Consider the following 121,896-nt stretch of genomic DNA (forward strand, 5'->3'; position numbering starts at 1 on the left):
GTTCCTAAAACCATTAGCTTGCAAATAAACAAAACATAAAAAAACATTAAATATTTTACATTTTCCTAAACGTGCTAGAGGGAATTATTAGTCCAGATGCATGTCAGCTGTTATGAAATTGTTTCAACATCAAACAACTTCATATTTTCCTTTTTGTCTGTCCCTGCCTCAAAATTTATTATACGTCTTGTGTTGTCTTTTAGGTGTAGGGGTGTATGTGAATGTAGGGGGGCTATGTATATTTCTTTCATATTTCCAGTGTAAAGTACAATCTTTGCAAGGACCTGTAACCTCAGAGTGTCTTACGCCCTGAGAGCTGCAGATCCATCACTCTTAATGGAAGAGGATAAGTTTCAGCCAGTGAAAGAGAGGAGAGACAAAGGCAGACGATTTATGGCAGACGTAAAAGTGGAACTCCTGATTCGCTTGATCTGAGCCGGGCTGTGGCTAGGCTAGGCTGAATATCGCCCCAGGCGATTCACATGCACACTCACCCCCACCACACACGTGCACACATTTTACTCCAGGCCAAAGAGCACTTCAATCTCAGCAGCATATACTAAAATCCAAACTTATTGCTCAGGCTTTTGAAGTTCCCCTGCCCCCATCTTCTGATCTAACTTTTGCACGTCTATCTTTTCGAGTTAGTGTTGAGCTCTGGGTGGTGAAATATGGAAAGGAAACCTGTTACATGTTAGCGTAGGAGATAGCCAAGGTGTAAATTATATGGGAGTCTCTGGCCAACCTTATTTATGAGAGGTCTGTCAGGTGTTTAGGTGTTGGAGTGAGATGTGCGGCTTAAACCATTTACTTCACTGTAAATCAGGTCATGCAGGCCACGTCTGTTTGGACGGTGTATGTTTACATGAGTGTGCCTGTGTTTGAAGTCTTGTTTTTTCTGGAAGACCATGTGAGGCAAGGTTGTGATAATCTAACAGCATGGGTGACGTGCTCCGTTGTGAATGTGAGGGTGTGTGCATGTATTTGTAGGTCTGTTTTGTCTTGAGGCAGTCACGGATGGTGCAGATGGGTTGACACACTAGCTATGGTTATAGCTATTATGCTGTCTGACTAACAAAGATGCTTTTTAAAGATTCCCTCAATACCTGCACCTGTTGTCACCCTTATACATTACAGTGAACAAACATGAAACCTACTTAAGACTTTTTCTTTTTCTTTTGTGATGATCCATGTCTGTCTTTATCCCAGACATATCATGTAGAGGTGGATGGCTGAGAATGTAGCCCATCTGAGGACATCAGGTATCACTCAGTAGGTAGTTAGGCCTGTCACTGGATGATGGATTCTGCCTCTCAGACAGAGAAACTGCAGCAAACAGGTTGCATAGAGCCTGTATTTGTTAACATTATTCCCCCACATGGTGCCGCCAGTAGCGTGAGGTGTGTCTCTCCTTCTGTTTGTCCCATTGTCCGTCCTCTGCCTCAGCCTTGTCTCAGCACAACAATGCAATGGGATTCAGCAGGAGCATTTTCTTCCTCCCTAAGTGGGAGAGAGCAGTCCTTAAAGCAAGACCAAAGGGAAAAGGGAGTGGAGAGATGAGTTGAGTTAGGGTTGAAAGGGGTTAAGAACATGAGACAGAAAATTCTGGAGAGAGATTGAGAGGATAAAATGAAGGGGCGGAGAGGAGGAGGATGGAGAGGAAGAGGGAACGAGGATGATGTGCTGGAGGCAGGTACATCTGCATTCTCTCCAAACACAGCATAGGCCAGTCTTAGGTGTCTCTATCCCAGCAACTCTCACTGGCAGATTTATGGCCTCTCTTCATGCATGAGAGTCGTTGTGTGTGTGTGTCTGTGTGTTTGTGTGTGTGTGCGTGTGTGCTTAGGAGAAGGAAGGATAAATTGAGGGTGAGAGGCACAAGGTACAAGAGAAAGAGTGTATGTGAGTAGAGGCGAAGGGGAGCAAGCAAATAGCATCCATGTTGCATTCCATCGATATTACAATGCCCCCCCCCCGTCCAGACTCTTCAATATTTTATCTTTTTTATCTCTCTTCCTTTATCCTTCCCTTCTCTCCTCTCCTCTCCTCTCCCTCTCTGTCTCATCACCCTGCTCTTTCCTTGGCGCTCTTGGCCCTTCCATTGCTTTGCTAGGTCCCAGGCTGTAAAGCCTTCCCAGTGGGAAGGGTGTAAATCTGTCCCCCCATCTCAGAATATTTCCTAGAGCTCAGCAGACTCAACAAAGCTGAGCCAATGTGGAGGACCAAATGTTTTACATGCACTCACTCACACGCGCACACACACAAACACACACACACACACACACACACACACACACACACACACACACACACACACACACACACACAGAAATGTATAGACCCAGATAAACTTAGGCAACACATACATAAAAAGCCAGCACGTGTTCATACATTCCTTCCTTGTTTGGAAGCCCCTGTGAAAACAAACAGGTATGCCTATTCCCTGTCCGGCTAAGTGCCTGGGAAACCAGTGTTTGTGTTTGTGTGCCTACAGGACAGCCTGCCCCCAAACCTTTTGTCCAGAAGAGCTGTCCAGACAAGCTTGTTGTCTCTCTTTATTTTCTCTCTTCCACCATTCTTTTTTCTCCACTTCCCTCTCTGCTTTATTGCACTTGATTCTAACCGCGTCCATTCCTGAGATAGCTTAGATAGCAGCTGAAGCTAAATTGCCCGTCATAAAGCATCTGCAATAGCAATGGAGCTCTCAGGGTGGGACTGCTGCAAGGGGGTATAAGGCGGTTAGGGCTCACTATGAAAATACAGGGTCCTCTTTTTAATCTTTAAATGTGGAATATGAACTCTGTTTCAACATCCACAAATCATCGGGCCCTTCCTTAAACATTAAACGATTCTGTTGCATGATCGATTTCCTGAGTGCCTCCTAAATCAGTTTTATGCATATAATTTTCAGGAACATTTGGCTATTTGAGTATGTGGGTTTTAAAGAAAAGTGACTGAAAATCAAAAGTAAAATGATCTAATGGTATTTCGGGATGCTGAAATGCTTCTGCATGATACTACTAATTACTCAAACAAGACCGGCTAGTTAGAGTGAGATGCTGTGATTTATGAGGGAGCAATATATTTGGCTGTGCTATGTTCCTGTCAAATGGCTGACAGATAGATGACTGCTGGGCTGTAATTGGCCTTCCTGTTTGTATCTTTTCTCATGTAACAACAAAGGCACTTCTTGGACTTAACTGTAGAGGGTGCACATGAGAATGCACAGTCTTGTGCCAATATAACTTTTTTTTTTTTTTGCAGGAAGAAGAATCAAAGAAGAAAGGAAGCATGCGGAAGTAATGTTTTGATGTGAAAGACACAAGAAAGGTTACTGGAGTGAAGGCGGGTAAGGCAAACTTGCAGGAAGACAGAGAGAAAGCAGGTCAGATCAGTTGTGTTCCTGCAGGGCTCTGTATTGACTCATCTATGAAAAAGAGAATATGTGTGTGGCATTTGAAGCGAGAAATGTTTCATCATCCAGCCAAAATAATCCCACAAACTGCCAAATTAATCTCAACAAAGATTTGTTGCAGTCAACACAGGAATTTGGCCAAAAGATAGAGAGATAAAGACACAGCTGGAGTTCATTCATGTGGGAAAATCCCTCTCTCTTCCACAGAGTCTACAGTGTGTTCTATCAAAGCTGTAATATTATTGCTCTGGAGCTGACTATGAAAGAGAAGAATTCCAAGGTACCACAGGAGCAAGACAGGGCCAGCAGCCTGTTTGGCAGAAGCCCCGGTGTGATCATCCTCTATAGGAGGAGTGACGCCCCTTGCTCCTGCCTCCTCCTGCCTCCCAGCTAGCCTAGACCTGTGAGAGATGAGCCCAATGACAGCAGGACGCAACACCCTGCAATTGAACATTCTCCTGTGATCTGTCAATGTCTATGGTGGAGTTCACTCTCAGGAAAAGACAAGGGGACACACACCTACACACACACACCGACACATTAAGTCATTTCCCAAGTATTAGAAGAATTAGGGCCTGAACCACCTTCTCATACTTGAGAAATACTTCAGATACCTGCTGCAGGTGTTTTTTAATTTGCAAGGTAAAGTGCGTGCCTTTGTCTTGTTCTGTGTAAGGCTCATTCTCTCTGTTCAAAATTGCTGATTTTGCAAGCTAGCTCTCCAAAGGGAGGGAACAAGTTACATTGTAAAGTAGTGTATATCAGCAGGTACTCATTTTGTTTCAGCTGTTATTGTGGTTCTCTGCAGTGACCACAAGGTGTCACCTTGTTCACAATAGCAAATGGCTTCAAGCCTGATAGGGGCTTTATTTTCCGCTTTGGTGGCAGTGCTGTGGTGTATCACAGCAAAATGAAATAGGAAAAATGAAAATAGGACATAAATGTGTTTGCCGCATACAGTGCTTAATGAAGTCAGCCTTGCCAGTACATTAGGAACAAAGGCAGCAGAGAGAAAGGCACTGAAGGACAACTCACAAACAGTTCCAAAATAAAAAGGGAGATAAAGTATGAATGGTGAGCCTCCTCAATGAAAAGCAGTTCACTGGTTGTCAAAGTGGAGATTTATTTTCCAAGCAACTGGCTTTTTATGGTCAAGCTCCTCCACAATGGCGAATAGCAGTATGTTGTAATGTGGCATGTAAAGAATGGGATTCAATAGAAGCAGTCTCCCATTTGTCATATTTAAGGCGATGGAATAATGACCATTGGCTGGCTTGTGCTTGAATCCGTCAAGTTGGCTTATTTTTGTGTGCAAAATGGAGGATGAAGATGAATGGACTTCATACATGATTTTGTACAGTCCAAGCTATCATATCATGTCATATAACTTAAACCAATAGCTGGTAGCTTATCATTATCATAAGCCTGGAGCAGTAGCCAGTCCTTTGCTATGTTTCAGCTGAAATTATAAAACAATTCAGCTGTCTTCACTTGCTTGTTGCAAACTAATGATCGCTTGGCTCCTCAGCCATAAAAGCATGGGGCAAAATTAATTGTTTCAATCAATCAATTGGTCAGTTTCATAGCCATCAAGCCTTGCCCAAGATCATGTGCATTCTCTACCCTTCTCCTTCAGGATGGGCCTGGAGAATGCCAGATGATTTATGGCCTCTGTGTGTGCTGCATACATATACAAATACTATACACACATGCTGACAAACATGGACGCTCAAGAGGCAAACACACAAACAATGACACAGCTACAGTCATACATACTGTATATGCACACAGACACGCATGTTAGCACATATATATACACATTCCAAGTGGATGACACACAGCAGGGGGCAGATTGCATGAGGAAGCAGGATAAGCACAGAAGGACTCTTCAGTGTATGCTAAGCATCGTGGTGACACATGCAGCTAAACATAGCACATGAAATTCAACCAGCAGTGATAGACTGTGTTAGAACACCCTCTTCAACTCATTACTTTATGTGGCTTACATATGTGAAGAATGTAATAATAAACATACCAATACAAGACATCTCCTTTCTTAAGTCAGACAGTTGTGGATGCTGCCTTTTTTTCTATCCACATACACAGATATTTGCATGTATACAAACACGTGTGGTCATGCAGACACATGTGCAAGTTCACACATGCCTGCACATATACACATACAATGAAAGCCAAGTGCAGAGGCTTGTTGTTAGTGTGTTGTTCCTGTGCTGTGGCTTGTGGGCCTGTCTGCAGGGCTGATCGATGGTCTTTTACTGCTTCCCCAGGATTATCGGTCGAGTTCACCGGGAGGGGAAGGCAATTCATCAGAGCACAGCAGAGAGAGAGGGAGAGAGAGAGGGAGGAGAGGGGACAGAGAGAAAGAGAGAGAGAGATGGTGGGGGAGAGAGGCGTCTGGGGGGCCTGAGTATGAAAATGGGAGGAAAGATCGGAGAAGGCAGAGGTAAAGGTGTGAGGAAAAACAGAGGGAGAGGGGAGATGGAAGAAGACAGTGAATAGAATAGGATGGAGATAGAAGGGGGAATGAGGAGATGTACAGATGTACTTGTGATACTGCATCAACTGGAAATGCATGGAAAAGATAGAGGAGCAGACATCGATAAATATCACAAGATAAAACGATGGTGCAACCTCAGAATGAACCTTCCTTTACTGTGTATTCAACATCAAACAAATATATGATAGTACATTGTCAACAGCTACAAGAAGCAATGCTACAAGTAGAAATAGTAGGAGCAACTTTGCTTTTATTGCAGTAGGATGTGGTGTTTTGCACTGAGATTTATTTATTTGACAGTTAGAAAAATATAGCTGTCATTTGAAACCACACTCTTTACAGATGACATGGTAGCATTTTTAGAATGATTGTTCTCCTGCTGCTTGGTTTTAAAAGCTGCGGAGAACTTTAATAGACTGTAATTATTTATAATATACCTTAAATGTGAGCATTAACATATAATGTGTCAAACTTCATAACAATGATTAATAGCTCACATGCAAAGCAAAATTGAAATCACAAGGCAAATTCTGAGACAAATATTACACAGATTTTGCGCAGAATCTGACTTTGATTGATTAAAATCAACAATCTAGCAGGATGGAACAACTCCAGAAAAACGGCACAAAGCCAAACTTTTTGACTAGGTTTTCCATAACACACACGTCTCTAATATTTCACATAACAAAATGGCCCTGGTACTGTAAACCTTCAGTGACATAGAGGATAAGGGTGAAAGACACACATAGGAAGTTGGAAACTGTCTTTTACCTTTTCAGGAAGAGTGCACATATTTTGAAGGCAACAGTCCACTTCTCCACTACTATATATATGCTGGCATCACTAGAACTTATATTCATTCATACAATATAGGAAATCTAATCATAACCTTGGGGAATATACATGCATTTTCTTATGTTTCTGTTTCTGTTTTGTTTTTAAAATTCTTTTCTTTGGTGTGTGAAGTTTGTTTGCAAATTACACTCCTTCCCAGTTTTTTTTCTTTCCTCACATCTCTATCACACTCTTCACAGATAGACTATCATTTCTCTCTCCTCTCTTTCTCCCTCTCCCCACTGATGGATGGACAGATCGTGTATATCCAATCTAGCAGTGCTCCTGATGCGGTTAGGGGCTGTGACAAGTCTCCGGGCGGGGGAACCGAGTGGAGCGGAGCAGAAGAACGGGGTGACGAAAAGGACACGACATCTGGAGAACACGCAGAAGAAGAATGCAGCAGCAGAGAGGGACTGCATAAAGTGTCTGTATAGCACCCTGAGCATGTATGTGTGTGTGTGTTTGTGTGTTTGTGTATGGAAAGGAAACATTCAGCCTCTGCTCTGCCCTCTGGGCTGCTGTGGGTCTGTGGTTGACAGTCCTTTCTGAGTGGCTCCTGCACTCCTTACCAACAAACAATAATGATAAAGATGGACAAAAATAATATATTTACATCTGATAGTACTGTCATCTTGCCATCTATCTGATAACACACCCAGAGTGCTAGAGCCTGTCCTCCATAGCTCCAGCATGGGCCACAGAGTGTTACAGATGGTGACTGATTGTGTTGGTGGCTGTTGACATTCACTCATGAGTTTTAGGCTGCAGTTGCAGGCGTTGGACACTAGGGGGTAATGTTATCTTCACAGAATTCGAAGGGGCCAATGTGCTCTCCAAAGAGACTGCGGTGCTTATCTTAGGCACCAGTGGGTGATTTCCGGGTCTATAATGGCAGCAAAGTTGATGGAAATGTATTATCACAGGTAGTATTATTGCAGGTATTGGTGGTGTCTGTTTAGGGTGAGGTGTAGTGGGGTGATCATTCTGATCACTCTAGTAAAGATTTCCCTAAATATGTGCATACTGAATTTTCATAATATTTGAAAATAATTCTTCTACATACAAATTAAGTCCCCACGTGAAATCCCACATTAATTTATTGCTAGGTGGAAAAAGATATTAGCATTTTAGCAAATCTTAGCTTGGGTTTTTGGAACAGAATGATGAACAACTGCTTGTAAGTATGAACACACAGAACCCATGAAGGTGAGGAAGTCATGTTCTGAGCTAGGACTGTCTGACCTTTTAGAGTCAGTCAGGTCAAGGGTCAACTCACTTGACCCCGCCTCGCTATATAAACCCCTTTGACTACTTGCTAAATACACAGAACTCCCTTCACACATACCTTTACTATCCTCAGATTGGTTGTACACAATCCAGGAGAGAAAGACTTTCTCTTGTGGCCCCATGTATCACACACACACACACAGAATCAATAAACAAAAACTGAAAGTGATTTAGAACCCAGCATTCTCCCCCTCCCCCCAACTGTGGCCTGTTTCTTATCCCTTGCCCCTTAAACTCCCTTAGCTCAGTACACACAATCCTACACATTAATAATAAAGAGCACAGTGAACAAACACTAAAACCCTAGATCCAGGAAATTCAACAGAAACTACATTCCACCATTTTAAAGAGACTGGGCAAAACAGCAGCCATTTTCTAAAATGCAGAATTGCCACCCTCACCCCCACCTCTTGATAGTAATCAAATTTGGTCTCATCTTTTCATTTTCTCATCTCTCCTCCCCATCTGTGTGGTGTAACTCCTCTTTTTCTCATTCTCTCCCTTATCATCCCTCACTGTCACTCGGCAGCTCTGAGCCATTGACCTCCGACCCTGAGGCAGGTTCACCAGCAGGTCAGGAGCCTGACGGGGGGAGACAGGGAGAGAAAAGGGGTGGGAGGTCTGTTATTGGGGGATGCCAGCTTCCTCCTTTGGCCATGGATACACCCTTCACTGCTGCTGCCATAGCAACTGGACGAGACAGCAGAGAGAGCAGACTGCAGAGAACTGCTGGGATGGAGCTCTCTCTTCTGTGATCTGGGTGTAACCTTCATGGACACCCCGCATGTCCACACATACACACACATACAGTCAGTCAGTCACATTCACTCATACTGACATGCTGATGTGCGCACACGCACACGCACACACACACACACACACACACACACACACACACACACACACACACACACACTCAACCACACACTGTCACTGACATGCACGCATAATGACAAGCTGGCACACACACACACACACACACACACAGTCAGTCATTCACATGCACTCATATTGACATGCTCGCGCACACAACCACACACAGTCACTTACATGCACGCATAATGACAACCTGGCACACACACACAAAGAACCACACACACGTACATGATCCCATACGTGCTTGCAGAAACTAATCAAATTTCTTATTTGGACTGCCAGGCTGTGCTGGAAAAGACTTTTTCAAGTTACAAGATTGATGAGCATTCCATGTTGGCTGCAATTAATTGCTGCATAATTAGACTTACAAGTTATTTATTGAAGCAATTTGGAGAATACAAGAGCCTGGGGATATATAAAAACCATTTGATCACAAGCCGCATAAACTTTAAAGATGTCCTCTTACAAGCATTATTTGGATAGAAATTAGCAATACGATCTCGCCCCAAAATGTTTCCCGTGTTAATAAAAAGATAAATGGTAATAAATCTGGCCTGAAGTGAGTGATGTGCTGGGAGCCTAATGAGGTCAAATAAAGGTGAGAGTCCAGATAATAAGCACATAATAAAAATAATAATAATATGAGGGAGGGAGGGAGGAAGGGAGCATCGTGGGCACATTTTTGGTGCGTGCAGGTGTGTGAAGCTGTGAATGAGCTTGCTGAGCACAGAGAGCCTCAGGGGTTAAGGCTCAGTACAGGTGGGGCCCCTCCACAATCTGAGGTGTTAAAAAACTCTGTATCTGATTTGGCTCTGTTATATATATATATATTCACACACATATATTCACACCCTTCCCATATCAAACATCTCTTTATTTTTTGTCTCTCAGTTGTGTCTTGTACTAAACTTCCATAAACTTATTTCCTTTGCTTTTCCTGACTTTTTCTCTGAACACTCTCTTCACCCTGTTCTCTTTCTCGTCTGGCTTCATTTTCTCTTACTGCTCAAACAAAGATGATAAATGAGGCTGTTGGTGTCTCTCTTGAGAATGGGCTGTGATCAGAGAGCCTTTGATGTTTGACAGCTTTAATGATGTATCCTGATTAATTGATGTACAGTAATTTTGACTTCATGTTACACTGTTTTGCTATTGAGCACATTATTGTTCAGCGCTGTGAATGAAACACTATTGAAGTTTTTGTGTGTGTATGTTGTTCCCGTTTTTCTTGACTTACGTTCCTACTCCTTGCATGTTTGGTGACAATGTCAGTGCTCTTAAGTCAGCCAGCTTATCTCAAGTGTTTCAAGAGGCTCTTATCAGTGTTCTTTGTAATAACAGGATGGACTGCTTTTAGTGGCACATGCACACTCCCTAACACAAGCACAGTGGGTGCAGACACACGCCCTTCGTCACCCGCACACTCACATTTGCATGCAACTTGTATGTACATGAGTGCATGCTCACATACACAAACTTACATCTAGAGAAGGAATATCACAAGACATGGTGACACAAAAATAGATTGTCTGCAAATATATTCTGCACTACTGTTCCTGCAGAATAATCCTGTTCATGAATTGTTTTAAATGTGTGGTTCAGTCGTGGCCTGGCTTGTTAAATATTCTTGGATTTTGCCCAGTGGCTTGATTCCAGACACCATGCAAGTCAAGGGAGCTCAAGTTTTATTCTGCTCCGTGTGTTGTTTCCTGACTTCACCAATAGGTGGGGCTATGTACATGAAACAGGCGATGAGGTTGCTATGGTCAAATGCCCTCAAGCAGCAGGAAGACCTAATCAAATTTCCAGTGTGTCTGTGTCAATTACAGGGGGTCAACTTCATAAAAGGAATAAACCCAAATCATATTTGCACCTGTATTCTTCCAGCAGTTCCTGATCCAGAGGCTGAACATATACAAAGAGGCTGGAGAAGCCTCTTAGTATGGGAGTCAGATTTTCAGGTTGATAATGATATGGAAATGATGGTTTTCATAAGCACACATTCTTATGAGATATTAGCCCTTCTTTAAATTCTATAGATAAAGGTTCGGTGCAGCTGCCTTGAGGGATGAGCTTTGCCATTTTGTAGATCTTCCTGAGATGAATTGCAGAGTGAGGCTGATACTCTTACAGTGCAGAGCCACTATCTTATCACTTCCTTTTATCGGACTGATAAAGTAAATGACTTTGCTATAGGTGTGCAACTCTTCAATTTCATTATGAGCCTGCTCAGCCTTGTGACTATCGACATGGCTGGGAGTGTGAGATGAATACAGGGCTGTCTGCTGAAATATGTGTGTAGTACATGGTAGTGACACCCTCCAGTGGGAGACTGATATAAGATGAAGATGTTGTTGGAGGTGTGAGGTGGAAAATAGACTTGTGTATTGAGGATCCTTGAGGCTCCTCAAGTTGAATGAAAATGCACCTTTAAAGGTTTGTTTAGGATAATGTGATGCTTGGTGAAGTTTGGGTTTTAAACCAGCCATTTACATGTTTTTAGTGGAATATTTGAGCATAAATGTGCAACAAGACTTGTGCAGCCTCTTACAAGGGGAAGGGTTGCTTGTAATTTGAAGTTAAAGAAGGAAAAGTTTGGTTGCAAGCTTTCTAATTACTGAGTGTTAGCAATCCTCATGAGGGTGCTTTAAAAGTCAACAAGGAGTAGGAGCTGTGGCCACTGTTTGCCACAAAAATGCACACACGAAACACTGCTGCTACCCTTCTTTAAGAGCAAACACACACACACTTACCTCAGTGTTGTGTTCAAAGACAGTTAGATCAGCTAAACAAATGAGTCATTGAAGGAGGTTTGAAATTGTCCCAGTAGGAACATCTATCTTTGTGGTGAGTGGCAGCTCTCTCAGTGAATGCCAGGGCAGTAATGTACTGGTATTTGGATGGCAGGCAGTGTGTGTGCATCGTCCAGCATCCAGACATTTGGCTCTCTGAGCTGAGGCGTGCTCTTATGGAGAAGGCTGTTAAGTGTAGCTCAATGGGACTGTATTGCAACAGAGTCAGAGCTCTGTCTCTTGTATTCACATTAAATGGAGCCTGGTCGCACTCCTCTTTCCTGCCCTTCCACTTTGCCTACTTTGCATCTGATAGAGAAGATTCCTCCATCTCTGTCTCCATTCTGCTCATAATGGTCCATAATCCCTACTGAGCTGACCTGGTGGTATTGCAGAATATACAGTAATAATGAATACTAATAGAGGTAATATACATCCATTTGACCACTAAATCAGAAATGTAGCTGAAGTAGGTGATGGATGTAGTGTTTCCACCCAATTTCTGAATCAAAAATGATAGAATAAGTATCTTAGATCCAGATTAAGCTCCACAGTGAGCTCAAAATCCACATCCATGTGGAATCCCATTTGAAATGCAGTCTTGAGTCATTCAGTTTGCCTCATAGTTTTGGTATTTTGTTGGTGCTTTTAAGCAGTACAACTTGTAGAGAGTAAGAGCAGAATGATCTGCATTTTGGCTTCTACTGACAATAGAGAAGTAAGACAGATGGATAAAATGGTACTTTCAGAGTCATATTAGAAATTTGTCTTTTCACAGGCATTGCATAGCACAGGGTCACATTCTAGAATCCCTGGAGATGTTAGGGATTCAATGCCCTGCTCAAGGACACTTAGTGACACGAGTGCTTAATGAAACTTGAATCCAAACAACTCTGCTAAGTGTACTGTGCTTAAGGGCTGTAAATAATAATAATTAGTATTATGACCAACCAATGCTTAGTTATTTGTTTGGTCTAAAAAAAATGTCAGAAAATGGTACAACGATTAAAAATACCTATCATGACTAATAGGCCAAAAGCCAAAGATATTACTGTTTCAATTTCTCATATGTAAACACTTTTTCAAATGTAGCAACTGTTATGCATACAGACCTGAACTTGGATAAACTTTGCCTAATGCATGTATAGAAGACGTTTGTTCAACTCTGCAGGCAAGACACTTTTGTTCATAATTGTCTTGGCCAGCACTCAGACAGCACAAGCCTCATGCCTGTGTGCCCTGCAGAGTAAAAGTCCCAGCTAGCCGGCTGCATTAGTAATGCCCTCAGCCTAGCGGCTCCACTCAGGGAGTGCATGGCCGTGGCTTTTGCATTACTGTCTGCAGGCTGCAGCCACATGGTCGCACTGTAGATGCTGAAGCTTCCCAAAGAGTGAGTGAGTAGGAGACATTAGTGTACAAGCAGACACATAAATGGCACCAAGATGAGATCAATTAGACTGAGAGGAAGGTTGTTAGGCCCCTGTATGGCCAGTGGTCAAAGTGCGAGGCTGGTATACTGTGCCGTGTCAGCTGTCAGAGTGAGTGCTTGTGTGTGTGTCATGTGCCAGTCTGGATGTCTCTTTGTCCATGTGCTGCAATTAATTTTACTATGACTGTATGAGTGTGTGCACATTCAAACACCACTGAGGTAGCACCATTTTACGAGGTGAGGGTAAGCTCAGTAGGGTCAAACCTGCAACAACACCTTGTCGTGTCTTAGTCCCCGGGGCTGTGATGCAGGGTGGTGAGTAATCGTGCTGTGTCTGTGCATGCGTTGCCATTGATTTTGTCTCGGCTCCTAGCTCCCCCAATTACCTCCTACTCCAGGCTGCCAGTCCCTTTGCTGTCAGGGGGAGGCTGGAGACTGGGGCCTCAGTGAGCTGTTTGTTTACACTGCTAATTGCTCCTGTTGTTTCCTTTCATTAGCCCAGCCTGAGGTATTGGGCTGCCTCACACAACTAAGTGCTCTTAGCCTTCTGGTCCCCCAGCCTATAGTAAATATTGGCGATATATACAGCTCCTCCTAACATATGGCTGCAGATTAGAAATGATAGGCTCTGCTGGTGTAGTAGAGTGTTTTATACGGAGCCCCATGGAGTACTCTGCTGCTCCGGTTGTGTCTGAGTTACAGTGTGGTCTAACTGGAGTAACACACAGACTTGTCTTCATTGATACAAACAGAAAGGGAAATCCTGCTCAGCTGCACTCTGTCTGACCCTTACACAAATTCACTTGAAGTTTCATTACAGTAAATTATGTGAAATCTGTGTGTGCTGTGTGAATGCATTTATATCCATGCTGTGTGTATGCATTTGAGCCTGGTTGTATAATGGTGTGCTTTTATGTTTGGTTGGTGTGAATTATGAATCAAAAGACTGCATGACAAAGTGAGTCCTTCTGTGTGCTAGGCCCCTTCTCCAAACCCCAAACTCTTTCTACCTTTCGCACACATACACACACACACAAACACACACAAACACACACTTGTAAAAGCCCACAACATCTCAGCACACACAGCCCTGGCTCCTTAATGACTGCCATCCCTCTCTGTGCCACATTATTAATTAGCTCAATGATCCTTGCCGATGGGACCTGCACTGTGGATTAGAGCCCTCAGCACCCGCACCCCTGGCTGCTGCTCTTGCCAGGCCAGGATAAGGGAAGCAGGAGCTGGGGTGGGGTGGGAAAGTGTGTCTACATATGTGTGTGTTTTTTACACAAAAAACCAAATGCTTTTGGTTGGTCCTTTTCTATGTGCATGTGTGTGCCACACGGGGCCTCTTGTTTGGCCCTCTGTAATGTTTGAAAGTCTGTAAATTTGAGTAGAAGTGGTCAGGAAAGCAGCGGTGGAAAATAAGACCTGGGGGATAAATCATGTGACCTCAGATGGAAGAGGTGGGTGCCACCTGGCCCAGCAAAGTGTGCAGCATGTTCATCTCCCCAGTGCACCACAACTTCCAGCATCACCATACTCAGCAGCATTACAAGATTCATGAACCAGTACAGGTTCCCAGTGCCACTGAGCTTCAGTATGTTCTGACTTGCTATGTACTGTATAATTGCAGAGGTGTTTTTCCTCTGTGTTTTCCCGAAAATCCAACTGTTCATCAAGGGCTTAGTCACTCTGGCATGCAAAATTGCATTAATATTTTTGTCAGGAGAGAAAAAAAAGGAAAGAAGTGAGCGAGGCAGAAAAAAGGGAAACAGCCTCTCCAGATGCCTCACAATTGCACAGTGCAAATGAACATAAATGTCACTGTCAAGCTGAAATGAAGAAAAAATGTGTTGGAGGACAGCAGGACATGTTTTGCATATGAAAAGGTGAATTCCCAAGGAGAGAGAGGGAGATGGTGCACCTGTAACAAATGACTGTAGCCCCCCCTCCAAAACTTTCCCCTTCAAAACACAAGTCATGAGAGCAAAGTGTAAATATGATGTTGTGTACCGCAGACTTGCACTTACTGAGTTGAAACAATGCACACTTTGGAGGTCATGTGGTGAATCTTTTTGACATTGCAGAACTAGAATGATCCAACTCAATTTAATGGGCCAGATTCCTCTGAGTCCACATTCACATATTTGGATCATCAGTGGAGGACCATCAACAGATCATCTGCTCGGCATGTTTCCTGTGGTGCTGCTCTAACTCTGCCCCATAACTTCTGAGAGCGTAACAAATGTTCACAGTGCTAGGTACTAAGCAGTAAAGTCAATGAGGAGCTTGGGCATGCGTGAGGATAGATATGCAGGACATGCAGTCGCTCCAAGGTGACAGTGAGGTGTGTTGTGATTATTGACTGTGTGACCTCGCGCTGACCCCGGCTGTGAGCGAGTAAAGGGCAGGGAGTTAGTGTGTGCTGCACCGCCTGTCATGCCTGTCAATACACTGATGAATGGAGCTGGCGGTTATTAAAGCAGAATTAGAGCGGGGAGGAGGGGGGGGGGGGAGCGGGATAAATGATGGCGCAAATGGTAGTGCAGTGGAGACTGTGGAGCCGGATGGCGCAGCATCAGTGTCATCAGTCTTTATTACACTCCAGGGAACAGAGGGGGAGAGACAGAGAGCGGTCAACGCCACGCACCCCTCCGCCCTCAGCCTCCACCAACACCTAGGTTGTACCTCCAGCTAATCCTGACACATTACAACTGGATTCATACAGTACCTGCGTGTCGACCAAGGGTATCCACAGACTCCAGTTTATGTTCGTCCCTACTAACACAAACACATTTTACATGACCATATTCTATTTTCTGTGAGTGCATATGTGAATACCGCATCGGCTTCATTTTCCTCATCGTAGTCTCTCTGTCCCCCGACTTTTCTGCTTTGCCCATTTCCCTTTCTCCCTCGCTCCTGTTTTTCTCCTCCATTTTCTCTCTCACCAAGGGAGTGGAGGACCCCCACCACAATCAATCATGGTGAAGTCACACAGCACAGCAGCACACTCAGAGCACTGTGCAGATAAGCTGGTTAGAAAGAGAAGAGAAAAGAAGAGAAGAGAAAAGGAGAGAAGAGAAACGGCTGCACTTAGGATGGGAAGGTTGGAAGGAGGGGGACAGTGCGCTGGGTTCACTGCACAGTCAAAGAGTGGTCACGCTCTCCACTAGGGCGGGTCGGGAATGGATGGGTGAACCAATGCCATTGGTGAAGCCCCCGTGAGGCCCAGCCCCTCACCAGAGAGCTGCGTCTGCATACAGATGTGAGCATGCCATTGATATTCTCCCCCTGTGCTGCTGCTCTTGCTCTTCTCTGCTTCTTTTTTCCTAATTAGAGGTTTATTTATTGATACCCCAGTTAATGTCTCTCCTAATTTTGCAATAGTTCTGTCTCCATTACCCAGGAGATTAATTTGCCGCAGCGTTGGGAGCAGTACCTCCAGTTTGCACCTCCTCATTCGCCTTTCTCCTAAATTTGGCCCCTGCTCCACCTTTGGATGCACAGAGTATCTGCCAGGAATCAAATCAGTGGTCAGGCAAGAAGCACCAGTCAATAGCTGTATTTTTTAGAAACAAATTTGCAAACTTGAGGTACAATAGATATTTGAGCTTTGGAAATGTCCCTGGAGAGCTCAAAATACACTAAATCAAATCTCCTAAACTTATTTAGAAATAGGCACGAAAGTTGCTTTTCAAACGGCACCATTTCCAGAAACAAATATTGATAAATGACGTCCAGTGTGAGTAGTAGATGACACTGATGCTTTTGAAGATGCGCTGGGTATAACGAGTTTAAGTACACCCAACATTTTATCAAATAGGTTTATTGTATTACTTACCCGGTCAGACACACTCATCTGTAATAATCCAATTTCTTCGCATTTTGTTGAAAGATAACTGTCGCCCTGCTGTTAACTCCATAGCATATTAAGAGGGGTGCTACACTAAAAGCAACAAGCATCTCAAAAGTGAGGAAACAGTCCTTCCAGCAACTTCATGGTTGAGTGGTCAGTCTTTTATTTATAATACATAGCCTGACATGTTATGAATAAATTATGATTTCATACTTTTTTCCTTGACAGTAATTCTGAATTCAGAGAATAGTGAGGTCTGACATTTTGTTGTGGGCTTAGTTACTAAAGATATATTCACGATCAGTTAGAGACATTTTTATTTACAAGTATTATAGCAGAGGATTCCAACATATTGTGATTATTAAAATTAAGTATGCAATTTGATATCTTTACAGTTTGCCCTTGAAAGAAACTCCAGTTGTCTCATGTAAACCGGTTCTTTCAGATTTTATTTTTTCCACAGACGATTTTGTGAATGACTGTACATAAGCCTAAGGTTTTATGTAAACTCTGTTGTTCTACATTAAACTGTATAATAACCGGGATCATTTGATTTAGCATGTAGTATAACAGTTCTTTGTCATGCTTTGGCTTTGACCTCTCCTCAGAGGCCTAACATGCCTTGTTTTGTGCTAAGCAACTTTAACACCATGGAGTAATATTGAGAACACAAGTATGTGGGTTTATTTGTAGTTGACACACAACTTGTATGTCATCTTTGAATTTAGCTGAATGAAAATGTGTTCAATTGACAACAATAGTCAGCCAATGTGGTTTTGGCCACCTTAACCATAACAAAGTGAAACAAATTAGACTCTTATTATCTCCAGTATGTTTATCAAAAGTCAAAGAGAAAAACATCTATTTTGGAATTTCCCCATAGTAAATTCATTAACAGTTGATTGAGGATTTCTAAATATAAAAACAATATTTTCTGCTTTGGGGGTGTACATGGCCTCACACAATATGTGCAGAGTAAACATTCATATAACAACCAAACCACCAACTGCACCCCACCGAGAATGTCAATTTGAGCTGATTGGATCATCCTTCTCATTTTGAACCTGCTCTGTGTCACCCTGCCCATTTCTCCCAGCTGCTGTTCCAAGCCCAGGTGCTGCCGTACTGACTAACTCATGGATCACAATCAGACCCTTCATTCAACCCAGCAACATCCCTGTCAGTCTCTTCTGTCTCCCCAGGGCTCCAGTCTGATCCCATTCCAGCCAGCGCACTGACTACAGCTGCCCCTGGCGCCACACTGGAATTGGATGGTCTGATGACTAGTGTGAATGGTCGATAACTGTCCCTGCGATGTGCACAAGCCAATGAATATTACATCCCTGGATATATTCCTGTGGTAGAGGCGCACAGTGGTTTTGGAAAATGTGTCACTAGATTAAGAAAAGATGCTAACAAGATACAAAAGCAGGTCATCAGGGAGTCTCTTTATCATAATGCTCTAATGCCCTTCAAATAGGGAAGATGAGATTTTGTGCACCAGGCATCGACACCAATGGGTTAACTAATGATGACATTAGTTCATGTGTGGGTGTGGGAATGAGTGTTCTTACATGTGCATGTGCCTTTTGGTATTAGTGTCTGTGTGCTACCATTTGTGTGTATATGTGTGTATGTGCCTTTCACAGGTGATCAGTCAAGGCTATCCACTCAGCCCTTCTCTTGCAGCCCCCTCATTACAGCCCACTATCTCCTCTAAACACCTGCAGCCCCACAGCCCACCTTCAGCTCCCAGGCCCACACTCTGCCTCTTTTTGTCCCAGTGTACAAAGAGGCTGCCCATCACATCAATCTACTGCACTGTTTATATTTATGTACAGAAGAGAGGCTAAAAAAGGCCTCTCTTACTGTGAGCTTTATTGACTAAGCATTAAGCGGACATTATCAGGCGATAGTCTAGTTATTTATGAGGCTGTGATAAAGGCTGCAGGACTGAATTATGTGAGAACCAGGAGCAGGATGAAAGCTGCTCATACAGCAGCACTGATACCCGACACTTGCCTCTCTCTGTCTGGGCAGAGAGGCACAGCAAATGCGCCAACCGGAGCTGAAACACTCAAGGATTTATAGGCAGTAAATTTATGTTCTCCATAGGTCAAATGAGGGGCTGTTTATCTGGGTTTCATTGTCACTGTCCTCGTGGCACTGCGCCACAGGTACGGAAATTTTCATATTTACCTTAGGCATGTAGCCAAAGAAGCTGGGGGGAGGGGGATCTCTAGGTGCAGTAATCCATTGACCTTCTGAACTTAGTTTTAAATTTTCAGACCAACAGATCACACATGCTTTTGAGATGTTTCCATAAATTACACTTGACAGAACACACTCCTCCTTAACTGTGCGTGTTGAATTCAGTGGTATGCAGTAACCTAGCGCAAGAGGTCTGCATCAGTCTTTGACCTTATGTGGGAGGGTTGCATGTCTCAGTGTTTCCTGATTGAAATTCCAGTCCTGCTTGTGAACTCTAAGTTGGTTCAGAGACACACGTACATAGATTTGCAGTACATAACCTGAAGTACCATTCTCCACTGTGTCCCTTGCATCTCCTATAAGCACACATGACAGAGACATATGTCTTCTCACTCACACCTCTGTAGCTTACATAGATCTCAAACACATAGTGTCACCCAAATTTTTAACATACATACACCCTCACCTCTCTGTACAGTACATAGCAACATCTTAGCCAGCAAAAGCCATCTTTCTCCTCAATAAACCAGGTCAACAAACAAAAAGCAATTATGTTGGGCAGCTGCCGCCTGGGAGTGGGTAATTACAGTGCGGTGTGGACAGCTTCATTCTAAACAGGTACTAAAAGCATCATTAATCATCCTCCCTCTGACGCCTCGCTCTGGTCATGTGACACAGGCTGCTGATGAGCTGGGGAGGGGGACCCGCCTTAGGGGGGAAGGAGGAAGACCTGATTGGCTCCTTCCAGAAGTCCTTTTAGAGGTCAGCCAGTCAGCAGGGATGACCTGCCAATGACCTTGTATCACTTGACCCCTGAGGACCAGAGGGTCACTCTCTCATATCAGTTGGAGAGCAGGCACAGAGAGGCAGGAGAGAAGACGAATGACACAGGGAGAGGGAAGAGGAGGAGAAGAATGGTGCGATGGTACAGAGGATGCACACAGAAGGTTTGTGCAGAGAAGCATGGGAGGGGTGAAGATGAAAAATAAAACAGTAGGCGTGAGGTTTGATTGAGCACCTGTTCTTCCCCTTTTGCATAAAATGGCTGATGAAAAAAAGGTGTTTTTATAGCAGCAAGGCCAGTCCTGATCGGTGCTTCATTCCTACACCCTGCTCCCCTCCTTTCACCCTCTTTCCTGTTCTCCCTGTCCACTGCCAAGCTGAAAGGTCGATTACCTCATCTGAATCAATAAATGTATATGTTTGCTTTTCTAAGGTTAAACAATTGTAAGTGTAAACAACAAAACGGCCAGACATTGGAAGGCATGAACAGAGCCTTCTACATTATTTTAATAATACACATTTCCAGTGAACTGGTTGATTATGGCATCCCTACACATACTGTGTTTGTCTAGAATCAATCTCTTCCCTCATGAAATACAGCCAAGATGGCGCCTGACAGATCCTTGATTGAAAAAAAAGTTCATGAACTGTTCTCTCGCTGAGTGCAGACTGACACGGCCGACTGATTGACAGATGAAACACAAAGACACATCTGAAAGACAGAGCGCCAACGTCCTCAAAGTGGTACCCATCCCCTTGTCCTCTTTCCCCCCCTCCACCTCAGCCCTGCAGCCCCACCCCTTCAACCCGGTTCTCCTTCTCTTCTCTCTCCATATGTCTATGAATCTGTCACTATGGCAACATCACCCCAGGGGCTGAGGAGGAGGGAGCTGCCTTCGTTCAGACAAATAAGCATTGCAGGGCTCATTTATGATGGTTTGTTTAGGGATTATAATAAACTGATGAGAGGTCAAAATGTGTGTTCTTGCACACATGTTTGGACATAAAAGTGCATGTGTATGTTTGAAGCTATTTACATAACTCTTGCTGAGCATATGTAGTGAAGCTGCACCATAAACATTTTGGAGTGAATAAAGGACCAAACATGCAATTTTTTAAGCTGTTAGAACACCATGTCCTTAAACTTGTGGGCTGTCTGATTGGTTTGAAAATTATTTTTCCGCTGATAATTGTTTAAGTAAACTGGCATTTTTTTCTTAAATGACTTAAAGGAGTACTGGCAGCATACCACCACCGGACCAGTGCCACTAAATCCGTGGGTTATATCAAAGGCATCATTAGTGTGGCTGGACTTAGGTTAAAGCTAATGTTTCAGATGCAGTATTAGCAAACTCTGTAAAGGCTCATTGCATTGTTTTCCTTCACTTTATGCTGGTCTGCAATTTTTGAAAGGCCAATCCAAACTAGCGTGTAGAGTGAGTAGACAGGGCCATAGTGAGGTCAGAGATAATCACACGTGTAGTGGGGCCACCTTGCTTGATTTCACTGATGCTGCATGATGCCACAGGGAGGTACTGTATGTACTATACATGATGTTGTTTTTCACTGCTTCATCGTACAGCGACAGATGTCTCTAGAAAGATGGAATCTTCCTGTGCAACAGAGTCACACAACCTTGACACACTTTCACCTCTGCATGCACTCCTTCTTATCCCCCCCCCCCACACACACACATACACACACACCTCCATCCTGATGATGCCTTACATTGACTCGAAAGGCTTCCCTCCCCCCTTTTCAAGAGCAAATTTCCCTTTGCAGCCAGAAGTGCTGAGTGCGGCTGTTTGCTTTGTACACAGAAATTCGCTGAGGCTGTAAGCTGTCCCCAAACATCTGCTCCCTGGAGAGGGGCAGGAGAGAAGAGGCAAGGACTGGATTGGTGTGCATATTGTTTGGTGTAGCTCTGTCAGAATGTGTTATGTATGGATGTGTATGTGTGTGTGTGTTGGTGCAAGTGCGTGTAAGTGAACAATTATTCAAATAGGTGCTTTGTATCTTTTTGAGTGCTTTATTAGTAGCACCTAGGAAACAAAACACATATTTGTGTAATTGTACACAGAGCATCCAAATATACATAAGCACACACACTCACACACAAACAGGTGCACTTCATTTCAACTTTCTTGATGTACAAATTGTTTGGTAGTCAAATCCATGAATGAGACCGATCAAAAAGACTAATAGTGCATGAAAGTCTTTGCAAATAAAGAAAAACAGTAAAATCAGATGAGCAGAAAAACTCAAAGGGAGGAGAACATTCAAATGATGTGTAATTACAACAACAACCGAGCTATCTATAAGTGCTTCACAAAGAGTTAGAAAGAGCTTAACTTGATCAATTGATTCCATTCCCCTGAGCGCTGGTGAGGAGATTACATGCATATTATGCATTAAGTTAATTTTAGGTCAACTTAGCATTAATTACAATGAGCTCAGAAGGAACCCACTTATATGTGCTAATTCAAAACGTAATGTAAGATATTCTGTAAGTCGCACATGTTCTCCCATTGCTCATGCTGAACTGCACTTCTCAGGAGAATTGTAACAGCTGCCCACATTATCTAAGTTGCAAGAGAAGAAAAACATTCTGTCAATAGCTTCATTCATCAGGAACTAATACATTGCTAAAGTGTTTTAACAAAAAAGTAGTTTCACTCTATTGCACTGCTACTGTACTTCATTGTAAATCATTTTCATTTAAATTTAAATTAATGCGTTAAATAAAGCAACTTTTTTGAGTGGATTTCAATCAAGAAATGATTGCTTTAAAACAAGGGAAAAGAAAATTAAAGGCAAAGAAAATCCAAACTTCAGTGTCAACATTGTTACTACCTGTAGCAACAATACATTCTGAGCAGAGTTATTTTGGTTTTATTCTCCTCGCATTTACCATGTGTTTGCTTTTGAATATGTTCAGCACAGCTGTCAGTCTTGTGAACCAACCGTACATCTTCAGGGAGGAATTACAGAAGAGCACAAATTCATCAGAGAAGAGTCACACTCAGATGCTTTGGAACTAAATGTCAGGTCTGAACAAACAATGGGCTTTGCCTTTCATCAATTGAGAGGCAAATGCTGAAGCTACTACAGAATGAAATTGAAGCGATAACTCAACTAAAATAAAGCTCTTCTCTTCACCTCCACCTAATGCCTGTAATTCACATTATGTTTTTAGGTTGTTCTCTGCATATTTTCATGCTACTATTTTATTTAAATTGTTGTGTATATGTAAGTAAATCTATTATTCAGTAAAAACTGTGATGATTTAAGTTTTGACTGAAAAAAAAAGTGAGTGCACACCTGCTGCAAGAATCCTTTGTGCACATTCCAAACTGTAACTGGAAGCCCTGTGGCAGGGGAACATTGTACGTGATGAAAAAGTTTCTAATGAGGTCGACCCAACACACTTCTCATTAAGAACAGTGGACATTAGAGTCATGTTCCTTCAGTATTGTCCTCATCATCATCCCCACAACCTTCACAAGTGCATACGTATTTGCATTAAAAAGATGCACATTTCATGGTTTTGTTAAACATTCCACTTTGTATTATTTTGTTTAGAGAAAGGCTGCCGTAATGGAGTGTATTTGTTTAAATGCAAATTTAAATAAACTGGGCTCAACACATTTTTAGTCTAGCTTGCATGTAAAATTATTCTTATCAATTACACATAAAACTTTAAATGTGTACTGTCAAAAGATCCTTTTCAAACCTTAAAGTTTGAACTCGGAATCCTCTCAGTTCAAACTGAAGAAATTTAAACTTTGAAAAAGGTGGTTTAATGGGGATTTATGTATGAATTAATTTTTTTTCAAGCAGATAAGGGTGAATTATAAACAGCAGCTCTGCAATGAGTTGTGGTTTTAAATTTTGTTTACACTGGCTCTGACATAGAATCATTTTAACTCTTAAGTATGCTCAAGTAACTTTAATTTTTCAACTTTGCTATTAAAAATAGGGCTGTAGTTTATATCCTAAAAAACTTATTGGGTGAAAAGACTCTTTCATCCAGTTTATAAAGTGAGCCACTGGCATATTTTTTGGCTTATTAAAATGAGAGATAGGGCAAAAATTAGGTTAGCTCTAGGTGTAGAGGAAAAAAATGCATTATCTAGCCTGGTATGGAATTATAATATGAACAATTATCATATGGCCTGGTCGCCTTTCTATTCAGCTCGATGAAATATTATTGTGTGGACACAGAGATCCACCGCCAGAACAAAGACGGTCCGAGATGCTTGTTGGAGGAAAAAAAGGAGCGAAAACGTAAGAAAGAAAGAGAGAAAGCCCAGACTTTGAGGTCACCCAAATTAATGGTCCATCTCTCGCTCTGTGAGCCGCTGACCCGGTCATCGTTGTCCCGAGGCAAGACAAAGGTCAAGAGGTGAGAGGTGAACTCTGGTGTAACTGCATATATTAGTTTGGCCTTGCAGCTTTGATGTCCATTTTTACGCCCTGCAGATGCGCAGTTGTCCATTTATTAGAATTACTATTTTTATTTAAAGGTTTGGATTACAAAGACCCAAATAAATAAGTCTTGGTTCTAGCGCTTTATTTCATTCTTATTTGTAACACTAAGCACTTCAAAGTTCAATTCCTTTGTTCGGATCAATATTCGTTTTAAATGTAGTAGCATTTTCATCCGGTAGTAACAGCGCTAATTAGCTAAACAAAAATATTCCCTTACATAGGAATAAAGTGGCTGATGGCCCATATCTTGATATTAAAATAGACATTAACGTGACAGAATCGCATTGCGATGGCGGGAACAGTGTTTAAGGGCCGAGTTTACCATCATTTACTTTATATGAGATGAGATGTGAATATTTAGCTGCTCGAACTGCTGGGGCCACACAATTTATTGGTTGATCTGCAAAACAGCACAGACAGCGTTTTATTGTCTGCTCCCGCATGAGTGTTCAAGCTAAATTATCATTTTCTGATGCATGTATAGGGGTAATAAAAGACGCAACAACTCCCGACCGTGATATTTCTTCATTCCATTAACATGCAGTTACAGATGCATGCAAATGCTCCCAGATTCGTCCCTCAAATAGATGGATCACAATGGATCAATAGTCTTAATACAAGCGATCAATAAACCTATCAGTCAGTTATGGCGTTTTAATCTTTCCGTGGGATTACCTTAAAGTCAAACAAAATATAGACCATTACAATAGGAAGTAAAGCTGTGCCAAATTAACGTGATAATTATCTGCTCACATATCATGTTACTTTTTCCTCAAATATGGGTTGTCACAGACAAAGTGATTTTTTTTTAAGAAACACACAAAGGAATCGTCATAATGCTGAATTGTAAATAGTTTGAGAAAGCAGCAATGTTAGTTGGCGGAATTATTTCCAAAAGTTACTAAAACTGTATAGTGTTTCCGTGTCACTGAAATAAATGTTATTACATGCAGAACGTAAATAAATAAAAGTAATTCATCTGTGTTATTTTAAACAAAACTAGGAAACTCGTGTCCTGTTGAATAAATAATTTAAATAGTCAGTTCCTGAATAAATTGTAGAGAAAGCATGAACAAATAGTCTGCCACCGTTTCTATGGACAATTAATATAACTTTGTATCTCCGTTTACATTGTGTAGATAGGAGCGCGGTGCAATGACTTGAATTTTAATATTCAAATCAGAGCGCCAGTCTGAAGCCGGGGAGGATGACAAATTGATTTGACCCGTTCTTGCATGAAGAAACTTGCCATTGCGCTTCTTGCGATAAGCATCCATCGTGGTAAGCAAATAAAGGTGATGCCTGATTGAAACCGATGCAAACGCGAATCAAAACATCTGCAGCCTGGCGCCCTCGCAGTGTAAACCAGGATGCAGCTCCTGCTTCTCAGGACTTCAGTTGCAGGTGTTATAGCGAGGCCGGTCCAGGAGAGGGGCAGGTGTCCAAAGTGTCGGCGTGTGTGTACGGAGCCGCGGGCCCCTGGTCGGAGAGCAGCCCGGCTCTCTGCAATTTCTTCTGCTTCATGCGTCTGTTCTGAAACCAAACTTTCACCTGCGTTTCGCGGAGCTGCAGGGCGCTGGCGACCTCCACCCGCCTGGCCCGCGTCAGGTACTTGTTGAAGTGGAACTCCTTCTCCAGCTCGGTCAGCTGCTTGGTGCTGAAGCTGGTCCTCGGGGCCCCGTTCACCGTGGCACGGCCATGTGTACAGATGCTGCCGCTTCCAACCCCGAGAGCACCGAATCCCGAGCCAACAGTACTGAAGCCACAGGTCATGTGCAGCCTGGCTGGGAACAGGGGACATGAAAACAGTCGTCAGCAAGACCAATGAGGTCACCCACAAAAGAAGCACAAAACCCTTCTTAATAAATTGTCCACGCCCATATCGAGGAAATAAGTTAAAAATTATTCCAGAGTTGAAAAACTATTCTTATATAATAAACTTTAATCAAAATTTGTATATGTAGTTACACTTTTGCACAAACCCTCAAATAAAAAAGACAAATATTCACTATAGATATTATTTGATAGTGGCCTCGACATGATGAGAAATACAATAAGAGTAATGACAGGTTTGTTTGGTAATGAGCTGTTAATTCAATAATTAAACATTCAATAATTTTTTTAAGAAACAAGATTTGTGGGTATTGGCTCCAGAGCCACTGTTGATTTAAAGTCTTCACACAGGAGCCATTTTTCTGTCTGTATAACAAAGATGTATTCCACTCACTGAGGTTTCAACTTTACCAATAGCTAATAGGGACACTGCAAAATCTGTGGCTGCTGGGCAATTATGTGTTATCTGAAGACATGGACATAATAACAGAACCACCTATGAAATACCATGGCAATCCAAAGCAACAACATCAAAAAAGGACAGTGTGAAAAATTACCTGAGATTTGAATCAACGCCTCTGACCCTGAGAGATCTGAACATTTCACATTTATTGCAGGACTGTTATACAGGATTTTACTAGGCCATATTGTAACAACATAAAAAACAAAAGGATGCCGCCGTATATTGCAGACATGTATGAAAGTAGTCACAGAAATATTTGGTGATTGAAAACAACTTTGTAACGTTTACAGTCCATTAACTGTATTCATCAGAATTGTTAATAATTTGCCTTTAGGCCTTTCTGTGTCAATGACAGTTTAACAGTTTACAAATCCTTTCCAACACTACATTAATGACAAATGTCCCTATTTTTTTCCTCTGAGGTTTTTGGGTTACACATTAAAGTATCATCTGTGCTACTTATGTGCAATGAATGACAGGAACCGCAGCTATATCTTGATTTTTCATTGCTGACATTGTGGGTAGTCGTTGTGTGTGTCTTTGCCTCTGAGAAAATGTTCTGCTGCTGCATAATGGAGTGAGTGTGCCAGGTGTAGTGCAATGTCTCCCACCACAATTCATAGAGAGGAAGGTTAACAGGCCTCTAGCCACTTGGAAAAGCATAGCAGATGGAAAGGTCAGTTATAGGATAAATGTCGGCATCTGCGTTTTAAGAAAATGAATGTCAAGGTAACTGAGCCTGAGAATCAGAGGGCAGCGAATATCAAGGACCAATACAGAGGAAGTGTACGTAATTAAGAACTTCAGCTTCCAGTAGTGCAAATCACATGCACATTCTGATTAATGGATCCAAAGATAATAGAATTGATGGCAGCCAGAAGGCATAAAAGAATCAAACTAAATATTTGAGGAATGACTTGAACACTTAAAAATAGCCGGCCAGCAAAGGGAATGCAAGGGCCTTCCAAGCCAAGGAGAGGGAAGAAGAAAGGGGATAGATCGATACACATTGCCTCAGTCATCTGGGCATCCAGCCCACAGTAATTCAGGTGCTGTCAAAGCATAATTGAAGAATGACGCACTGGGAGTATATACACTGAGCCAGGAGATCAGGTTACAGCAAGTCTGTGGCGGCCTTTTCAATGTGGAAGAATACGTGAGACTTTTTTGTTGTGCCGAAACCAATACAACCTCCAGAGGAATGCATACTTTCACTAATGACGCTCCTAAAAGTTACACAGTAGCACTAATGAGTTACTCCTACAGATGATCCCCTTCAGAGGGATAGAGAAAAAAGGTTACAAAGCTACTAGCTGTACTGCCAGGAGATGCCTTTGTGTGCGTGGGAGGGTGTGAGCAAATGGCTTTGGATTCAAAACACATGAGTGGCTAATCTGTTTCATGACTCCCAGACAAATCAAAGGTGATGTCCTCACCTTTTGCCTCTTTCACAGTGGCATGATCAGAACTACTGTTTATTAAGGTGTGAACGCATACCATTATCTGCTGAAATTTCTAATGGTTATTGTAGGTTTGTGCTCGTTGCATCACTTAAATATAATATCCGTGACTTGCGGGTTTTGTCATTCTCTTATCTTGTGCAGTGTCAGAAATAATGCGTAAAGTCCATTATTTTTTTCCAGGAGTTCTTTTTTTTTGTTACATGCCAAGCAAAGAAACACTGGCCTTTTACCACAAGGTGCTAATGGGCCAAGCTGCATCTTTGGTCACTGAACATTTGGGTCAGCAGCAGCCTTAAAGCAGACTGAGACTCAGAATGTCAGTAACTGACATTACTGATCAACTGAAGGATCTTTATAAGTTTCTACAACCCACATAAATTTGAGGATTGATATGCATTTCTCACACTGCTAGGCTATTGGTATTTCCTGAGCCTGGTATATGTATTCTTCTGTGGGCTCTCTGCCCAGCACTCATCAGTCAGGGAAATGATGATCTGTGACAGCAATTATGTTAAAAAGGTGGACACATGTAAAGGTGCTGCAAACTGAAATCAATACACAAGGGCTTTCATTCCAAACAGACAACTAATCAATACTCAGGGAGCACTCCAGCTTACAAGAGTAAGTTTTACTCAACTTCCTGCGAGTCTCGACAGGCATTGGTGTGTTGAATTATTCAAAGGCTACTGGTTAGTGAGGGCAAGTGAATAATTGATCACTTTCTGTGTTGAATATACACTAAAGCCAAGCACGCTTTCCCTGTGCTTCAGCCTCCTTCTGTGTACAGTGTCTATGTAACAGTGTTGGCTGTAGCACTGGGTGGAGCAAAAATGTTAAATAACCTAACAGACGTGGATACGGAACCGTTAAGGAAATAGAAACCGAGTCCTCATGTGCATATTCAAATGTGACGCCGAGTAAACAGCTAGTGCTGCCTTTGTCGCCTTTGCTCTGAAAAAGAGGGGAAATATTTTAAAATCCAGCTTTTGTTTGTTGGTGACGGAAGGACTTGTCCTCGGTGACGCACAAACACGTCAGCTAGTTTTTTTTTTTTTTTTTTCACTTTTTTTTCCAGCTCGGGAAGAAAACTTCGACCAGACTTTCCCAACTATGAATGAAAGTTGTCCAAAACCTCAAAACAAAACATGAACTCGTTTATCTTGAATTAAATTATGTTCCAAGGTTACTGTGTCCCACCTCTCGTGCTCAGTCTTCCTTGACAAAAACTTACCCGCTCGGTGCTGACTTCTCTTCAATCTCATCCACTCAAAAGTTTGACTCCTTTCATCGGTATCAGATACGCTGGCCGAACTTCCCACGGCGACGTGAATTTCGGGGCGATTAAGGGAGTAGATTTGAATTTGCTCATTTGATGATCCAAAGCCAGATGGTCGCCTCTCGTTATTTGACGCACAGTATCGGCGTCCTGGAGAGTCCTGCCCCTGCGCCCTGCACCGCCAGGGGACACGGGACGAGTGGGGGCAGGCCGGTTTCGTGAAGCCCTCGAGAGTCTCACACGGTGGGGGAGGAGGAGGAGGAGGAGGGCTGTCCGAAGATGTGCACAGAGCCAAACTGTCGGAGAGAGTCAAGTACCGGGAATGTGGGGAATTAAATCCTGAGGTAACTTCCAAGTCCAGTTTCCCCTCCTCGTCAAGACTGCCGAGTTGCGGATGAGACCTGCCGCCCAGGTCCACGCTGGTGACCTCTTTTGCTCGGCAGCAGCCAGTGAACAGAGGGCTATTCTCCCCTTCGGCCGTTAACTCTTGATGGGAAGTCATTATCACCTCTCCCCTGCATAATCATTGGACGGGGGTTCACTTCATGCCCGGCCTCTCATGCACCCAGTAACGCATGGTCAGGCGGCTGGACGACCGTGGGGACATTCCTCAGAGGAGAAACAGCAGTCCCTGATTGATGGAGATGACGTGCCCTCCTGGTCTTGGCCAATAGCTGGACATCTCTGTCATCAGGGAGGACAACACTGATTAAGCCGAGCAAGCAAGTTGAAGTAAAACTCGTTTCAAGACAACATTTAAAGGTGTAAAGTGTAGCACTATATGCAGGCCCGAGCAGAAACTGAAAACAAGCTCAAAAGCAGCAACAAAGTTCATCATCATCACCATCATCTTCACAACACTGAGGGCCTTGTGGGCCTCTCACCTACCCAGACAGGTAGGCTGTTAGACACGTTCGTGACTGGCCTCAAGAGTATTTGTTATGAGCCAAGTATTTTTCAAGAGAACAAAGAAAACTTTGTCTCTAAAGCTATATTTGCATAATATAAGCCTACATTGATGTAGGTAATGGATTATGCAAATTTGCAAAGGCTTCTTGAAAAACGCAAGGCCTTCTTTAGCAAAGGGCTTAGGTCATGTGAAAGGCACACTTAATGGGTTCAGAGGTCGTGACAGCTGGTATTTAGAAGTTCAGTGGCAGCAGATTTGTAATTAGCCTCGCACAAATACCAAAAAATGCCTTAGAGCGGTCATGAAGAAGTTGTAACTGACAGAAAAGACATGTTCATATCAGATTAAAGTAGCTCTTTGACTGAGTTGGCAGGTCTTTGCACAAAGAAGTCAAAATACGCCAAAAACCTTCTTAAGTGAAATTCGATTTGCTATTCACGCAAACATGAATCCAACAACGCTAGATCCTGTTGTAAGTAGAAACTTGTAAAAGTGACCAAAACCCCTAATAAAGTTAAATTTCCACAGCACAAATGAGTGAAAAATAAACTACAAGCCTGGGAATATTGCGTTTTTTGCACTGCCCTAAAAACATGCAAACGACACAACTGCCCTGAGTTTGGGTACGGGATCTCCAGAAATACAGCCAGCAGCACAGAATTGGAAATGTCATGGAGCTCCACAGTGCAGCAGAAGTTTGGTGACCTACTTATGCAAACACACACACACTCACCACTGCGTGGCTCAACCTGCTCGCATACATTTAAAATAATATTAAATGGTAAAGCTAATAATATCCTGATCTGACAGTGTTATTATCTAACCTCTTTAACGTCTGTAAATTCACAATCTCCCGTGAAGACATGACGTCTTATACTTAAAAAAAATATTTCAAGAAATTAAAAAAAAAGTAAAATACAAGAAAATAGCAAATGTTTTAAGTTTTTGGTTTTTAATAAATTTCTATGTTTTTAAAATATTTACATTTATTATTATTATTATTACAATTGTTATTTAAAGGCATTGTTTATTTTTCCTGTAGGCTTAAAAAGATCAACAAAATATATTATTTAATATATAATTAATCCAATATAATTTATAACTAAGTAAAAAACAACAACATATTTTTTTATTATTGTTGTCTAGTGTTAATAATTTTAATTTTAACAATCAAATAACCTAAAACACCCAGGAACGTTTAATTGAGTCCTAATCTTAAAATCTGTTTCTATTCTTATCGCTGTATTTTACTGTTCCCTATGTCTTTTAAGTCTGCAGTAATTACAAAATAATTCGGCGTAATGAACAACTTCTAACTGCATTCTTACAACATAGAAATATGGTCCCAGCTGTGGGAGTTAATGGGATTCTACAGGCAGCGATGTGCTGAATGACTGAGTGCAATATATCCCTTCTCTCCATGCATTTGCATGGTGCACTGATCCATCTTCATGTCAGCTCGGAGGTTACTCAGGGTTCACGCGCTAGCTTGTTTCTCTCCTCCACACTCAATAAATAAATCTCTGCAGCTTTCTGTTTACCGCCTGAATATAAATTTGTTTGCAGTCGATCGAAGACCTGTGCGGAGGTATTAGAAATTGTATTTCTGTAATGGCTTTCAGCAGGGGGAGGGGGAGGGGGAGGCGGGAGAGGGGTTGCAGAGAGGGAAAAAGAAGAGAAAGAAAAGGGAAAAAAACAGGTGTGAGCAATCTCTTCTTTCCCATATGCAAACGAATTAAAAAATGCAGCAGCCTCAGCCTATTACAGCCATTGGATGCATTCAAATTACATTTAAAACCAAGTAACCTTTTTATCTTGTAGGACAAGAACAGCAATCCTGTTTGTTTTTAGACGTGCCATATGTTTGATTAGCATACTTAAAGTGGTGTTTCACATCACTGCCCAACACCTTTATGCAACAGAAGTTATATTATCACATTTAGCACAAAAAAACAAGTGATCTTTGTCTCAGGCTCCCTCCTCTGGACAGTTTGTCTCTCCTAAACCACACATTTAGCATGAGACTGCTTCAGAAAAATAAGACAGAGAGCAATCTCACCATTTAGGTGAAATAGATCCCACAAATACAATTCAGAATTTCATTTCCCTCAAACCACACACACACACACACACACACACACACACACAGTGCTAAAACTCAGTGCAGGCATTTTCCCCCATGATCACTATTGTCTCTATTGTTTTGACTGGTGAGGTGAAGCTGGCAGCACTTGGGTGGCTGTGGAGGCAGGAGGAGGGAGAGAATATCGACTGAAGCTAATTTGTTTTGCATCCATGCTCTGATGTGTGTCAATAGGCAGTGGAAGCCCTGGGATCATCATGGCCGGGGCCAGATTACCTCAGTGGTCTGAATTGAACCCTGATGCTACAGCCGCTGTTGACACCAGACCCTACAACATTGTCAAGCCTCATTATATGTCAGCTCTTGACCTTCACAAGGCTGGGAATTAACCAGCGCTGACAGACGACTGTCAGCACCAGCCAGAGAGGTCACTGCCGCTAATGCAGTTCCAGGAGAGGAAGATGACAGCCACCCAGGCTCATCAGCGTTGCATCACGATAGAGCTGTTTAGAGGGACAAAGAGAAATAAAGAAGGAGAAAAAGGGAATAAAGAGAAAGGGAAAGAGCAGGGCTGAAGAAGAAGTAGAGTGTGGCACATTGACCACTTGAAAGATGGCTATCTATATGATTGATAGAGCATGTCAGCGTTTTTCAAATATTGACATTTTTGAAAAATAGTGATGTCTGAAGTGAGGTTTAGCTTTGTGTGTGTACCCAGCCCACACACAATCCAGGGAATACCGCTTGAAAACAAAAAGTCCATCCACTCACAGTGTGAAATTCTAATAATTGTGCTTGCTTTATAGTTGAATCTGTCACAGTACATGAACCATAATCATAAATCCAATGCAACTACTGTGCAAATGGCTAGGGACATTACAGATAACTGCATTCTGCACAGGCTCAACAGTGTGACAATGAAGCAATACCTTGCTAATACGAGGACTTTTCAACAATAGCCTGTAGTATGTACTGCAGCGCTTCACAGCTTCAGTGAGCCAAGAGGCTTTGAGTCGGCAGAATCCCAAACATCATGACAACAAGCCATCATTCATCCTACCCCCAAGCTGCTGTGCACACTTGTGTGTTTCCGGAGTTCTTACTGTGGGAAATGAGCAGGGTTAAACATGAAACAGGAGGAAATGTTCATCATTGCAGCACACTCTGTAATATTCTCACTCATGCAGCATTGTTTTCGCTGCAGGGTAAGAGAGGAGGAGGTTTTGATATTTCTTGTCTTTGTTTTTTTTTTTGGTTAAACATCTCCTGCGTGTTCGCAATGAAGATCAGCAGTGTTCTGTGCATGCTAATCATGTTTAATAGCAAGATGCTGATAGAAAAACGACACTGAATTAATAAAAGCCCTAATCTTCTGCTGCAGTTCAGGAAGGAAAATGTCAACATAGAAAAGTATAAAATTTAAAAGTTTAGATAAACACGGTAATGGCTACAATATCCAAATATTAGTTTAATGTCTTTTATTTCCCATTAAGTAGCTTTGACACATCCTATTTCTCACTGTTACACTCATACAGTATGTGTTTATGCTACATGATAAGTGAAATATTCAAAGCCAAGACTCCATGATTTTTACAGCTGCAGCACTCAGTCAAACTAAAATATTTTTGAAGGACTGTGCATAGTTTATACAAATCTCTTCAAAATTTAAACTGACATATTTGGTATATTCAGAAACTCTAAAGTAGAAATTAAAATAAAGTTGTCTGGGTATAGAATAATGTTTGGCTGCACCGTGTGAGTTTATTTGACAGGAGCACTGTTGAACACTAGCAGAAAAATGATACTGGCATAATATTACCGTGTCAGAAATGTTTCTTGAGCCGAGGCTCCTTCATGGGACAAGTAAAAGAAAGAAGTCAGTCTTGTGTCAAAGGCTACAATTTTAAGCATTGTGTTGTTTTTGCTTCCTTCTTGTTTGGACTTGGTTACATTGCTGAGTAAAACCTACTATGTAGAAAAAGTGTAACTTTTCCAGGTGACAAAATACAGACATGACCAAAAATGTTATTCAATAAAAAGGAAAATTTCTAGTTTTATGAATTAATAAATAGTTCCTCAGCTCTTGGTTTATTAAGCCCACTATGATAAAACAAATGCACTTTAACAGAACCGCCCTTTGATGATTAGGTTCACATTCAACAATTTTATTCTCCCGTTTAAGATGCTGTTGAACTGCACTTCAAAGCTGATGCTGATAAGCATCCCTGTTTCATGTTGGCATACGCTGAATACTGTTGATATAGTTGACAAATATTTACTAATGTCACTGCCTCTTTGCTTTTTGTTGTCATGCGAACATTTTCCAACTGGCTGTTTTTTTTTGTTGTTTGTTTTGTTTTTAGGAAACAATTGAGCATTGATTAAAATCTATTTGATTAAGTCATTAGGTGTTAAATAATTCTTGAGTGATCGATAGTGGTCAACATGTGACATTTACCAGGGTGACTGTTGGGATTACAAGTTCATTCATTTATTCGGTGCTCTACAGAAGGAAAAGTGAGCTACAGCGTGTGACTCACTCACTGTGCCGCTCACCACATTCGAGACACTTTCATCACCAACTTACCTTTTTATTGTCACCGATCATCCTTAACTGGGAAGCATTTAAAACGTCATTGATCTTGATAATGCCGTACCATAATATGACAGTAACAGTTGTATGAGATTCAGGAAGTCAAATTTCTAAGATTGATGAGTCGTAGCAGTTGAGTTACAATCCATCTACCTGAGTAATGCTCAGGCTCTGTTCCACGTGAAGGAGCAGACAAATAAATAAAACCCATAAAGGTGACACAGGAAATTGATACTTAACAATCATCCTCAGCAACAAGCACCTGGAGAGACTAGTGGGCAGCACTTACTGCTGTGGAGGGAGAAGGCCAAGAAGGTTAATAGGTCATAAAAAGAAAGGAATCTCCTACAAACCAGCCTAGAAGTTCAGGCTTTTGCTGAACAGTGGACTAAAGTATTGTATGTAGCAGTGACCTCTAGCAACGTTTGACTACTTTGCTTTTGTAATTGATCAATTCTCAAACATAATATTTTGAAGGAAAATCTTAATCATCATTTTCAACATTATGCTCATTTCACATAGTTTTTGCAACCACACAAAACATTAAAAAGTTTCAATGCTCAAAACCAGAAACATCTAAAGAATTCACAGCTTTTTATTGATGTCAGTTGTGCTAAGCTTGAAATTGCCACAAGTTGCCAAGTTATGGCAACCATTTTTTTGCTTAATCATGCTCGACTTTCTTGCAAAACACTTGCAGGGTGGTGTGAGGTTCTTCTCCTCAGGGTGGTGTCCGAGGTTTGTTTCTGGTTATCTTAAAAAGGCAATGATCATCAAGTACAAAGCATACAAAACATTACAATTATCTTTTTCATAATAATCTTTTTCTTACTGAATAAAGCATGAAAAAAAATATTGTTCTTTGAATTAAAACATTTGTCTCGATCAATTTCATGAAAAAACACTTCAATGTGTTTTCATGCTGTTTACATTTTATATTGGTTGGAGACAGAACACATCTGTTATATCTGTTTTTTCACTTTCTATATCTTTGTCCAGCTTTGGGAACATTTAGGAGCTCAGATTCATACATTTGTACTTCTGTGCATACCAGCTGTTAACATCAGATTTATGTCGTTTTTTGTTTAGCTTAGTTTTATGAATACATTTTGTTTCTCTTAAACAAAAAAAATGTTGTATATATGTGTTTACTCCGGCAGTATTCAGAGATGTTTTTGTGCTTTGGAAGTTACTTATGCAGTTATAAAGGTTGTGAAACATATCAGTCACTTGCATTACTTGTGGTGTAAATAACTGCATGTGTGGATTGTGCTGAGTTGTAAAGACACATATACACTACAAAATCACAAAAGGGATTTGTTGTTTTTATTATTATCATTGTTGTTAATTTCCATGTAATATATCCAAAGACTCCAGCGGACATCATCAACATGTTGTGAAGGTAACATGACAAGCTTCAGATTTTACATTTGTTGAATTCAGATAGATGGATGGACAGAAGATACTTAAAACAGCATGTCTTTGTTAAACAATTTTTTTTTCATGGCAGCTTAAGAAAAGTCTTGATGCATAGAGCATTTTTCAAGTCTAACCCCAAAATCCGTTTTAAAACAGCTGCAAATGGGACAGTGGAACATCAGTCACTTTAAAGGACATGACGCAAAAATTTTGAAATTAATGATGGACCGTAACCAAAGCTGGTTTCATGGCACCACTGCTGGCATCATTTATCACTTCCAAGATCCAGTTAATGCATCGCTCTGTTCTGATCAAAGCCCAGAATTTAAAAAAACATTTAAGGATTTTAGGCTTTGCAGATCCCTCCCCTCCTTCCCACCCATACCACAGAACAACTGGATAACTTAATGAAATGGAAGTAGACTGTTCCTCCTTGCAGTGGGGCCCTCTTGGAGGGGGGCTTTGCCTTCCTTGACCTCTGAGGATCCTCATTGACCCTAACCACAGGATTACTGCACTCCCACGTGTGGATCCTCCTGGCTTTTAGTTTCTGGAGGGAATGTGGTGAAGAACCAGAGGTAAAGGTCCTGTTGAGCCTCTGGACCATTTACACCATAAATCACCCAACATATGCAAGAATCTCAGGAATCTCGGACTGTCTGCTGCTTCTTCCCCCCCCCCCCCCCCCTTTCTGTCTCTTTCAAAGCAAACATATTTGCAGGGGAAAACTTTTTCTTGCTTCATATCCCTCTATCTCTTTTCCTCTGCCCTGTATTACTTTTCTCTTAAATTACCCAGCCGTCACCACCTCTCTGATACAGATACGGTGCAGATCTAAGATTATTTATTTGAAATTTCCACAGACGTGTAGCAGCTTTACAGCTATATACGTGACACCTTCTGAGACCTGCAAATGGTGTCAAATATTTACCAAATGACAGCTGATCCAGAGACTTATTAGGTAATGAATTAGAAGCAGGAAGTCATTCTACCCAGGTCCTACCCCAGGAATCAGCTTCCTTGTTACTTCTCCCATTTCACAGCTGTCAGTAGTCCTCTCTGACAGCTCCTTTGCAGTATAAAACTGTCAGCATGTGCAAAAACAAAGTGCAGTTTTGTTTAGAGTACTGATAACAGTGCTCGATATTATCCAGTTAGAGGAGGTTTGCCGCTTCATTATGAACACTGTTGTCTTTCTTTGATGTGAAAAACTGTTGAGACCCAAGAGAACCTGTGACCCACTTCTGTCAAATAAATGCATAATGTTCAGTGTGCACAATTTAGCTTAGAGAGGCTCCAAATTTGGCAAATCAGAAATAGGAAGAGGAAACTGATGTTTCCATGACACCGTTTGCATTTGAGAATCCACAACGGCACAGTGGATGCCACAGTCTCCACAATGCTCTTTAAGATAATATGTTGTCATAAGTTATTGAACATCCCTGGTCTGTTGTGGTTTATGGGATGCTGGAAGGGCTTCTAAGCTACACAGCTAACATGCCCCCTGAGACAGAGGCCAGCCCCAACTTGCAGCACTACAATTTGGCTATTGAAAAGGCAAAGGTTGGGAAGGAGGAGGCAAGAGATCTTGTCATGGTGCCCAGTGGGTTCAGAGCTTGTGGTTGGAGTGCTGGAAAGACTGCCTTGTCTCAGTGATTAATGGTGTGGAACTCGGAGGTAGGAGCGAGGGAGAGGCTTACGAGGCAAGATTGTGCAACTTGAATGCACAATACTATAGAGTTTTCAATGAATCTAAAGCAAGCTTTAATTTGATTACAGAGTGTTTCTCATTTTTTTCCATTTGTGATTTATTCCAGGAATGCTTAATCAAATATGCTGAAAATAAATACTTTTGAAAAAAATGTAATTCTAATCAGCGATAAATAGGGTGAACACTGCACAAGAGCCACAATTTTCCAATATGCATTTATTAAACATGTACATATGACACCTAAATTAATCAGAACCAGTGTCAAATACTTGATGTATCCTTTAATAGCTTTACCAAAAATATAACATCACTCAATATGAACATTACTCTGTCCATTTCACAGTCAAAACACTTTAAATCAAATGACCTGCTTTTTAGAGTACATAATAAACATAGGCACAATGGGATGCCTCAAAAATATTACTACGACTTATCTTACTACTTATCTGTCAACAGAGGGAACTAGAAAACTCATTAATAGTATGAGTCCCGCATGCATTAAACACGCAAAAACTATACAAATGGATCAGCCACAAAATTACACCAAAAAGCATATTAATTGTTCAAATGTTGTGTACATACACTAAAAGCATTATGTTTGAAGGTCTGCACTCTTCAGTCACTGCGCCTGAGAAACACAAATGATATCACTGTAGCTCTCCTTTAATTAAGATATGTTCACATAGTTTAATTAAAATGTTTGATGAATGGTGAAAGGGTGTGTTAAGGGGAATCCATTCTACAGTCTTTCATAAGTAAGTGAAAGTGGATGTATCATTGAGATTTGATGAGCACAGAAGGGATGGCCATTATGGGGCCCTAGGGCCAATTTGAAATGCCAGCATGGTGATGACTGTCTACACCCATACTGGAGGGAGGTGGACCATTTGCTACAGATGGAAGTATGCCACTCAAATGGGAAGGGTCTGCAGGGTGAATACACTGATCACTGCTGCCGTCATTGTGAGAACCAAAGAGAGAGGAGGGCACAGGAGCAAAGTCCATAGAGTACAGGTCTGAGGAGCAGGAGGTTCTGATCACACATGCTTCTGGAAACGTCAGGTGGTCTGAGCTCAGTTTGGTGGACGGGTTGCACTGGGACCACTGGAATGAACCTCCTGCTTTTCCATACCTGTGTTCCTTTTTGTACCTCATCCTGCGGTTCTGAAACCAGATCTTGACCTGGCGATCTGTGAGCTGCAGCCCAGCAGCCATTTCCAGCCTCCGCGGGCGACACAGGTAGGGGCTGAAGTGGAATTCCTTCTCCAGTTCCAGCAGCTGGCTGTTAGTAAAGGCTGTTCTCTCCCTCCTCAAACCATGCCTTCCTCCGACTGATAGGCCAGATGTCACACCACCACTGACTGGTGCAGGAGGAAGCATAAAGAAGAGAGGCTGTTTAAAGCAAGTGCCACATATCTGGCAAGTCTATCCTGAAATGTTTAACCTCCACCTGGAGGACTTCAAGTGCCAGTAAGGCCCACGTTAATCCTCAGCCAATCAACCTGAGACCAAGTAGGGCCCTTGGCTCTTCCTGTGCATTCAGTCATGCTCGAGACACTATACACAACTGGCTGTCTACTGTGTCGTGTGTTCAGGGAAAGTTACCTCCCAAAGAAACAGTCTGGGGGAAACATCTGACGCAACTACGGCTGCATGACAGGCCACATTAATCACAGCTACACACGGAAGCAGACCTGTCAAATCCCCATCTCAGTCACTTAAAAGGTACCCTGGGACCACCACTGAAAATAACCAGCATTAGAGATTCCATTTGACGTGTATATGAGCTACACCAGGGCCCTGTTGATAACAATATAACACACAGGGGTTAATGGATACTTAATAAGGCTGACAGTGACCTTAGAGAGTAAGCTGAACTCCTTCACAAAGCTCCACGAAATGAAATGACTTCCCTATTATATGATTGTTTTCATGTAGTTACACCTATTCTGGTGAAAGATAATAAGCATCCCTGGTAACTCAAACACTCAATAAATTAAATTATTTTCTCTTCCTGTAATTGTATCATCTGTGTTTTTTAAGCATACTTTTCTAATATGTCTAACTTAACACTTACAATAAAGATATTTACCAAAAGGGCAGATGCTACAATATACTGACTGAACCTTTACTAATGATTGTACAAAACAATGAAACATAATCGGCTAAAAACTTTCACTGACAAGTTGCAAAAGTGCAGTTTGCAAAAAGTTTTTTTATGCAGCTTTTTCTGTTTCGAACATGACTTTGTCCGGAGGAGTAGATAAACAAACTGCCCTGATCATGACACTGTCATTTGCTTAACTGTGCTGCAACATCAACACTAATTTCACCTAATAGAGGAGAAAGACCAGATTTACCTGCTGTAGTGCCTGGTAAGTGCTGCAGATGACACAATAAACATATTGTAGTTGGGCATTTGCTGCTTAATGTTTATGTAAAGTGCCAGAAACATGTGGGGTAGGGGTGTGCGCATACAATCTTTTTATGGAACAAAACTCTCATTAGATTTCAATACAACATTAAGATCAGATATCAGTGTTTAATTTATAATTTGGATGCACAAATGAGGGACATTCTCATTGCATTTTGATTTATGGATTTGCCCCATTAGCTAACATTTGAGATACTTTGTAATAATAATAAAAACAGAGTTACCAGATTGTTCAGAACCAGTTGTCCGTGGATTCATCCAGGGAGAAATTACTCCTGAGTGGCAGATGGTGAGTAGACTGCAGCTCCTGCTCTGGATGTCCAGCTTGCCCTTGGCATGGCAGTGAACCTGAGGCTCCTCTGGGCTCTGAAACTGTTCATCTGGGTTCAGCCTGGAACTGACATGAGCAGAGGAGATCATGTTTTGCTGATTAAGTTTTGCTTCTTGGCCTGCACCACCTCCTCCTCTTTCATTGTGTCCCGCGCTTAGTTTTGGCACTTGTCCAGAGCTCATAGCAAAAATGTTGCCATGCAGCTGCAGTGGGAGGGCAGACTGTTGGGGGTCCATGGACCCAGCTCATCAAACCGTCTCAAATAAAACCAGGAGTCCCTCACCAGTAGTAAAGACTGGGACTTCTATCTGTCTAATATGCGATCACAATTAACCTGAATGTATAAAGGCATGCAGGGAAGAGCACTTGGAATAACCATGAGGAACATTTGAATAATATTTACCAGAAGGGTGCCGTAGTCACGTGTGGTCGTCCTCCAATGACTGAGCTCTGGAGTTGTAAACTAGTCCGCTGGCAACTTGGGGCTCCCGAAGAAGCTTCTGCGATGTTTCTTCAGACAGCATTTCTATGAGCTACCTGCGTTTCCTCACCTAGGGATGACAAAATATATATATATATATATATAATATAATGGGATATGAACAGACGCCAACAAGTTTGTAATGTGTGTGGGGGAGAATGAGGGAAATGGGTTTATACGGAGAGAGAAAAATGGCTGAGAGGGGGGAGACGTGTGGCTGAGGAGCGTCTCATTTGAAACTGAGTGTTGGTTTCTTGTAAATGTGTAAATCTCTTGACAGGACGCGTTTAGTAGAAGGAGCCACCGCTTGCAGCTGCACATCCTGAACTTTTTCGGGGGTAGGTTTTATCAAATCAAACGCCGCGACTTCGTCCTATACAGCGGGCTACATACATCTAGCTGGAATAATTTAGTGCGTGACAGCTAACGGGCTATCAGCCGCAACCTTTTTTTTTTAGGAGTAAAATGCTTTAAACATATTTGGTTCCGTAGTATTTTATCCAGATGAATGTAGTGAAAAATAATAACACTATTCCAGTATTTCTAAAATATCTGCTATCTTGACAGTCTGCATGTGATGGGGCTTTGTTTCTTCCTAAAAATCAATACGGTTATTTTTGATAACTTGCAACTATTTTAACTGCCCATAGTAAATGGGCGGGCTTTCCTCTAAATAACAACATATGCTTATAACTGACGGAGTGGACGTGAAGCTTTGCCTTAATAAGATTCACTGGGAGTGGTCAAACAAAGACTTGACAGTCATTGCCACACAAAGACAAAGGAGGCAATCATTAGAGAATTTTTCTATAGGGCAATTCAATTCATTTGCATTAATCAGGCATCACTGTACAGTATCAAGTTTCCCTGTCTGTGGCTCTGTGAGGCAACTGCCAAACAGTGTCGACATTTTGATGGTAAACATCCCGTTTGTTGCACGGCTGGATGGACAAAGAGCAGTGTTCAGCTCTTCTTTCACTGTAGAGCACACACAACCACAGGGAAGAAGAAATAGGACTATGACGGCGAAGAGCATTTAAATAAAATATGAATTTTGCAACTTAATTTAAAGCCCACATAATAAATATTTTTTGAGAGGTGATTTGGGCTAAAAGCTACATCAATTGTGGCCTAACTTAGTTACACTGTGGGAAAACAATCTCATAAAACACGTCTGCTTAATTTGAACAATGCACAAACGTACACAAGTAGATAAATAACTATAGAAATAATGAAGCTATTACAACATTTTAAATAGTGCACCCAAAATTATCTTCTAAAACGAGAGAGTTCTGCAGGCAATAATGTTAGCCTATTCTGTACCAATCAGGTGAACCAGGTTTTAGATATGAGTTCCTTCTGGTGTTTCACTACAACAAAGCTGTCGAGAAAGCCCTCTTTAGATGTCTCTCAGCGGTGATGGATTATGCACTCAGGGTTGCATAGCTTGGAAAGAGAGGAGCCTTCCCCCTTTTCCGTTTCACCCCTGCTGCTGCCACCATCACTGAGCTTTTTACCTGAAGCCCCAGAGAGGAGTCATCTCCATGTTTTTTTTTTACAGTTCTGATCAAGAATGTAATACACCTCGACCCCCTCCCCCCATAGTGTAGAAAATGCTCAGGGTTCAGGTTAGAAACATGATTTTAATTACAAACTGTAAACGAGGTAATAACACTGTGGTCATGTTTAGTACTTCCACATGGAAATGGTCGTTAAATAAATATCTCATCATTCAATCTCATTGTACAAAAATAAATAAAAATCTAAATCACAGTTACATTATAGCAATTATTATTATTATTATTATTAAATTTTGTAGTATTGTCATTATTATTAAATAGGTGAAGTAGGCCGTAGATCAGCACCGGCTGAAATGGAGGACAGTAATTAAAATCGGTTTGTTTTCCTTACCTCACACCCTTGAACACACTCTCTGAATTGGAGATAGAATCTATGATATACTAGCTCAGCAAGACCATAATTTAGCTCCTCCGCGCCTCCACCACAATTCTCCGTGAACTCTGTTTGAACCGTCTTAGTGGCAATAAATCATTTTTCTCTCTCACACAAAAGCGCGCCGGTCGCTCTGGGTGTCAACCCTTTTACAATTCCTCCTTACCTTCTGCGCTCTCTCGCCTGCTGACACAAACAACCAAGGAAATCGTCGATAAATTTTTATTTTTCATACAAATAACTTACAGAAAAAACGGCAACGAAGAGTGGAAAACATCAGCAACTACGCAAAGGCGGAAAATCTGGAAAATGCAACTCAATTCGTGTATTTTTATTTTCTCTTCCCATAAATTATATATTCCTTACTCTTAAAAACATTGGTTTTCAGAGCTGAACGAAAGCACGGATCAGTTAATGTATTTGCAGGGGACAGAGCCGAGCAGATAACAGGAGACTGAGAGAGCTGGGGAGAAGACGTTAATGGGCAGAGGATGCTGTCGGTTAAAACGGTGCATACAAATGGCGCTGTCTTGGCAGAGCAAGGGGAAGATTTATGGGCCCGGTGCCCTATATTGCTGTAAACAATGCAGAGTGAAATGAAAGGACTAGAGTTTGCAGACTGCACTTCATAAGTGAGGAAAAGACACACATTGTCAATTTCCCAAACAAGTCTTGACTTTTGCATAAGCATGTGCATTAACATAGAGTATTAATTTGGGCCTGTTGGATACTACAGCCCACTGTAAATCCTGGCCTGTCTGTGGAGAGTGCAGGAAAACATAAATCCTGCAGCTCAGAGTCAATGAGGTGCTATCTGGAAGTCTAAAATGCTGAAATAAATTTGACTTATTTATTTATTTTACTAGAGACAAATATTTTTTTTCAGAATATCTGCTGTCTTAAAATAACTGCAGCATAAAAATAGATTTTGTTCCCCTTGTGAAATCTGGTGCAGGATGTGGGATAAGTTCTTTCTTACCTGGTATGCATGTTAACTTTGGCCTTAACTTTGCTTCTCAGGGTTACGTTTTTAAACAAAACTGTAAGAGGGTGAGATGTCTGTCAATCAATTTGTGGATTTCGACTCTGCGGGGTGTCCCCTATGTTTTCAGTAGTTTGACTTTAAAAATATTCCATCATCTGTTGCTTTGTATATACCAATAGGCTTTGTTATGTTTAAATATAACCCCTGGTGCTGCAGCAGCTGTCCTCGGAGTGCTCACAGTGCAAGATGACTGTGGTAAAAATGCAACTGGTGGCCAAACAAACACACCGGATAATCATTTGCAGAGAACAAATCAGATAAAAAGCACATTTTCACTTAACCTATACATAATTGTCGATCTATACTGTCAGCATCTCATATTCAGATCACTTTTGCTAATGAAAAGTGAATAACATAATCATAACTCAATCTAGTCACATGTCTGGGCCCCGGGTGACACCTTGAACGGAGGAAAATGACTGTAATTTCTAAGGTCCTCAACGATGCAGCAAATAGGCTAATGAAATATCTCTCACCGAGGCGTTATGATGACATAAAGTATTACAGGCAAGTTTACCCAGCCCATCATTTCCTGTGTGATGCGATGCTGAAGTCTACAGTGGGGTATCTGGGTGTTGATCCAAGCTGTTTGGTCGTCTACTGCCTGAAATGTTTGCCAGGACTGACAGTAAATCATTTCAACGTGTCTGATGGAGTTTTGAAATCCGGTTTTATGTAAATGAATTTAAGTCTCCCTCCATCGCTCACGCGCACATGCACACAAGAAGGAGACATGGTGCATCTGCTCCCATGAGTGAACGGATGGGAGAGATTTACGGATTTATGACACACCCACTGCTGGTCAATGCGAGAGCGTCTCGCTGTCCCTGGAAAATAGCAGCGTGACCCCTATTTCAACTCTCAGCCTTTATGCAGCTGCCATGGCCGCAGTTTAAACACACTACAACATAACAATACCCTGGCCCCGGACCTTTCATTACAACGTGAAGTGGCTGAAGAAGACACTCACCTGAGACGAGTGGAGCAACATGTGTACTTAACTCTGTGTAGACAATAAAAGCGGGTAATAAACCAAACCACGGCAGAGTAGCTGATCATTTTTGTTTCCTATTTGCTCTTGTTCAAACATTTCGATGGCTGTTTGTGTAAAGTTTTTATATCTTCCAAGAGAGAGTCCTCGCCCGAGGTGCTCATAAATCACAGGGAGCCTGCAGCGGTGCAATGTGAGCTGGAAATCATGTGTGATTCAAGAGTCTCAAGTCAGAGAAGGAACCAGTTAGAGCTGAGTAAGTGCTAAGGAATTTAAACACTGAACTTCAAACACATAAAATACACGATATTCCTGCAAGGCGGTGAGGTTGGGAATAACTGCTTCCCTTCAAAGTTATTCTACAGATTCAGGGCTGCTTAAAGCTAAACAGCTGGATAAAAAAATTTTAAAAATCGAGAGGTTATTTTAAACAAAGCATATGGGCACTCATTCATAAAAAGACAGATGTGAAGCAATCAGTCGCGGATTTTATGGTTTTGTTTCATTCATGTTGATCTTCAGACAGGTAAGACTGTATGACTTTGAAGTTTTGATGCATCATTTGCTCGCTTGGATCAAGTTTGGAAAGAAAAGTAAACACGTGAGCTAAACAGTACAATGTGCCATTATATCCTTAAAACTTATGATAATAAATATCTATGTAAATATTAAGGACAGCGAGGTTTAATAACAAAACATGACACTGGGTTGATTTATGTCTGACAAACGACGCCAGCATTTGTTTAAATAATAATTCAAATTCACACGTTTTGTTTGTTTCCATAATAAATCCAACTAGGCGTTGTATGCATGTATTAGTTAAATCCTTATGTTGCAAAGGCAAAGTCAACGAAAAGTCAAGAAAGAAAATCTCCGCAAATTATATCTCGTGTACTTTGCCTCCACTTTATACAAATCCTCAATTTCAAAGCTCAAAAAAAAGGGACACCCCGTCATTGTTCAGGGTGCCATTTGAGCTTCACGTGTAATCTCGGACACACGAGGATGAGGCTGAATTATAACATATACATGAGGTACATGACTTTAGTTGTTTGACTTTCAGTGCCAATTGTTTATCTTGGAAGGCATGCCGTCAAATATTTTCCGTCAATGCTGAATATCTGGTCGTGGCTGCATAAGAAAGACTAAACATTTGCTTAGTGTATTAAAAAAAAAAATTAATGGTGCTGGCAGCAAACGTTTTTCTCAATAAACAGAAATCATTGAATTACTAAGAAATACAGCATATCAAGGTTTTCAATCATCGATTTACTTGGGAGCATTTAGCAATAAATATTAAAACGTCACTAAAGTTTAATTCTCTTCTTTCTGAGGGAAATTAGAGAATTTATCTCTCCTTTTTTACTTATTTATTTATTTATTTGGGTGGCTATAACTTACTTGAAGGTCCCTGTCCATAAACTAATCACAACGAGCAGCTGTCCCAGTACTGTCACAGACACCTGGCTATAATTGGCAGCTTACTGTTCAGTGTGCTGACCTGAGACCAGCTATTGTCCCAAGACACAGAAGTCATGTGACCACACGAACTATTTTTATTGCCTTCTGTTTTTGAAGACTTTAAGCAACAAATGCCTGAGAGTGTCTGGATTTTTATCTTGGTTCTAATCTAAATCACATCTTAGTTTGATCAGATGCAAATATGTAATACCACACACACACAAAAAAAACATGTACAACAAGTCTATTTCTCTTTTATCCCAAACTTACTTGACGGAATCCTATTAATGCACGTCTTGGATAATTACAAAAGCTGAACGAAAGCTGGAAGAAACTTCACATCAAATCGGAAGATTAGTTAGAGATCAGTTAAGGCCCCTGTTTGTAAGTCCTGCAGATCTGCTGGACGCAGAGACGAGCACTGTCCTTGAGTTTAGCACTGTCCTGGGTCACTCTAATTAACAAAGGGAGCAACGCATTCAGTGATGCCCCGCCGCAGGATTCGCTATAGGCACAGCGCAGATAAACCCACAAAGAAAGCCGAGGCCAAGGGGGACCAGTGAGGGCGCACACAGAAGGTACACGTATAGAGCGGGAGTCAGGTCACAGGGTGGGAGAGGTCGGCCATCCAACCTGAAATGAGCCTAATGGGACAGAAAATGTGTCCTCGAAGTGAACTCGGCCTTCTCCCACTTCGCCCCCAAACTTCAATAAAGTACCTTTTCAGCCTCGCGACATGGAGGCGACAGGGCCTAGAAAGGGACTGGAGGGATGCTGCGACTGTGGCGAGCGCATTAATTTCTCTAATCTGTCCAGCGACATAAAGGCTTCTGGATTCATTTTTCAGCGCCGTCTCACGACTATTCTAGTGCCTTTCCAAGGCCGTGTCCAAGAAACACATTTAACCCGCTCTGCTTGCAGTTAAAATGCTTCACTTAAACGTTCAGTTTAACTCTGACGTTCGAGAATATAGGCCAAGAATACCGCCTGGCGCATAATATTTGATATGGATTCAGAACTGGCTGTTGTCAGAGCTGTTTTGCACAACATACCACAAAGCTTTGAGTAAAAGATTGATGATGGAGAATACCTCTTCCTTTTGTGCTCCTCTGCCCCCCACATGGCTAGGCATTTTATAAGGCCTATTCATGTCACAATTTCAATAATCTATCAAATTCTTGGGCGTCTTTGGTTTTGAGTCACGTTTAAAATGAAATTCTTTTGGAGAGGTCTGCCAAAAAAAGGGAAGAAAAAAGAGAAAAACGTAAAAAATGATTGCATCTGTTTGAGAGAAAATAGTCCTTAACATTTCAGCTGAGAGGCGCAGTTTGAGTGATAGTATTTTTCAAACGGTTTGTGTCAGTCCAGCATGTCTACAGCCCTGAACAGTCCTGCAGAGTCTTGGTCTTGCTGCCAGACAAAAAGCCGACGGTGACGTTGCAGAGATGCCTTTAGCGCGCGCTTTTTGAAATTGAAGGTTTTTGTAATCTCGCGAGCTGCTGCTCCACACATACTCACACACAAACACACACACACTGTATGCAAACTGCCCACTGAGGAGACAACACGGAAATGTGGCACAGTGTTTATAAGCAGAAATAACAGAGTGAGCACACAGGAAAACATCAGCACTGTTCCTTAAGGCCAAGGCACTGCTACAGAGCCTGATAACAAAGGTCAGCTGGTGTACTCCATCACCATCCTCACTGTTAACGAAGACCACATGATGCAGTATATTGAATCTATCTGTAGTTCCTTTCTTTATTTATTTTTTGTTTTGTTTTTAAAAAATGTACACTTGAAAACTCATGGCGCAGTTGATTATAGAAAAAGCAGGGCAACTACTTAGGATACAAAATGATTAAGAATATTTTCACAACAATCTATAATCTCTAACACATTGCAAAATGTCCTCTAAATTAATAGCATGCAGCTTTGTGTTTAAGTCAGGACGAAGGAAGCAGAGAGCTTCACTCGTGGCAGAGGCAGTGCAGTGTGGAGTGGAGGGCCTCAGTGGCTTGTCTTTAGCGTTAATTGAATGCCCTTCAGACTGATGAGGTTGCACATAATGCACAGCGCAAACTATTTCATTTTCAGATTTTAGAAATAACTTTAGTCCATTATGAGGGAGACTCTAACACACACGCGCGCGCGCGCACACACACACACACACACACACACACACACACACACACACACACACACACATAGAGGCTGTGCACATTGCTAATGTAAAAACGTAAGAATAGGAGCTGCAGGGTTAATAAACACAGTCTGAAAACACAGTGATTCTCGTTTCCCTAATGAAATGTTCAAATATTAACAAGTCTGTACACCTTTGGGGAGATTACTCCAAAGAGCCAAAACAACAGTGACCCTCATCTTGCCTCAAATGAAGTTCGATCAAACGTATATAAAACTAGTAGACACTGACTGTTTTATTGACCAATATGATTAGCACAAGTACACTAAACTCCGTTTATTGCATTTCACAATAATCTGCTTTTTAACGGTCTAAACACAACATCAACACCACAAAACTAAATTGTAAATCAAAATCCTGTTTCTGAAATACACGAGGTAAATCACACAATTTTATCCTAAACATACAAGTTCAAGATCAATGTTGTGTTCCAGCTTTTTATACCAAAAATAACTATTATTATAATGATTTCCTTCCAGTGTTGTTTGAAATAAATAGATTGTGCATTTCACCTTGGGCAGCAGGGCAAAAGAATAGCCCACAATAACATTTTGATAAAATGTATATTTTTTTCTACTTTTTTTCCTTCATTCAAAACATTTTTAATAAAAAACATCATTTTAATTGAGCTTCAAATAAATTAAACCCTGTGTCACGTAAAAATAATCCATCGGTGTTCGCAGTAATCCATGCTATATAACATGCATTTTATATAACTTTGGACTTAAAGGAAACCGCACAAGATAGCTACGAAAACAAAATATATAACTGTTCTATAAATAACCAGTTCCTTTTTCTACCCCGGTTGTGGTTCGTGGTTTTATAACCTGGTAATATCCTCGCCATGCTGTGCTCCGGTGAGTTCGTCGGGGGCCCCAGTGTTAGTGGCCGAGGCAGCGGCAACAGCGCCGGCTGCTGAGCTTGTGTTGGACCCGGAGGAGGAAGAGGAGGATCTCACTTTGGTGTTAGGGAGCCTGTGATCCTTTTTCCATTTCATCCTACGGTTTTGAAACCAGATTTTAATCTGTCGCTCGGAGAGAACCAGGGTATGGGCGATCTCGATGCGCCTCCGCCGAGTTAAATATCTGTTATAGTGGAATTCCTTCTCCAATTCTAAGACTTGCTGCCGGGTGTATGCTGTCCTAGACCTCTTGGGCTCCGTCCCGTTGTAACCCGAGTTCACTGGAAAAAGGAGAAGTGGAGAGAAAGGGAGACAGAGAAGGGAGGAAAGGAGGGGTAAACAAGAATGGCCTCAACTGAGATATGGCTGGAAAGATTTATTGGATGTGAATGTTTAGCTGTTTGAAAAATTTAAATGGGGAGTTAAGAACTTCTCGGCGTAATGAGAGGACACTCACACCCAACTATGATCTAAATTATTAATGCAAGATTACAAAGCTCGATTTTTTTTCTCTTATGCGTTTCTCCCCTCTCTCCATCGCGCAATACATAACAGCAGAAGCCACATGGTGATACGGCTGCCCTGAGTATACCTCGGCTATAAAATTTATGGTGGGTGTAATTACCAATGCCGAGTCGTAAATCCGCCTCAATTGTGCCATTTCAAAGGCTTCCCTGCTATCGGAGCAGGGGCTGGCAACGAGATGGGAGTCAGAGGGACTGATAAAGGGAGGGAAAGGGAGAGAGGAGCGTGAGGCGTGCAGGGAACATAAACACACAAGTTGCCTACCAGTGCTGACGTGAATTTTCTTCATCCATGGGTACACCACGGGCTGCTTGGAGGAGGCTGTGCTGTTTGGATGCTCCGGGGTAGCTTGGTTGCAGGCGGAGGTTGCGGCCGGTGGTGTGGCAGGGGACATGGACAACTGTGGGGTTTCACATGAAGCAGGTTGCCCTTTCCCTGTCAGCAGGTGCGCAGAATGGGGTATTCCATGTCCCCTTGGCGTGTCAGGTTCAGGGATGCTTGCACAGTTATACTGGCGCTCTTGGTAGCTCGCCCGCGGAGGATATAACTCCTGATGGTGATGCTGGTAGCCAGTGTCCCTTGCGCGGCTGTAATACTCTGGACTATGCTCAGGGATGTAGTTATTTTGCGAATATTCCTCGCATGGAGGAAATTTCGGATCAATGTAGTTAGACTCCATCAAATACGAGCTCATGATCATTAATTTCTGGAGTGGAAAATAATTTTTCTAGCTTTGTCGTTTTTCTGCTCCATAAAGCCCTCCTACTTGCGAGCAGCCCTGTAAAGTTACTTTTACCACGTGACCCACTGGCCCAATAGCAGAGTAAGAGGTAGTTCCCGGATAAGGAACCAGAGGTATTTAGCATACCTACAGTCGCCATTGTGGGCTCAAATCTCTCTCTCTCTTTCTCTCTCTCAGTCTCTCTCTCCCCCTCTCTCCCCCTTTCTCCCTCTCTCTCTGGTTGTGTTACCAAGGCAATTGATCTTGGGGACAAAACTAGTAGCTAGTTGCTGACCAAGGAAAAAATAAAACAGGCAAAACCCCCTAGTCTCAATTATTCAAAGGGACAATAGGTGATTGCTAAGGATAAGGTGCAACAATAGCAAACCAATCATTTTGTTAGGCTGTGATCTTTGCATAAAGGTTATCTGCTAATTAATGAAGGCACCGTCTTTATTAAGAGCACTTGAGCTGTGAAACTGATTATGGTGCATTAATACACTTAGGAATCAGAGCTGCATCATTTTTGTGAGATGACATTACTTAAACCTATTTCAGCAGTAAAAAAACTAAAGGTTTGGTGGCTCTAAAAACTGGAGTGGTGTGATGCTCTGGAGGTGTGGTTGATTTCTGAAAATAGGCCTGATAATTTATAATCCCGGGAAAAAGTGGACAGGAGTCAGGTTGCCAAAGCAAATGTCTTCATTCAACGAGGAGACATTTTTGTGTTTATAAATTATGCTCTGGTTCTTAAAAACTATGCATATTCAGATAATTTACTGTTGGTAAGAGATCATTGCAGAAATGCAATAATTGCAATAAAATCAAGTCTCCTAAACTGAAAGGTGTACACGTTTTTTCTAAGCTGCAGGAACCATAAGATACTGTAAAATATTGAGCATAAGAAGAATAAAGAAACATCATGTTGGTTTTTGTAAAGTACAAAGCAGTGAAAAAAATGCGAGAGTGTAGCACATACCCTTCGACCTTTTAAACCATCCACTACTGAAAGATACGACTATTCTGCAAAATTCCTCTGTATGCAAACTCCAATGTTTTTATGAGCATATTCATCTCAGAACAAAAAGAAACATCACAGGTCCAACAGTTGTGAAACACTAAGAGCTAATGCCACAGACTAAACAATATTGCAACAGCCAAACTATCATTACACTATCACTGTGACATCACAGACCAGCCAACACAGAACAGTACAGCTGTGGTGTCACAAACCTGACAACCGTGCAGAGCAGGATCATTATCATGTCACAGCTCCAAAAGCAGAAAGTAGACAGAGATGCAGAACATCTGCTGGCTTACTTGCAGAGAGCACTAGTGTGTCACAATCACGTTAACTTTAATCTAGTTGTTGCAGACCAAAGAGCTTCAGTGCAGTTGTACACTCTCAAATCTGACTGAAGACTCCTCCCACATGCAGGGCAGTCCTACTTAGTGATGACATGCTTGGAGACTGAAGAAACAAAGGCAATCCAAATTAAAGCAGTGTTTTGTGTCTTTAAAAATATTTTTTGGGACAAACTTTAATCCTTATCTTTAATCTTTAGGGCATGTTGTAAACTTTAGTATGGCCCAAATAAAAACACATGAGCAACAAACAAATAAACTGAAGATGTAGGGAAGTGTCACTGCTCTGTAAGAAGCAAAGGAGAAGAGTTTAAGAGCAGCTACAAGCTGAAAGTTGAGAAAGTAAATGCTGAGAGGAAGAACCAAACGCTGCTACATATGTAGAGAAAAATGCTTACAATTTACACTTTATCTTTACATTGCAGTCCCAATCACAACACATTAATAAAAGCATAGAATATAACTAATATGATTACTATTTGAAAATCCAGTCTGGAAATGTTCCTTGTTAATCCAGGCAAGAAGCATTAACCATCAGCCCCGTTAATGGAGGTTTGTAGTTGTATTGTAAACTGATACTGCCTGGCTGTATAAACTTATCATGTGCTGCAGGCTTTCTATTCTGATATCAGAGTGAGCTGTGCTCGGTGAGGGAGAGAGAAAATAACTCACAACAAGCCTAAAATCTTAGAAGACTCCTAAAAACATCCAGACAATATTTACCCCGCTATTATTTCATTTTTATGGGTACAGTTGTTGAGGAATCCAATCCAAAATTACAAATAGAAAAGTAATAATAATAATAATAATAATAATAATAATAATAATAATAATAATAATAATAATAATAATAATAATAATAATAATAATAATGTCCCATTTGAAGAAACCTTAAGCCTGAACAGAAGATGTGCAAGAAGTCAATCTATTAGTAAACAGCTCCGTACTGCAAGTGAACGGCTGTATCTATTTCACAGCAATTATTACATAATATGGTTAAAAACGACGTGAAACGACATATTTCTGGCTGTCCTGTTTGCACAGAATGCGCACGACATTTCTATTACCCTTAGTGAGGATGTTAGAGGCGTTTTATAGAGCCATAAAAGCTGTAAATCAGTCACTTTTAAACGACCCCTGGTTCCTAACGTGTTTTACAGGGTCTGACACAGTAGTAGCCGCACACTGCACACATGGGCTTACTCTCTGTGGCCTTCCCACACAATCTATTGCTGTCTGGACTATGAATACACTTTGTGACAATGTGATTGCGCTGCTGGTGCATGGGTCTATCTGCATGGTTATATCAGTGAGGACTGCACGTGCAGTAGCAGGAAAAGCTAGACAGACGTGCAGATGAGCAGAAGCAGGAGAATCCGTTGGCTGGCGTGGTGTTGCAGTTGCCCATGTATTCCTGTAGAGACGTATTTGCGATTGGCTGTACGTCACACAAATTCGGTTCTACAGGGTACATATAGACAACTAACATGTTTTAGGCAAGAAACTGCAAAGATGATCTCGCGGGGAAACTTTTCTGTCATCAGTCTATCCGGTTTGAAAAAGGATTTGTCTGCAGTTGAGATTAGTGTTTTTACTTCAGTGCAAATATGAAATGTGCACAAAGCGTGCGCCAAAGCAGATGTTACTCACACACAAAACAGTTGTGCTCCACACTTAACACAGTTGCAAATTACAACGAACACCGCTCAAACATCTTCCCCCCTATAATATTATTCCTACATAAAAATGCCCGCGCACACTCACACTCGCTGTGTACAGAGGACAACAGGGTCTCTTTTCTCCACATTCAACCTCGGCCTTTGAGGTAGCTCCGTTATGAATATTCAGTCACAAACACGGCGGATACAAAGGGATGGCGTGACAGCGCAGATGAAAAATAAGTTTCTATTGTTCCCAACCATTTCTTCTCCTTGCTATTACCATACTGACCGCTCGGTAACCTTTCTTCCTGCCACTCTGGAAGCTAATGAGAAAAGCCTCGGATGAAAAATGCAATATCAGACATGTGACCTGTTTCGGGGTTATTAAAAACAGCAAACATGCTCGTATTGTGAATCAATGGAATTGATTACAGAGGAAATGCACAAGAGACTTTAAACACTGTCAAAAAACATCTCAATCCACATATTTCTCTCGACTCTGTATCAATTTAATAGATTTTGCTATAGAAAAACAAAGCATCCTAGGACAAAAACAGATAACCGATGAGCAAATGCTAGTTTAAAAAAATCGAACAATGTTTATTTGGTTTTGTCATATGCTCATCTAAATACATGCTGTTTGTTGTACAACCAACCACTGTGAAGGAGCTGCACGCACAACACATACTCCCTCTCGCCCCATGCGCTCTGGCGGACGCATTTTAATATTAGTTAGACAGCCTGACCCGCGTTTCACCCCTCGCGTTTGACTGGTTCCAATAGTTCACTGCCAAGGATTATTGATGGAGAGACAGCAATGAATTCTTTCTCCCCACAAATGGCTTTCAGATCGTGCACCTAGTTCAATAACTAGTTATAATGTAGAAGTACAAAAAATGAGGCCCTCAGGCGGACTAATTTGATGTTTCATTTGTTCATTTGAGAAATTGTTAAGCTTTCCCTCTCCCTGCAAAATAACAGCCGTACAAGCGTGTTCACACATGTACATAAGTAAGCAAAATAAATCTGTGCAAAACTATGTGAAGGTGCTTGTTTTGTCCATGCACGGCCGTTTTTAATTTGGTGGCGCAGCAGCACCTGACCTGGATGCAGATATAGCTGTAATATTTCGCTCCCAGATGAAAACGCAATGCGCTTTTAATCAAACCCTTAACCTAATAGCCTTTACACATTTACTCTCCCCAGGTGTAATAACGTTAGGCCAGATCGTCCAGTTAAAATAAAAAGTTTTAATGAAATGCAGATAGACTGGAGACTACTTGGATATGAATACTCTCTGAAAGCAGCAGCCAGGGGAGGAAAGGTAGTTTTAGATACTAGATGCCCCACGGAAACCATTGGTTGGTTGGTAGTTCATTATAATAATGTTGTACTTTACTGTAGACTCACACTGCAGTATTAAATCAAGTTCATCTGTGCAACAAGAGGACGTGCATTCCGACAGTGATTCCAGTTCCAGTTCTTGTTAAAGTAAGTCAGGTTTAAAATCGAAACAAATGAATTTGTGCAAGTGAAAACAAACGCTGTTTGTTAAGTGACAGTTCTTATATAAACATCTGAATCCATAAACAAATGCATTCTCGCATCAGTAACCGTGATGTCCATGGAGCCAGATGTTTACCTAAAGCCTAATAAGTTGCACTGTGTAGAGTCACATCTCCCGACTAAATCAGGTGGATAAACCTGGGGCGGTGGGAAACACTTACTGAAACATCCACGGTTCCAATTTTTTGACCCGAGGAATTGTCTGAAAATAAAAAAGGGAAAACGAAAATTAGATTACAGTTGTCTATAAATGCAGCTGTTTCAGTGGAAAATAAAAAGAAAATATTTTTAAAGAAACGCAAACTTCTACAAATCCTCAGATATATCAGTGATTTAAAAACACACATTACATTTGAAAATCACATCCAATAAACCAAAGAACAGATTGTATGTAAAGTCATTTTTATCAGGCGCGTTATGTTAAAATGAATTCATCAGTTGTGTTTAACATATTCGTTTGTGCTGCATATAAAACTTATGTGAAAAAGTCCCAAATAAAATAAAATATTAAATAAAATAAAAATAAAACAAACGAAAACATTTCTGTAGATGATCCCTCCGTTTTTACATACATATAACATGATAGGTTGCCTTTTTATTTCGTTATTCTTGGTTCTGTCCTTTTTCCTCTGATCGCCACTGTTATTTAGCATTAATAAAGGGAGGCTGCCCTAGAAAAGCTTTGACGTGTGTGGGCTCCTACAGAACTGGGACCCAGAAATCTGAAATTTAGGACGGGTCATTTTCAGACAGTAAAACTAAATTTACAAGCATTTTGGTGTTTCCTTGGGCAAATAATCTATGAATAGAAATCCCTGCACTTCAGCACGGATGAATTATGACGAACAGTCAATAAAAAATCACGACTTTGTCTTCACATTGTAAATAAATTGACTGTATTCAAAAACGATGTAATGGGACTTTATGGTTCTTATTTGGGCTCAGACAAAGGGAAGTCTTTGCTCAACCGGAAATGACCTCTGTGGATTGAATGATGACAGTGTCAGCTCCACAGGTCAAAGAAAGTAATACAAGAGCACAGAACACGGCAGTGAAAACGGTGCTTTCACTTTTACCGCATTGAATGTTTTGAGCAGAAGTGTTTTTATTAACTATTGAATTAAATAACGTGTTTGATTCCAGTTTCCTTCCAAGATGCAACGGCTGGAGCGTTATGGCTGTCAAATCCTTTCCATTATACCAAGCATTCTGCAAACTATGTGAAGATCTCATATCACACATCCAATTTGTTTCTAATTTATTAGAAAGGAAAAAAACGTTTTCTGTCTATTTTAGGAGGAAGACGAATTTCTCCTCTGTAGATTGTTTAATATTAGTTTGTGACTTCATAAAGACAATTTTCTCCCTTTTGGTAGCAGTTAATAAGTCAGTGTAAATGCTCAAACATTATGGAAAATAAAATAAAATCTTGAGAGGAAAAGCACACTAATCTATGCCCAAGCCTGGACACATTGTCCCCACAGTGCATCACCCGCACAGGAGTGTGTTACACAGTGCCCCCTATTGGAAGTGTATAATCACCCTGTACACTTTGACAGCAAAGGTGCAGAAACAAAAACCGCCACCCTTGTAACAAACAATACAGTAAAGGACTGTGGCATCACACAATGCAGTAGAAGGTGAAGGTGCATTAACGCAGCCAAAACCTCGAGTCCTGAGTCATAATTTATATGAGAGCTGAATAAAAACGTGTCCATTTCCATGATATTCAGCTTTCACATCAACCTGTGATGGTACATATCCGTGTGTCACTGCTGCAGCTTGCTCTATCCTCCCCAAATAGGAGTTAACATCAAAATTACTCATTCACAATTCTACACATTGATTATCAAGGCTGAAGTGCTTTCTAAGACACATGGGCAATTAAATGATGTGCCCTATAGAGCAACAGAAAATTATCGAGCCTATAAGATCACCGTGTCTCATCAGTCTCCAAATTGATTAATTCAGTAATATCTGCCCCTGCAGTGTGGACAACAAGTGAAAAAGAATAAAAGGGAATCACAAAAACAAACAAAATGCACAAGAAATTGTTGTGTTTTGTGCAAGAAAGGAGCAGTATTGTAAAACAGGCACTCAATGCAACATTTTACTACTATTATCACTATATAAATGTTGTTGATTCAAATGTATATTTGAATCAAGCGCATCTCTTGGCCCAGACATGACCCTAAACAAGAGGGACTCGTGACAGTAACCTCATGTCAAGGTCAAACGATCTGATGAAGCAATTCAACATGAAGACTTTTTTTGGATGCTTACGATCTTTTAGTGGAGCCATAATAACCACAGTACGAGTCACATTTTACATTTAAGACATTATTAAAATTACACATTCTGTTGAAGCTAAGATACTGCACAAAACTACAAGATTTTACTATCAATTAAACCAATTTAAAATTATTGAACAATACAGGTGGGTGTGTCAGAGAGAGAGTGAGTCTGTGGTAGACAGGCAGACAGGGAGAAAGAGATAGAGAGAGAGGGTGGAGTGGATGCTGAAGCTGGACGCCAGATGATTTTCAATAGTTCTGGCCGACTTTTCACTTTCATCACAGTAGCCTTCCCTTCACCTATTTTTTATTCTCTATTAGTGGCAGAACTAACATGCAAAGCAAACTAACAAACTGTTGAATTAAACGGAGTGTTACTCTGTTCAAAATATGCTGCGAGGCATTTACAACATTCAGATTGTGTACGTTTTAAAAAAAAAAACAATTTGGAGATGGCGCTGCTTAAAAATTAGCTACATGTCAACAAAATGACTGAGTTCGACATTTATGTATTATTCGCTTTCTGTAGGGTTAAATCTGCGACAGCTAACATATTCTAGAATATCTCACAATGAGCAGTTATTTTCATCGTTGTTCTACAATTATAACACGTAATGACTGTCAATAAATCCGTTTAGATTTAAAGTTAATCGTCAAAACAACCATGCACTAAAAATTAAACTAATGTAAAACACAAACCGTATTTTTTTCACAATGAAATAACAGCACAGTCGCAGGCCTGTATTCAAAGTTATAAGCAACTTACTGCATCAGCTCTCTGTCCTCCGCACCACCCGACCACACAGTCCGGAGAAAGGTACTGCATCCTCACTGCCACAAAGCCCTTTCTTCCTCAGATAAGGGGAAGCCAGCAGCTGCGATTCCGGACAGTTAAGATTATATATGATGTGTATATATCGAAGGTTTGTCAGCTCTTCCAGGCCATAAAACCCACTTAAATGACACCACGTGCTTCCTATGCACCATTCACAGACCCTGCTTGGGGCAATTGGCATATGTAACCTTGTAAACTTTAAAATACCCTAAAAGAAAGACATACAAAAAGGGATTCAATACATTGTCCACGTATAGGTTAGGCCTAACAGAGCGCAGAGAAAGTGGACGCTGCGCTGACCACTTCTCATAACCGTCAAGGAAGGTGAAGCTTAGGAAGCTTAGTTTGGGAGGTGAGTTGATTTTTATTTCCTTTAAGCAGTGTTAGACAGATATTACTCATAATATTGGGCTGTACTGCGTCACATTGCTGCGTGTACTAAAGCTGCTGCTGAATCAGGTACCCGGCAACTGGCATAGTTTTATGTCCTCTACAGAAGCAGATAGTGTTATTTTAACTACAGTGTAATGATGTCAGGATTAAAGAGCAGGGCGATACCATAAAGTGGCCATATGGCCACAACAACGATGGCGCGTCAGTCTGCGGCCACAGGAAACCAAAGTTTTGCATCTATGTTGTGCTGTGGGCGAATGTTATCACAGGCTAGTGTGTCCCTTCCTTTCCTGGCCAAACAGGAAACAGAGCCTGTGGTGGAGCGGTGGAAAGGGTGCAATAAAGTTTTATGGGGGCCTTAAACTTCAGAGAGCGTTTGTCAGTCAGTGAAATCCGGGTCAGACTAAAGAAACGGCGACAGTAGAATAACACATAAGAGCATGTACTCTTAAAATTATCCCATTTTAAAGAGGTTAATACAGTTAGAAGATGTAGAAGATATAAATTAATATAAATTTACATATGACAATAGCTATTTTTATGCTTTTAATGGTGAGATTTTATTGGTTACAATCAACATGAGTCATCTATTAGTTGTTCTAGGCCTTGTGTGAAACAGGCACCATAAGGTTTCATGTAGTGAAGAAGAAATTGTTCCATTGCACATCACAATATCACCACATACAGTCGCTGAATTATACATAAAGATTTATATTCACACGGATAAAACAAAAACATGGACGCCGCCTTCACAGAAATCCATTCACAAACAGACACCGCACATCCAACCACGTTCCAGCTGCTGCACGTTTAGAAGAAGAAAAAAAAAAACAGAGGTGGAAAAGACGTTTTTTTTTAACTGCTGGGAAACGATTTAACTGTTGCTTACAGACCAGTTATGTTTTCCACAGCAGTCTGAATTATTTTTGCCTTTATTTGATTCGTTGACTTTTTATCACAAGTTGATGATATAAAGTTGGAAATGATGCAGACCATAACCCAGCCTACTCTGCTCTTATCCTAATTAAACACATAGATTATTTGTAGCATTGTGCAGCTTTTCAGTGCTCTGCAGACCAAAGCTTTGCAGCGTGAAGGGCCCTGCTCCCTTCAACCTATTGTCCCCTTCCTGCAGCCAAGTAAGGTTATCATCGCATGGGCAGCAAATTAATTTAGAAATGTAAACCGATTGATCAAAGTGAGTGATACTCAATACATTAGGTCCCAAACTGCAGCAAGTGACACATAATTGGTGATGAAGCACACAGAGCGGTGTCGTGATGTCATTGCTCCTAGCAGTTCATCCGGAGGTCAGGCGGCACTCCAGCACTGTGCACTGTGGGGCTGGAAACGTGCTGCATGCACCCCGTTCACTTGATGCACTCTCATTCCTTCACTTTGATCTTTGAGTCCTTTTTCCACTTCATTCGCCTGTTCTGGAACCAGATTTTGATTTGCCTCTCGTTTAAGCACAGGGTGTGGGCGATCTCTATGCGCCTGCGGCGGCTCAGGTACCGGTTGAAGTGAAACTCTTTCTCCAGCTCCAGAGTCTGGTAGCGGGTGTAACTGGTCCTGGACCGCTTACCCTCCGATTCTGAAGTGGTATTAAAATAAGTTAACTTTCAGCAAAATTAGAGTGGAAAATAAATGCAATAATACACTAATAATATTATTACATTAAACACAGCCAGGGGGTGGATGAAAATAAGCATTAGAAGCAAGAGCCTAATAATTTATGTTCCCTAATGTCTTTATATAACCTAATTTAACCTTCTATTACTTACAGTGGATTTGTGTTATAAAAATTTATGTCAGGCTGATAAGAATGGTTAACTAGATGCAATAAATATACTTGGTTTAAAGGAGGACCCTCTACCTACGTTTTTATTAAAACATAAAAAACACAGCACTATTAAGAAACATCATCGTATTGTAATATGTGAAATGAGACAACTAATAAGCTGGCGGCTTCCCTAGAAACACTGGCTTCGGCCTAGCACCGCTCCTCATCAGTATGATATTGCATGAGAATAAACACATGTGTAAAATGTAAAGAATTGGAAGCTGATGTTTTCCAGGTACATATTCCCATTTATAGACTTGCTCGTGCACAGACATGCTAGTAAAAGGGCCTTTGCTATTTACTGGACTTAAATATTTTAACAACCTTGCTGTGTCCTCCTGCATGTTTGCATGTGAAGAACCCAGAAGTTGTTGTTGTTGTTTTTGTTTGTTTGTTTGTTTGTTTGTTTGTTTGTTTTTAGCAGCTAATATGATGACTGTCCATCTGCAGTCTGAATAGTCAGCCAGTGGTTCCAAGGCATGGAGAAGGAGCACGCCTATTCAAATCTTTTAGAGGTGAAAAGTTCACGATTGGGTCAGGGCATTGGTGTTCCCCAGAGTTCAATTTAAGGCTAAAGCTTCTCTCGAACACACAAATTCCGATGTTAAACAAGACTAATACAATAAACAAAACAAATTCAAAAAAAGACAAATCCTTAGAGCTGAATTAGTAATATTATTTCATAGTTTTAGCACAGATTTGTTCTCTTATGCAATTATACAACCATAAATCAACCCCGGAGATCACCTCTCCACCGTAACAGAGCAGGTTTACGAGCAATGGATGCCTTTGTCATAAAATTTATGACCGCGAGTTTTTATTATTTCCTGCGTTTGGCCTATAAAACTCAAGAGGAAAACTGGAACGGCCGAAAAGAAGTGTTGCATCGTTAAGAGTGAATAAGGGGAAGCATCTTAGTCGCACTTTAGAAAATAGGCAAACTTTACCGTGGCTCACGTGCAGTTTTGTCATCCATGGATAAATCTGTGGCTGCTGCTCACTGTCCTGACGCTGGTTCACGTTTGTGTTCCGTTTCCCCGATTGCGTCTTCTCAGCTTTTCTTTCGCTTTCTTGGCTCTTGTTGCCGCCGGATTTTGCGCCCCTCTCCGGGTCTCTGTCTCCCACTCGTCCCAGCAGTGTGCCGCTGCCGTAGTTTAGCCCGCTCGCGTCCACGGACGAGCTACTGGAGACCATGGTTATCTGTGGTCCTGACGGGAGACGAGTATCCGTATTGCCACGCAGGCTAGTTTTCATCTCCTCCCGTTCAACAGAGGTCGTGGGGACGGGACAAGTGAATATCCCGTTCACATTAACACCCTCATAACGGCTGGACCTGCGCCCAGAGAGATCGAAACTAAACATAGTGTTAGGAGAAGTTGTCTCGCTTGTTTGCATGAGGTTGGAGCTGTCAACATAAGAGCTCATTTTTAACTATCACGATACTTTCTTTTTAAACTACAGTGGGCTGCGGGATGTATGTTGCGGTTATTTCCTTGTTTTTGTTGATCATTGCTTTTCTTTGTAGCCGCTTTTGGAGAATTCAGAGCTGTCTGCTCAAAAAAAATAATCCAGGATTTATAGGTGGAGTAGGCTTTGGTATCTTTTTTTTAATTCTTGATCCGACGGGCGCTGCCCAAATATGGGGTATTTGTATGGGATCACGTGCACATGTTGGCCAGTCATAAATTGGCTTTGATACTCAATGGGGGTATTGATGAATAGGGGAAACGTGTCCGGTAAACTTTGAGCTGTTGGTTGTTGAGGACCAGACGAGGATCTTTAGCGGAATAAGGGCAGGACAGTAAGACAAGAGCGTCATCTGGTGTCTGGTATGGGGCAGGACGGTCAGGACCGCCCGACCTCTCTGCCCCTGACACACTGAAAGTCCACCATCAGAGACATAACAATAATAACAACAATAACCATCATAATAATAATAACAATAATGATAATAATTATGATGATGATGATAACAATTATTTAAAGTGCCCACTTGGTCAAAATATTTTACGCACATGGAAACTTCACTGTCGCTCGATGTTTGTCACAGTAATTCAGTTACACGGGAACGTTATAATGGTTAACTGCATATTGGAAAATGCATCATTCCCATGCTGCTATAATGCCAATACGAAAGTTCATAATTAATATGTAAGAGACCAAAACTAGGCTAATGAAAAATCACTTCATTTGCCAATTTGTGTCCCATTTGCCCTTACAGTCTTCCCTGACCCAAAAGGTCCTAATACAATTAAAGCATTAATGCTTAGTTATAGTTAGTCAAACCTCCACAATCACGCCCTTTGGTTGGATGCGTATTTTAAGCAGTGTTTTGTGCAGTCATGTGATTCACCTTAGAATGTTTAATACTCCCCCAAAAAATCAAAACAAAGATTAAAGTTTTACAAATATTTTATTCAATGATACACAATTATGACAAAACATGAATTCCCAAACAAAAGTGAAGAATTACTAGTGTACAAATCGACCTCACAAGGAAAGCCTGTTCTGTCAAATGATCCAACAAAGGGGGCTACGCGCAATTTTATTGTTATGCAGCGTCTATCAAAGCGGCTAAATGCACATTATGTCTTCACCGGATTCACATAACAAAGGCTAATGTTACTTTGATTATATACAGGCATTTTTCATTTGTGTGTGTGTGTGTGGACTGGTGACTATGCAGGACACTTTTCTGCGGAGGATTCAAGTAATAGATTATACTGTGAGAAAATTAAGTGTCCGTCTGGTGCTTTCCTTCCGTGGAATGTGCATATACTGAGTTAAGTCTGACAAACATTGCGTTTTGTGAGGTGATCAAAGAGTTCACAGTGATAGATGAAGTGTGGGGGACAAATACACAGAATTTACTGGCAGGGGAATAACGCAGAAATTAATACTTTGTAGTTTCACAATACAAATGTGACATTGCAATTAAAAAAAAACTCCAAATGTCACAGGGGCCATACCGTGGCTGAAATTATTTGGATTGCTAAGGCTCAAAACTCCTGTGGTGAACATTAGATATAAGTGGGAGAAGTGCAGGGTAGCCATCATGCAATGAAGTCGCTCTCAAGTCCATATAGATATTTTAGGTAGTTATGTTGGGTTTTAATGGTCATCAGGTGTTTTTTTTCCACTTCTTTTTTAAACTATTCTTTCTTCTTGTCCTCGTCCTTCCCTTCTTCTATTGCGCCATTGCGTTCCTCCTCTTGAGACGCTCCTGTCTGTTCACTTCCAGTCACCGTGGAGGTCAGGTTGCTCTCTTTCTTCCATTTCATGCGTCGGTTCTGAAACCAGATTTTTATCTGCCGCTCTGTTAAACAAAGCGCATTTGCGATTTCGATGCGTCTGCGCCTGGTCAGGTAGCGGTTGAAATGAAACTCCTTCTCCAGCTCAAGGGTTTGGTAGCGAGAGTATATTTGACGTCCCCTGCGTCTGTCTGTCCCGTAGCCAACTCCTGCTGGAATAAAGAGTAAAAGTTAGTAGTTTAAACGTTTTTATTAAACGCATGCTTCTGTCTGTGATCTGACAACACTTTGAGACAGCTGGACATAGGTTTTGTCCCACTGTTGGAAGAAAGCTGTGACCTAAACCCACAGTAGAAAAATTAATACTTGTTCACTAGAAGACATATCCTATCTCAAAGAGTATCTTTGCGTATTATGTAAAATTATAAACGAATAATAATGTTTTCTCTTTGCCTCACGCTACTGATTATGGCTATTATATCATTCTTAAAATGAAAGCTGTTTGTTTACACATGTAAAGGCCCATCTACAAGTGGAGGGGATACAGTAATGTTTTATGGGGCCATAAAAAGTATCTTACTCTCTTGGTAAGACATATCGTAAAACTGGCCCATTTCCTTAATTTATTTGTCGTAGTAAAACTCACCGCTGTGTGAGTTCATTCGCTGCATCCACGGGTAGATCGGGATGTTGCTTTTCTGCTCCTGTGCTCCCGCTCTTCCTTGATCCAAACTGTACTCTTGAGCAATGTGGCTTTGTGTATTGAGTCCCATGTTTGTTTGTCTGCAGCTGGGCAGCACGTCCTTGTCTTGAAGAAACACGTTTGAGCCATATTCATACTGTGCCCTGCCAGACCCAAAAACGACATTATCTTGAGGAGAGTAGAAAGGTGCATATATCCGATTCTGGGTCACAGCAGCACCATACGACGAAAAATGTCTGACTGTGTCATAGGTGGTGGAGTTTAGGGGTACATTAGGCAAAACATCTTGACCACCCGATAAATGGCAGGAGAGCGACGGGTTTGCGAAATAAGAATTCATACCTTGCTGGTAACCCTCTCTCCAACTCTCCCCACTTCTTTATCGGTCTCTTTTCAATCTCCTTCTCAGTAAATCTCCTTCTCCTCTGTGTCCACCAACTACACCTTTCCTCAAGGTCTTTTAATTTTCCTCGACCTTCTGCTTCTCTAACTAGACGTGGGCTACTTTGAGGATTCAATATTATTAATTTCCAATCTCCGGTTAAGACGCACAAACCCGAGTGTTATAGCCGAGGCTTGGCTCGGTGAGAGACAATATGACAACGTCAGCTGACCGTTCTCCACCAATTGAGAGGCAGGAGTTGAGGAGAAACTGTAGCTTTTAGCTCAGAGCTTGAACATTAGTGCTAAATGCCGATAAACACAACGTAGAGTTGGAGTGGCACACTATACAGCTTGTCTGGATGAGAAATGTTGAGCTTCAAGTTTAAGAGATGTGGTGTTAAAGCAGGAAACGCGATGTAAGGGGTGGCCAGTGTCATTCAGTACAGTGATCATATTGAAATGAAAGCTGAAAATTTGCATAAAATACATATGAATCCACGTTTAAAGGTGTCTTTGGGGGTATAATTTAAATAAAGTTGCCACTAAATAGATTTAATGAGATGTAATGGAAAACCCAATGATACTGTGTGTGTGTATGTGTGTGTGTGTGTGTGTGTGTGTGTGTGTGTGTGTGTGTGTGAGAGAGAGAGTGTGTGTCCAAAGTCACTCACTTTTAATTTCACAACCCCACTGCAGAGATAGCTACAGTATCCACATGCTCTCATCCCGCAGGACGCGCAGTCTTTGTGTGAAAACTATAAGGGATATTGGCATGTATTGTTTTATCTCAGCCATATCGACGGGTTTCCAACGTACAGTTAATGTTTCCTTTGTGTATGAATTATCTGGCTTGTGAGCAATTTCCATGCTTTTGCAGGGAACTGGGGGAGGGTGTAGGTACTAAGAATGCGTTTATGGTCTCTTCTGTGAGGGCAATAAAACAAGTGACGTTCCCCAGCTCACCAACAACTATCTCTGCAGCAAAGCCCTGCAACACGAGCAGCAATCTTCCAGGCTCAGAAATGAAAGCACTGCACAGCATGTGGAGACATAAAGCAAAGGGGAAAGCGTGCACGGGTCCTTTTGGCTAACAAACAACTGCGCCTGAGATAATTTCAGTCACTGTATTCGAAAAATCGAATCAGTTATGCGACTGTCCAGATAACGTCACACAGGTCAACTGTGATTACTGTTTACTCTGCATTCATAGTGTTTAGGTACAGTCTCTGTAACTGGTAATAGTAAAAGGAATAATTTTGTTTTTACGCACAGAAGTTAAGATTGATTGAGGATTGCTTGCTGAAAAAAATGTGTCTCGTTAAAATGCTTATACAGATGTTCCTCTATTTTTTTTCTTGTTCTGGCACACACGTATGAAAGTGGAGCCGGCAATTATCTAAGCTGCAAATTATGGGTTTGGAAATTACTTAGAGGTGTTTTGCATGAAATACAGCAAAACATAAGCACCAGTTTGACGGAAATGTACTTTCTTCTAAATGCGCTCAAGTCCTAATAAATGATGTTATAGAAGGCAGACAGACTAAAGTTTGAAGTCTAACGAGTTTAAAGTGAATGAAATGTAAAACTTCGCACATTCGTTGAAACTGTATGCTTAATGTCATCATGGCTTTTTGCAACATGCCGTAATAGGAACCATTAAAATAATCAATACAGTTATTGAAAATGTCTGTGCAAACGCAGTCGCTGTGGCTACAACAGCCTATTGGCTTATCTCATTGATTTTTTTTTGAACAGGGTGAATACTTGCAGTCTAAACGTCGAACGCTGTTTGGTCTGTTGTTTGGGATCCTGAATAGCCCATAAAAGAGACAAGAACAAAGGGAAGGAAGTAGCTGGTGCAATAAAAGTTTCCCTTCACCTTTTTCGTGGCCATATGTGACATCCTCGTCGCACAGATTTCAGGCAAATACAGCGCAGAACTTGGAGGCTGTAATGCCCGCCAATGCTGCCCCGGTATTTATTTTTTTCTTTTCACTTTCATATTAAGTAACGAGTATGAAGATGAGGGGAAAAAATAAGCACCGCTCGCATTTTGTAGAAATTATTTTTCAACTTAAAGAGGAGAGAAGTATACTGAGGGAAAATTCACAATAAATCCACTTTAAAAGCAAATATGCCATTTGAATTTAAATTAAAATAAGAAAAAGTGTAATACATTTGGTAATCACTGTAAACTAATTTTAATAATTCTATTAAATCTAAGAAATCCATTATTTGTTATCCCCACAGTGCCAGAAACAGAATGTATAACGGCCTTTGTTTCATTATAACAATTTCTGTTGTTGTCATCAGATAGTTAGTTAGCAATTAGTACAGGCGTTTTAAAATTATAAACGGGTAAATTATATTTAAATAATTAGATTTTCAATCCAAATATTGCATTTAACCGGTATTCACAGCCCCCGCCCCGAACACAAGGGTTTAAAAAGTTTAGGCTGTAAATAAAGGCTGAACAGTAAAGCCAATGTGTGGACTGGGTTGGAATGCAGCAGAGGTTGTGCCAGTGTGCAGATTTAGAAAGGTCATTCTTTCCCTTGTGTTTTAGTGTTTTATTGTGGCCCGTGAGGCAAATCACAGGCGAGGTTGTAGATGGAGGAAGCAAAGAAGCCGTTTGGTCTCCACGATCTTTAAGAAAAGGCAATGAACAGCGATGAACGAAAGAATAAAAGGTCTAAGGTCTAATAATAGATGGTTAGAGATAGCTTAGTACTAACTTTTAAACATTCAAATAATAAGGTTTAACAATTCATTAAATAATATTGCATGCCCTTAATTTGTAGTTAATTCAATTATTAGCAATGATAGACAAAGAAACCGATAAACCGATCATGTTTAACGTGATTATAATCATATTATTATTATTATTATTATTATTATTATTATTATTATTATTATTATTATTATTATTATTATTATTATTATTATGTGCTGGTGTTACAGTGTGAGTTATAAACATGCAGGATCGACATTAAATTTACGCTTTATTAGTTCATGCTGCTGGCCTAACTTTAACCATGTCCTCCCCTGCAGCACAGCAGGGCCTATCCACTTCCATCAACTTATATCTCTTCTCTGTTGCACGATCTCAGGGATCCGCATCCATATCCAGGCTCACAACATCAGTCAGTATTAGTAATATGGGACCTGTAAAATTTCTAGATTATCAGCCATGATTAAAAACGCGAGTCGGAGAAAGTCTGGTCAGCCCTTGATGCTTTTTCCTCTCCCCCGCTTCTTACCTTACTAATAAAGAGTAATTCACATACTAACAATGTAAAACCCTCTATAAGCACTTTACCATCGCTGGCTAGCCCAATTAATGTCCGGAAGTGTTCGACTTTATGCTCGTTAAGCTCTCAGGAAGCTGTTGCCCAATGAGCGCATGTTGATCCACACATCATAAATTATGACCATTAGTAGGCAAAATTTTTTGCCCTGTCGGGATTTGTAAGTGAGGTTCTAAATGTGGTGATGTGGACGGATTCATGACTTCATGGAGTTTTATGCGAATCTATATCGGGTTTAAAAACGCTGCAGGGCAAAACAATAGACTGTGGTTTCCCCCTCTTATTTTAAACCAAGATTTACCTAACAGCTCAAATGGAATGTTTTAAATGGACTCTCTCTCTTCCCCTCTCTCTGCAGGCACAGTATTGGGCAGCAGCAGACACGACCCATTGCAACAGCAATGTTTCATATAAGAAAAAAGCAAACAACGTGCGTAACAGTAGGTTATAAGACTTTAAAGGCTTCGAGAACGAGGCTTTGCCAATAATTGTATTTTAAAAGATTGAAACGCAGGACTGCTGAGCTTCAGCAAGGGAGAAAAACACACAATCTCCAACCAGCACAAACAATATTTTTCTCTGCACAGACAATAACAAAACACAGAGGGAAGGTTTCCATCAAGCTGAGCTTTGATAAAGCAACCACTTTCAACTTCAAACAAACACAAACACACACATACGGTGGCACAGGCACACTATCATTTTGGGAAGCACAGTACATCCTTTTACTAAAAATCTCTCTCTCTCTCTCTCTCTCTCTCTCTCTCTCTCTTTCTCTCTCTCTCTCAGACACACACACACACACACACACACACACAGTTATGCCTTATGTGTGCTGTTTCACTTAAGGATATTTTGAAATTTATGTGCAGATTCTATTCTATATTACTCATGTAATATTCCCAGTGCTTCCTCAGTCATGACGACCTGTTCACTAATGCCAAAATGTTGTTATGTTGTTATTGCTGATGGTTTTTGATGTTGATTGGGATACATGTGATGGTATTTGCTCATGGTGCAAATAAAATGACATCCTATAACACCCCATCGTGTCGTCAGTGATTATGTCACGCAGAGATATTTAATACACATCACAGCGTCTCATTAAATCAGATCAAATCAAGACAATAGACAAATCTCTTTCAATCCGAAGTAACACCAACACCAACAAATCCGACACCCAGCAAACACTCGTGTGTGTCATGTCCTGCAGTTACTCTCTGGTAGTAGTGTATCAGCTGGGTCAGCTGACATCTGCAGTGAACCGCCGCCAAAAACCAGCAGCCATAAACAACAAGCCTCAACACCCACCCACTCCTACATGAGACACTTCTGATCGCTAGGGGGCACTGCCGGGAGCCACAATGGGTGTCACTGTGTACATATTGGAGCTTGTGTGTGTCTGTGCGCGTGTGTTGTGCGTGACAGGCGCGTACATGTAAATGCTTATAGACGTTATTCAGGTAGAGATTTTGGCACAGACTGGATTTAACAAGTGACAACAAGTATGGAGAGGAGAAATAATTAGAGCACAGCACCCAGTTCTGAATGCAATTTGTCAATGACTCGGTCAGAGGGGCCTATGAGTGATGAGAAAGTTTACTGTCTGTAGGTAGTTTATTACGCCTGATTGGCATACAGTCTCAAAAATGCTCAGTTAATGTATGCTAAACCACCCGCAGGTGCTGCTACACCAACCAGTAAGGGATCGTGTCAGTTGCCCTGGGCATCAGCAGCGTCCCAGGCTCCAGGTCAGGTCAGAACTACAGAATAGACACATCCACGTCTTCATGATCTCACACACTCACTTCGTCATTACAACCCAGGAAATATCAGCTGGTTTCCAAATACAACGCAAAAACATTGAGACAGAGTGATACACAGATGTATTATCTTACCCCAGCAGGGTCTCCGTAGTTTGTAGCTTCACTGTGATCCAACACAGCAGCTGAGGGGTCACGATGGCGAGAGGGAAATATCAACACAGCGCACATCTCCCATATTCTGCTGACCGTCTTCAGATCCCGGTGATAGAGAGCTTATGGAGGCAGTGTGTCTGTTTGCCAGGAAAGCTCTTTCCTAGCAGGCTTGCTTGCGCCTTTTTTCTTACCCAGTCGCGGCTTTATTGCCTCCGGGGGGAGGATAACGCAGGCAGCGGTTGGTAGAGGCGGCGACTGTCCTGAAGATCCCTCTGTCAGGAAGTCGGAGATCGGATGAATATCAAACGAAGCAGTGCGAAAATGACAATGTGCAATGTTGTTGTAGAAAGAAAAAAAGACGTTTGTACGCCCAAGCCTAGTCTGCTGCTGATACAAGGGAAGGACCAGAGAATAGACAACAGCATAAAGTTCATGTTCATAGAGCTTGTGCCACGTGGCTCGCTGCAGCCAATAGCAGAAAGGATTCAGTCGTAAACTTTTATTACTCAGCTGTAAATTTCTCCCTTTAACAACCAGGAATGTTTGCACCCATCTTTCCCTTTTCTTTTTTCGACTTCACAAAACTAAAAATGACCACACGATATGAAGCGCGAGGCAGAAATTTCCAGTATGCCACAAATTAGACGTGCATCAAAACGACATGACAGTTTCCCTGGTGGACCGCCAGTATGTGATGGTGTACCCAAACCAACAGGAAACGGGAAATAAAAACTGTGAGAATGAGACAGAGAGAGAGGGAGGGAGACTGGAAAAGAGACTGAAAGAAGCACAGTAAAAACACACAGAGAGAGAGAGAGAGAGAGAGAGAGAGAGAGGGAGAGAGAGAATTGTCTAATTAAACTTCAATTAGCCAAACTATACTTCCACATTAGGGCCTCTTTCTCAATCACTGATGCCCAGGACGGAAAACATGACAGTAAGCAGATGTGCGATTGTTTTGCTCCACATATTCATCATCAACTAGATGCTTCAAGTGCACGCACTATATTGACATCCATTCCTAATTACAATATTTGTTTAAACCTGAAAAGCAGGTAACGTGAGGTTTAGGCTTCCAGAGAACACACACCACATCACTCCACCCTTATGACAACATATATAAATATACATATGTGTGTGTGTGTATTGAAGTCCGTAAATGTGGTTCAAACCTTAAACACGCTGTTAAGTTTTGCACACAAAAAAGACACAAATTACGTATTTGATAAATATGAGTGTAGAGTTTCGATGTTAGCAGTAAAGACAGGGAATTCACTGGAATATAAAATGATTTTTTTCAACAAATATAAGGTATTGAAACATCAAAAAAAATTAAAGTAGTAGAATTCAATATTGAGGGAACAAAAGAAAATAATTTAATTTAATTTAAGCTCAGCACCCACGTTTTATTCCCGTAAATCACGCTAGACCAAGGCTTCTCCCTGCAAATGTCATAATCTCACTACAAAATAAGGTATTGTTCACTACACCCACATAATTAAAAAAATGTGAGTTACATACTTGGAAGAGTGGTGCATTTTCTCCTTGCAGGCCGTGATCTCCACACTGAGCCTCGGCACACAGACAAAAGATGCGGACTCATCTGAGCTTTGTCTTTACACCTCTAATAAAGTTTACAGCACGTACACTAAACTTTATTGGTAATGTCAACGCTCTGGTAAATACACACACACAAAGGGCCCATCCATGACACAGAATAGCTGAGACTTGGGGACACATCCGGAATTTTCTAAAGGCTTCACACATGCAAGAGAGATAAACTGAATACAAAAATCTGCGCTTTGAAGAATATTGTTTTCTAAAAGCAAGTTGCATATTTTGGGGGGATATACCTATATATATCTGTAAGACGTGGCCCCATTTGTTTTTGTAGTTTTCGCCTGAATCCGAATTAAAAAGACATTCTGAATTTAAAAAGGAGTTTATACACTGCTCTTCCGTTTCCATTTCATTCGTTATAGGCAACAACATAGAGCTTTGAAACAGAGCAAATAATGAACTGTGTGTTTAACGTTAGCAAAGTATTTTGCTGAGAAAAATGTTAATGACATTATTATAATTGTTTTAGTCTATAAAATGCGTGATTCCGTTTAGGGCGATTGTTGAAATTCTGCAATCTCCTTTACAAAAAAATCAAAGAGAGGCCTAATGACTAAGTATGACCCGTTTCGGGAATAACAGTCTCCTGTTCAAAGTATGCGCATCTGGAGCTCTCATATGAAATGGTTCAGATTAACCATATAGTTATATAACTGAGCGGATTATACAGCAGACAGACTAGACTCACCAGGAGCTTTGAATAATTTACAGACATTGTTGGCTGTCTGAAAAAATTATATTCTAAGAAGACATTTACATTGTCAATGTAATGGAAATGAAAACAATGGAAAAGCACCGTGTCTGGGATTTTAACAATAAAAAATACAACTTGTATTTCTTTCTAAACGAAGAGGAGATCAAATTACATGCTTTGCTAAAGTGGGACACGATTTCAATTGAAATAAACAAACGACTACTCATTGGAGCAACGTTTGAAGTGATGCAGAGTTTGAAGCGTATTGTGAATTAGATTAAATGTTGTCTGCTCATGTCCCTTTGTTCCATCACAGCAGCTGGACTGGAGAAGAAACGACACAAGGTGATACCTGCACTTGGCCTCTGATGCTTGCTGGGGGTTTGTCTGTACACCAAGTTTTTACTTAACACCTTGCACAGTATATACAGATAAAGCCTCCCTCATGCTTCGCCATTACTTAGTCTGATTATTAACATACCACGCCAGATGTTTGTTCATCTCATCTCAAACAGCTATTATTCATCCCAAGATTCATTAAGAAAAGCTTCGCATCCTCCCTGCAGAGAGGAACTTTCTTATTAAGAGGATGAATCAAACACGACCCAGGCTTTGGAGAGTTCGCCTGCTGCGAATGGGATTCGCAACATTTCCTTAAAAGGTAAAGGGATACATCTGCAAACGCAGGTCTGGCGTTTTTAATCGAATAAGTTGCAAAGTTTAAATTAGGCAAGCTTTAGTCAAGAGGAAATTCAATACGGTAGCGCCTTCTCTTTCCTCCTGCCGCCTACAGTAAAGGTTTTGGCACACAGCCTATGGCCCGAAAATTCGAGCATCATCAAAACATCAACACTGTTGCTTGTTCAGCCATTTGCTCATTGGATTGTTTTATCTGCACCACATTACGTCTGAAAGTTTCCATATATGAAATCGTTCTGAGCGATTTTACATCATTGCAGATTTTATAACGTGTTGAGGAGAAAAAACAAGGACTGGCAAAACAATAAAAATCTTTGTATACCACATATTGGCACATTTTCATCTGTGTGCGTGCGTGAGGAGGAGAAGATACTTTCAAAAGCCGAGGTCTTAAAACGAATAAGAAAATAAAACAGAAGTGATTGTGAGCCATTTTGTTTATTTGTGATTTTACGTCAACAATGGCGGGGACACATAATTCCGTCTTTCACATGAGAAACACCAGGAAACGAGCATATTGTTAACATCAATATACAACAAGACGTACATAAAGGTTATATTCAGTGCAAAACAACTACGCTATATCACCAGCACATTAAAATAAAAATTCCCTTACTTTAAAATCGTTGTAATTGTAGCAGGTATTATCATACACAGTAAATGTGCGTTATAGGCAGTTTTAGTTGTTGGGGAAATAGCCTGCAATCACATCAGAGCAATGCCACAAATGTGGAATAAAAATTCTGCAAAGGCAAAGCTCTGAGTTTAGGTAGTGCTGTGGTAGAATCTCAAAAATTGTTTGCTTGGCTTTGAGCTAACTGTCTTTCCAAGACTCACAAATTGTCTTCAACAAGTGTATACTGTATATCGGGTAAATGCTACATACATAACTTAATAATATAAGGTTGATATAGAACACTTTAAAATTAAAACCATATGAAATCTCTATATTCAGAAATCTCTATTGCAATTTCCCCAGGTTTAGGTAGCATCAAAGGATTTCAAACGATTGCATTTCCCTGGTAATCCTAAAAACATATCTGAGGAGCTAATGGCTATCTTTGTCTAGGCCATTCACATGAAGACGAGTAAAACAGTAGCAATTAGGATAATAAAACGCGTGGTTTATACATGGGCTGATAGCCAATGTCACTGCAGCGATGATGGCTCAACACTTACTACTAGGCCTACCTTTCGCTTACAATTTCGGGAAGGTTACTCTGAAATGACGTCCATGTTCTTTTTTAAATGTAGGCTATAATCTATTTACAACACAGCTCGGCGTCAGTCATGTTTTGATCGTATGTGGCTACGCTTTTCATACAATTCTCATTCAAATCAAATGTGTAAAAATAGCTAAGCCAGTTTCCATCTAACATGCGTTTTAGTTGATTCCCCCCCCCCCCCCCTTGTTTTTTTAATAACACTTCTATCAAAAGAAAAACTGCTACAAGCGTGTGTAGCTTCTACAGGAAAACAAACAAAAATAAATGGAAATGCGAATCATTTTAGGATAATGGTGACAAAGGGGAATTTTGTCTATTTATGACAGCAATATTGGTGGGATTCCTGTTCCCCCTTGACAAAATGAAAGGGAGGTCATAAAGTTGACGCTCTCTGCCTCCTTGTGACTCTTCGTCTGTTTATGGGACCTCTCTTTTTTTCTCTTTTTCAGCCATATAACCATAAAAAGGACCATAAAATCACTCCTTGGTCTCCTCTTTCTCTTCCGCTTCTTTCTCTTCAGCCTCTTCCCCTTCACCGTCCTCGTTGCCCTCTTCCTCGGCCTCGGCTTCAGCCTCACCTCTCTGACCCGGAAACTTGTCTTTGTTGTTCTCTTTTTTCCACTTCATCCTCCTGTTTTGAAACCAAATCTTCACCTGCCGCTCGGTGAGGCTCAGGGCGTGGGACACCTCGATCCTTCTCTTGCGGGTCAGGTAAGGGTTGAAAAGAAACTCCTTCTCCAGTTCAAGAGTCTGGTAGCGACTGTAGGTTTGCCTTCCGTTTCGTCTTCCTGGGGCTTGAATGAAATAAAGCCAGAGGTTAGCTGGACTGACCATGGTCTCCCATTACAAAAAAAGAAAAAAAAAAAAACATTGATATGACTCATAATTAGATCTGCATTCCCTTTTTTTCACCAAGCACCTATGAAAATTCTTTATCTTCCTAATTTTGCTTCGCTCCCACAATTCACATTTATACTCAGAGTGCGAGAGAGACTCTTCATTAAGTGTAAATTGTGTACATCTGATTTTCTATTCGTAGTAATGTTGATTAAGTTACATCTTAGTAATAAAGTTCATATTACATATGGAATTTTAAAATAGCAATCCTCTGTGTAATAATAATTTTCTGCTTGTGTCATTTGCAGTTCTGTCTGCAGGAGTGATCATCTGTCTTGTCCAGCTTTTGCACCATCATCAATAAAGAGTTACAGGGTGAGTGTGATAAGAAAGTATTTGCAAAATTTTAAAAGGAGTGTGGCTGGAATTCATATTCATATCATTATCAATTTCCATTAGTTTATTAATGCCAGACGCCCACAAACAATCCAGATTCATATTTTAGCTGTAGATATCAGTTGAAATATTCCAATAGTTTTCCTCACATGGCCTGTGAAACCCTGGTTAAGATTTTTCTCTCTCACACACACACATAGAGGAGGAAATGAAGAGAAAATGAATACTATGAAAAGCGAGAGGGGGGATAAAGCTGCACTGTAACAACAGATGAGGACGTGCTATTGATAAATATCTCTAAGCTGATAGAAATGAAGCTAACACCTGTGTGGACTTGATACACTCTGATAGCCTGAACAGAATGATCCATGGATGGGAAAGTAATGTCTACAAAGCCATTATGATTATGGCTGCATGAATCTGAGCCACATTGGCCCTTTGGGTCAAATTACCCCCCTTAAACTCCTAAAACCCGGATTCTGGATAATCGGGATGTTGTGTTTCAGCTAACTCTCCTGTCACTCTGTATGCTATTGGTGTGTGTGGTACAGCCACATTTTAAGCTATGGTTTATTCATCCTTTCCCTTGTGCGTTTACAGTTTGTGAAATATCCAATGTGAACGATAAGTGACCTCAAAGAGCTCGTGCTATGAGCCGTGATCAGCAATTCAGTGTTTAAAGGCACTTCTGAAAGCAACAGTTCAGCCCTGTATGGACATGTGCTGCAGAGTTACAGCAGCCTGCAGTACAGGTTGTGTTGCCCAATCATGTTCCCTGACTTATTTCGTTTAATAGTTTAGAGACACACTCTTATACAGTGAAGCGTATTTAGTACACTTGCACTCGAACACTTACAAGCAGACACAGACAGTGACACACACATGCGCGCACACGCACATAGTAGGAGAAAGAATAAGAAATAATTGTATGGTTCTGACCGTGGGGTCTCATCCAAGGAAACATTAGACTGTGAGAGGAGTTTTGATTTAAGTGACCTTGTCCTTCTCCGGGGTTAGAGCTGCTCGACGATTTACAGTCTGGGTATTGCGCTAGGCTTGCGTCTTGCTGGGTACCATAAAGCGTTTGCCTCGGAAGGGCTTCATATCCATAAAATTTCGCCGCGTCTCCGTGGCAAGCCAAAGCGCAGGGGTTTTGCTGGTATCCGGGATTGGAAATCCCCGTGGTCCCGTGGTGAAAAAAGTCCTGAACATGATGGGACGGGTGCTGAAAACCCGGTGCGGCTGCTCCGGGTCCGTAAACGAGCGTGTGGCTGCGGGCAACGCTTTGTGGAAACCTGCAGTCGTAGTAAGTTGGCTCCAGTGACTCGCCGCCTTTGTACTTAGAAAAAAGAGGGTTAACAAAATAGGAGCTCATGTTTGGTTAGCATCAAGCAGACGGGTTCTCTCGCCGTAGAATATCTCCTTTAGTATGATGGCAGCCTTTTGTTTAGGGTCCCAACTCGCACAGCGCACACAGGCAGACAAACCGGAACTAAGAGAAACGCTGCCCCTTTGGACAATCTACGGCAGCTCTCTCTGAGCAGTTCCTCTCATCAGATTTCTCTCGCAGTCTTGTATGTGTTTTTTTCCAGCTTTTGCAGGCTCAGACCCGGCTCATGGCATGTGCTTGGGGTGTGCGTTAGCTAAGGTTAAAGCTGGCTTGCTCGACCGGCACAGTCACAGACGCTGCTCTTTTCTGTCTTTTTCCTTTTTTCAGTTTCCCACCCAACCACCCCCACTACTAGCACCCCACCACCCCCCACCCTCCTCCCCACACCCCTCCATCTTTCTGCGACCGGTCAGACATGGGCCGTACGTATATCTACCTTGAGAGGAGCAACACTGATCATAACCAACAACTCAAGACGCTTTAATTATGATCAGACATGTTTATCACGCAAAGCAGCGGTAAAAACTGATCAAGTTGTGAAATAGTTTAAATACGCTATATAAAGACTAGGGCGTAGGATGTATTTTCACTCCAGTCTGAATGTAAAGTTTAGCTTGTTGACTTTTCATTGAGGTTGCAGGATTTATAAAGAAGTGTATTAGGAAGTGTTTGCTCCTAAACGGATGAAGTTATGAAACGGCGTTTGCCCACTTAGGCCCTTTTAAAGGTTATACACTGACTTGATGAATAAAGGTCTAAAAGTTGACCTTTTATGAGCTCCATAAGGGTTAATACAACATTTAAGAATTCAATACGATCAACATGTTATATATCTAAAAGAAAATGAGATCATTCTACAATAATGCAAAACCTGAAGCGATGACATAAAGATTGACAAGTGAAACCATCTATGAGTTTAGGGGGGAAGATCTACCTCGGTAGAGTTAAGGCCACTGTGACAAACTTGCACCATGCGCTGTAAAACACCGACACAAGCAAATACAAACACGACCTACGAATACTAGGTGCCACTTACTGACCCTATAAAACCGACGAGGATAAGCAGTAAATCTCCCACATGGAGGAGTTCATAAAATTTTACATTGGATGTTTAGCTGCAATCAACGCGCGCACAATCCCCAACTCAATACTCGAACGGTCTCTCTCTCTCTCCAAATATGCCACTGTGATTTTTTGTGGAGTTACTAACGTTTTATACACATCATCGTAAAATATGAAAGGCGCACTGGGCGAATTTATGGACTTTTCACACTCTATAAATATGCAGATTGCCAATCGTTTTTTGGAGACTTTGAACTGCTGGTACAGACGTTACACGTCTTAAAATATTAATGATGCAAATTAGGATCAAGCCCCCTTTTTAAAACAGTGTAGTAGCAATTATTATTATTACTATTATTACTGTAATTCCACATTTTTGTTGTATGATGTAAATAATATTTGGTATGTAATATGACTATAATACTGCTGTTGTTGTTGCTGCCAGTTTTGCTACTGATAACTGTTAATTGTTAATAAAGTCTGTACCTTCAAATATGGTTCGTGCTCTTCCATAATTGTGTCCCTGGTTTTTCAACGGAACTCTTTGTCTTCTGAATACACACAAATAAAATAATTATTCAAAAAAAGTACAAAGCATTCAGACACATAATGCCTATGATCCCATACATATATTGGAGTCTTTTGTTAAAAATCTGCTTAACTGGTCCTATTTTAAATAACATAAATAATAAGATATTACAATACCCCCTTTGACATATACATTTAAGGACACTTAGATTTTTATAAGCGACAATTTTACCAACACATTAATATCTGCATCATAAGAAAGAAGGGGACAGAATATAATAAGAAAATTAAAAATAAAAGTAGGAATTCTGTTTATGCGCATTCTGTGCCAACACAACAGCCAGCTTTCCGGAGTGCTGCTCTGTGGCCTATTACATTAACTGCGGAGAGAGATCATATCTGTCATTGTGTCATCGGTAGGTTACTCTTCATTCTTTGGCCAAGCCACAAAGCTGTAAAAAAAAAAACCAAAAAAAAAACCTCGAACGCACAGACTATGCTCAAAACATGGACCAACAGCGTCATCTAGTGTTGAAATGTCTCCCTACACTTGCATGAACCCACCAATCAGAAACAACTGTGATGTGGACAGAAAGGGTCTTGCTATTCGTCCAAACCCTTCGTGTATTCTGTCCTTTTGCTTAAATAAAGCTGTGTTAAAGCAAATGTTTAGCACCAAATCTGTAACCACATAACTTCAAACCCTCTGCTTTCCCATCAGATTTCCAGTGGTTGTTGCGTTGTAACCATTGCTGACATGACTGCTGCCTGGGGGATAACAGGACACTGCAGCACTCGTTTTTATGCATAATAATTATTGACTTTTCCCCGTCTAATTGTAGAGAAATAGGCCACTCACGTGATGAAGTGCATTGAGGATGTGGTTGGCCCATCAAGCAAAAGTCTCCTGAATCTGCGCATGACTCTTCTTTGAACGAGTCCAGCACCATCGTCCATTAAAACCATAAAGTAATTTAGCCCAGACGTCTAGCCAGTTAGTCGAGTTTGCTTTGTTCGTCTGCATTTGAGACAAACAGCCGAGCTGCAACAGGGGCTGTAAAACTGGCATTTTTGTCCGAGCTGAGCGGAAATGCACAGGATTGGGCTTTATAATTACTGCATCCTGCCCGTATTGTTTACCACCACAAAAAGGCAATTTAAGCCTGTCCCTGGAAACAAATGCGAGACATGGGAAACTGTCTCTCACTTAAGACTCAACTGTTTCATCTGTGGGCTTGGCAAACGCACGACCTCGCGTCCAAACTATAAGATGATTTAGAAAGTAATTCATTTAAAAATTACCATTTAAGATTACCTTTGTAGAAATGTGACGTGCACAAATATTTTGCAGGTATATACATATGGCACAGACCTATTATATATGGCCAATAGCTCAAATTTAGTTCTGATCTTATAAGAATGTTTTCCGTACTTCACATAAACTATACAGTTGCATGTCACCCACATTAGTAGAACTGTAAACACAACAGAAAAATGGTCTACTTAACCTACCGTAAAACTGTTGCTTATTCTTCTGGGGGACATTTATGTTTTCTACGCCAAACACGGCTGATTGTGTGTTTGGTGTTTGATGTTTATGCACTTTTTATATACAAGTATAATTCCAAATGCAGGTGGTTTAGGCAAATGAAGGCCCCACATTTAAAGCAACGCAAACCAAAATTAAAACAACATTGTTTTCTCAAAGCTTTAACTGCGTTTGCTACTTTTAAGTCTTCGACCTCCCCATTATTTGCCACAGGCAATAGCTGTTTCCATTGGAGGAATGCTCGTTAGTCAACACCTATTATGCATAAATCCATAATAATTTAGTAAACACTCGCTTGTTTTTATTCGGTAACTTCTCTTTGCTGCGTTTTTTTAGTCATCACAATACTTGAGCTGACATTGAATGAAATTCTGTTTTTGGGGCCCTCTATGGAGCCGGGTACTAATTAGTAAATGTGTTGAGCGCAAACATGATATATCTACACTGAGTCACAAGAAATACACAACACAAACACTTAGTGATTATGTTTATATTTGCAGAGGTCTAAATTCTACATTCTATAATTAAAGTCGTAGTTTACAGTCAAAAAAAGAGATGCACAAATACAGCAACAACTATCACAAAATACACGACAGACAAATCCGATCGCACATGTTCCGTTTCTGTACAAAATACTATACCTGCACAACAAGGTACCAAGGAAATAATTCTGAAAGAAAACATTTACATCATAAATTATGATTTGTGAAATGTAAAAGAATTCAAGTATTTTCTTTCTTCGGACAGTTTTAACGTATGCAAACGGCGCTTGTATAATATATCTTACAAAAAACATAAGTAGGTATTTCGAAGTGAAAGAATGTTATCTCCTAAAAAGTTTTTTTTTTCTGTTTTTCCCCATTTACGCTGAACACATACTTGTGCACTGGAAAATATACATAGTCAGCATCAACTAATGTTAGTTAAAGTTATTTTTTTAAAAACAAAATCTAACAAAGTGATAAATATATAGGGGAGGGGTGATCGTGTGTTTTGGTACATCTGTGTTGTCCAAGTCACTAGTGGTTATTATGGTTGTTTTTCTAATACAGTCCACATTATTGTTCTTTGCTGTCGCTCTTTTCTTTGTTCATTTTCTTCATCTTCATTCGCCGGTTTTGAAACCAGATTTTGACCTGTCTTTCGGTCAGATTCAGGACTCGAGCGACCTCGTACCGGCGGTCCCTAGTGAGGTACATGTTAAACAAAAACTCCTTCTCCAGTTCGAGAGTCTGGTACTTTGTATAAGGGCATCGCTTCTTCCTTGTGGAGCGGGCATGTATCCAGTTTGCAACGGGGTTATCTGCAAATAAAAACCATAATAATAATGAAGACACAAAAGCACCAGGGGCAACACAGTGACAGTTGCAAAACTGAATGCCATCTGTTAAGCCTTTAGAAAATGCGCCTCTGGATTTACAACAATTCTGTGAGGTCATCAGAAGGTGCTACCAAGAAAAACAAGTCCAAATCATACACAAGTTGGTATTTACAAATAGAGCTAAGCTGTAAGTAAACAATTTGAAGAGAGATTCTTAACCTCAGACTACCCAATCCCGCACTGATGTGCTTTCTTGTTCCTTAACATGTGAGTAACACCATCGTAAAATACTCAATGCGCTTATTCACTTTATTGGCCCATAAAATGGCCCGTGGTTCAAGCCTTTACAGGTCCGTGGTGAAAGTCCTCGAGTATGTCCCTACATTCCTCAGGTTGGCTGGAAGAGTCATGTGAATTTGTTTTGGAGACAGAGAAGATAATGTTTGTTCATATGTAACTACACGAATATAATCTTCTTATCATAGTGAGAGTGAATAATGCGTTTAACCACCGGGGATCAAGCGGAGCCAAAATGTGGCTTTCCTTCACAGAATGGACCTATACGTAAAAAAAAAAACAGGACTGAAAGTCGGCTTATAGGGCTTGGTGTGCTATATGTAGAAGCACTGGGTCAAAACGTGGTCGTAAAAAACTCCATAAGACATTTACTGATGAATATTGATGCAGACGTCGTTTTAGGTATCTCACTTACACCTTACACCTTGTTTTACACATTATGCAACATCCTTCCAAATTCAACGTCTTCCTGTAGGTTTGAGTCCATGTTTACAACCCCGTCTGGTTTTATAGCCCCAATATTAGCGTAGTGGCGTTTGTCTTTTGCTTCCCCGCTAGCAGAGGCGATTCCGAGCCAAGCAGCAAAGAGAGGATGCGACATCTTATAATTTCACTTTATGGAGGACTTGTAAATGCCTGGCAGCAAATGTGGGTTTACACATTACCAAAACCATATCTCCCACCCGGCTGTAAGAGACTGTAGGAGCTTGAACTTACTCGGATCGAGCTCCGGCTTCTCGTCTTTATGTTTCCCTGAAGCCAGGAGCTCCGACTCAGGAGAGGGAATATTTTGCTGCGCCTTGTCTCGCATGTCAGTGGATGAGCAGTACAGATAATCCGTGTAGGTCCGTCCGCTAGAGCCGAGACACTCGCTGGTTCTGTGCTCTTGAAAGGCGTCAGGTTTCAGCCCATAGTGCCTGCTGTTCCCCGGGTAGCCATGGAAAGGCACGGCGCCTGATATTGGCTCCAGCCATGACCGCATATACCTCGAGTCTGTGCCTAAGTGAGGCTGGTGACTGTATGGATGGTAAACCACTGATGACTGGGAGTGTACGGGGGCCCAGGAGGTGGGGAAGACGGGTGCCTTGGGTGCGAAGCTGCAGGAAGGGTAGTCAGCACACTCCGGTACTAGGGACGTGGGACGAGGGCCGGCTGGGTGCGAAACAGGCGCCGAAAACCGAGTTGCAGCAAGGACATCCTCGTTTTCATGGTTGATCAAAGAGTCCACATAATAATTACTTATGGGACCCGTGGTCGACATGTCGAAGCTTTCCCGACTCTTTTACATGGATCCGATTATTATATGGAGTGTATGTGTACTTTCTTATCTAGCCATAGAACAATCAAGGCAGGTAATTATTTCTCAGCGCTTCCCCGGCTGCTATTGGCTGCGTCATCGACACGTGATTATATTTACCCCCACAAAAATTGTACAGTGGATCAATGCGCCACTTATCCTGGGATACCAATGCACATAAATGGGATTAAATTGTGCGCGCTTTCTCGGTGCTCTCGGACATATTGGAGGTAACTTCAACAACCATGTTTCTTTATGAAGAAAATGTCTCGTTGGTGGTGTTAATAGTGTATATTTCTCTCGTCGCGGAGCAGACCTGCGCACATTAGGTCTAAAAGCGAGCAAGGCACTATTTGATGGTGTAATCAATCTCTGTCTGGCAAAATCTATCGCAGCTCTATGTTATCGCAGTGGATACTATTACAACATTAAAGTGTTTATTAAATCGCTGACACGATTTATCTTAATAATACAGCAGCACGTTTGATAAAGTGCAAGGTTTATAACTTCCTGTGGAATGCTGTTTATTTCCCAATACAGAGAGGCTCTTTCACAGTAGCTACATATAGACTTGACAGATGACAGAAGGCATCAAAATACGGGATGCAGGATACAACAACAATAAAGTTTTCACTGTTTTAACGAGGGAACAACAGACTAAACATTTCCTAAATGGGATCTGCGGAGAAAGGAGAGGAGGAGATTCAGATTCTTTACAAGCAGCCCACTACAGCGGGCTATATTCGGCGAGTGACCGTTCATGATTTTATGCCCTTCAATAAATTTTAACGAGAACCATTTGATTGTTCATAAACGTGTCGTTAATAAGATCTCATCACAGTTCCTTGCTCGACCACCACAACTGTATGCATGTAAAACAATTCATTTTAAACAAGAGAGGCCGAAGGCAGGAAAGTAGAAAAACAGAGCAGAGAAGGTAAAAAGGTTCGTTAAGGGCCTAACTATGACAGATATGATGTCAAGGATAACGTTAGCGTGATATCTATTAGCGAGAGTTTAGCGTTTGCCCTGTAATATTGTAGCATGTCATTTTAAAACGACCCTGAACTCTTCTGCTGGGCTACAGCCACACAGCAAATAACACGATGCCAACAATATACTACGAGGAACAAGTCTGCATTGTCACATTTAGGCTGACTGGGACACAAATAGTGAACGTTTGATGCATATGTGCACACTGGATGATGATAACAGCTTAACTGGGGCATTATTAAATCCTGCTAAAAGCTGCACGTTGCATGTCTGTGATGTATTGACTCTGCTGCAGAAAAGCTGATGCTGACGAGTGTTGCAGTGATGGATTTTCATTTCATGTGTATGCACATTTCTTTCATGGTTTTGGAGTGTTGTTGTGCAATAAGTGTATGACGATATATGTAGCTTAATTGTTGTTTTGATAATATTTTATTGCTTTTGTTAAGCCTACTGCGGACTAGTATGTAGAGAAAAAGTCTCTTGACCTGGAAACTTTAAGAAGTGGAGGCTAAACATTAAGGCTGCGTAGAGTTGACAGACGCCGTATGCAAAAGTGAAATGATAATCGTGTTGCCAACATTGAGCTTAAATTGTCTTAAGCTGGGCGTTGCAATACATAAGATGATTACTACGATGATTATTACTATTTCCATTATAGTTTACAAGTGCTAATTAAAGCGTTTAGGGATCAAGAAATCAAAAAAAAAACTTTGTTTGCCTTTGTTGCAAAATTATTAAATGGTATCACTAATTTGTCTAGACCAAATTCAACATTGGCTGTAGTAGTTAGCTGTCGCTGTAGTATAACTAACTGATATTATTCTCAATATGTGGCCTGAATGCAAAACGCAATCAATACGCGCATTAGGAAGTGGGATGATCGTCATGGGTGCTGAGGTTCAGATTCAACCATGAAATTTGCAGGCCAGACCGTAGACCTTAACAACAGTCAGGACAAACGGTATCCTGGTGTTTGCTGATGAAGTTGAGTCAAACATTCCCCCACATGTTTCCAAAATACACCAATTTACTTAACTTACCTCATCTTATGTCATGGAAATTAAAGCTGTGTGTTGTTTTTTTACAGGTTGAAGGTCTTAAGTTAATTTATTCTGTTACAGCCGAATGAGGAACTGCTCAATGACTACTTGTTCCATAACAAGTTGTCATAAAAATACATAATACGTCTATGTTCAGAGTTTGGTTCGTGGAAATCTTTAATATTGGTTTCGATTTTGTAATTTTGTGTGTGTGTGTGTGTGTGTGTGTGTGTGTGTGTCCATTAATGAGAAGTGAGGATTTCTTTAGATGTTAATTGTCAACTTGTAAACCGGTTTTAATGTGCGTTAATAATAATAAAAATTACTTTAATATATATGTCTTTGCTGTTTTTTCTTTTTCCCTGCAATGTCTGTTTTACATAGCAGTTATACGTAATCAGCATAACTGGAGTTGCAACTAGACCATTAAAAATATACTGCTAAAGAAATAAGACTGTGGTACAGTACCAATAAACATTATTATAATTTCACTTCTCAAACATTTTAGCTAAATACACATATTTATGTGGTAAACAAAACCAAAAGTAGTGTTTATGATTTTCGTTTTGATAGTATAGGATATTCACCAGCATACCAGTATATCAAAGACTACAAATTAGTAGACATAATAGCAGGCTACATGATTAAAAGCTGAGAAGGCGACAAAAGATACCAAATTCCTACTTTGGGTTTGAGTTTAAATGCATGGGATCCATTGTCGTGTGCAGCAGAGTGAAGTCAAATTTATTTTAATCGTTTAAAATTACAGATTTGCCTCTTAAAGCTTTCCAGTCCGTACAACACGACACCATCTGGCTTTGGACTCTCTTGGACTATATGTAGTCTTTTTTTGTGTCTTTATGTTTTAGTACAAGTTGGGGATACTGGATAGTATACCTCCAATGCAACGTCATCCATGTTTATTGTCAACGATTATGTTCCTGTAAAGACGTTTGAAACTGATGCTGTTACTCAGTCACAATATAACCCTGCCACTGACTTTTCTCTATACAATTATTAGGTTTTATCGATTATAAAAACAGAACAAAAAAGCACTACACTGTATGATGCAAAGACATGTCTGTAGGTTAACTGTTGCTTGTTTACAGCAGCTTTACTGAAGTGGACAGTATGTTTTTTAAAACCTAATCTATTTCATTACAGCCTTGGGTTCTTATATTTCAAGGGATGGTGACGGATAAAAAACCTGACACTGAGTCACCGTTTGGGTGCATCTCCGCTGCCGCAGTGCACTGACGCTTCATATTTAATTGAAATGAACGAAAACAACATTACATAAGATTTGCCCCTTTAAACCGGCATCTAAGCTAAATGTGTTTGCCTTGTCTAAATAAACGTTTAGCGGTAAATGTCAACCAAGTTCCCCGCTGACCAATAAGCTTCAGTAAAGATCATCAGTTGGTCTGCAGGAAAACAAACTTAAATACTGGCAAATACCAGTGTAAATGTGTGCGTTGTAGATTACGACAGATTGCAGATAATTCTTTATTTGTATCATAAAGCAGATGGAAGGGCAGAACTCTACATGCTGATTATCGAGCTCAGATTATCTCCAGAGCCTGTTAAAGAAAAGATTCATCACTCTTTTAAGTCTGAACTTTGTATTTACTTCCAACAGCACAGTTAGTGTCATTGCTGGTTATATGGATAATAAACGAACGGTTTCAGTCATACACTGCAACATGCCTTTTTTATTAGACATGCACCTTCACGTTGACTGGCTTAATAAGAAGACTGAAGGTGCTGCTCTCATAATATATATTCTACCACATTTACGCAAAGCAGATCTGCCCGTGACCCTTCAACAAACATGCCTTTTCCCCACGCAGTGTACACATTTATTAAATTAATGGTTTATACAGGAAACATTTGGACAATGGTATGTATGGAGAACACATGGAAAATGGAAAAGATATTTACAATGTTCCATCTGCTGAACAGACAACACCACACGACCAAGAGTCTCACTGTCCTGACATTATTATATTGTTCTCGGTCCAAGATAAAGGCAACGTATTAGATTCACAGACCCTAACTCCCCTTTATAATATAAAGTCTCCTTCTAAACAGGACACTGAAGTCTGCAAAGAATTTCTAAGTCAAAACACTTTTGATATTCCCTTGATGAGTAACATTCGGCCTGCTATGTTTTTCATTCCCGTTTTAGAGAACAGTGTTTCATGTTTTTAAAAAAGGAAAATAATTTCACTGTCTTACTGATTGTGATTGCTTAATTTAGATCTTCTCAAGTGTAGCCAACATAACAGTTGATTATATGTTAAATCACCATGATTTCAAATTCCAAGCAATCCAAAACGGATTACTGAAATAATTTCAATCACTGTCATTTAAGAAAAATACATCTTTAAAAATACATCACTGTGAGTTCTTTTCTCAAAAATATCACAACAAAAAATTGGAAATTTTGCAGAAAGACTAATAGGTTTAGGGTCCATTGTGTTCTGAATTCAGTCTTGCACTGTCTCTCTAAAACGAAAAACGTTCGTTATTCCTAAAGATCACATGAAAAAATCTGATGTGTGTCAAAAAAGGAGCAGAAAAGAAGTAGAAGCAGTAGCGGTAACATATTTGGTTCATGTCTGATCATGCCAGTGGCAGTAACACATCAGAGGAAGTGGCTGTCTAAAGACTTCAGTTCCTGTGGGCCACTACAAAGAGAAATAAATTGCTTTATGTGTATATGGTTTTAGGGTGAATCTCTGCAGCTCTCAGGGCTGTTTCCACTGCTGTAAAGTCTTTGTCAGTGGTGCATTCCATAGGAGACACTCATTCACTGAACTGAATGAAAGTGACTTTGGATTCCAGACTGTCTCATCCAGTTGCACTACGGCGAAAGGGAGGGGGGTTGAGAAAACAAGTGACTATACTGGACGCTTTACCAGAAAGATGCTGAATGTAACATAACTGCGGACTGTTCGATACATTAGTGTTTGTGCTTCTTTGAAAAATATGTATTGCTAAAAATCTCTACTTTCTTTGACACCAAAGGATTATTGTTTACCAATATCGACAGTAATCATCTAGATTACTGTTCGAGACTAAACGCCGGCATTTAAGCCCACATTTGTAATGGTCAGTCGTGCATTATCGTGCCTAAGTAGTTTCCAATTTAGTGTAAACAGATCGATCCATGTTTCTGCAAAAGATTAGGCCTCTACTAAGAAAATTGTACGTGTTATAAATAGTTGCAGGTGCATAAAGGATGTATATACATGTATATGTGTCGAACGTTGTGTAAAGATCAACCATAATTTTGCATATTGTTTCCATATATTTTAAAATTAGCCTTCCTTCCCATATAAAACGTCCCCTCGAATTGTAATGCTCGGCATTTAGGACTAAAGAGTTTCAGACAGCCATGCATTAGTAGCCACAGGGACGGAGATTGCTCAGATAAGATCGTGTAAATGACAATTTGCATTCATTTCCTGTTACAGACTCAGACTCGTTTGTCAGATAAACGAATAACTCAAATATGTGACATCTATCCATCTGTTGAGATCCTTTCATTTCAAACAGCTGAAAGTACCAAAACTAACCAGACAACCAGTGATGACAGATGCAGCACAACACAGCTTATAACTTTGCCCCATGTTGTTTACAACCTATTCTCTTCCTGAGAGCCTCAGAAGATTTTACAACCCACCACAAAGTAACAGCAAAGAAAGAAAATGTCTCTGTCCAAGGTATTGCAGCTCAGTTCATTTACAATGCCATTTGCGGGGAGCTGGTTGACTATAGGGTGTAATTCAGCGGAAATTGTGCCCTTGATGAAGACGAACTGACGTAATCAAGGCAGTTTCTTGTTGCCGAGCCAGAAAGCCAACCCCAACAACATGAAACTACCTAAACCACGCTTCAGCTTCGCGCAAAGGGGTTAAAATCCATGGAAAGAACAATGCATGCAAAAGCCAAGTGGGGATTAACACCATCCGGTACAAAGAGAAAAGGCGAGTACCCACACAATAAAGTAAACTGGTCAAGCTTTTTTTATAAACACTTTTAGTAGATAACTTAGCATGTCTTGGGTAGTCTGCTCATAGAAAACTTTGCCAGTCTTAACATGCTATCGTTTCAATTCAATAAATAATATCGTAGCAGGGCAGCACAGCCATTTATTCAGTTGCTCCAGATGAGCAACCTTAAAATTCAGTCAAAGTATGTTTCCCAAAACATTATGCAAAAATAATCTGTAACAAACAATTGCATAGACAAAGAAACAGACAACTTCATATAGGCCAAACTATCACTGTGAGCAGGCGTGCACCACGCGTGCATCAAAAGCTGTCAGGCAAGCACGTTTGACACGTGTGGCAGACCTTCCAAAACAGGAAATTAAAACATTACGTAAATTTGTGTCCTACCTTCGCTTGCTTCCTGCAGACGCCTTCCCGGTGCGTTTAGTTATCCACGTGTTTGCTGTGATGCTTGTTGTTATTATTGCTCCTTCAGCTGTCGGTGTCCCTTTATTCACCACGTTTCTTATCCCCCATGTCCCATGAAGCTTCATTATCCCGGGAAGAGGCGGCTGCTCCTTCCAGCCCAGAGCCTTGCCTAGATCCTGCACATTGCGGTCTCTGCTGTGTGGATTAGCCCTCCTCCACACACACACACCTTTAAACGCATCTTTACTGCTGCAGCACATTATATTTGCAGATCATAAAATCCACCCCCAACGCTTTCCAGGGCGAACCTGACATTAGAATTTTATGACCTTGACTTACTGTGGTCACCTGGATAATATTTAAATCAACGTTATGGTCTCTCACTTCTATTAAAACTGCCATGATCTCCTTCTCTCATCCGCAGTGTCTCTCCCGCCTTCTCATTTCCACCACTACGCCAGGGGAAGGACAAAGTTGGTAATACCTTTCCACTTCCCCGTTCTTTTAGTGTTTTGGAATCGTTTGCTATGACATATCTTAATATCATCATGCACATTACACAACACATATATGCCACAGCAACAGACACCAGCGAATAAATTGCACAAAAATTAATTATAGCTCTGCAAAGTGAAACTGCTTACATGCTACGACTTATAGAGTGCTTGAGCTCGCCTCGTCCTTTTGTTTTGTTCACGTTATAATTATCAGATGTAACAGGACCTCACTGTTACAATGCTGTTGCAGGTTGCAGCATTTGAAACATATTAGAAGGCACGCTCTGTGTGTAGTGTGTACGTTAGAGAAAAACGATAAACTGTTGTTGAAGGTATTATAAGATGACTCATGCATGTCTGTCAATATTTGTACGTATTATACATATGCATGTGCGAGAGTATGTTTGTGCATGTGTATGAGTGTGTGTGTGAACGTGTGTGAAGGTAAAAATCTCTTCAGGAGTAGTTGTAAATTGCACTCTGCTCCCTTTCTCGGCTCTCCCTGTTGAGCTTCTTGAGCTTCATGCGTCTATTTTGGAACCAGATCTTGACCTGTCTGTCGGTCAGGTTGATACTCCGACTGATCTCCAGGCGGCGCTCCCGAGAAAGATACATGTTGAACAAGAACTCCTTCTCCAGCTCAAGCGTCTGGTGCTTTGTGTAGGGACACCGCTTTTTCCTTCCACTTTTGGCTTTTAACCAGCTCCCCGTTGTCTTTTCCGCGGATAAATCATCTAACGGAGCAAAAAGAAAAAGAAAAAAACAAACAAACTATAATTAACAATATTGGCTAAATTCGGCCTAAAAAATTGTTCAGGCATCAAAATTTGAATATTCTTCATCAGTACAGTGGCTGCTATGTACATGCCCATTTTTCAAATGCACAATGGATATCATCGATCTGGACAAAATAAGTAAGAACAGATTTACCTGGATGCGGATTCTCCATGGCTCTCACTTGAACAAATGAACCACGCCGAGTACCCCACCTTTTGCTACAACTCCTGCTACTTGCGCATTGGTTTTGTGTGATGTACAGCTATAATTAGATCAAATCCACCTAGGATGTGTAAGCACTTATTTTGTCTATGTTAGACCTCAGACTCCCATTAAATTTTATTACTTTTGTGCACCAGAGCCAAATGAAAAAAAAAGTTTTATAGCAAAACAAAAGGGAGTCTCTGTAGCACAATACCAGATTTAGAAAAAAAAAACACTGAGACATAGAAACAAAGCTTGTGGGTGATTACAAGGGAAACTGATGCTCACACTGATGCTCATCCAGTTAATTTCTTGATTAGGCTGCGGTCTCAAGGGAATAACCCGCTTCACTATCTCTGTCTCACGCAAACACACACACACACACACACACGGTACAGTAATAATTACTCTAATGTCAAGACTCACTGTGTTTCGCACACTTAATCACTATAAAAACGTTTAATTCAGTAAAATGAGATTAACAGATAAAGTACCTTGGTGGTTATCGCGTAAGCTTGCTAAACTATAAATAACAGTAAAATGAAACAAATTACATGTAAGAGCTACAGAAAATTGCTAGCACCAATTTGTTAGCATAAATAATTACAATGATATACAATAATGATAATAATATTACTGTTGGATGTTGATTGACCGTTAAAATCCTGACCATAACTGGTCAATTATTGTTATTTGACTTGGCCTATAAATTCGAGGTTTTGTTAAACTAAAAAAAATAATAAGAAGAAGAAACTAATAAGCATAAACTACTATAAAGGAAAATAATGTTCACACGTGGATTTATAGTTTAAATAATTTAATTTGTAAGAAAAAATGGACAGAATAATCCTGAATTAGACAGGGAAGCGTAAGAATATTTAGTCTAATGCTTTCTTAAGTTAAATACTGAAAATGTTTTCTGAGGGCTTTAAAAAATCAGGGCGTTATGCCACAATGTTTTTTAAGTGTGGATCAAAACGGTCTAATTTTATATGGAAGCAGCACTAGAATTTTGAGGCGTAAAATTGTCTTGTTGAAACTAGTTACATTCCAGATTTTAAATGATCCATGTAAGAGTGTGTGTGGATGTGTGTGTCTGCTTGTGTGTGGGGGGGTGGGTGGGTGGGGGGCGTGTTTATTTCAATGATAACTACCCATCTCACATTCTCACATTAATGGAAAGGTGTTAAATGCCACGGGCACCATAACCCCTGCTAAGCGAGGCAGTCAAATGCCCATACAGCCCATGGCTATGGCTATCAAACAACACAGATCTCTATGATTGGGTCATGACACATCACAGCGTGCACATACAAAACTTTAAGTGGAACTGTACACTAATTACGCGCGAGTGTGCGCAAGTGCGCGTGCATGTATGAAAGTGTACATTTGTACGTTAGTATCGGGGGAGGGTTGAGGTGTGTGTGTCTGTGTATGTGTGTGTGTGTGTGTGTGTGTGGGGGGGGGGGGGTATAGTAGTAGTCTACCTTTTATTTCCCCGTCCGAGTTATCTGAACAGCTGTCACTCTTAGGCTTCTCTTCCATTCTGCTTTGACTCTCATTTGCCTTTGAAATCTCTCTCGTTGTCTCCTGAGCCGATTTGCTGCAAGGTAACGTTGATTCTGTTGCTGATTTAACAGATGTCGTCAACCGGGTGAGAGGAAAGCCGGAGATGAACTGCGGGTCGTCCTGATGCGGCCTATCGCTGTTGATCACCTGGAAACAGCCACTGGACGCGGCAGCAGTTTGCCCAGGCTGGCAGCTATTGTCCCCAAGCCGGATATAAGTGGCCGTCTCTGTTGTCTGCTTCCCCTTATTGCTGTCATCCTGGTAGAGACAACAAAACGCCTCTTCTTTGACGTTTTCCGCTGGAAACGAGCAGGGTTGTAAACACCGGGCAACAGGTTGTTCGTCCCTGCTGGGTTTGCAGCCTGGGGTCCATGTGGCCAGCTGTGTTGACAGGTAGGGTGCATCCTGGAAGCCGCTGAGCGGGAGACAGCCCGGAGGAATGTCGTCTGTTTTGGAGAGTGAAGATCGTCCAACCTTTCCAATGTTTCTCGTCACCGAATATCCGTACTCTGCAGATGTGTGGATGTACATCCCGGGGCTGCTGGAATAACCCTCACCCTTGAAGGAGGATAATCCTCCCATTAAGGAATCCATCAGGAAGTTACCGGGCGCTATATTATTCGGGCATGTCATTTTTGCATTGAGCAACAATGATCGTTTGGTGTGTTCCACTGGTCTAAACTACGGGATTTCTCCAGGAGAACAAGGACAGTAAGATGCTGACATCTTTTGGAGGGGGGTGCAAAAATATCAGTAACATAATTATGGATGCAAGGAGACAAGTCATGTGATTTTCAGACCAATAGCGGCGTGGAAGTGGCCTTGATGCTCCAGACTGATCTGACGTCAGCGCGGTCAAGTTGGAATACCCGGAGGTTTTTGGTGGAGCGAGAGCGCCACCTAGCGTCCACCCGGTGATCAGGACAGCAGGCCCACACCAGAAGGAACAAAGGACGCCTGCTGCAGCAAGGATCTTTTAAAAGGAACTACGTGACTTTTGACATCTTCAATTCTTTTGAACTTCAAACTTTCAGTTTAAGAAAGAAAGTAGATTCAAAGTGTAATTTCCTTTGTGTTCAGACCAGCAGTGTGAACATGAAGCCTTGGAGGATTTGCCACAGGACAGAGTTCATTTTGTGTCAATGCTGCTTCGTTTGTTTTCAACGGTTTGCTTTGTTGTTGCCATCGATTTAGCAAGGTAAGCTGTGCGCACGCATGTCAAAAGGAAATCTGAAGAGAAACGTGACATGCTTTGAGTACGATTGCAGCTTCAGTCTGTATGTTGTGAAATACTTAAGATGAAATGTTGGCTTTTGGTTAAATGTAAGCTTGTGTAATATTATGTAATACATTATAATTACAGTTCCACATTGAATGAATTATAAAACTTTGTACCTCGGCCTGGTCTTTTATTTTTACCCGCGGACTATTAGTTTTCATTTATGTTCATATGATTTTACTCACAACAAATCGTACAAAAATCCATTCAAAAGCAAAGTAGGTTTTATTATTTATTTAACTATATTTGGCTTAATTGGCTGTTTAATAGGCTCTCTTTTTAAAGTAGGTTAAAAAATATTAAATATACTATGAAATGTGTTCCCAGGTGAATGGACTAAAACATATTTATAAATGTAGTGTAAACGAAACTGAATACTTTCAAAATTACATTAAGTATAACTGTTTTTGTATTTACTGTGGACATAAAACATCTTGCAGCCTAATAAATGATTCATTGCAGACCTGCCACAATGTTAGACATAATTCCTATAGTATTGTCAGGATACTTCTTGCCACTCATTTCTCAAGTCACAGACCTGCAGACCTGGTAATTAACAGTTATGCTAGCTTTTTACTTTTACAAAAATAGATGCGGTTTTGGTCTCCTTTTGTCTTTTCTCCCTATTAAAATGTCGTTGCATAAAAATGTAAAAACTGTCCCATTCAGGAGCAAACCTGAAAACAGAAACTTTTCAAATATGACAACTTAAATACTGTAGCCGAACCTCGCTGAATATTGAAACATGAATATTGTAAATGTGTCAACATCTAACCGAAGAATACACGTAATATCCACATTTAAAAAATTATGACTAAAAACGTTTAGTGGACACAAAATAGACTAAATGAAAACAAAACGTTATGCTAATCAGTGTCTGTTAATACAATTAAGATATAGTTACAACTCCACATCATAAGCTACAATTATTTCCTAACTCCCAGAGAGTTGGTGTGTTAATAAGCCCCAGTCTATCGTTGTGTTGTGTTGGGCCTGTGTGTGCTGAAGTTAGGACATTTAGGACATTCATGCAGGTCAAACAAACGCACAGTTGTACACATTAATGCAAAAAGTTACATATCTGCCGCTACAACTCCGTGAGATCCTAATCGCTCCCGAGGCTATAGGTTTATTTTTCCAAAACTTTAAAACTGTAATTTGTTCACACTTACAATACTAATTCTAGTTCATACATTATAACATTGTTTATTGTTTTGTTTTGTTTAACAAAAGAATACAGCTTACAATACAAATCTTGACATTTAAAATACACATCGTTCTTTCTATCTTACAGTGACGCTACATGTTTTACACAGGGTTTTAGGGCTACCGCAAAACCCTTTTGATTTTTAAACAAATAAGCTGACTTGAGACAACAACTAATTAGGCCTATAAATAGATCTAAAAGATCTTTGCCAAACATTTACTGACGAGTATGATGCCAGGATGTGTTTAACCGGTTTAAAATGTTTTTATAAATCGTTAAGTGTGCGTACTCGTGTCCAGTATTTTGGTTTATGCAAGACGTGCACGCGTGCCTGTCTGTGTTTGTGTTCAGTTAAATATCATTTTCAATGGCAAGGGCAACATATTGTATCAATTCGTGTCAATTAATGTTTGGCTGTGTTTGTGTTTGCATAAAAACAACGCTGTTTCCAGACGAGACTGAATCACTGATGCGTAAAGATAGTGAAATAAACGTTCAAAAGAAATGATTGTGTCTGTGTTTGCATTCTCTCACAGCCGCCAATTGTTTATGTCAGATAAAAACTCCACTTTTTAAGATACCTGGATTCATTTCTATGTAACCGCCAGTCAAATACTCCTAAAAAAAAATAGCTAACATTTTGAAAAATGGCGTTTTCATCAGCAAATAGGAGCATACGAGAATATAGATTATTAATGATGGTATTTTCACACTCCATATTTCTCTTTTCTTTCAAATCGCACCACCGACACAGAAAAAATGCTTTATGACATCTTCACATCATGCCTGCAGGCTACCTCAAACTCAGCCTAGCACAAAAAGTCATGTACATAAAAAACAAATTATGTGTTCGCAAGGAACACCGAGTTCTCAATAATGCTTTCATATACAAAATATGCAGAGACATTGTGATGCCTCAGACTACACCTGGCAGTGCTGCAGAATGTGCACTATATAATGTCATAGACCTGAAATCATAAGGTAGACTTTTGGAATGTCACACATTAGACAGGGTAATGGGATGTCACAGTAGAATGTGTATTAGAGTGTGTAACAGTAATGTGTAGTTACATAGTGGACAGCGTCATTGAAGGACTGTTGTGATGTCACAGACCGAACAACGTGTGAAAATTAGCACCCTGGTGCCACAGATTTGACTCTGAACACTCAAAAAAGTAAACTAAATTGGTATAATTGGACTTAATGATATATTAATATTTGAGCCATTAACAACCACACGAAATTGTACAGTTCACACAGTACTATCACACACTGACTGCAGCCAGTAGCCCTGGATTTGTATTTGGAGTATTAAACAGCAGAGGGTTATTTAAAAGAGAGAAACGTTGTCATTTGGGCATAATGGAAGTTTTAAATGTTTTTTAAAGTGAACAGATTTATATTCAAAAATGCTTCTTTTAGGTGTATATGCTGTATTTTAGTGCCCCTGAATAGCCCCACTGCTCGCCAATCCGAGCCTGGGCTAAATGCACACACGGAGTTGACTGCAATAGTATTTTTTTTTTTTTTTAAACCACGGTCTTTACACTTGTCTAAACTATAGCCAGCACTTTCACCACTAAATTGTAGATCAATTGAATTCTAACCTGGAGACACTTATTATAATTAATACAGGTATGGGTTTGAAATGCTGTAGAACAGAAGGCATAGTAGCTGGTTTCCTTATTGTACTAATCAGGAGCCACTGGGGTGACAGAACTAATTTGCCCCTGGCAGGCACTTTGAATTATCCTTCCAGTTGGATGTGAGGAGGTTCTGCTTTGTGTCCTGTTTCATGCTGCCGTCCACTCCATGCGCAAATACTAATTTATGTTGCCAGAATCATGTAGGTTCTTAATTAAAAACCAGAGTGGTGACTGCCATCAAAGGACAACAGTATTACATTAATACCACAGACGCTCACAGCAAATACACCCCCTGAGGCCTTATCTAAGTGAAAACTTTCTATAAATTACTGTAAGCTTGGTGGCAACAATAAATAAATAATACCAAACAAATGCGCTAATGTAAATTGAAGCGTTTTGAGAGTTATTTGGTTGCAGCAATAGCAGAAGCTCGTTTACGGCGTCGAACTGTTTTATGGCCCTATAGAACAGGATAGGTGCTGAGATGTGAGTCGTACACTGTAGTATAAAACCCTGCAATAGCCCATAACCCCTTGATTAGTATTTGCCGAGAAAAAAAGAAATGCCCCTAAAATGTGCTTCACAATTGAACGTAAAACACAAAACGATTAACAAATTATAACTGATGGATGGGTATCTTTAACGAGAAACACAATATTTGGAAATGCTACAAAATAAAATAAAAAAAATATATTTTTATACGAAAATATTCTGTTTCTATGTTTTTTGTTTTTTAACACGTCTTCCGAACGTTGAACATAAATACACAAGCTGCCATGAATCCAAGACAAAAATAACTATTTGCCAAAATAAAAGCAAATTCATAGTATTTATAGCATCAGAGATTTTTATGCAGCTAAATTAATTATTTGTTTCTTTCAGGCTACATTCTAATGGATCCAAGATTTTCTCCCTTCCTTATTCGCCTCATATACATAAAAACACACCGCCATTTTCCTTCAACACAACACCCAAATGCAAAAGCCAGACTGAGACATGATATAAGCTGCTTTTCAGAAAAGTGGACTGTCCTTCTGTCACACAGCAAAACGATGTCCCTACGACTAATGACAACTCTGGTGTCACCGAGGCATCCATCTCAGGAAACGTTTTTAAGATCCCGTTGAGCAAACAAAACACTACAGAGGCCGGGAGACTCCTAGCCCTCATGTGGTTGATGGAAAACATTTGCAGGAGCCTCTGCATCGCTCTCTGTGTTAGTGACGTTGTGTGTTGGAGAAAACTACAAATTACCCACGTCACAGTCCCAGGGCCAAGGTTGGTGGGTGTGGCAAGAGATGGGCTCCTGTAGCCTTGATCTCCACTAGTGTGTATCGCCTTCTTACCGAGCTCAATCTGACATTGAAGAAAATACGTGGCAGGTTCGCGTTAGTGCATGTAAAGGTGTGGATCGCCGGTAGCGTCTCTCCTTGTTCTTTTCTAACTTCACATTTAAATATTTTACACTTTGAGCAAAACCTGAAAATTTTTTCCAGGCTTATAATACAATTGACCCTTACCTGACCTAAACATAAGCAGTACATACATGTGGTGTGAAGTGTAAAACCTCTTTAATCCGTACACCTAATAAAGTCAAGAATGAAAGGATGGGCTGATTCTCACACACCCACACACACATATAGACACCCCGTCATGTGTACACTTACAGAACCACCCATTATGACAAGCACACTGCGACAGCCACACACCAACGTGTTTTTTTTATAGATAATACACATATAGGCCTACAGTTTATACCAACATGTTTTAAAGAGTGTCGTGCATGAAAACGTATACATTTTATAAGGACAATAAAGTGTATTTACTGGGCGTACTAAGGCTGGCAAAGTTACCTGCTGTAGTTTAATGCGAGGGGTCAGAGTTGCTCTCTACACACATTCCTTTTTCTTTTCCCACTCACACTCACTGGCCCATCCCATCGCTGCACACATTTCCGGGCTAAAGGGGCTCCTTGATTCCACTTTATTGCAGCGGGTTAAAGGTGAAGGCCTTGACATTATTGAAGTTCAAAGACTACATTTAATTATAAATTGTACTTAATGCACACATGCACTCATCCTGCACATATGTTGGTTACACGAGAGCCAACGCACATAATACACATGCGTTCACATAAGGTGGGTATACACCCGGACACATTCAAAAAAAAAAAAAGCTAGCCAATTATAATTTTCTTGGCCGTTGCAATCCGTTGCTAAAACCCCTAGCATGTGGCCCAATTAGTCAACGATTATTTATTCATAACTCATGTGTTGAAATAGACCAAGGTTCAGGGTCCGCTCAAACCAGTAGACTTATTATTTAAAAGCTTAGCTGTATGATATAACATACGAGATTTTTTAAATGCAAAATCTCTTAATATTTATTAGAAAATAAAGGTTTGTCAGGGAAACTAAATTCTACTCTGGAAACATGATTTGCTGTCGTTTTCCACTGTTCATATTACAATGGTAGACGTGACTGTCGCATGCAGGGCGGGTTGTGGTCTTGTCTCAGACACGGGCTGAGTTCACGTCAAAAAAACTCCTGGCAAGTTTTCCCCCTTTGGACATCCAGTCTTACTTGTTTACAATTTACTGCGGAAGTGTACGCCATTCCCTTCCCAAACAGACGGTGCAATTAAGAGAAAAAAAAAATAGCCATTTAGTGCCTGTGTCTTTATGGCAGTGTCTAGACAACAAGAGTGGCGATTCCATTTAGTGGGCACTAAAAGAGGTTATCATTCCACTAGCTTTCTTTACATTTCTAAGATCTGGGCTCTATCTATGTTTAACACGCTTGCCACAGTTCAAACATGATCTTTCAGCCTGGCGTGGCCTTAAAATAGCCTAAAACTTGACAAGTGGAGGCCCGCCGACACTGCTCCTTGGTTTCACAACCGCTACCAAACCTACTGCAAATGTGTGTATGTATTAACATAGTTTAATACGTGCACGTCATGTATGTAAGAACAACTATATTTAGGCTACACACATTCGTGAGAGGTTGCCATTTCCAAAAGCCTTTGACTTACGACAATGCGTAAACAGCAAACACTATCATAAATAAATACACAGTTTTATCAGCAAAGGGAACTGTGACAGCACAAAAAGCACACAGTCGCTGGGTTTTGCCTATACGTTCGTGTTTATTTCATAGGTATTATATTAATGACACACAGGCCGACAATTTATTCTTTCTGTCTGGGATCCAAAGCACCAATGTTTTAAGCAAATAATTTAACGAGTGTTGGTATTAAAGCTGTTAAAACGGTATGGGCACTGTACTGAAAAGTAGCAGCAGGGACAGGTAAAAATGAACTTCACCATACGCCTATTTACAGTTACGAATGCACATTGCATAGGCTACTCTGTACAGGGGGGAGGGGGGATATACTTTCACAGTTCTTAATGACGAAAAATGCAGCCTGGAGACTTTCTATATCTTGTTCACACTCTGGTCCAGAAATAATTAGATACTGAAATGCTATATACATAATCCAGAGGGAAGGGGAACAACTAAAAGTTGTCTGCGCAATAGGGATTCAACCTATTAGTTACATTTGATATTATTAACAAATATGTCTATATGAACAATAGAATAAACGCAATAGAGAATCGTGATAAATAGAGGGACATATCCAAGAACAGCATATAAATGATTATTCTAACCACGTAGGCCTTTTTAGGGACCTGCCAGAAATTCACCTCCGCCTGTAGGGCAACAAGAAAACGGCGATTTTTCTAAACAGGCCCATTACTACTGTCCACTGTCCACTTTAACATTGCACTGTTGGTGATATGGGCTCCTCTAGAAAAAGGGTCTGACCACCATTACAATTCAATTCAGTAAGAGTAGGCCTTAATGTCATTGATCAAGACTGTGACACATTCTGCTCCTGCTCACAATAGGGGGTTTCCAGAGAAGTACTGGAGGCGATCTCTACTCAGCTTCTTCTCTTTCATTCTTCTATTCTGAAACCAAATTTTAACCTGGCGGTCGGTGAGGTTTAACATTCGAGAAAGCTGAAGCCTTTTTTCTTTGTTGATGTAAACATTGAAGAAGAATTCCCGCTCCAGTTCCCGAATCTGAAACTTGGAATATGGACACCTCTTCTTCCTTGTGCGAGGAGTGCCTAAAGGAAAAGTCAGATAAAAATTTTAATCGGAGTGTCACGGGAAATAGTCACGAGGTCACATGAATTATCAATAATAAATACAAAAAAGGGAACAAAAAAGGGCTTCACTGCTGAGGAGGCGGTTTGCTTGCCAGGTGCAAAGAATTGAGTTTCAGTTGCATTAGCAATGATAACATTTCAGTCAACATTCATCAAGCAAAGTAGCCGAGGCTAAGATCAACCAGCCATAAAGAGTGTTAAATATCCGGATCGTCTGGAGTAAATAATATCAACTTACAGGCTCTAAGTACGTGTTTATCTGTTATAAATACACAACAACAAAAGTATTTCACCGCATTATTCGCGTCACATTCCTCTGGAGTCAATCTAACAATTTACACAATCTTTTGGCAGTGAGTTGAAATGCAGTGGCCTATACAGAGCGCTGTGGTCCTATAACCTCTTATCAAACAGATGACTTGGGAAATAGATTTTTCTTTATCGTTTTCTGTGTGGAAGAAGGGCAAACAGCTTCAGTTAACTTGCCAGACTGGGCTGATGCAACGTGCATGGGTTTAAACACAAATAGGATAGAAAAATGTGTGCTGCAGTTCAGTATAGTTAAGTATTAAGTGAACAAAGTGCTAAAGCGTGCACAACATTATTAAACAATTCAAATGAAAAAGCAATCTTACATAGATCTAAAGATAGCCTAAGTTTTATTAAAAGGGCTGCTGTGTATTTGTAAATGGAGGAAACGTTAGATAGATAGATAGATAGATAGATAGATAGATAGATAGATAGATAGATAGATAGATAGATAGATAGATAGATAGATAGATAGATAGATAGATAGATAGATAGATAGATAGATAGATAGATAGATAGATGCATCTAACCGTAAAGTGTGTAATAGCATGTGTTTTGCGGACAAACCCTGTGCTAAAACAAAATTCACAAGACGCCAACAGCAATGTTCTGCCCAATTGGTTTTTACTCCCGACAGCCCAACGAGAAAATCCCTTAAAATTCCCAACGCAAGTTCATGATCAAAGTTAACATTTGTCACAATAGCTCTCTCTTAAAAATTTCACAGACTCTCACCATAGAGGCGACTGTGTATAACATCTCCCTTTTTTCAAAGCGCTTTCCCATCGTAAAAATTCTTCTCGTTGCAAGAAAGAGCTTTGTAGGGTTATAATAAAATCCTTTGAATGCTTATAAAACTCCACATAAAATCTGACCGACAAAACACCGGGCTAGTCCCCTTAACCTTCCCCCATTTTACAGCTTCGGTATACCTACTCGTGTGGCTGCTCTTGCTGGCGTTGCCGTCCTTGGTTGTTGCGGAAGAAGTACACGAGCCTGAATTTGTGTGTTCCTCCTCATCTTCTGGGTCTTTTTCCTGCTCCGGGGCTCCGGCCACAGACGCCGTGGACTGTTGCTGCTGCTGCTGTTGTTGCTGTTGTTGTTGCTGCTGCTGCTGCTGTTGCTGCTGGGAGTCGCTTTCCAGCTTTCCGCCGTCGCCCTTTTGTAAACAATTGTCTGACTGATTGTCCGTGCTGCTGCAGTATGCGGTCTCAAAAAAGCGATCGAACCCTTGCGGGAGGACGTTGTTTTTCCCCACGCCGGAGTAAAAACCTGTGGAGGGGTGATTAGAGCCCGGGTGGGTGTGATGATGGTGGTGGCTGTACACACTCTCGTTCTTCATAAGCATTTCTGTCATGGTGGATGGTGGAAGACAGTCCCTATGCACCAGATCCTCTCCCGAGTAGCACGATGCATAATTGCTTCTGTGGTGCCATTTACTGGCAGGGTCCAAGCCGTATGAAACTTCCCGTACCGGCTGCACTTGAGACAGATTCGTGGAATAAGGATAGCTGATTTGCCGGGACGGGGCCTGTGGAAGAAACGAGGAGACGGCAGAAAACTCGGGAACGTAGTAGGTGCAGCTGGGGAGATAGATGTTGGACGCGCAACCCGTCCTGTCCCCAAACTCGGATGTCCGGTCTTTGCGCGTCTGGGAGCAGAAGTTCCCCAGATTCACCGAGTTAAACATCGTTCTCTCTCTCGTACTCCGTACTATAGATAGATGTTTTGGATACGAGCTGCAGCAGAAGGGAAAATTTTGGGAAGGCGAGATGACGCGCAATCCGTCTAAGTCGCCCCGCGGACACGTGATCGAAAGTAGATATTGTCATATATCAATTTGGAAGAGTTGGATGTGTAGGAGTGGTTGGCTTTAGGTAAGATCGAGGAGGTTCAAACGAATAAATTTCAAACAGCACAGGCTCACCAAGAAAACCAGTAACAGATTCCAGTTTTTTGGCTTATAACAATTAGAAAGATGTGTGCTGTGTGTTTATGTTTATGGGCTGGTGGTAAGCTAGCTAAACAGCTACAGCTCCCAACAGGCATAGCTCAAATTGCAGAGTGAACTGAGTAACATGCATATCATATTGTTATTGCGTTTTGCAGGTAAGGTTATTATTATTACAATAATAATTATTACCATATAGAATGAGCAGCCCTATCACGGATTGTAATGGACAACTGATAATGATGCTGATTGTCTTTTTTAGTCACAGAATAAGTCACAATTATCCCTGATACTGTTGCACATACTACAAAATCTGCATTAAAAAACTACGCTATGCTCAGTAAATGCTGTGAATGTAGCCCAAATAAAGTACAAGCCCGTTAAAAGCGATCCCATGAGCACCATCATGGTTTCACTATTTACAAAACGTTGAAAAAATCACAGTGAATGACTTGTGTTACACAAATCTCTGAAACAAGGTATTTTTACACTTTGGTTTGTGAATATTCAGGAGATCTTTTAATAAGGCTTATGATTTCTTTTGATGTCTTTTATCCTTTAGTGGCTACATAAATCTGCTAAGCACACGATTTTTAAGCTAAGGTGTGAATGAGTCTTCTTCATCTATTTAAAATTGTGCAGCATATTAATTCGTCATCCATTTAATTTAGTTGTCCTTCTCTTTCACTAAATGAAAAGCTTTGCTACACTGAACCAGTGGTGCACGACTATAATTACGATGCAAAGTGATGTTGAAGCAAGGAAAATGGGAAAGACACAGTATTCCTGTTGAATGAGCAAGCTAATGTTACCGGCCCACTCTCATTACTGCCTTTGACTTTGGATCATGACAGAGTCCACGAGAACAAATGAGCAATTTAAAACCCAAGTTCTGGATTTCCTGCAGCAATACTACAAGTGAAGACCTTACACCGTGCATCTCCTCTTGGGAAAAAAAAGTGCCCTAATTACACAAAAAACAAACTCAGGCAAAGGTAATTGGTCCCATCAAAATTGGTTTGGAGTGCTTACACCACCAGTTTGGAGTGGTTACACCACCATAACATCTCCAAAATATTCACACTGATACGTTGGGACATAACTTGTCCTTAAATAAAATCAAATTCAATGTTTTGGGTTGCAACTATTATCTTTATCCTTCAAGGCAAAGCAACAATGTGTCTTACAACCAGCTACGTGTAGACAACTCTGACTTCCCGCATTGGCCTGACAGTATGAATGTTTCCCTCTAAAATAGGGAAAGAAAAAAAGTGTCCCAGCTGTGGTCATTTGTTTAAAAGAGGCAAGTTCTCCTTTATTCTTTTTTGAAAAGCAAATTGAAATAAAACATATAGTTTAGTGAAAAGATGCTCCTGTGTGTTCTTTCCTGCGTCATTGTAAACTTTTAATTGTTCTGCCGAGGACCATCTCTGAATCTTTATAGACTAACTGATACTATTACAAGGTGAAATTAATATGATGGCCCATTGTTTATGATTATAGGCTACTTCCTAAATGTTTCAATAGACTCTTGAATTATTGGCCAATACACCGATAACACCATTGTTGTATTACAACCTCTTATGGCTCACCTGTGTTGTTTAAAAATAATTGAAAACAAAGTTGGTGTGTTGGGTGATTCCCAACAGCAAAGCAAAAACAAGAAACACCATCAGACGTCAGCTCTGGAAACGAGAGTCCACTGCAGGCGTATTTATTAAAAAGGTGGCATTGGCATTAGCTTGTTTACTACCCTCACAGACAAAAGGTTGCCTCAGATGATGCATCCTGCATCCAAGTACAATGAAAGCAGACAGCTGCCCAGACACAGCACTTGAATTTGACCACTAAAATCCTCTCTGCATCCACCATAAAACTCTGAATGGCTGTGGTAACGCTAAATCCCTTTGTTCTATAGAAAACCATAAACTCTGAGAATGAGAGGAATTTGGATTTCAGCAACTAGATATTGTAGAAACTCAAAAAACCATCAATGGCTGAATTTTCACACCGAACACCAAAATGCATTTTTTCAAATCAGGGTTTGATTGTTTATTAACAAAGAAGCAATTCAGATTAAAATATGTATATATAGTAAATATATAATAAAGGTCTCATATTCTATGTCTAATGTTATTATAATATCATAAACGTCTCATATTCTATTTCTTTAAATTGTATGTAAGACGAAACATTTTAAAATACTCCAAATTAGAAAGCATGTGACTGCAATAGAAAGTAAGAAAAACAAGAAATTGTCAGTTAATTTTTTTTCCTTCAAGCAGAGCTACTGATGTGTAACTTTTGGTTATTGAACAACCACAGCTATGGAAATATTTGTGTACATATACTGCCCTGTGGCCTATATGGACATATGCTTCACACATGCTCTACACATGCTGCAAAATCAGTGTTGTGCAGTGGCAATAATAATAATTACTGGCACATCAAAATGTCATTGCCTATTTTAACAATATGAAATAGACAGTACATTGAAACGCAGACTTTAATTTGAATTTCTAAAGACTAAAAAGTCACGATACTAATTTAATTCAATTTTTTGAATAATGACACTTGTATGTATCCACTTGTATGTATCCATGTGTTAACGTGACTTTGATCATAAAGGCTTGAAAATAAAAAATATAAGGAGTTGGCAATAATATTACAAAAGCAGACAGGTCGAAACAATGTTGTCAAATCACTTCCTCATCATAATAATTTCAATGATGTGTATTAGGGCGATAAATAACTAATGTGAGAGTATGAATAAATGACGCACTATTAAAATTCAAAAGTTACCGCTGCTAATCAAAACAAATTAAAATCCAAAAGAGAAGTTTAAAAGACAACATGTTAGGCAAGCTGAATGGCTTTTAAACCAGTGGGAAATAGTACTCCTAGCTGCGTTGCAGTATTTGTCATAAATGGCAAAATATGACCAGTCAACATCCATCACTTGGCTATATCCGCCATCTGAGGGCTTAAACATCGGCTATTCTGTCCTTGGTGAGCTATGATCATTAGTCAAAGAATAGGGTTACCATGTGACGATTCACAGAAGCTGATATTCTGCTAGCAGTAGGACCCAGGAAAAGTTGATATGGTTGCACCAAATAAGCAGACTAAGCATACGCAAAGCTCCCTATAGCCTACTATAGTATAAGGACTCACACAATGCTAAACAGTAATGTCAACGCCGTTTCCAATGTTCACTGTGATAGTCAAAATGTTATGCTGTCCGCTCCAATGCAACCGTGATTGTTTTAAACCTTTGTGGTTCGTCGCTTAAATATTACTGTTGGACCACTCATTTTACGCCATTGTCTGTGGAATTTAGGCTATTTTCTAGAACCACAAATACTATGTTTAACTTATGTGTTACCCTCTTGTTAAAAAAGTACCCTCGGTTCAAAAAGGACGCTCCCAGATATACAGAATGTTTTGGGTCTGTGGCAATAAATCGTGTGCCAGAAAATACAACACTTGCCACGCACACAAACGCAGAAACACACACACACACATACATGTACACGATGGGCGCACTTCACAGTCAAGACTACATGTGGGAAGCCTGCGTAATCATATTACTGTCCCCTCATGGCCTAGATAAGTTTAATTGGATGTAAGTCGGGCAGTTAAACCTGGCTGTATGAGCTGCGAACAGTTTCAAGCAACACTAAAGAGCCTTGTGGTTTTTGTTTTGTTTTGTTTTTACTACGGTCTCAGTGAACGCACCTAGCATGAAGCGTCTGTAGTGGCAACAATAGCCTACAAGATAAAGATGTGTGTTGTTACATTTAAAGCAATCTCGAGAGTGTATTTCTCTTTCAACCACTGGGACATAAAGCTTTCACAACAATGTGTTAACTTTTTTATTAGAAGTATTAAATGATTTCACATCACAAGAAATCGCCCAGTAGTGGCTGCTGGCAAGAGCTACTATTTAGGTGTCCTAGAAAAACCTGAAAGTCCTTTGGACTGAGGAACAGTAAACACTGAACACCTATCTTTAGACAAATTCTACAAATAAAAAATGAAAAGTAAGCTTGTGTTAGATATCTTGCGGACAGGGCTCTTAGCTTTCACGGTATTGTTATTTCAGAAAAGGCAAAATAAAGAGCATTTGTGAGAATGGAACTGGAGGCTATGGGGTTGTCACATGTGGATATAACCTAAAATATATTTTTAGTCTCGGCATGCAGTGGACTTTTAACTACACAAATAATCTGCTTAAATGCCAAAACCCCTTTAAAATGACCGGGGATAATATACCCAGTGTTAGAAACAATTCCGTTTTGGCAAACTATTCAGACATAAACTGTTTTCGCAGGTTTCGGAAATTAAGCACAAAAAGCCTCAGAATTACGCATGCTTAACATTACGCTTAACATTACACAAAGGTTCGTTTTGGCATTTCCAGATTTGCAAATACTGCGTTTAGTTGGCAGAGAAATCTGAGCGTGATCACATATTGACAGTTTGGTTATATACAGTAATTATACACATTTTTTTCTACCTTAGTTGCAATGTTGTGTGCTGTGCATGCAGGGGTTCAACCAGATGACAAATTAAATCCTCGTTAAATGCTCACAAAAGCAGATCATTTGTGTGTAACTGAATTGCAATCAGTCCAAATTTAGAATGTAGGTTGAATATTTATATAAACTGAGACCAAGCAGGCACTCGTTTTTTGGCTCCGATATCAGTGAAATGTCTGCCCAAACACTTAGTGCTAATGTCTGCCTTTCCCCGGGTGAACTCCGGATCTTTCAAGCCCTTTCTTCCGTTGAATATATGGAAGCTACATGCCAAAATTCATATAGGAAAATATGTAATCCTAGCTAAACATATTGTGCTCTTAACCGATACTGGACGAACTTGAACAGGTGACACGATTTGCCATCTACAATTGTAAGAGCTTTAAGGCACCGTCGGATTGTGCAGCGCTGTGTTACATACTTGACCTTCAGTGAGTGCGCTGCGGTCCCAAGTGACGAACTGGAAAAGAAATTCCACCTCCAAATACTTAACATTTATGAAAATCACATCAAGCCTCTGAGACGCAAGGACAGAAACTATAGATTTATTAAGCACGTTGAAAACGCAATATAACGCGCCAGTCACTGACAAATGCCGGACACATGCTTTGCATAGTTAGCTACTATGTTGTCAAACCATTCAAAAATACTACATGGTACATGGTACTTCAATAAGTTAAATAAACAAAATGAGAACGACTGGCTAAGAATTTCAAATTGCAACTTCAATTCATTTCAGCATTTTAACATGCTTTGTCTCCTTCCATCGATAATGGTCTAAGAGAAATCTGTATCATTTAAGGCCGCAGTGAAACCCTCACACGATAAAACGCGCGCTCCTGTTTAAAAACAAATTGATAAGATGGTACATTTCACAGAGAACTCATTTCAAATCATGTCAAAATCAATATACAATAGTTCTGAAGGGAGAGAAAGCATTCTACCTATCCTCTTTTTCACATTAACACTCCTTCAAAAGACTTGCTCACCATGCCCTCCAACACACACACACACACACACACACACACACACACACACACACACACACACACACACACACACACACACACACACACACACACACACACACACACACTTTAGTAGAAATAACATTGCTTTCCATTTCTCCAGCCAGCTTCGTACCATAAACAGCAGAGGGGTGGCGGGGGACGCAGGCCACATGCCACACAAGTTCTCTGCGAAGGGCACTGTGAAGCTCACTGACCTTTGGGACACGGAGACAGGCCGCCATAAACAGATTTAGACAGTCTCAAAGTCAAAAGTACTCAAGAGCAATGAAAGACCTATTGTAAAGACCCGCAAAGCCTTCTGAGATATCATCCTCTTTACAATCAAATATCTTAAAGTTTCTCGCAATAGCGACAAATTTCTTCTGAGTAGGAGTTAAATATATTAAATTAACATGTAGACAAAACCTGACAACTAATATTAACCGCTATACAATGATGATTTTGACTTGGGGGGGAAGGATTGACATTGACGCACTAAAATGTTTAAATGTTTTTTGGGGGCTTAAGACAATTCCAACACAAGGCTATTTTTCAAAAGGAAAATCCAAAATGCTAAACAAATAGGTTACACAGAAGAGTCCCTTACGAATAGACTGTCATGAAGTTCAAGTTAAATCTACATGCTCAGATGTCCATTTGTCCCCCTTCAAAGACCAGACTGTCACGGTATTCTCTTCAAATAACCCCACTGCTTTACACAGGTATCAGCTTATCAACCTGCACACACAAAGCAGTTTGTATAATTTTATCTTAATAGGATTCGCGTTATCCTGGAAGTTGTGAAGATGTTGCTGCTACGAGTTTTTTTGTTTATTTGTTTGTTTTGTTTTGTTTTTTTTTGTTTTACACTTCATGGGTTCTTTGTCCCCTAACTCTACAACATACACAGTTTAACTACATGAAATAAGTTCTACTTTTCTACCTTTAAATATTTTCGAAATATTGTATCAGGTGCCAGGGGAAAAACAAGAACGTCAAGATTGTGTCAAGAATTTTGCATCTTTTGTTTTCCTGTAAGCCATTAAACAAGGAAACTGACAAATATAATACAGTAGTTTGTCTCCGTCTATAGTCAACACTGCGGCTCATGAACTAAAAATACTGGCGCTGTTATGAATGATGTCCTCTGGATGCTCAATTTCAATACAGGCAATTTAAGATATCAGCCGTATTATTTCATGTTGCTTGGTTATATATATATATATATATATATATATATATATATATATATATATATATATCGTTTTGCAGCAAACAGTTGGTGTATTTACAAGTTATACTTTGCATCTCGTATGTATCACAAGCAGCCCATTTATGACTTTAAAATTAATGCGCTGCGTCTTCTTTTGATTAAGGTATATTGAAACAGTAATGTCCTTGCCAGATATGTCCATTATAACATTAGACTTGCTTTTCTTCTATTATACGAAGGAAACAATTGAAATTCAATTGCTAAAAGTTATTTTGGCATAGGTGTTGAAATTATAGGCAATAATTGAATAAAAATGATTATCCAACCCTTTGTTAATAAGATGCGCAAAAGTACGTTATATCAACTATCATTTTGACTAGACGTTTATTGTACATTAACAAGCAAGTGGAGTAGATTACAACATGTGTTTTGATCCTTCATAAAAAAAATATGTTGGAAATGTTACCGTTAATAATATCTGCAAACTGAAGCATTGCGGCAGCGCGTCCATCACATCCTTTTTCTTTGACGCATATACATATACGTTGTAAATAATACATTAACACTTTTGTTTTATGTTGAAGAATACACAAGGATGATATTTGCTGTTTAGGCTACAGTCGACCAAACTTGGGAAGGTTGATGTTTGAAGCCAAGTAAACCAGAGGTTTCCGTCAGCTCCAGAAATAGCACACTGTAACTGCTATAACACAGGCAAGTGCACTGCTGAAAAGCTTCAATCATCTTAAATATCTTGTCACACTAAATCGTATATCACAATTTACAATTGTTCAGTATAAGTGTAATACAAGAAAAACGTGATCATCTCTGCGTGTGTATCAGGCGCATCTTAATGCCATTCAGTGATTTGGTTGCAGGAGCAGCCGCTCACAGTCCAGTGAAAAGGCAATACCTGATCTCAAATATGTGACAACATGATAGCTACGTGTAGACTTACTTCCCCTAAATGTAACTGGAAAATGTTGATGACAAACGCATCAATGCTTAGTTAGTTATTTAATAGGAACACACTGCAGCCCCGCATTGCTTTACACTTGCTTGCCAGTAGGGAGAGCTTTGTGGATTATGGTTTGATTATTAACCCATCTGTTCTTTAGCTTGCTATCTGACAAAGATTTTTTATCTCAACCGTATGTGTGCATTTATACATGCACATGTTTTGATGTGCAGTTATCACGTGTTGAAGTCCCTAAAGCAGAAGAAAAGATGTACAGGGAACAGCCAGTTGAAGAAGCTCGACTATATGGAGCACTGGGGTGTAACCCTATTACTGCTTTACAGAGCCATTGCACGTTTAGCTGCGCCGTTATAGGCTTGTAGCATACCAGTGTCATTGATTAGGTCAAGCTTAAGGGAAACCACAAGACCTCAGAGATAATGTGAAAAAGGTTTTTGGTTTGAAGCTAAAGAACTTGTATACTTGCTGTATCCTGCCGGCCTACTATAAAATAGTAATAATTGTCCATGAATATGCATCTGACCGCCATTTTGCATGTCGGCCACAATAAACCAAGGCCAACCTGTGTGGGCTACTTTTGCTTATAGTTCACAGCATGTACAATTATGTGCTAAGAAAACACTCTTTCAAATGCTTCCAAATGTCCCATTAATGCTTAGATCTTTATTTCACTGCGGTGGATGTATTTTTAAACTGTGTTACAGGTCACGTCTAATAAAATAATCCCACCAAGAAGCTCTCAGGAAACCCGATTTTCAAGCAGAGCATACAGAGAAGCAGCCTAATGACAGACTGGGTTAACACCAATAAATGTTTCAATATTCTGTTTATTGAAGATCTTACACATATACATTCATATCATTGTTACTTTTACAAGACAACGAAGCAAACCTTACAAGCGCAAAAGGGGAATGCAATGAGGGACGAAATAAAAGAACGATAACAACTAGCCTACTACAATGGAACAGAGTTTCTTTAAATGTCCTGTATGGCAAAATTTCTCGCAAACCATGTCTTATACCCATTTTTGGCAGTGCTATATAATAGGTATACATTTCCAACCCTTACAGCCACATATAGGCTATATGGAATGCAATACTGTACAAGACGATCAAAAATATAAAACACTATTACATAGTGATATGGGATCCCCAAAAAGAATGCAGATGGTAACGTGTAAGTTCATTTTACAAAGTTACACACGTGTACAAGATAAGGTAAAGGACAACACTGAGCACATTGCGAGAAGCAAGTACATTAAATAGGCCTACTAGGCCCTCCGTCCGCCCATAGTAACAATAATACTATTAATAACATTAACAATAACTATTATAATAAAAATAATAATAATACATTCTTTGTGTTAAAATGTTTTAGGTTGTGTTGGTTTTAGATTTGTTCAGAAAAAAATGTTTAAAAAAGTACAGAAAGTGTCCCGCAGAATAATACATAGCTTTTTCACATCAATAACATGCTGTAGATACATTTCATTGCTATAGATTACTCATATTACATGGCCGATAATGCGCTGCATTCGCTCTGAATTGAGCGAATACACGTAGGTCTTTTATTACATTTTATACATATTTTCATTGTGAGCACCAAGATTCATAAATGCTCTATTAGACGCAAAACAGTTTCCCCTTAGTTGAAACATAAGGCGGTTCCACAGTTTAACCACAGTGGGTCTAAAATGTTATAATACTGTTACATATATTAAACGCAGATCCTAGCGGGATTATGGCAGAATACACTATTTTTCACTGGCACAATCGGGAGGTGGACATTTAATAGCAGCTCAAAACCGTGTATAAACGGTGATCTCAATTAAAGTTAGAATTTCAACCCTTACAGAACTCTGTGGTTATTGTAAAGACGAGTTAGGTAAGAAAAGTAGGAAAATACCTTCAGGAACTTGTTGGCACACGAACAAAGTCATGACAATTAATTTTTCAATGTGCAGTTGTAATAATACCAATATAGATTACGTTGCGGTTTTAGTCCCCCCCCCCGCCCCCCACTCCTCCTCATGCAGACTCCCAGACTTCCTGCCCGTGACCGTGAACGTGCCCAGAACGCGTAGTTAAAACTATGAAAAGGAGATAGGGCTGAAGTTCCTCTTACTCAACAGATTGTGGCGGTAGACGTATAAAGCAACAGGCACACTGTTGCTTAATACTGTTGAGACTTTACAAAGTGGACCAGCTGCCTCGATATTTTCGCAAATCTTAAAAGGAAACAAAAAGGATATCACTAGGTCTGTCACTAGGTCCCATCCACAACCGCGCAATTGCCATAGGAAATATTTGGCGTGGCTTATAGGGCGTAGACGAATCTCTTGACAGATCAGGAAAAACAAGAGATGCAGCCTACAGACAAGACAGATTCTCACAGCTTTTTGTGCGAATATACAAAGAGAAAGGCAGACTCGCTGAGTATAGCTTTGAATGACAGAGTGGCTTGTTTTGGGCTACTGTGGCCCGCACCTTTAAGAAAAACATATAAGAAAATCTTGTAATAACTGACTGCAATGTAAAAAAAATGACTAGATGAGTGCATGCACTGAAAGAAGACCGCAGAAGGCCTGGCTTTTACTGCCCATCGATTCACCTTTTTTGCCGCATCTCTAAAAGTAGGCCAAAGCTTGCTCCCTCATCATGAGTCTCTTCTTCTTCATCCTGCGGTTCTGAAACCAGATCTTGACTTGCTGGTCGCTGAGGTTCAGACGGTCAGAGAGCTCCCTCCGCCGCTGCCTGGTGATGAACTCATTCAGCATGAATTCTCCTTCTAGCTCAGCCAGCTGAAGTTTGGAATATGGTTTGCGCTTCTTTCTGGTCCGAGTGTGCATCGGGTACCATGGGGCACCTGGAGGAGAGGGAGGAGGATGAGGAGGAGGGGGGCGCACAACGGATTAGTCATCTCAGTTACAAAATCACGGTCACCTCCAAGGTTATGGAGCTCGCAGGGGCGTCAGTTGTTTATTGCAAGCTTGGATAATTGGCTTACTGTAAGCGAACTGAATTCAGAACTCATATCAGCATTGTTCTGCCGAAATGGCACGACTCCATCTACATGTCAAATTACATTTTAATACATTTTATGGTGGTGGAGATGCATTAGTTATTTTAGTAAGCTTGAATTTATTTTCTGTTTTGTGAAAGATCCCAGAGATAGGGGACTTTATTTAATACTAGAATTTAGAGATCTGAAGCTGCTGGAAGCTCTCACTTCCTGCACAGACAGACAAACCGGATTTATTTTGCTCTCTGACAGATATGTTCTGAGCTGCCAGGACATATCTGCTCTCAAATGCAATCCCAAGACCACTAGGACCAGTTTAATTTTTCGATCACGTGAGTTCATTTCTTACTTTTCACACTACTCTATTGAGACCACCAGTGTACAGTGGCTTGTGTCACAAGAAGTTTTATTGTTGCAGTTAAAGAAGCATTAATGTGATAATTAAGCGTGTTTGCAAATACCCCTACTTATTTGCGAGTTTCAGAGCATATTAAATGACTCTTGAGCACACAGCGGCAGATATTAATTCTGTTTACGAGTCATTAAATAGAAAACTCTCTCTATTCGATGCAGTCAACCAAAGCGACTCACCTCTTTAAATCACAGCACTAATATGAGTGTGCAAAGTGCAACAATACACCAAACTACTTACGTGTCTGAATTAGCCACTTATCTAAGCTATATGTGCATGCAAAGACAAGACAAACCGCTGATAAGCATTAACCTAGGGTTGGGTGTAGTTACCTATAACTGTACACAACCACATGGTGTAGAGTATTTTAGGGCAACCCCTAGCGGCGTTGGCACACCACGCACATATCCTGCAGGCTAATCCTTGCTGCGAGTTGTGCATCGAGATAACGAGCTCTAAAGGTTTAATAACGCACATATATGCAGCCCTAATATAACAAAATATTATTAACAGAAACTATACCTTTAATAACTATAGAAGGCAATTTGAGCACCCACCTCCGCTTGCAGTTATGTTGCTTGAATGGTTTCCCGGTGACACCAGGGTCTGTGTGTCGCTGGATGAAGGTTTGCTGCCCTCGTTGAGCAGAGACGAGCTGGAGTCGGACTCCATTGACTGACAGGATGGAGGATCTTGCATTAGCTGCTCGGTCCCATAATCATATTTGGAAAAGGCAGCAGCGCTGCCAATTCCGATGTGCATCCCGTGATCAGATGTTAGGGATGATGTGTCTTTCGCCCTATCCTCTCGTTTGAGGCTGCTGCCACCTGAACAGGTTTCCCTGTTTCCGTTGCCGTTGTTATAGTAACATTTGCTCTCATCTGGTCTGGTAATTTCACAGGACCGATTGAAAGAAGGGTTAATAGACACGGGGCTGCTAAAATACGATTGAGAGTATCCATTGCACGGCTCCGAAGGATTCCAAGGGAGGGAGCAAACATTGTCCCTTCTCGGGTAGGAGAGAGACGGCAGCCCCGCCAGTTGTCCCCCTGAGGCTCTAAAATTCGGAAAGTAAAATGTGTCTCCAGTGTGGATGTTTACCAAAGGTCCCACAAACCCCGGATTAAGGAGATTATGCTCGCCCATTTCCGCGGGCCCGACCAACAGCTTCTAGTTTATTGCAATCTGACATTTAACATAGTTAAACCTGGAGGGGCGTCTGATTGGTCATTCTCAAACCACGTGTCCAGGCGAACTTCAGCTACACATGGTACCACCCACTTGGTCCATCTCAGACAAAACAAAACATTAACTTCTGTATTACAGAGGTTTATGTGCTTTTTAAAAATACTATAAACCTTTTATTAAAAATTTAGAATCTTGTTTTTCTTCACTTGAGTCATACAGGGTCCAAATGGAGCTCAGGCCAGACTGTCCGTGGCTTCGTTATATGTTTATAAGCTGACAAAAGTTTTTAAAATGCTATTTCTTATAAAAACTATTTATTCTTTCAGGAGAGGGCCATCTTGTTTTCTAGCAAATTATGGTTGAATTCCATGTCAAATAAAGCTGATGTCCCAATTTTACAAGCTTGTTTTAAGAAAAGACTGATGCTCATTGCCGCACTATACTCATATTTACAGTAACGGGGTCAGCAGGGTGAAGCCACTGGCTCTGTAAAAGAGGACGATATTCTACAAGGTTACTTTAAGAGGGTATATTTCACATAATATTCTCTAGTGCACCTCACATGAACAACTTTAACAGATACCTCCAATAAACGTTTGCAGCCAAACTCTGGTGGGATTGTTATACCTCTCGCAATTCTTTTATATGAATTTTACAAGATATCAGAGGGCACTTAACTGATTCAATCAGCCGAGAGTCCCTCTGCTTTATATCTAGATAATTAGTTGATTTGTTGATGCAGTTATGAAGACACTGAACAAATATGTGATATGCCATACTGCTGTCGTCCACTATTGTGAAAAAAAAAAAAATCAGAATAAAAACTTCTAAGGCTCCACCAGTGCAGTTTTTCTCGCAGAAAACTTCACCGTGATATGCACAGGATTCGGGCATTCTGCCAACAGCTGACCCAAGGATTTCTAATATGTCCTTTGGTCTTCAAACTGCCTAACTGTCATCGTCAACATATTCCCAAGACTGACCTATGCCTTCTCCAATTCCTCTGCAAGGCCCACAGACTCATCAGCTCAAAAATAAACCTAGAAAGATGTTCACATTGTTTCTGTATTGTATCAGTGCAGCAGATTTTCTGTTATTCCAATTCTCTTTATTAATTCATGTTTTATTAACACCCCATTCTCGGATATAAGGAAGAGAAAAACCCATTTAGTGTCAAAACCTAGAAGTTGAAAGCTGAGTCTCAGTTATAGTATTTTAAAATGTCTAAAAACTCCAAGGAAAGGTTGATAAATTACACTGAATTACAACTTAAAGAAATAATACATTTAACTTTACACGGAGGTCGCCGTCAATCTGGCTACTCAAGTTCACGACGTCACCCGGTGGGTTGAACTTGATATTGAACTCAAAAACTCCTTTTAATTAAATTAAATAAGAAGAACCTTTCGTAGAATAAACATGTAATATGCTCTTAGACTTTGGCAACTTGAAGTGAGAGCAGTGCCATAAACACAATATGAAGATAATCCAAACTGCACCTGTGGATATGAAGCTGATTAAACAAAGCAACTTGTGTTTCTTAACTTAGCATTCGAAAACACTTAAAATTAAAGAATGCCACTGACAAAACGTAACTAATTCCCCTATGCGTATGATACCTCTAATATGAAGTCAGGAAAGAAAGAGAAATGTGCAAGTTGCAGCAGCCTGCACATGCGTGCTGAAAGACGTTCGTTGCCTGCTACAAATTTGCAAATGAAGTGTTATGTGAGAACATTGGCATTGAGATATCCATTGGTTGGGAGCGATTTGCAAGTCGGTCGATATTTGATAGCCGTATCCTTCACTTGTGACCGTGGAACCTCTCTAACTCTGCGGCATCGGGCATTGCTCAACCTTAAATAGAAGGAACACTATCAAATGTTTGAACTGGAGCAGCTCGTACAGGGATCGCTTGCGTTATAAGATTCTGCGCCCTGCACTCACTGCCTCTCCAGCCACTGCACAGTCTTGCGTCTAGTTAGTAAGTCTAGCAATGCAGCACAACATCAATCTATAATAATATCGTGTGCCTCAGTCCTATGAACCTATGACACACACTGTAGTGTGCTTTCGTATCACTTCGCGGCTTCTCGTGTTATTATAAGCAGTACCAAAAACAAAACACTGCAACGTGACTTTTACAACAAGATGGCCAGAACAGTCAGCCAGTGACAGAGTAACGTTTAGGCATTAGTCGCCACTCGGAGAAAGAGGCCATGTGTTGCGCCTCCTCGCCTAGTCTCTCCACGCCTCCAGTCCACAGCCCCACAGACCGGGTTGCACATTCTAACAACTGCTCGTCTCTTCAGTGCATCTCGAACTAAGCTTTGCCATTTCTGAGCTTTAGGCCTTGCGCTCTCGTTTAGCAAAGTAAATAAATAAAAGAATGTGGTAAACTGAGGATACAGCACTGTCAAGGTCACTGTCTAGTACACTGTCTTCTCCATATTGAAATTACCCTCCTGGAACCCACTGGTCTTGTCCAGACAGGGCAATAGGCTAAACAAAGGGCTTTTCTTCTCCTTGTCTCGCCTTGATTGTCTACAGGCAGGTTGTCACTGTTATAGTCTTGTGCGTCTCTTTTAAAGTTACTTTAAGAAAAAAAAAAAACTAAAGGAAAGTCTGAAAAATATACAAGTAAAAGTTTGGTTGATCTTTTTTCATTTGTTTACAACACCAAAAGACACTTGAAGACATTTTTGGCGTTGCAACATAAATCATACGATCCCCTATGACCATAAATGTAGTTTATTTCACAACTTCAAATTCTTAAGGAAATTAATCTGAAAATAATATAAAATCAAAGCCTCCATAAAATCTAAATATACATATATGCATAATACATAAATATATAATACACATATAATATTCATTAATTATACGTATAAACAGGTCGTGTGTAGAAATATGGAAAGTAAATAGTTGAACGTGTAACTTATAAACTTGTAAGGTACAATGCAATATCTATTATTTTCTCACATTATAAAATAGTATACTGTTTTTATTCATTAATTTTTTAAACTTTAAAGGCTAGACTCTCTCTCTCTGTGTGTGTGTTGTGTGTGTGTGTGTGTGTGTTTCCGCGCGTGCAAACGTCTGACGTTATGGACAAAATTTGATTCAAAGCCTTTGTTGTGAGGAAAGTGAGGACATATTGGCCAGTCCTCAGAACTACTACTACTATGATGGTTAATATTAGCGTGGAACGAAATATGTCAAATATGTGTCCTCACAAATACAGAAACACCAAAGTGTGTGTGTGTGTGTGTGTGTGTGTGTGGAGTAATATTATATCCAGAAAAATACAAGAGTGAACTGCTCATCCATACGTCTGTTTTCATAAACAATAATTTATGAATTTTAAACCAAACCTCGCTCATGTCGTCATTCTGATAGGAATCAATTCTAAAACGCTGTAATAAAATGCGACTTTTACAGTAACAGCGCAGTTCAATGTGTTAAATAGTTAACATAATATGAACGTATATATTCACACATGTCAAAGAGTTAAAGAAAATAATACATAAATGAATATTTATCAACGTCAAACACCCGCTGTTCCTGCGTTTGATTTGCATTGTTGGATTTGCTCCTGGAATCCAACAATTAAATCAAAGAAGTATGCCTGAATTGAATTAACGTTAATGTAAATGTAATAATAGCCCCTATATCAAAAAAAATCCTAAAAGTTTTGGCGCACACATGGCGGTGGCTAGCTGTTTGCTGCAATATCTATGACAAGCAGGCCTTAATTAATTAAGTTTTTTTCATACAAGCTCAAACTAAAAGGACTGTTAAACTTTTCAGATATCAAACCAACAACGTTCGTCCTAAGGTTAAATCCTGACATTGCAAACTATCCCGAAATTACGCACAGTTGCAGCACTTCCTGATATTTTCCTCTGGTCACCAGCAGAGGTTATCAGCCCACTGTCTCAAGTCTCTGGCTGACAGCGGCCTGCAGCTTTGTCGCCTCCACACACAACCAGAAGCTAAGCAACTTTTTCTACATTTCACGTTTTCTAAGTTAAAATCAATGTCTTCATGGTGCCAGATGTGTAAAAGGTTGTGGCTTGGTATATTTTGTTTGTTCATTTTTAAATTTGCTTCCTGGTTCAGAGTTTCTCCTGGGTCTCGCGCTGTTTAGCACAGTACGATAATTATGGGCATGCAGGCTATTTGATTATGAGTAATAACTTTGGCTGGTAAAAAAATGTACTTTTAGGAAATGGTATTGGATGTACTTACCTCAGCATTTGTATACTAAACTGCCTGGAATTCTAGTAGGCTCTCTTATTTCTGTATTTACACGTTGTGTTTTGTTTTTTGTTTTTTGTTTTATAAATTAATTTAAACACATTTTTAATATTAAGATACCACATTTCCTTTTGAAAAACGTGTAAGTCTAGGGGGAAAACCCATATTTTATTGGTACATTAGAAATGCAATATGGACCTAGTGCTTGACAATCTAGATTAAATTAAAAATTATGTTAAAAATGTAAAGTTATAGAAGATGAGTTATAGAAGTTAATTTAAGGCGACACCACTTGTCTCTCGAAGTTAACACCGCCGTGCTCGCCATTTGGTTACAAGAAAAACAAATAGCTACAAATCATTATATCTTATCAATCATAATTCAGTCTACCCCTCTTTGTTCAATGTACAGTTTGTAGTGAGCTAAAAGTCATAAAGCAGCGTCCACGTAGGCCTAATGCCATTGTAGGAAGAAAACGGCCATACCTTAATCGTTATATGGTGGACGACGTCGTATTATCATTTCCTCACGCTGTGCAGACTGTGGCTGCTTGCTGCGGAGTAATGCTGTTGGTGTGAGACGTCAAAAGTCCTACCTGTCCTTCGTGGTCAATAACACACCTCATGAAACCAATGGAGGCTCTAGAAGCAAGGGCCAAAGAGGACCTGCAAAATACGAATGAACAGAGCCCAAATGTTAATGCAATGCTCAGAGATGGTCAGAGATGCAGGTCAGAAGATACACTTCCCCTTTTTTATGCATTTATGGCATGCCATTAAGTCCGGCTGTCTAGACAGGGAAATAACACCTTGTTTGCCTACAAACAAACCGCCAGCATTGGTGTCCAGCCCACTATTTATTTTTCACAATCCGCTGTGATGTCAAGGTCAAAGTGACTGCATAGTCATGGTCAAGGGTAAATCAGGAGACCTAGAAATTTCCTCAAGCATTGACAAATCTAGAAACAAAACATAGAAAATCTTCAAGTCCGCTTGCATTCCAATCAGTAAAATCAGTCACGAAGCTGGAAAAAATGGACACCATCAAGTCAATAATGAACATGTATTTAAAATAAAAACAAAGCTATTCATTAACTGTAACATTAGCGTGGTTCTGATCAGACTTAAATTAATCTGCTGCCTTGCATCAATCAAAGAAAGGCATACTCCGTATTTATTTCCTATTTCCACCGACGAAATCTGCGTGAATGTTTGCTCGGATAAACTGACTCTACAGACTTGAAATAAACTAATTTTGATTATGTTCAAATTTGTCAATCTTTTAGGACATACACGTCTACATATTTATGTTCCACACCATTTTCTTTACTTTAGATGAAGCAGTAACTCGCCTGAGACATTAAGGCCTTTGTGCTTCATAAAATTGGCCGCATGAACAAAACATCTCCCCCCATAGCCAGCATGTGGTACCTAAATAAGGGATATCTAACTAGAAAT

The 121,896-nt window shown here is 40.5% G+C and overlaps 10 protein-coding genes across 12 annotated transcripts; all 10 read right to left on the bottom strand.

The window, feature by feature from the left end:
• Positions 1-24,566: 24,566 nt before the first annotated feature.
• On the bottom strand, positions 24,567-30,117 carry hoxc1a (homeobox C1a). Its single transcript, XM_067528191.1, has 2 exons — positions 29,492-30,117; positions 24,567-26,285 (listed from the first exon to the last, which is right to left on the bottom strand). The coding sequence occupies exons 1-2, from the start codon at positions 30,036-30,038 to the stop codon at positions 25,909-25,911; spliced, it is 924 nt and encodes a 307-aa protein (XP_067384292.1). The 5' UTR covers positions 30,039-30,117; the 3' UTR covers positions 24,567-25,908.
• Positions 30,118-37,550: 7,433 nt separating this feature from the next.
• LOC137139432 (homeobox protein Hox-D4-like) lies at positions 37,551-41,339 on the bottom strand. Its single transcript, XM_067526652.1, has 2 exons — positions 40,911-41,339; positions 37,551-39,613 (listed from the first exon to the last, which is right to left on the bottom strand). Exons 1-2 carry the CDS (start codon positions 41,251-41,253, stop codon positions 39,072-39,074), a joined length of 885 nt encoding a protein of 294 aa, XP_067382753.1. The 5' UTR covers positions 41,254-41,339; the 3' UTR covers positions 37,551-39,071.
• Positions 41,340-41,431: 92 nt separating this feature from the next.
• On the bottom strand, positions 41,432-54,608 carry hoxc4a (homeobox C4a). 2 transcript variants are annotated; one of them, XM_067526655.1, is made up of 3 exons: positions 50,842-54,608; positions 49,979-50,333; positions 41,432-41,568 (listed from the first exon to the last, which is right to left on the bottom strand). In XM_067526655.1, the coding sequence occupies exons 1-3, from the start codon at positions 51,275-51,277 to the stop codon at positions 41,565-41,567; spliced, it is 795 nt and encodes a 264-aa protein (XP_067382756.1). In that variant the 5' UTR covers positions 51,278-54,608; the 3' UTR covers positions 41,432-41,564. The 2 variants fall into 2 exon arrangements, with proteins under 2 accessions (XP_067382756.1, XP_067382755.1); XM_067526654.1 differs by lacking the exon at positions 41,432-41,568 and having other exon boundaries at positions 48,513-50,333; positions 50,842-54,587.
• A 5,339-nt stretch (positions 54,609-59,947) lies between these two features.
• hoxc5a (homeobox C5a) lies at positions 59,948-63,163 on the bottom strand. Its single transcript, XM_067526660.1, has 2 exons — positions 62,203-63,163; positions 59,948-61,006 (listed from the first exon to the last, which is right to left on the bottom strand). The coding sequence occupies exons 1-2, from the start codon at positions 62,678-62,680 to the stop codon at positions 60,798-60,800; spliced, it is 687 nt and encodes a 228-aa protein (XP_067382761.1). The 5' UTR covers positions 62,681-63,163; the 3' UTR covers positions 59,948-60,797.
• Positions 63,164-63,649: 486 nt separating this feature from the next.
• Positions 63,650-68,333, bottom strand: hoxc6a (homeobox C6a). 2 transcript variants are annotated; one of them, XM_067526658.1, is made up of 2 exons: positions 65,153-68,333; positions 63,650-64,718 (listed from the first exon to the last, which is right to left on the bottom strand). In XM_067526658.1, the coding sequence occupies exons 1-2, from the start codon at positions 65,547-65,549 to the stop codon at positions 64,408-64,410; spliced, it is 708 nt and encodes a 235-aa protein (XP_067382759.1). In that variant the 5' UTR covers positions 65,550-68,333; the 3' UTR covers positions 63,650-64,407. The 2 variants fall into 2 exon arrangements, with proteins under 2 accessions (XP_067382759.1, XP_067382760.1); XM_067526659.1 differs by having other exon boundaries at positions 63,650-64,715; positions 65,153-68,329.
• Positions 68,334-74,252: 5,919 nt separating this feature from the next.
• hoxc8a (homeobox C8a) lies at positions 74,253-77,992 on the bottom strand. The gene is made up of 2 exons (XM_067526657.1): positions 77,232-77,992; positions 74,253-75,853 (listed from the first exon to the last, which is right to left on the bottom strand). The coding sequence occupies exons 1-2, from the start codon at positions 77,665-77,667 to the stop codon at positions 75,537-75,539; spliced, it is 753 nt and encodes a 250-aa protein (XP_067382758.1). The 5' UTR covers positions 77,668-77,992; the 3' UTR covers positions 74,253-75,536.
• Positions 77,993-81,296: 3,304 nt separating this feature from the next.
• Positions 81,297-85,441, bottom strand: hoxc9a (homeobox C9a). Its single transcript, XM_067526656.1, has 2 exons — positions 83,157-85,441; positions 81,297-82,124 (listed from the first exon to the last, which is right to left on the bottom strand). Exons 1-2 carry the CDS (start codon positions 83,698-83,700, stop codon positions 81,880-81,882), a joined length of 789 nt encoding a protein of 262 aa, XP_067382757.1. The 5' UTR covers positions 83,701-85,441; the 3' UTR covers positions 81,297-81,879.
• Positions 85,442-90,640: 5,199 nt separating this feature from the next.
• Positions 90,641-93,879, bottom strand: hoxc10a (homeobox C10a). The gene is made up of 2 exons (XM_067526651.1): positions 93,165-93,879; positions 90,641-91,430 (listed from the first exon to the last, which is right to left on the bottom strand). The coding sequence occupies exons 1-2, from the start codon at positions 93,877-93,879 to the stop codon at positions 91,153-91,155; spliced, it is 993 nt and encodes a 330-aa protein (XP_067382752.1). The 3' UTR covers positions 90,641-91,152.
• Positions 93,880-101,280: 7,401 nt separating this feature from the next.
• On the bottom strand, positions 101,281-103,569 carry hoxc11a (homeobox C11a). Its single transcript, XM_067526650.1, has 2 exons — positions 102,801-103,569; positions 101,281-101,513 (listed from the first exon to the last, which is right to left on the bottom strand). Exons 1-2 carry the CDS (start codon positions 103,552-103,554, stop codon positions 101,281-101,283), a joined length of 987 nt encoding a protein of 328 aa, XP_067382751.1. The 5' UTR covers positions 103,555-103,569.
• An 8,804-nt stretch (positions 103,570-112,373) lies between these two features.
• Positions 112,374-118,907, bottom strand: hoxc12a (homeobox C12a). The gene is made up of 2 exons (XM_067526388.1): positions 115,549-118,907; positions 112,374-114,423 (listed from the first exon to the last, which is right to left on the bottom strand). The coding sequence occupies exons 1-2, from the start codon at positions 116,135-116,137 to the stop codon at positions 114,185-114,187; spliced, it is 828 nt and encodes a 275-aa protein (XP_067382489.1). The 5' UTR covers positions 116,138-118,907; the 3' UTR covers positions 112,374-114,184.
• Positions 118,908-121,896: the final 2,989 nt, after the last annotated feature.

Source organism: Channa argus, chromosome 13 (assembly GCF_033026475.1).
Source record: "Channa argus isolate prfri chromosome 13, Channa argus male v1.0, whole genome shotgun sequence".
Lineage (NCBI taxonomy): Eukaryota > Metazoa > Chordata > Actinopteri > Anabantiformes > Channidae > Channa > Channa argus.

Excerpts from the sequence above, each read along its gene's own strand:
- hoxc11a (XM_067526650.1), bottom strand. The coding sequence starts at position 103,554 with ATGTTTAACTCGGTGAATCTGGGGAACTTCTGCTCCCAGACGCGCAAA. Across the intron at positions 101,514-102,800 it reads CAGCAAGAGCAGCCACACGA|GCACTCCTCGCACAAGGAAG; the intron begins GTAGGTATACCG and ends CTTTTCCTTTAG.
- hoxc10a (XM_067526651.1), bottom strand. The coding sequence starts at position 93,879 with ATGACATGCCCGAATAATATAGCGCCCGGTAACTTCCTGATGGATTCC. Across the intron at positions 91,431-93,164 it reads CTCGGACGGGGAAATAAAAG|ATGATTTATCCGCGGAAAAG; the intron begins GTAGACTACTAC and ends TTGCTCCGTTAG.
- hoxc4a (XM_067526654.1), bottom strand. The coding sequence starts at position 51,277 with ATGATCATGAGCTCGTATTTGATGGAGTCTAACTACATTGATCCGAAA. Across the intron at positions 50,334-50,841 it reads GAAAATTCACGTCAGCACTG|TGAACTCGGGTTACAACGGG; the intron begins GTAGGCAACTTG and ends TCCTTTTTCCAG.
- LOC137139432 (XM_067526652.1), bottom strand. The coding sequence starts at position 41,253 with ATGGACCCCCAACAGTCTGCCCTCCCACTGCAGCTGCATGGCAACATT. Across the intron at positions 39,614-40,910 it reads AACTGGTTCTGAACAATCTG|TCAGTGGTGGTGTGACATCT; the intron begins GTAACTCTGTTT and ends CTCCTGCACCAG.
- hoxc6a (XM_067526658.1), bottom strand. The coding sequence starts at position 65,549 with ATGAATTCTTATTTCGCAAACCCGTCGCTCTCCTGCCATTTATCGGGT. Across the intron at positions 64,719-65,152 it reads GCGAATGAACTCACACAGCG|CAGGAGTTGGCTACGGGACA; the intron begins GTGAGTTTTACT and ends TCTTTATTCCAG.
- hoxc5a (XM_067526660.1), bottom strand. The coding sequence starts at position 62,680 with ATGAGCTCTTATGTTGACAGCTCCAACCTCATGCAAACAAGCGAGACA. Across the intron at positions 61,007-62,202 it reads AAAACTGCACGTGAGCCACG|AATCGGAGGGTAAGCGGTCC; the intron begins GTAAAGTTTGCC and ends ATACCACTTCAG.
- hoxc12a (XM_067526388.1), bottom strand. The coding sequence starts at position 116,137 with ATGGGCGAGCATAATCTCCTTAATCCGGGGTTTGTGGGACCTTTGGTA. Across the intron at positions 114,424-115,548 it reads CAACATAACTGCAAGCGGAG|GTGCCCCATGGTACCCGATG; the intron begins GTGGGTGCTCAA and ends CCTCTCCTCCAG.
- hoxc9a (XM_067526656.1), bottom strand. The coding sequence starts at position 83,700 with ATGTCGACCACGGGTCCCATAAGTAATTATTATGTGGACTCTTTGATC. Across the intron at positions 82,125-83,156 it reads GAAGCCGGAGCTCGATCCGA|ATAACCCCGTTGCAAACTGG; the intron begins GTAAGTTCAAGC and ends TTTTATTTGCAG.
- hoxc8a (XM_067526657.1), bottom strand. The coding sequence starts at position 77,667 with ATGAGCTCCTATTTTGTTAACCCTCTTTTTTCTAAGTACAAAGGCGGC. Across the intron at positions 75,854-77,231 it reads TCCTTGGATGAGACCCCACG|CCCCAGGAAGACGAAACGGA; the intron begins GTCAGAACCATA and ends ATTTCATTCAAG.
- hoxc1a (XM_067528191.1), bottom strand. The coding sequence starts at position 30,038 with ATGACTTCCCATCAAGAGTTAACGGCCGAAGGGGAGAATAGCCCTCTG. Across the intron at positions 26,286-29,491 it reads GAGAAGTCAGCACCGAGCGG|CCAGGCTGCACATGACCTGT; the intron begins GTAAGTTTTTGT and ends CCCTGTTCCCAG.